Raw genomic sequence first — 132,835 nt, 5'->3', positions numbered from 1 at the left:
ATTGGAAATGACAAGCCTGTGACACTTGCGTCCCCTTCAGGCCATGGTAGACTTGTAACTGTGGAACCGAAAACTTCAGCGTTCCGGTGCCTTTTCCTCCACGAGTTGCCTTCCTGTCCCTCTCTTGCTAAGGAACAGCAGCTCTTCACTTTTTCTTGTTCTCATTCAGCACAGACTTCATCATTAATCTGAGCCACAATGGTTTTTCCAACCCCTTGAAAAAAATCTTTCTATTTGGAAATTAAAATTTAGAATAAATTGCACAATGCATATCATACGATAGCCTTTTACCAGCTTTCCCCAGATCCGCCTGTTGTTAACATTTTACCTCTTTTTGCTTCATTATTTGCTCTGCTTTATATCTATATTTATCTTTCTAGATTTTTTTCCAGTGTTGGGGGTTGAATCCGGGGGTGCTCTACCTCTGAGCTACATCTCCAATTCTTTTTATTTTTTATTTTATTATCATTATTTTTAAATGTATTTTTAGTTGTCAGTAGACCTTTATTTTATTTATAGGCGGTGCTGAGAATCAAATCCAGTGTTTCACCCATGCTAGGCAAGCACTCTACCGCTGAGCTAGGACCCCAGCCCTCTTTTTCTTTTTTCTTTTGAGAAAGGGCTTCATTAGGTTGCCCCTGGGCGGGCCTTGAACTTGTGATCCTCCTGCTTCAGTCTCCCAAGTAGCTGGGATTACAGGTGTGCATCACCATGCCTGATCTCTTTCTGAGTCTTTATAAACCTTTTTTTCTCCGGACCAATTGAGTGTAAGTTAAATGATCTTCTGTTCCTACATAGTTCAGTGTGTACTTTCGAACACTGGAGGTGTTCCTGTGTGCAGTGACACTACAGTTACCAACATCAAATGTAAAAATGTAGAGTGGAACTCGCCATATGACTGGAGCCTAGAGGGTTGGGGGGACACCGTCGTCTGTGCCGAGGAGAACGTCCATAATAGCCTGGTGTGTGTGCACACATGGGTGTGTGTGTGTGTGTGTGTGTGTGTGTGTGCGCGCGCGCGCGCGCGTGCATGTGCGTCTACAGCAAGCTCCAGGCCCATTGCTCCAAGTTTTTTTTTTTTAACTGAGATTTAGTAGATGTTTTTGAATAAAATGTTTCTCCATTTGCCACATACTTTTGAGAAACTCCAGAACTTTAAAGTGTTGTTTTGAATTAATTGGCTATTTAAAAATATCTAGAGGAGACGGAGGAAGATGGCAGAATAGAGGAGTTCATTTTCCTGGTTGCCCTGCGGAGTAAAAACATCTAGAAGAGAGGATTTGGATCGTTCCCAGAATGCTGCCCTTCCACCGCACCAAAGATTTTTATCTGAGGTGAGAGACATGCCAGATTCTCTGATCTGATCACGACACGTTGTATTTATGTATTGACATGTCACATTGTGTCCCATAAATATGAACAACTATTAAATGTCAACTAAAAATAGAAAGAACTGCACTGTAGCTCGGAGGTAGAGCACTTGCCTAGCACGCGTGAGGCCCTGGGTTTGATCCCCAGCACTGCAAATAAAAGTATATGTAGGGCTGGGGATGGAGCTCAGCTGGTAGAATGGTTGCCTTGCAAGCTCTAGGGCCCTGGGTTCAATCCCCAGCACTGAAAAAAAAAAAAAAAAAAAAGTCTATATAGACACACACCATGCACCTAAAAAGAGTGATTTTTAAGATTTCCACCAGCTGGAGAGCGCAGCTGGGAGGGTCCTCAGACCTCCTCACACAGCCGTTCTGGAAGTCTGCCTCTTTGCAGGGCTTTGATGTGATATTTTAGAGCCTCGAGTGACCACGTCCACACAGCAGCTCCATCTGCACTAGCCTGTGAGGACCTCCAGACCTTACTGCTGTTTTTCAGGTCTAAATGCCTAACCCGGTGGTTCCCCAACCCTAGTCTATGTCAGAATTACCCAGAAGGCTTGTTAAAATATAGAACACTGCACCTCCATTCCCTGAGTTACTAATTCAGGGGATTCAGGGTGGGCATGAGAATTTATATTTCTAAAAATTCTCCAGGTAAGAACATTTAACATGAGATCCACCGGATTAACACATTTTAAGTATACAGGTCCATATTGCTGACTCTAGGTAAGATGTTGTGTACAGATCTCTAGGACTGATCCTACTCGCATAACTGAAACTTGATGTCCATTGATAAGTCTTCTTACCATAATAATAATAAGCTGCACCAGAACAGCACACCTGCCAACACCGAGACTGGGAGTGATGCTGGAGAGTTCACATCTGGCCTTTTTAACCAGTTAACAGTGTGACAATGAGCAAATTACGGAATGACTGTTTCCTTATCTGTTGAGATGGCGATTGTGATCGCGTGCATTCTATTGGATGTTATGAAAATTAAAAAGAAAAACACAACGGGCAAACTTTCTTTTCCTCTTATAACTCCATTTACTTTCCCCTTGTTGAATTTTCCCTTATTTGAATTCCAGATAGGATCAGATTTCTCCTGTATATTTTACTAGGTATCTCAAGGGGCTATGTCTCTTTAAAATAAATACACCCTGAAGGAGCCCTCGTATGGGGTTGGCGGGGTTGTAGATTGGTGGAGTCACTGAGGGAAACAGCAGAGAATTTCCTAAAGAAAGTAAAGTGGGCCGGACACAGTAGCACACACCTGGAATCCCAGAGGCTTGGGAGGCTGAGGCAGGAGGATTGCGAGTTCAAAGCCAGCCATTAGTGAGCCCTGTCTAACTCCATTACATTCATCAAAGGTTATGAAATGGCAAGCTTTCAATTCTATTGTTCCTTCTCCACTTATTAGTTGGAAATTTTTCTGAAGAGCAAAACCACTCTTTAATAATTTGGTTCCTCTTAGAGACTGGTTTTGTAAGAAAGGAGAAATCCTTTCTTTACCAGTTTTAAATCTATTTAATATATTTTGATTAATTGCCATTATTTTGTTTTTTTTCTAGCTCTATTGAGGTATAGTTGACAAATAAAAATTGCATATGTCTAAGGTGTACAAAATGATGTTTTCATGCATTGTGAAATGATTATCACTGTCAAGCTAATTAACATTTTAACAATTCCTCAGTCACTTTTTTGTGATGAGACCGTTAATACCTACTCTTTTTTGTTATTAAAATTTTTTTTTATTTTTACAGACTGCATTTTGATTCATTGTACACAAATGGGGTACAACTTTTCATTTCTATGATTGTACACAATGTAGATGCACAGCATTCATGTAATCATACAGATACATAGGGCAACACTGTTTCATTATACTGTCTTTCCATCCCCTACTCCCTCCCACCCCATTTTTCTCTACACCATCCAAAGATTCTTCATTCTTCTCTTCCTCCCACCACCTCCCCTCGTTATATATTGTCATCCACTTATCAGAGAAAACATTCGACCTTTGGTTTTTGGGCTTGGCCTATTTCACTTAGCATGATATTTTCCAACTTTATCCGTTTACCAGCAAATGCCATAATTTTATTCTTCTTTATGACTAATATTCCATTTTGTATACATACCATAGTTTCTTTATCCATTCGTCAATTGAAGGGCATCTAGGTTGGTTCCACAGTCTGGCTGTTGTGAATGGAGCTACTATGAACATTGATGTGGCTGCATCACTGTAGTATGCTGATTTTAAGTCCTTTGGGTATAAACTGAGGAGTGGAATAGCTGGGTCAAATAGTGGGTCCATTCCAGGTTTTCTGAGGAATCTCCATACTACTTTCCATAGTGGCTGCACTAATTTGCAACCCCACCAGCAATGTATGAGTGTGCCTTTTTCCCCACATCCATGCCAACATTTATTATTGCTTGTGTTCTTGATAATAGCCATTCTAATTGGAGTTAGATGAAATCTTAGGGTGGTTTTAATTTGTATTGCTCTAATTACTAGAGATGATGAGCACTTTTTCATATATTTGTTGATCACCTGTATATCTTCTTCTGTGAAGTGTCTGCCCATTTCCTTAGCTCATTTATTGATTGGGTTCTTTGTATTTTGGGTGTAAAGTTTTTTAAGTTCTTTATAAACTTTGGAGATGAGTGCTCTGTCTGAAGTGTGTGTGGTAAAGATTTTCTCCCACTCTGTAGGCTCTCTTTTCACATTGTTGATTGTTTCCTGTGCTGAGAAAAAACTTTTTAGTTTGAATCTATCCCATTTATTAATATCTACTCTTTCAGCAGATTTCAAATATAGTACAGTACTATCAACTATACTGTGCATTTGATCTGAATTTATTCATCTAGTATAACTACAACTTAGTATTTTTTTTTTTTTTTTTTTTTTGGTACTGGGATTGAACTCAGGGGCACTCAACCAGTGAGCCACATCCCCAGCCCTATTTTGTATTTTATTTAGAGACAGGTCTCACTGAGTTGCTTAGGGCCTTGCTAAGGTGCTGAGGCTGGCTTTGAACTCACCATCCTCCTGCCTCAGCCTCCTGAGCGGCTGGGATTACAGGCGTGCGCCACCGCGCCCGGGGAAACTTGGCATCCTTTGACAATACTTATTTCCCCTGACTCCCAGCCCTGGCGGCCACCCTTCCACTCTGCTTCCATGAGTTTGCAAGACTCTTGGTTGTTATTGCTTGGGTGTGGTTTGTCCTCGCAGGGTTGGTTCTTGTGCTGGGGTCCCAGCGTGGAGATGTGAAAAGTACTGGTGCTTATGGCCACCAAGCCAGGGAACCTGCCTGGATCCAGGCTGGCTGGATCTAGCCACCTACCTGCAAGAAACAAGCAAAGGATGTTAAAAAAAAAAAAAAAAAAAGAATTTAAGGCACTTTGATTGAACTGGGGAGAATTGCTAGATTGTGGAAGTGGTTACAATCTGTAGAAACAAAAGTCAGGAGACGTTCATAGAGATTGAGCTAGACTGTGCTAGCCAGCGAACAGGTCTTTTTGGCTCTCTAGGGGCCCTCCTGGGGGTTGGGGCCAGTTCTCAGCACAAGAAAGTTGGCAGCTCTCTGTGTCGGTGGGACCTTTAAGAGGTGGAGCCTGGTGGGCCGTGGAAAACAGGAACTGGAGAGCAGCACAGCCAGAGGCAAGAACTTTCTGCATGAAGGATGAGACAGGGCTGTGAGGATTGGGGGGAGGATGGGGAGGGAGCTACCTGTTACTTGCCTGGAGCCCCGACCTTTATTGGACTTCAAATGGGATAAAAAGCTGGGCAGGGAGCCAGGTCTTTGCCATCAGGGTGGAAGCTTTGGATAGACTTTCTAGTTGCCTATGAATAAATGGAGCACTCCCCGAGTAGAATACCTCTAAGACGGGCACCCAGTCTTTGAAAACGTACTTTCTCGCTGCCGTCGGCAAGGACAAGCCAAACAGGACAACCGTATCCTGTTCCTGCTCTCATGCATTTGCCAATATCTATTCCATAAATAATACCTATGAAGCACAATCATGCCTGTTGACCCAACATAACAAACATGAAATAAAAGAGTAAGTTCATGAAAGTGTAGATGTGGTCCTTCTGTCTTAGCATTACTCATAATAAGACTTGAAGAGCTAAATGGCTATCCAGAGAACATTTGCTCATTTATGATACATCACAGTTTATTATTATTCCTCTAGGGTTAGGAAGTCCTTTAAGATAAGCATATTCCTTCTTTCTTACTCCGGGTCACCAGCAAATATAAATGAAGCCTTCTGTTGCTTCTTCCAAACTGTTGCTAAAACTATGAAATCAAGTTATTCATGCATGTCCTTTGTTGTACAACTTCCACTAAGTACATGCAGCACCAATTTTGTTGCCATTGGGTCAAGGAAGCACAGAAGTTCAGTGTAGGGGCTCCGAGACTAGTCAGACATGGATTCAAATCCTGCTTCCACTACCAGGAGCTTCAGCAATTATTGTATTATTTATTTGTATTATTTGTACTTGTTGTATTATTTATGCATGTACAGCATTGTTTTAAGGACTAGATGAGAAAATATATTGAAGTCCTCAGTACTATACCTGGCTCTTAAAAATGCTTTATAACAGCACATGAAGTAAAATTAAGAATCAATAAATGGGATGGATTCAAACTAAAAAGCTTCTTCTCAGCAAAAGAAAAAGTAGTGTGAAGAGAGAGGCTACAGAATGGGAAAAAAGTCTTTACCACACACATCTCAGATAGAGCACTAATCTTCAGGATATACAAAGAACTAAAAAAATTAACACCAAAAAACCCAAATAACCCAATCAATAAATGGCTAAGGAACTGAACAGACACTTAACAGAAGAAATACAATTGATCAACATCATGAAAAAATGTTCATCATCTCTTGCAATTAGAGGAATGCAAATCAAAACTACTCTAAGATTTCTTCTCACGCCAGTCAGAATGGCAATTATCAAGAATAAAGCCATAATAAGGGTTGGTAAGGATGTGAGGGAAAAGGTACGCTCATACATTGCTGGTGGGACTGAAGATTGGTGCAACCACTTTGGAAAGGAGTATGGAGATCCCTTGGAAAACTTGGAATGGAATCACCATTTAACCCAGCTATCCCACTCCTCGGTTTATACCTAAGGACTTAAAATCAGCATGCTATAGTGATACAACCACCTCAATGTTTATAGCAGCTCAATTCACAATAGCTAAACTGTGGAATCAATCTGGATTCCTTTCAACAGATAAATGGATAAAGAAAATGTGGTTCATACACACAATGGAATATTACTCAACCATAAAGAAGAATGAAATTATGGCATTTGCAGGGAAATGGATGGAATTGGAGAATATCATGCTAAGTGAAATAAAGCCAATCCCCAAACCCCAAAGGCTGAGTGTTTTCTCTGATAAGCGGATGCTGATCCATAGTGGGGGGTGGGTAGGGAAAAATAAAGGAACTTTGGATTATGCAGAGGGGATTGAGGGGAGGGATGGGGCAGTGGGGATGGGAAGGATAGTAAAAGGAGGCAGACATTATTACCTTATATACATGTATGAAAAACAATAAAAAATAAATTAAAAAATTAGAAAAAAGTCTTATAACTCTTAAATATTGTCATTATTACTATTGCCTTTTCTAGATATCTTTCTCCATAGAACATTTGCTAATTTATGATACACCACAATTTATCATTTCTCTAAGTTTAGGAAGTCCTTTAAGATAAGTGTATTCATTCTTCTTGGTCATAGAGCATTAATTAATTTATTGGGTTGCCTTTGAATTAAATCTCTAATTACTGAACTTGTTCACCAGTCTACGGCCATACCACCCTGAATGCACCTGATCTCGTCTGAACTTGTTCACCAGAATCAATTTTCAATTCCTAAGTTCCCTGAGAGCTAAAATGCACCTGTGGTAAGATGTGGATAGGTGGAACTCAGAATTATCAGAGGTCCTTTGTCATAGAGTCATGGCATCTCTAGGGCCACGGTGATCTGCTAGCATCACATGGGACAGGATCATGTGTAAACTTCTGGAACTTGCTCAGGTGTGGAGATCTGGGGGGAGGACACGCCATGAAACCCAGCGAATCCTGTTGCCTCTGTGCTCAGGCCCACCCGAGAGAGGAAGCGAAGGCAGCAGTATCAATGATAACTTGTCACGTGGCTCTTAAGCGACTTATTTTTTACTCAGTGGAGACTACAGTCCACTGTCATCAATTAAAAAATCTGTTTTAATTTTTGCCATCATTTGGATGCACAGACGGTCACGCAGATCTACCACGTGCTATTGTGAAACCAAAGTGATTGCCATAGTTGTCCTTCCTTATCTGTGGTTTTGCTTTCTACAGTTGCAGTTACTTGCAGTCAACTGTGGCCTGAAATAGTAAATGTACAATTCCAGAAATAAGCCATTCATAACCGTATCACATGCCGTTCTGAGTAGCATGATGAGATCTCTTGCTGCCCCATGTTTTCCATCTAAGAGGTGAATCATCCCTCTGTCCAGCGTGTTCATATGGTATACACTACTCTCCCGTTAACTTAGCTGTCTCCGTTAACGGATAAACTGATGCAGGATTTTCTTTTCTTTTTTTTTTTTTGTACCCAGGATTGAACTCAGGGGCACTTAACCACTAAGCCACTTCCCCAGCCCTTTTTTGTATTTTTATTTAGAGAGAGAGTTCTACTGAGTTTCTTCAGTTCTCATTAAGTTGCAGAGGCTGGCTTTGAACTCACCATCCTCCTGCCTCAGCCTCCTGTGCCTCTGGGATTACAGGCCTGTGGCACCATGCCCAACTAATGCAGTATCTTAATGTTTGTTCAAGTAACCCCTATTTTACTTAATAATGACCCCAATAGCTGCAGAAGTACATATTCTTCTTATCACCCTGTGGAACGTTCTCCAGGATTGATTGTAGGTTAGGCTACAAACTAAGTATTAACAAAGTTAAGAAGATTGAAATCATATTGTGTTATTGTTTCTGATGGTATAAATTAGACATCACAGTAATCACAGTAGACACTTGGGAAAATTCACAAATGGGTGGAAGTTAAACAACATGTTCCTGAACAACCAATGGGTCAATGAAGAAATTAGAAGGCAAATAAAAATTTCTTGAGACAAATGAAAATAAAACAGAATATACCAAAGCCTATAGGATACAGCAAAAGTAAGAGGGAGGTTTATGGCAATCAATGCCTACATCGAAAAAGAATAGCCGGGAGAAGTGGCTCAGGCCTGTGACCCCAGGAGGCTGAGGCAGGAGGATCCAAGTTCAAAGCCAGCCTCAGGAACTTAGTGAGATGCTGACTCAAAATACGAGGGGCTGGGGACATGGTTCAGTGGTAAAGTGCCTCTGGGTTCCATCTCTGGCACACACACACACACACACACACACACACACACACACAAACGAAGAATAAAGATCTCAAATAAAGAAACTCAAATTGTGCCTTTAGGACTAGAGAAGCAAAGACAATAACAACAACAACAACAACAACAACAAAAACCCCAAATTTGTAGAAGGAAAAAAAGTAATGAAGATCAGAGCAGAAAGAAATGAAACAGAATATACGAACAGTAGAAAAGATTAATGAAACTAAGAGTTGCATGATCTCACTCTCATATGAAATCTAAAAATTGGATCTCACAGAAGTAGTGATACTGGAGGCTGCCGTGGCTCAGGGGAGTTGGAAGGACATGATGGTCAAAGGTGAAAAATTTTTGGTTAGGAGGAATAAGTTCAAAAGGTCTATTGTACGACTTGGTAACTATAGATAATAATGTAGTCTTTTTATTTATTTATTCATTTATGTTTTGATGCCTGGGATTGAACTCAGGGACCCTTAACCCCTGAGTCATGCCCCCAGCCCTTTTATATATATATTTTTAGAGACAGGGTCTTGTTAGGTGGCTGAGGACCTCGATAAGTTGCTGAGGCTGGCCTTGAACTCATGATCCTCCTGCCTCAGCCTCCCGAGTTGCTGGGACTACAGGCATGAACCCTGCTGTTTGTTATTTACACAACCCCATCGGGCTGGGAATTTGAACCCGGGCCTCAGGCATGAGAGGCAGGCACTCTACGAGATGTGCTATATAGCCTGCACTGAGCCCTGCTGTTAATAATGTGTTCTTGAAAAATGCTGAGGGTGGATGCAAAGTGTTCTCACTACAAAAATGATAAGCGAGTGTGCGAATGCATACTTTAACTATCCAGAGCTAGTCATTCTCCAATGGATGGGTACCTCAAAGTATCCTGTTGTACACAGTAATACATAAATTCCATTTGAAAACTTAAAAATAAATTAGTAATCCCCCCCAAGTCCCCCAAGCCCCTAAAAGACAGCAAGTATTGGAGAGGGTGCCAAGAAATTAGAACTCCTGAGTACTGCTGGTGTGGGATGGCAAAATGGTGTATCTGATACAGAAAGCAGTATGGCGTTGGCTCAAAAAATTAAAATAGATATTGTACGCATGTATGAATATGTTTTTTATTTGTTCTTTTTAGTTATAATGACAGTAGAATGTTTTTTGGCAGATTATACATACATAGAGTATAACTTATTCTACTTAGGTTCCCACTCTTGTGGTTGCACATGATGTGAAGTTGCCTTGGTTTTGTATGCAAATATAAGGCTGGAAAGTCAGGACCGATTAATTCTACTGTCTTTTCTATTCCTTTCCCTCTCCCCTTCCCTTCATTTCCCTTTGTCTTATCCAATGGATTTCTATTATTCCCCTTCCCGACCTCCCTTGTTTTGAGTTAGCATACACACATCAGAGAGAACATTAGGTCTTTGGGTTTTGGGGATTGACTTATTTCACTTAGCATGATAGTCTCCAGTTCCATCCATTTACTGCCAAATGCCATAATTTAATTCTTCTTTATGGCTGAGTAATATTCCATTGTGTATGTGTAGCACATTTTCTTTATCCATTCATCCTTTGAAGGGTTGTTTTCATAGCTTGGCTATTGTGAGTTAAGCTGCCATAAACAGGGATGTGGCTGCTTCACTGCAGTATGCTGAACTCAAGTCCTTTGAGTATATGCTGAGGAGTGGGATAGCTGGGTCAAATGATGGTTCCATTCCAAGTTTTCTAAGGAATCTCCATTGTATGTATGAATATGTAACAATAAATCCCATCATTATGTACAACTATAATGCACCAATAAAAATGTGGAAAGAGAAAAAACCTGTAAAAAAGACCCTCAAATATTGGTGAGGATGTGAAATAACTGAGACTCTAATACCTTGCTAGTGAGAATATAAAACAGTACAAGAGTTTAAAAAAATTAGAAATAGGACTAGTATATGATATTATCCAGCAATTTCACTTCTGGGTATACATACAAAGGAAGTTAAGCCAGAATCTCAAAGAAACATTCATGTGCTCTGTTTATTACAGCATTGTTCATACTAGTCAAAATATGGAAATAACCCGAGTAGTCATTGACAGATGAATGGATAAAGGAAATGCGGCATATGCATACCATGGCCAATGCTCTGCCTTAAAAAAAAGAGGAAACTCTTGCTAGTTGTAAAAACATAAAAGAACCTTGAGGACATTTTGTAAGTGAAATAGGCCAGTCACAGAAGGGTAAATAGTGCATGGTTCTGCCTACACGGGCTACCTAGTCGAAACTCAGAAACAGAGTACATTCACGATTGCCTGGGTTGGGGAGTTGAGGAAATGAGGGGTTATTTCAATGGCTCTAAGGTTTCAGTTATGTCCGATGAATAACCTCTAGTGATCTAAAAGTTATTTGATTGTATTTAGTACAACGGAGAGCCTGTAGTTAACAATAGGGTATTGTGTGCTTCCATATTTGTGAAGAGGGTAGATCTCAGGTTGAACGATTACTACTCTTGGGTTAAACACTGACCAGTGCCTAGGAAAGCCAGTGAGAGAAGAGGACTCTAAAGAACGTGATACTGAAACTGGGCGCGGTGGCACACACCTATCATCCCAGTGGTTTGGGGGACTGAGGCAGGAGGATCGTGAGTTCAAAAAGCCAGCCTCAGCAACTTAGCAAGGCCCTAAGCAATTCAGTGAGACCCTGTCTCTAAATAAAATACTAACGAGGGCTGGGGATGTGGCTCAGTGGTTAAGTGCCCCTAATCCCTGGTACTGAAAAATAAAAAAAGGATGAAAAATATTGGAGATGGGGAGCTGGTGGCTTCCTCTATATTCTTTTTTTTTTTTTTTTTTGGTACCAGACGTGAGTCCAGGGGTGCTCAATCACCAAGCCTCATCCCCAGCCCATTTTTTATTTTTTGTTTTGAGACAGGGTCTCACTAAGTTGCCGAGACTGGCTTTGAACTTGTGATCCTCTTGCCTGAGCCTCCCAAGCTGTGAGATTACTGGTGTGCACCAACGCACCCAGATGCTTATCTCCAGTCTTTGGAGAGGAACTAAACAAGCCACTCTGGTTGTAAAGTAAGGGTACGTGCTCACAAGACATCTGAGGAGCTCCATCTGTGCAGGACGCACAAACCTGCTGCATAATGGCCCTGCCGTCAGTGTGGGTGGCCCTCCGTGGCTGGACAGCTGCCGCCAAGGAGTGAGTGAGGAATTAAATGTCTAGAGCCTCTGTCGACTCTGTCTAGGTCTTTCTTTGGGTCATTACAGCACACTGGGGCACTGGCAGCCGTGGGGCTGGGCAACGACAAAAACAAACACACAAACCCCCCAGTAAAGCCACGTAAGGTGTGCTGGGGCTGGGGCTCAGTGGCAGGGTGCTTGCCTAGCATGTGCGAGGCACTGGGTTCGATCCTCAGCTCCTCATAAACATAAATAAATACAATAAAGGCACAGTGGCCATCTACGATTAAAAATATTTAAAGAAATATGTGCAGTTCTTAGTACATCAGTTATACCTCAATAAAACTGTTTAAAAAAACTGAAAAAGGGGTCCATGCCATCGTGACTTTGGCAGTTAAAGGCAGTGTGATCTGAGATAGCTGTACTCTGGAATACAATGTGATGTCGACATGAATGAATATAAACCGATGGTGCTGTGTGGATAAATGACTGGCTCAAGGTCACACAATTAAAACGTATCAAAATCAAGATGCCAGCCAAGGAGGGTCAGACCTGGATTTTTACACTCAAATTTTTTATGACCTCATAAATATGGCCGTATTCTCTAGCTTAGAATCCTCTCCTTTGCCTAGTGGTCCTACAGCACTTTTTTTCTTTTTAGTTTTTATCTTTTTTTTTTTTTTTTTGTACCAGGGATTGAACCCAGGGGCACTTGACCACTGAGCCGCATCCCCAGCCCTATTTTGTATTTTATTTAGAGACAGGGTCTCACTGAGTTGCTGAGCACCTTGCTTTTGCTGAGGCTGGCTTTGAACTCACGATCCTCCTGCCTCAGCCTCCGGAGCGGCTGGGATGACAGGCATGTGTCACCGCGACAGGCTCACAGCTCTTTATCCTGGTGCTGGGCGACAGAATAGGTTCCTGTAGCCGCATGTGGCTACTGAGCACTTGAAATGTGGCTGGGACAAATTGAAATGTGCCGTCACAGTCGGATAAGCACAAGATTCCAAAGATATTGTACATGAAAAAATGCAAAACATGACATATAATTTTTGTGTGGTATCGTATTTCATGGTGATATGAGAGTGTTTTGGATATGTTGCTTTAAATGAAAGATTATTAAAATTAATTTCGTTGTTTCTTTTGTCCACATTCTATTTTGTGGATGGCTCCTTCCCCCAAAATCTGTGATAAAGGAAAATGTGTCTTCTGATATTTTCCCTCCTGTCCCCGGAGGAAAAACTAATCTGAGAGTCAGTCATAGTTACAGCAGGTCTGACCTGGGTCATTGGGGGACCAAACCCGGTTCTGTAAGTAACCCCTGCAGGACTGGGTTGGTCCTGGAAATCCATTTCCTGCTCTCCCTTCCCTCTAAGGTGAGACTGATACCACTCCTTAAGCGATTGGTGCTTATACAGTATTTATTGAGTGACTGATGCAGAGGAAACAGTTACAGGTGTTGCTTTGTAGACTGTGGAGGGAGACAGGGCTTGATGTGTGAACGGACCTGCTTCCTCCAGCTCCGCGGTGCTGTTGGCAGGGTCTACGGAGGCGCGGGCGGTGCAGAGACCTGGGCAGGCTCTCGGCTTTGCTTAGTGTCTCTCTCGGTGGCAGAAGCAGCGTGTGTGATGTGTCCTGTGGCGTTCACAGGGGTGGCGCTGGAGAGGACGACAGAGTTGTTACTGGGGGGAAGGCTGGTGCTTTCCATATTGAAGGGGTCGGATAAGATGTATTTCCTCTGTTTGACATTGGAATCTACGTAGCCGATCAGCATGGTTTCGTTTTCTAGCTCGGGTATGTGGGGGATTTCGTGTCGCAGGTACATGGTTATCAGTTTGATCACTTTGGGTCCGATACAACATTTTCTTTTCTTGCATTTCTGAATTTCTTTTTCATCTCCGCTGCAGGAGTTCTTGCATTTTCCAAAACCCATTAAGCATTTTGGCAAGTTCCAAAGTTCTGTACAAGGAAGAGAAAAGCATAAGCTGAGAGTCAGAGGTCTGACCTGGGTCACCCGGGGGCCAGACCCGGCTCTGTAAGTAACCACTGCAGGACTGGTTTCTTCCTGGGCATCCTTCTCCTGCCCAGGTATTCAGGCTGCTGAAGGAGAGAATGGAGGAAAAGGGAGTTTGGTAGCTTTAAGTGTAGTGTTCAGGGATGTTGGTGGGGTCACTGTGGCAGGCCAAGAGACTCTTTGGACACCTCTGGAATCCAAAATAAATCTCTGGTTTAGTCTCTCTTCCTTGAGTAACTTTATTTTTATTTTTTATTTTATTTTTTCTGTACCAGGGATTAAACGGAAGGGTGCCTAACCACTAAGCCACATTGCCCCCTCCTCCTGCCTTTTTATTTTTTATTTTGAGACAGGGTCTCGCTAAGCTCCTTAGCACCTCGCTAAGTTGCTGAGGCTGACTTTGAACTTGCGCTCCTCCTACCTCAGCCTCCTGAACTGCTGGGATTACAGGCATGCGCCACTGCACCCTGGCCCTTGAGTAACTTTAAAAAAAGAGAAGAAGACAGGCCCGAGTATTTGCTTTTACAATAGCAGTTTTGACCTACAGCTTAGCATCTTCAACGCTGTACGGCGGCTCTGTCCCATCCCTATGACCCTCGGAAATATCAATGAGAGTAAAATCTGTCATAAAACTAATCCAAGAAAGGATTTTTAAAGTTTAAAAATATTAGTTTTGATTAACATGCATTAATTGTACATATGAAAGGGATTCAGTGTGATATTTGAATATATGCAGTGTGCTCGGGCAAATCCAGCCTCCCTTTATTCAACCTCCCTTCCTTCCCAGTCTCTGGTCATCACTGTTCCATATTCAGGTGGACTTTTTATTTTTTAATTTCCACATGCGAGAGAGAACATGTGGTACCTGTCTTTCTGTGTGGCCATCCATAAGAATGAAATCCTGTCATTTGCAGTAAAATGGATGGAAACTGGAAGATGTTAGGTCAGATGAACTGAACCAAGAAAAGAATTTAAAAAGACAATCCGTAGGATTTTCAGAAATGCTGTCTTCCAGCGAGGCATGGTGGTACACACCTGTAATCCCAGAGGCTCGGGGGAGACTGAGACAGGAAGATGGAAAGTTCAAGGCCAGCCTCAGCAACTTAAGGAGGCCCTAACCAACTTAATGAGGTCCTAACCAACTTAGTGAAACCCTGTGGTAACACAAAAAAATAAAAAGGCCTGAGAATGTGGCTCAAGAAATGCTGTCTTCTTGCCAAACTCAGGGGTTCTTGACCCCTCTGTCAATCACTAGATCTGCGGTTCCTGGGGCATGGTGTTCTCTCACTTTGAGCCTCTCTGAACACTGTCCCTCGGAGGTCTTGCTCATTACCATAGCCTTGCCCTCACCTCCATCGAGGAGACTCCTGTATTGCTATCTATAGTTTAAAGTCCCCACTAAACTTACTAATGCATCTTCCTCTGATGGATGATTGTCGCATCCCAATTTCTCATCAAGAAAACTTTCCTTTCTTCCTTCACTCACCTTGCCAATCCAACTAATTTTACAGAAATTGGAAACAGTTCCTGGAACATCAAATAAGTTCAAAGGATGTTCTCACCCATTTCCTCCTGTTCTCTCACTAAGTGTAAAACCAAAACAGTTCTTGGATTGGAAACCAGTGCACCGATGAACCCATTATACTCACGGGGATTTTGAAGCTCAAAGTGGCTAAGTAACTTCACCCAGGATGACTCAGCCATATTTGTCTATGGTGCTGTCCTTCCCTGCTGGTCCCCAAATACAAACACTGGGAACATCTTTGGCTCCAACACTCTCCTTCCCTGACTTTCTGTGAGCTGTCGTCTGAAACAAGTCACTCTGCTTTTTCAAAACAATGTTCAATCTTCTGCTTCAGTCTAGATGTCCTGGTGATACTTTGGGTGCTTCCAAAGACTGAGAGAAGGGACAAGACTCTAAAAATCTGGACGAGTTGCAATGGAGAACATAGACCCTTTTCTAAATCTGAAGGAGATATCTTGGAGCACAAAGGTAAGGTCTTCTTCCTTCCAGCACCAAGGTACAAACTGATTGGAACCTTTGCTTTGAAAGGGTTTAAATTAGAAATGGAGCTAAAACAAGGTAGACTGGACTGAGTCTGTGGGTGATGGGTCTGGGGAGGGCAGGAAGGCAGCATTATGTATTGCAGTTTCCAAACAAACGGAGAACACCCTGTAGCTCCCTGGTGTCCCCATCAGACCCAGCCTAAGGGTTGGGGCAGCCGGGGTGCCCTGGGGGTGGGGCACGCGGAGGCAGCTGGTCAGTTCTTCAGCCACCTCTTTGGGCATCGCGACGTTCAGCATCTCTGGGTTCTGCCATCGGAAGCAGCCAAGTCCCGGCTTCTGCTCACCCACTTGCCTTAAACCCAGGGGCCCACATTACCTGTATTCACCTGGTACTGTAGCATGAGGCTGGCAAAGATAGGAAAAAGGAGCTTCATGGCTGGATGCCAGAGAGGAAGCCTCAGATCTGGGTTGGTGTTCCCAAGCTCCAGCCTTTATGGGCCTCTGCGTGGCCTTGGGCCATGAGCACTGATGCGTGGCCAAAGCAGGCGTGCGTGCTGCTGGTGGCAGCTGTGTTTTGTCTGGACTCTGATAAATTGTTCCTGAACATCTCTCTGCATCCCTGTGCTTCATCCTGGGTGCGGGGAGGAAACACAAGATATCTAAGAGAGGAAAAAAAGAATAAGCTCTTCGCCCTTCTCCTTCTTCATGTGGGAACTGGACAAGAGATCTGTTTGATTCAACTCAGTTATGGCTAAGGCATGTCGAGGATGGAGATCCTAAGAACCGGAAGAGGCCAGAGACCCGTTGGCTCTGTTATCTGCAGTGGCCAGTATGGGTGCCGGGTCAACACACAAAGTGCAAGTTTGATGAATAAGTTTTGGTGAGGCAGCCCTGGGCATAACGTTAGCCTTTGAGAATACACTGATTTCCACATCCTCAGGAAGCAGCAATTTTATAGGGTGCTGCCCTGATGCATGGGTCGAATGATCTAAGGATAACAGTAGAATCAAGCCTACCAATCAGATGTCTTCTCTGTTAATTTTTAACTTTTTTTTTTCCTGTGAAATTCAGTTAATGAAGATTGTTAACTCTGAACGTCATTAATTGCTCAAGTCCCAAGAGTTCCAGTCCCAAGTCCTAAGTTGGTTCCTTACCTTTCTAGAGTTCTTATCTTCCTAGGATTTCTTTAGTCATCTTTCCAAAAATTCTTTTTGTTTTGTTTAAGCTATGCTGTTTTTTTTTAATGCAAGTTAAAAACAGTTCCTCTAATGAACTTTCAAGTTATGAAATCTCTATTTTTTTCCTGTGAATGAAACAAAATAATCGAGCTATGACATATTTTCTTGCCTTGGCACCAATAGATGGAATCAGCAGTCCTGTGGGATCAGTCCTGAATGTCACATTTTCATTGGTCCCTGGTATCTTAAGACGCATCAATGTGGCCTTAATTACCCCAGCATGTCTTTCCAGTCCACAAGAAATACGACTATTGAGATTGCCAGCAAGAAAAGAAGCTTAGTCGTGGAACAGAAGATCGAATTAATAAAAATGTGGCCAAGCCCGGCGCACACCTATAATCCCAGCGACTCAGGAGGCTGAGGCAGGAGGATTGCGAGTTCAAAGCCAGCCTCAGCAACTTAGCGAGGCCCTCAGCAACTCAGCGAGACCCTGTCTCTAAATAAAATACAAACTAGGGCTGGGGATGTGGCTCAGTGGTTGAGTGCCCCTGAGTTCAATCCCTGGTAGCCCCCCACCAAATTATGAAATTATGAAAAATTAGATATGTTTCATATGTATATGGGATGATTTTATCAACCGTATAGAATAATTTCATAAATAGATAAATTATGCACATGTGCAAGGTGTTCCTGTATGTAATGGGATTTAATTGCAGGAAACCAAAAACACTAACTATTTTAAACAGAAATTTAAACAATTTTTTTGGTACTGGGACTCTGAACCACTGAGCCACATCCCAACCCTTTTTATATTTTTCTTAGAGACAAGGTCTCACTAAGTTGCTTAGGGACTTGCTAAGTTGCTGAGGCTGACTTTGAACTCATGATCCTCCTGCCTCAGCCTCCCAAGCCGCTAGGATTATAGGCATGCTCCATTGTACCTGGCTTCGGACACATTTTTAATACCCAGAATTAGGTGCTTAGAATACCCCAAGAAGCTGACTCAAGGATTGGTGTGCCAGGATGATTTCCCAAACAATTTCAACACGCTGGCCCAAAGAAGAATCTGCTACTTCTTTCCAAAATCAGGAAGGAAGGGGATTTACCATGAGCTGTCCTATTAACTTCAAGAACACACCACTGTAGTTATAATATAAGAATAAGATGCTGGACACGTAGTGCATGGCTGTAATCCTAGCTATTCAGGAGGCTGAGGCAGGAGGACAGCAAGTTTAATGCCGGTCTCAGCAACTTAGCGATAGGGTTCAGTCCCCTGTATCCCCGCCTCAACACACACAAAGCGAAGAGAATTTTGCTGTCACTACTATAACTGTGTCTTGAAATCCATAGAGCTAGTAATCAGTTATTGGAATGTTGTGACAGAAAACCTCCATTCAACTTAAGGATTTAATTTCTTGGTTTTTCAAGTTCTTTGTGGATTGTTTAAGTAATTGTTTATTTCTTCTGCATCTATTTTTTGCCATAAAGTTTGGCATTTTCTTTGATCTTTTTTGAGATTTGCAGAGTTGGAGAGATGACCGCCTGTTTTATACCTCATTTGGATAATGTGTTTTCTATTATTTTTTTTTAATTTGTAAACAATAGAGTTTTATACAAATATAAAGTTGTGCACCTTCCAAGCTATCACTCCAACAAAGACATTTATTCAACTAAAACAAAACATCTTTAAAAATATTTTAACAATGTACAAACACACTCACAACAAAGTTTCCAACAAACTTTGGAAGACTCCAACAAAGTTTCCAGTACATACTACAGAATTTACAGATGCCTACGATAATTTGTAGCTTGGTTTAGTTTACAGTTACATATATTGCCTTGAGAAATATTATTAATACAAATGTAAGATTTACAATATCCCCATTATAGCAAGAAAAAAATAGATTCATAAAATAAAATGTCTTTTAGGCATTTACTATGCCAAGTATTTAAATGATTATTCTTACTATGACATAAGAATAATATTTATTTAGTAATAAAAGATTTTATTAATCCAAAGACCACTGAAGAATTTCCAAAATAAAATCTGGCTATCCTTTCCATGAAATAAATAGAACAGCAGCAATCTCTGGGTATCCTTTAAACATAAACTATAAAGATTCCATTTATTATTGAGGCCTTCAGTAAGTATAAAAATAAAAGAAAATTTTAGAAACTAGTTAACACTACCAGCCTGAATTTGGTTTTCACTTGTGCATGTCTAAGTTAAGCAATTTCAACATGAAGTATATATTAAAAATTAACAATATTTTCTAACTTTTCTAACTCATACACAAGCTAAGTGCTTACTCTTAACCATGGAATCAACTTACTTCTGAAAATAACCTACAGAAATAGTATGTAAACACACATACCTCTGAGATAGAGTAAGAATATCCTGTTCTATGGATCAAATTACAAACATCTCTAACATTATGTAAATGAACACATTAATTTGGGATATACTGATACATTACTATGCATACGTATGTACATCGTAAAATAAATTCTGACAATGTTTCTAGTGATACCATACTTCCCAGTCTCAACTATTAGAAAAAGAAAATAAAAATTTTGTTTAGAAAAAGTTTTCATAGTAACTTTCTGAGTGAAAACAAACAAAAACAAAACAAACAAAAGAACCAATGATTCTCTTTGCAACTGGACTGAGCTATAAACAGTTCATAATCAAGAATCTCTTCAGCCATTTCCCAATATCACAGGATACATAAGCTTTCTCTTTATTCAAGAAGTCTGCTCATCTCCGGTGTTTTGTTTTGAAAACTGCTTTCCAAGATACGAGGTAGCCATGCTGGTTAAATTCTTCCGGCTGCCCACTTTGCACCTGATGTAACCATACAGGTTGGCACCCTGTAACAACACACCCATGATAACAACAGCCAACCACTTTACTCTGAAGGAGAAGAGAGCACTAAAGGCAAATATCACCCACAGCACTGGACAGGCAAACAGTCCTAACCAAAAGATTCTTGATTCAGCCTCTGAAACAGTTTTACTCTCCTGAGGAGATGCCTTTCTGGACTCAAACACCCAATGACTCTTTCCATCCTCATCAATATGATTCCACCATCGAAGGCCAACCATCAGTCTACCTGTGACATTCTTTACTGCCCAAAAGTCACATGACAACAACAAGATAATTGTCACCATACAAGCAATAAAGCTGCTACTGAGTAATTCACAGAGAAGATAGACTATAACGGCACTGACTCGGAAGAACAAATGGAAAAATGATGCCACTGGATGTCGGATTTTTGATTTTCTTGGTCCATTAGTTGTCTCTTCTTCTGCATCAAACAATGAAACATCTTCAGTGTCATCATTGCTGTCCCTGCAAGAAGGAACCCCAGCCGCGGCCACCCTCTTTCGACGCCTGCAGTCCCTCACCTGAGACAACATCTTCTATTATTTTCTTGGTCATTTTATTGATGAAGTGATTCTTTCTAAGAATCAACTTTGGGTTTTGTTGGCTCTCTTTATTATATATTTGATTTTTATTTAATCATTTTCTGCCGTCAGTTTTTATCTTCCTTTCTTTACTTTAAAGAAATTAATGCTTTTCTTTTGCAGGTAATACTCTTTTTTTAATTGGTGCATTATAATTGTACACACTGGTGGAATTTGTTATTACATATGCACACAATATAACAATATAATTTAGCCCATGTCCCTCCCCAGCACTCCTCCCTCCTCCCTGCCTCCTGCCCCTTGGTCCCTTCCTCTGTTGATCTCCCTTTGATTTTCATAAGAAATGCTTCCATCTTTCTTCTTCTTTTCCTCTCTAGTTTTCACATATGAGAGAAAACCTATCACCCTTGACCTTGAGCTTGACTTATTTCACTTAACATAATGGTCTCTAGTTCCACCTATTTTTCTGCAACTTACATATTTCCATTTTTCTTTATGACTGGATAAAACTCCTTTCTGTACATAGACCACGTTTTCTTTATCCATTCATCCACTGATGGACACCTAGGCTGGTTCCATCTTTTGGCAGTGGTACTGCTATAAACATGGTATGCACGTGTCACTGGGGTATGATTGTGGGAGGAAACTCCGTTCCGATTTCTGTAGTGGTTGTACTAATTCATGATCCCACCACAGTGTGAAAGTGTTGCTTTTTCTCCACATCTTCTCCAGCATTTCTTATTATTTGTATTCTTGATGGCTGCCATTCTGACTAGTGTGAGATGAAATCCCAGGGGGTTTTTGATTTGCATTTCCCTAATTGCTAATGCAGTTGAACATTTTTTCCACATATTTGTTGGCCATTTGTATTTCTTCTTTTGAGAAGTATCTGTGTAATTTATTTGCCCATTTATTAATTGGGTTATTTGATTTTTTGGTGTAAAGTTCTTTGAATTCTTTATACATTCCAAATATTAATCCTCTGTCTGAGAAGTAGCTAGCAATGATCTCCGATCGTGGGTTCTGTCTTCACATTCCTGATTACTTCCTTTGCTGAGCAGAAGCTTTTTTCATTTGAAGGCATCCCATTTATTAACTCTTGGCATTATTTCCTGAGCATTAGAGGTCCTATTGAGAAAGTCGTTCCTTGTACTTATATGCTGGAGTGTTGACCCTACGTTCTATTGTAGGAGTTGCATAGTTTCTGGTCTAATTCTTAGGTTTTTGATCCATTTTGAGTTTCTTTTTGTGCAGGGTGAGAGATAAGGGTCTAGTTCCAGTCTTTTCTATGTGATTTTCCTGGTACCATTATTAAAAAGGCTGTCTTTTCTCCGATGTATGTTTTTGGCCCCTTTGTCGAGGATCAGATGGCTGTAGATGTGTGGGTTTATCTTCGTGTCTTCTATTCTGTACCATTCGTTGGCGTGTCTGTTTTTATGCACTACCATGCAGTTTTTGTTATGCTAGCTCTGTAGTATAACTTGAAGTCAGGTATTGTGATGCCTCCAACATTGCTTTTTGGGCTTAGAATTGCTTTAGCCAGGGCTGGGGAGATACCTCAGTCGGTAGAGTGCTTGCCTTGCTAGTACAAGGCTCTGGGTTTGATCCCCAAAAAAAAAAAAAAAAAAAAAATTGCTTTGGCTATTATGGGTCTTTTATTATTACAAATGAATTTTAGGACTATTTTCTAGTTCTGTGAAGAATGTCATTGGTATTTGGATGGGGATTGCATTGAATCTGTATATTGCTTTTGGTAGTATGGCCATTAACAATATCAGTTCTACCTATTCATGAACATGGGAGGTCTTTTCATCTTCCGAGTTCTTCTTCAATGTTCTATAGTTTTCATTGTAGAGGTCTTACACCTCCTTGGTTAGATTTATTCCTAGGTATTGGGTTTGTTTGTTTGTTTGTTTTTTTGAAACTATTGTGAATGGGATAGTTTTCCAATTTCAATTACCAGTACCAAAACTCTAAATTACCAGTACCACTCTAAAACGTCTGCATTATGAAATGGCAAAATTGAGCAAATTAACATGCATTCCCTCACATATTTATCAGTTTTTGTGGTGAGAACACAAAATCTACTGTCAGTGATTTTAAAGAATATATTATGTTGTTATCAACTATGTCACCATGTAGTATAATAGGTCTTTTGAACTTATTCCTCCCAAATAGCTGAAATTTTGAAACCTTCATCAACATCTTCCCTTGCTCTTACCCCAGCCCCTGGTAATCACTGCTCTCCTCTTTGCTTCTGTGAATTTCAACATTTTTAGATTCCACATAGATGTGAGATAATTTGGCACTTCTTTTTCTGTGTCTGGCTCACGTCACTCAATGTGATATTTTCTGGGTTCGTCCACCTTGTATTGATATGTTTTTACAAATATTCCACATTACTTGAACATGTGTTCTGATGTTGTGAGGAGCATTGTTTCAACTGGACTGTTAGCATGAAGTTGTTCAAATATTTTCTACCCTATTAACGTTTGCCTGCCTGATATATCAATAATGGAGCCAACTGTGTTAGAACTTCCTATGTTATTGTGATCTGGTCCAGTTTTCCTTATATTTCTGTCAATTTTTGCTCTATATAGTTTAAAGTAGTATAATTCAATTATGCATTTTAGAATTATTACATTTTCCTTGTCAATTGAAGTGTTTACAATGTATAAAAATTTTCTTTATATTTGTTTTTTTGACCAAAATATCAATATAGCTGGAACAACTTTTAGTTATTACCTGCCTTAAAATACATTTTCATTTCTTTACTTTCAATCTTCTGTATCCTTGTTTTCAATATGTCTATGTTAAAAAGTACATAGCCAGGTTTTAGAATATAATATTTCAATAGTTTTAATATTTTAATTGTATGAGTCTCTTTGTATTTATAACTTCCATACATGAAGTTATCTCCTTTAATTACTTATTTACTTTGTTTTTTCCATTTATTCCATTTTTAATATTTACTTTTTTCTCTTCTCTTGACTTCTTTTTGATTGGTTGAATGTTCTCTCTTCAAAATTTCCCCTCTAGGGTGGGAAAGGGGAGGATCATGAACTGAAATAAAATTCCACACATGTATGAGTTTGTCAGGATGAACCCAACTAATATGTATAACTATAGAGCTCTAATAAGCAAAGACAAAAAAACAAACAAAAGAAAGCAAAACAAACAAAAAACACAATAAAAAGATTTTCCCCCATAAGTGATTTGGAAGTTATTCACTCCATTTCTTTTCATGTAGTCATTAACCTAGAAATTTTATCATAATATGCACCTATCAAAATCTAAAGCTTATTAGTATCTTTATGTTCCTTACAAAGACTTAGAATAAGCCACCTCTCCTGGCTTTTTACTCATAATTATTTTTGTATTATGGCTATATTATTTTTAGATAAAACTATTAATATTATTATTGCTTTATAAGTTAGTCTTTCTTTATGAGTTCCATGATTTAAGGTCAACTTTATCTGATATTTACAGAATCACTCCAGCTTTCTTTTGATTGATGTTTGCATGGTATATCTTTTACTATCCCTTTATTTTAAGTCTATTTATATTACCATGTAAAGTATATATAGGTGTATACACACACACACACACACACACACACACACATGTAGTTATAAATAGTATGTATAGTTGGGACTTTAAAAAGTTCATTCATTTCCAACATCCCTAATCATTGGGAAAAAGTAGGAAAAATGCAAAACAAATCAAAACTGCAATGAGATACTACTTCATACCTATTAGAATGGTTACTATCCAAAAAAAGAAAGAAAGAAAATAACAAATGTTGGTATGGATATGGAGAAATTGAAACCCTTAGTGTCAGTGGGAATGTAAAATGGTGCAGCTTTAGTGTACAATGGTGAAGAACAGTATGCAGGTTCCTCAAAAACTTAAAAGTAGAATTATCATATGATCTAACAGTTCTGAAATATACATCCAAAAGAATGAAAGCAGGGTCTTGATGAACTATTTGTACATCCGTTACTTAGCAGTATGACAATTGTTAAAAGTGGAAGGAACCCAAGTGTCATTAACAGATGAATGGAGAAACAAAATGTGATATATACATAAACAATAATATTTATTCAGCCTCCAAAAGGGGTAAATTCTGACACACAACACAGATGAACATTAAGGACGTTATGCTAAGTGAAATAAGTCAGTCAAAAAAAAGACAAATACTGTATGATTCTACTCATACGAGGCACTCAGAGTAATCAAATTGATAGAGAAAGAAAGTTGAAGGGTATTTGCCACGGAATAGGGTAAGGAGAGAGTGCAGAACTGTTTTTGATGGATAGAGTTTTAGAATTTCAAGGTGAAAAGAGCCCTGGAGATTGGTTTGCCCAATAATGTGAACATGCTTACTATTAAATTATATCCTTAAAATTGTTAAGATGATGAATTTCATGTGCATATTACCACAACTAAAATTATTAAAATAAGCCATAACTCTTTTGTGAACCATTAATTGTCCTGTGTGGGGGCATTCATACAGTCATTATGTTTTTCATTTTATTTAAAAAAATTTTTAGTTTTATAAAAACATAATACCTTTATTTTATTTATTTATTTTTTATGTGGTGCCAAGGATCAAACCAGGGCCTCACATGTGCTAGGCAAGTACTTTGCCACTGAGCTACAACCTTAGCCTAATCATTATCTTTTAATTTGTGTGTTTAGTTCATTTACATTTACTGTGATAGCTGATGTATTTGGGTTTTGGTCTACCATTTTAAAAATTTGATTTCTCTGTTTTTAATCTCCATTTCATCTTTTCTGTCTTCTTTTGGATTATTTTCATTTTTTTAGCATCATTTAAAGGCATTTTTACCACATTTTGACTATATTACCTCTGTACATAGTTTTTTGGTGATTGCTCTAGTGATTACAGAATATGTATCACCTCTTCAGAGCTAACATAGAATTAGTATTTTATCACTTCAAGTGGAATGTAGAAGCCTTACCACTGTAGGAGTCCCTTTATCTTACTCTTTATGCTGTATTTATCTACATACAGTAAAACCTCATCAGTGCTATTTATAATCATCATAATACATATTTTAAAGTACATGAGAGGAAAAACTAGTCTGTTATATTTACTCAAATATTTATCATTTCTTTATTTTTTATTTCATTTTATTTTATTTTTTGGTACCAGGAATTTTACCCAGAAGCACTTAACCACAAGCCATATCCCCGGCCCAACCTTTTTTGCTGAGGCTGGCCTCAAACTTGTGATCCTACTGCCTCATCCTTCTAAATTGCTGGGATTACAGGTGTGAACCACTGCACTCAGACATTACTTTATTCTTGAAGTTCTATTTACCTCTGGTACATTTCTCTTTTGTCTGAAGAAATTTCTTTAGCATTTCATTTAGAACAGTTTTGCTAGTTTTCTTTCATCTGAAAATGCCTTTATTGTACAAAAATCACATTATTGTCTCATAGATGCAGAAGAGGACTTTGATAAAATCCAGCACCTGTTCATGTTAAAAATGCTGGAGAAACTAGGTATTGAAGGAATTTACCTCAACATCATAAGGCCTTTTTAAAGTTTTTTTAAAAAAATTTTTAGGTACTGGGGATTGAGCTCAGTGGCACTCAACCACTGAGTCACATCCTCAACCCTTTTTTGTATTTTATTTAGAGACAGAATCTCACTGAGTTGCTTAGCACCTCGCTGTTGCTGAGGCTGTCTTTGAACTCCCGATCCTCCTGCCTCAGCCTCCCGAGCTGCTGGGATTACAGGTGTGTAACACTGTGCCCAGCCATAAAGACCATTTAAGAGAAACCCAAAGCCAACATTGTACTAAATGAAGAAAAACTAAAAGCATTTTCTCTAATATCAGGAACAACACAAGGCTGTCTGCTTTTACCACTCCTATTCAATATAGTCCTTGAAACATTAGCCAGAGCAAGCAGGCAAGAAGAGGAAATCAAAGGGGTACAAATAGGAAAGGAAGTAAGACTATCTGTTTTCTGAGGACATTATCCTATATCCAGAAGATTCAAAAAGTTCCACCAGAGGACTTCTAGAACTTATAAATGAATTTAGCCAAGTAGTAGGATACAAGATCAACACCCATAGATCAAACACTTTCGTATATTCAAACAGTGATTCAGCTGGGGAAGAAATCAGGAAAACCATCCCATTCAAAAATAACCTCAAAAAATTAAATACTTGGGAATTAATCTAACCAAGGAAGTAAAAGAACTTTACAATGAAAATTATAGAACACTGAAGAAAGAAATTAAAGAAGACCTTAGATGATGGAAAGACATCCCATGTTTTTGGATAGGCAGACTTAATATTGTCAAAATGGCCATACAAAAAAAAGCAATATACAGATTCAATGCAATCCCTACCAAAATGCCAATGATATTATTCACGGAATTAGATAAAAACAATGCTAAAGTTAATTTGGAAGAACAAGAAAGCCAAAATAGCTAAAGCAATAGTGAGCAAGAAAAGTAAATTAGGAAACATCACTATACCTGATCTGAAATTAGATTACAGAACTGTAGTAACAAAAACACAGACTAGAAGACACAGAAACAAACACATACCTACAGCCATCTGATATTTGACGAGGGTGCCAAAAATTTATATTGGAGAAATATAAAGTTTAACAAAATGCTGGGAAAACTGAATAGCTATATATAGAACATGATCCGCACAGCATGATCCGCGACCACTCATGTCCAGACACTTCTGCCATGGTCCAGAGGACGGAAGCCTTCGAGAGACGTTCCCCTCTTCCTTCCAGCCAGGAGCGCCCCGCACATCTCATGCCCGACACTGAGAGCGTGCCTAGATGGTGGTGAGTGGGGCAGACCATATACTCCTGCAGCGCCCAGAAGAGAGGACTATGTCCTCGTCAGAAACCAGAGTGGCTGGTTCATAAAACCAGGTAACAGCACAGGCAGTGGAATATAAGGAAGACTTCTGTTTATTTGGGAGCAATAAACAATACACTTCTGCCCTGCTGCAGCAAATACAGAGAACACCTACCATTTGGAGGCATACCATGTACATGGACAGTCCAATGTGTAACCCAGACCAGCTGGAGTCCTAGTTAACTAGCTGCGCAATTACTTGTTGTATAGATTTTTGAATCACTTTGGTACAGATGCCCCTTCCTGTAGGCCGCTTAGACATACCTATGGAAGTCTTCGTGTTTTCTTTCACGACTTGTGGTCGTGCACCAACAAAGGAGCTTTCCCCTTAGACGCCTGTGGTGCCCAGGGCCCCCCGTAAGAGATGCTTTGAGGGCTCAGGACCTTCCAATGCCCTCCCTCTGCTTGCAGAATTCTGCACCTGGAGCAGAGAGGACCAACTCTGCTCTCAAATGCCCGCTCACTGGGCTCCTCCTGTTGGTTTTGCGCCCACGTGGTTGTCTGGTTTGCTTCTGCCATGATGGTGTGAGTGAGGGGGATGGGCTTCTGGGGTTGGGCTTTGGGGATGAGACATGACATCCTACTCAGCACTGTTCTTAGAGGAGAAGTCCCCCTTTTTTTTTTGGTGGTCCTGGAGATGGAACTCAGGGCTTCATGCTTGTTAGGCAAGCTCTCTACCACGGAGGTACATCCCCAGCCCTTTAATTTAAAAATTCGAGACAGGGTCTTTCTAAGTTGCTGAGGTTGGCCTTGAACTTGAGCTCCTCCTGCCTCAGCCTCCTGAGCAGAGGCATTACAGGCGTGTGTCACAGGGCCCAGCTCTTGAGTCTCCGTCTCCTACTTACCAGAGATCTCATTTTCCCAAGTGTTATGGACAGCGTGCTTGGCCTTTATATTTCTAGTTGAATACCTTGTTATTCCTTAGTTAAGTTTGATTTTTATATAAAATTGTGTACTACATTTAAAACAAAATAAATTATGTATTACACTGTAAAAAAAAAAAAAAAGAAAAAAAGAAGAAGCCCTCTGGTGGTCTGAGTACAATCCTGGTGGCAAGGAGGCCCAGGTGGGAGGTGATGGAAGGTGATCCCCAGGAGACAGTAGAGATGAAGAACAGTGTGGGGTCCCCAGGAGAGGAGGGCACTGAGGGTGAAACTCCAGGGACCCGGAGGAGATGCTGCACACTCCACAATTATCTCTTGTACCCAACATTATAGGGTGGGCTTCTCTTGAGGGACAACGGGGGAATCTGCATCCCTGGGGGTAAGATGAACTCGTAGGTTTGAATGCAGGGATGTTGCTGGACATCTAACCCAGCACTTAAATGCCACAGATGGGAAAATTGAAGCCAAAGAAAGGAAAAGAACTTATCAAAGGGTCACCTAGCAAGGCGGTGAATTTGAATCCTCATTGACTCAAGGAACCTGGGTCCCCTCTCCAGGAGGAACTGGGTCATGAGTTTGTTGAATAGGCTTCTGTACATCCTTGGAAGCCTTTAGAAAAATTGTAGTACAGCTGGGCTTGGTGACACATGCCTGTAATCCTCGTTACTTGAGAGGCTGAGGCGGGAGGATTGCAAGTTTGAGACCAGCCTCAGCCACTTAGCAAGACCCTGTCTCAAAACGAGAAATAAAAAAGACTGGGGATGTGGCTCAGTGGTAGATTATATCTGGGTTCAATCCCCAGTAGCACAAAGCAAACAAAAAACCCCCAAACCCAACCAAACAGTACATTTAGCAATTGTTACAATACCATTTATATACAGTAGAATTGCCAGTTTCTAAGCATATAGTTTGAATAATATGGTAAATGCATACAATGCTGTGAACGCCACCACAATTAAGATATGGAACAGTTTTTCTCCCTAAAAAGTTGTCCCAGCCCCAGTCAGTCACTGATTGTTCTCACAGTAGTTTTGCCTTTTGAGAGGAAGCTTATGGTTTTTAGTCTTTTCTGCTTGACTTTTAAACGTAGAATGAAGTTTTGAGATTCATCCATGTTTACAGTTGAGTAAAACTCCACTGTGTACATATACCACATCTTCTCTACCCATTCCTCTGTAGACAGACTCATGGCTGGGTTCCACATCCTGGCTCTCGTGAGTTGCATGGCTATGTGCACTGAGGTGGCTGTTCTTTGGTAGATACCCTGGAGTGGGATAGCTGGGTCATATGGTGGTTCCATTCCTAATTTTTTGAGAAATCCCCATACTTCTTTCCAGAATGGTTGTACTAATTTGCAGTCCCAGTCCCACCAACAATGTATGAGTGCACTTTCCGCCCACATCCTCACCAGCACTTATTATTAATTTGTATTCTTGATCTTTGCCATTTGGACTACAGTGAGAGGAAATTTCAATGTAGTTTTGATTTGCATTCTCCTGACTGCTAGTGAGTTGAATTTTATTTAATTTATTAATTTATTTATTGGTACCAGGAATTAAATCCGGGGGCACTTAACCACTGAGCCACATCCCCGACCCTTTTTTTATATTTTATTTAGAGACAGGGTCTCGCTGAATTGCTTAGGGCCTCACTAAGTTGCTGAGGCTGGCTTTGAACTCTCAATCCTCCTGCCTCAGCCTCCTGAGCCGCTGGGATTACCCTGGGCCACCATACCCAGCTGAACACTTTTTTTTTTTTTTTATATAGTTGTTGGCTATCTGTATTTCTTCTCTTGAGACGTGTCTTTTTAGTTCTTTTGCCTGTTTATTGATTGGATTTTTTTGTGTTAAGCTTTATTTCTTTACTGTATTCTGGATATTAATCCCCTGACAGAGAAGTGTTAGTAGATCTTTCAAAAGGGCGCCAAGACTGCCTTAGTAAACAGTGTTGAGAAAATATGCAGAAGGATGAAACTGGATCCTTGTTTCGCATGATAAATAGAAATCTACTCAAAATGGACTAAAAACTTAAACATAAAATTAAAAAAAAAAGATTTAAACATGAGACCTGAAATCATGAAACTACTAGAAGAAAACATGGAGAACGAGTTTCCCATCATTGGTCTTGGTAAGGGTTTTTTGCATATAACACCAAAAGCACAGGAAAAAACAGATATAGACAAATGAGATCCCACCAAACTAAAGAGCTTCGGCATGGCAAAGGAAACAATCAATATAGTGAAGATACGACCTATGGAATGGGGGAAATATGAACTCTCAGAAAAAGGGCTAATATATTGAATATGTAAGGGAGCATACACAACTCAATAGCAAAAAATCAAATAACTGATTAAAAAAATGGACAAAGGACATGGTAGACATTTCTCAAAAGAAGATATACAGATGACCGACAGGTGTATACAAAGATGTCCAGCAGGACGTGGTGACCCACACCTGTAATCCCAGTATTCGGGCTGCTGAGGCAGGAGGATCACAAATTCATGGCTCGCCTGGGTAACTTCATGAGACCCTGCCTCAAAATAAAGCACCCCTGTGTTCGATCTTCAGTACCAACAAAACAAAACAAAACACTCTCGATGTTACTAATCATCATCAGGGGAATGCAAATCAAAACCTCATGAGCTATCACGTCATACCTGTTAGAGTGGTTGTTACTACAAAGACAAAAACAAACAAACAAACAAACAAAAAACCCAAAAAAACCAAAAAAACAGAAAACATATGTTGGCTAGGATGGGAGAATTGGGAACCCTGCCACACGTTGGTGGGCACGTAAATTAAAACAGCCCCTATGGCAAATAGCATGGAGGTTCCTCAACAAGTTTAAAAGGGAACTTCCACAGGCTTCAGCAACCCTACTCTTGAGTGTATATTCCAAAGGAAATAAAAGCAGTATGTTGAAGAGACATATGCACACCCATGTTTATTGCTATTTACAACAGGTAAGACATAATATATATATAATAAATATACATAGAAATACATATATGATATGATATCATATGATACATGATACTTAAGATAGAACTTGCTGGCAACAAGAAGATAAAACTTATTGCATTAGGATTTTTCTAGACGACATTATTGTATGTTGCACTCAACTCCCGTTTCTCCTGTATTTTGTTTTCATTTATTGATTTTTCCTAACTGGTCCTTTTAGTGCCTGTTCTTTTTTGGTTGTTATTGTTAATTCTAGGTAACTTTATTTGACCTCAGATATGTATTTCTTATATTCAAGTAAGATGTCTCCAGCTGAACCTGGTGAAGCACACCTGTAATCCCAGTGACTCTGGAGGCTGAGGCAGGAGGATTGCAAGTTCAAGGCCAGCCTCAGCAACTTAGCAAAGACCTCAGTAATTTAGCAAGACCGTGTCTCAAAAAAAAAAAAAAAATCAGAAAGGCTGGGTTGTGGTTCAGAGGTAAAGTACCCCTGCTTGGGTTCAATCCCCAGTGACGACATAAAAAAAAAGTCTCTAAAGTAGCTTGCAGTACATACATGATGTCTAATAAATTCCAATATTAAATATATAACACTGATATAAAAATAAATGACCCAAATTTCAAAAAAGGTTCAGCTGTTTGGAACATTTTCTTTATTTTCCCCTTCTTTTTCGAAAGTATATCATATTTTCACCAGACTTTTTTAAGGTAAATTGTAAATGGTGACCTTCTATTTCTACAAATCCCAGCAATCATCTTAGATGAATAAGAATACTTTGTTAACATAGCCAAGATTATATCATTACATCTGGTGAAATTAATAAAAATATCTTAACAGCATTTACTACCTGGTTTATTTTCAGATGTCCCCAGTTGTCCCCAAGTGTGGTTTATGACTTGCTTTGTTCAAACTAAGATTCACTGGAGGAGGAGCAAACTGAGAGCTTTGTCTTGACACAACATCATCAGGGCGAGGGTGCGTTCGGGGTGTGGTTGGGACCCCCTGCTTCTTCATGAAATTATTTTAAATTTCAGATGGAATCATCGTGTACACCAGTTTGCTAATATAGGGTCAAAACAATGACAGTCACCAGACATTTTTGAAATGTTAACGGTTCCCCTTCTGTTACACATTCTCTTATTAACACCGAGGTCTTCAGACGTCCGTGGAATGAATTAAAGAAGCTTCCTTACCATTTCCGAGGAGTTATCTAGAAGTCTTGAAATTTGGGAGGCTGGGACACCTAGGAAGGAAGATTTGCTTCAGCCGGTAGGTGGCACTTGAAATCCAGAATACCTGAATTTGGCTTTTGAATAGAAGACAGAACTGGGGTTAGCCATGCAAGGGGTTTATGATCGAAAAATCGCCAGTGCTGCGTGACAGCAGTGAGCAGCAGGTTTTGTAAGGTTTGCAGGATCCTGGAATGGAGTATTTCAACTGGGAAAAATAAGGCTTGTATTTTCTGTTGCCTCTGGGTTTGCTGTAAAGGGAATGGATTAAGAGCACAATTTTGGCTAACTTGAAAGTTTATTCATATTTTCTGAACTATTTGTTTTATTGCTCTAGATAATTCACAGCTTATTGTAACTATTGTTTTGGCCACATGTGCAGTTTTATCTCGATCAACGGGTTTTCAAAATACTATTTTAAAACTCAAGTAGTTTTGATAGAAACAAATACTTTTCTTCATTTTCCAGAACATCTGGAGACCTTCGTCCGAAAGCATCAGCTTCTATCGGTTGGTAACTAACTGGCCGTGAATTGGTCTAGAAATACCTCTGATCTGTCTGGGGCATCCTATCCAAGAACGGGATGTGTCTATGGTTTAGATTTTAAAAATCTGAGGACTTTTCAGAGAAAAATCTCTGCAACTAAATTTCATAGGGTTTACTTTCTGGGCTTGAGATACCAGTTGTCTTGTGTGAAGGAAGTCTCAGGGCAGAAGTGGAAGCAAGTTGGCTCAGTATGTCCTTTCTGAAGTTCGTGCTTTGTTATGATCACATGATCCATGGACTTATTCTGGCTCACTGTAAGGAAGCTGGCATCTTGACATGAGACTGAATGTTTCATTAGTTTCATAATGCTGCGCGCATTACCACACACGTGATGTCTTAAAACCACACCAATTACCACCCTGGAATTCCGCAGGTGATTTGGATTTATAGATCTGAAGTCCACAATGGGTCTCACTGGGCTAAAATCAAAGTGTTGATAGGTCCATGTTCCTTCTGCAGGCTCCAGTGGAGAATTCCTTGTCTTTTTCAACTTTTAGAGGATTGAGTTCTTTGCCTCCTGGTCTCTTCCTCCATCTTGAAAGCTGAGCACGTCGTATCATCCCATCTTTCTCTGATGCTGGCTCTCCTGCCTCCCTCTCCCACCTTTAAATGATCCTTGGTACTACATTAGGCCTGCTCAGATAATCTGAGATTATCTCATTTTATGGTCCTTTAATTAGCAACTTAATTTCCATTCATAACTTTGAATCTCTTGTCATGTAACATAAAACATACCTAGGTGGTAACCCTGTGGACATCCTTGGGGGTCCAATATTCTTGCTGTATATGGCAAATATTACTGACGTAGGTTGTTATACATACAAAAAGTTTTTATAGTTGAGGGAAGAAAGAAATAATTTGCTGGAATCAACTTGGGTTTAGATATACAGAAACATCTGGCATATCATTTATTGGTTGACAGATCTGGTCTATCTATAGAGACAAAGATCGTTTTAACTCTGGTCCAAAGCAGAAGGACATTTAGACTAATTAGCCCTGGACACAGCCCACTCATCGAAGACCTCAATGTAATTTTCTATTCAAGTTATGCCAGAACAGATTCAATCTGATTTACTCAAGACTCTTTGAGCTTAATGTTGGTTAAGAAATAATTTTCTAAGTCTTTCCAATGCTTGCTTTCTACTAGAGACCTGTTTTAATCACCTCTAGGTTCAATCTGCTGAAACCATATTCACTGTAATAAATTGACTGTTTAGTTCTTATGACTAACATAAGATCTTTCTTCTTTACTTTATGTAATAGTGATCTCTTGCAATTTTCATAAATGAAAGACTGGAAGTACCAGGCAGACCAGGCAGCCCTACACACATACACATGCACACGCACGCACACACTTTGGACATGTTATTGCATTTTATATGTGATTGCATTCTGCAAAGAGGTCACAGTAATTGCCCCCTTTAGTTTAGATACTATCATAGTATGATTTGCCTAACAAAAACAAACAAAAATGGGATTCAGTTTTATTTTAGAAGATGACTGGAAACTCACTGCAGCAGATGGATAAACCCACAACACTGTTTGTTTCAAATACTTCAATTTTGAGGGGGTACTGGGAATCGAACCCAGGGATGCTCTATCACTGAGCTCAGCCCTTATGGTATTCTTCATTTTGAGACAGGGTCCTCCTGCCTCAGCCACCTGAGTTGCAGGGATTATAGGTGTGTGTCACCATGTCTGGCTCAAATACTTTAAACTTTTAATGGTTCTGGATAAAAGGGAAGGGGAATAGTCAAATGGCACACTTAAAGCTAATTCACTTAAGTCTTTAGTATTTGGCCACATACAATTTTATGACTCAATATTAATTCTCACCCTAATTGTTGCATTTTGCAATTGTTGACCAAATGCAAAAATAGGGGCTCACGTGTGCAGAGAAGGAACAACAATGCATTGAAAATTGCAACTCCAATGGGTCCTTAAACCCAGTTTGCAAGACAATTTGTGGCTTAAAAATATAAAAATCATTTTCCTCTAAGAGCACTTCTCTTAAAGGGAATATCAGATTTCTGAATTTATATTGCACTTCTGAAAGAGGTGCTTACATGTTCCATTAGTATAATATTGTTTGCCTATTTTGTGCTAGGTCATTTGTCGCTTATTGATTTGTAGATGTTCTTTATGTATTATGGTTATTAATCCTTTTATGGTAGATAACACATATACAAATTTTATTCTACTCTGATTGTCAATACAATTTTGGTATTAAAAATTGAACTCAGGGCCTTGTACTAGACAAGCACTTTACCACTGTGTTATATTCCCAGTCCTTTAAAAATTTTTTTTATTTTGCAACAGGATCTTGTGAAGTTGTCCAGGATGGCCTTGAATGTGTGATCCTTCTGCCTCAGCTCCCAAATACCTGAGATGAAAGGTGTGCACCACTGCACCTGACTTATCTGATTGTTTGTTAATCTTATATTAGCTTATACCTTTTCCTGAATGCATTTTATTATGAAGATGTTATGCATTTTATGTAGTCAAATCTGTTACTTTATCATTTAAAATAATTCTCTTCTGTCCTTCCTATTAACGTTATTTCCTTTAAGGTCCTTTATTCTTATTGTTCATTGAAGTTCTTCTTTTTAAAGTTTATTTTCCTGGAAACTTCAGTTGACATGTAGTTATTTAGACATGAAGGTGAATTAACAGGGACAGCTGATGTGGCTTCTTCTGCATTCGTATAAGTTTGCTTTTGTCAACAAGTGGTTTTTTTTAGTTGGAGGAATGAGTATAGAGTTTGTGCATGAATGTGTATGTATTCAGAGAGTGTCAAGAGGCACACTTCACTTTAAACCATATGAATGAAAAGCAAGCAAAATCACTTTGTTTTAGTTTCTCTGTTATTCAGTTACCAAGATGAATCAGTCTGGGGCAGTGTATTTAGAAGTCTAAAGGCTGAAACATCAACACAGATAGAAGAGATTGTGGGTGGTTTCTATTTTCTCCTTTTTTTATAAATGTGTGTCTGATTTTTCCAGCATGAAATGGTAATTCCCCTTACAAAAAAAGAACAGCAAAAGAATCTTGCCATGACTTACCTTGTCTTTGTACAAGGAAATTAGTAATCTAATTTCTTACTTGGACTCACTTTGGAAAGATAGTATCTTAAGTAGAAATCAGAGAATATTTCTCAGAAGTGGAACACTCCTAAATTCTTTTTATAAGTAAAGTATTAAAAGCAATTAGTATTACTACGAATCCCAGTGGGAGATAAAGTAATAAATGGTGATAGGCAATTCTTTTTTTAACTGACCACATCTAAAAAGCAACATTTCGGGGCTGGGGAGATAGTTCAGTCGGTAGAGTGCTTGCCTTGTAAGCACAAGACCCTGGGTTCGATCCCCAGCACCCCCCCCCAAAAAAAAAAAAAAAAAAGAAGCGCAACATTTCACCATCTTTGCCAGCTGACTCAAGAGGAACTCTATTGCTTAGCCATGGAGAGTTTTGAAAATGAGCCTGCATGCTCGTCGTGCCTAATCAAGATCACACAGAGCTTCTCTGACGTTGGTATTGAAAACAGAGGAATAATTTGAAGCAGGCAGCCCATTTGACTTCCAAGAGGTAGTCAGGTCATCTTTAGAAAATTAGGAATATGAATGATCTCAGTACAGGTTGCTTTCTAAGAGATGGGAGTATAAAGGACTGGCTGAGGGCCCAGCGAAGTGCCAGTTCATTTTGCAATCAAGGTAACACCTTGTATTTGAGCATTTTGTCTTTGGTCTCCCCGATGGCCCTGCAGGAGGCAGCTGGATGGCGGCTCAGCACAGTGGCCAAGGTTTCTACCTGGAGATTCCTGAAGACTTCTGCTGACCAGGGTGGAGAAATCAGTTCCTGCCGTCTAGGGAGTTCACGTATTGAGGAAGGAAGAGTAGGCTTGTGAGGACAGTACATTCTGTGCCCGTGAGCTCCATATTTGGAGACGTAGGTGGGGGTGGACTTGGATTTCCTGTCTGTCCTTGTGGATTAAAATCAGAGCTCAGGCTGCTGATAGCACCCAGAGCTCTGTCTCCTCCGGAAAGAGGTGCGACACCGACCACTGGACCACGCATGTGCTGCGTCTTCCTTCTGGGATATCTGTAAACATGAAGCTGTTTCTGGTTCTCATTATTCTGCTATGTGAGTCACTCAAAGGTAACTTGTCCAGACATACCATAAGTGGTAGGAGCCATTACTGTCGTAAGCGTGGGGACAGGACCTTTGAGACGGTTGATCTCTGATCGCTATCATCAGCAGCTCCCATTCTCCTGGGTGCCTGACTCGAGTTAGGAGAGAGCAACCAGGGAGGTCAGAGGTCAGAACTATAACTCTCAGGAGCTTTTCCAAAGGTAGCAATGAGTCCATCATCTAGAATCATCTTTATAATGTTGAGCACAGTTTTCACCCAAGAACCTGGACATCCATTTTTTTTTTATTGTAAACAAATGGGATACATGTTGTTTCTCTGTTTGTACATGGAGTCAAGGCATACCATTTGTGTAATCATAAATTTACATAGGGTAATGTTGTTTGATTCTTTCTGTTATTTTTTCCCTTCCCCCCACCCCTCCCACCCCTCTTTTCCCTCTATACAGTCCTTCCTTCCTCCATTCTTGCCCCCCTCCCTAACCCTAACCCTAACACTAACACTAACACTAACCCCTCCCACACCCCATTATGTGTCATCATCCACTTATCAGCGAGATCATTCGTCCTTTGGTTTTTTGAGATTGGCTTGTCTCACTTAGCATGATATTCTCCAATTTCATCCATTTGCCTGCAAATGCCATAATTTTATTATTATTTATAGCTGAGTAATATTCCATTGTATATATATATACCACAGTTTCTTTATTCATTCATCAATTGAAGGACATCTAGGTTGGTTCCACAGTCTGGCTGTTGTGAATTGAGCAGCAATGAACATTGATGTGGCTGTATCTCTGTAGTATGCTGATTTTAAGTCCTTTGGGTATAGGCCGAGGAGTGGGATAGCTGGGTCAAATGGTGGTTCCATTCCAAGGTTTCTAAGGAATCTCCACACTGCTTTCCAGAGTGGCTGCACTAATTTGCAGTCCCACCAGCAATGTATGAGTGTACCTTTTTCCCTGGACATCCGCTTTTCCACTCAAATTCATTTTCAACTTCAGCCACAACCTTAATAGGAACAGGACACAGTTCAAGTCATGTCAACATGAGGCTAAGATATGTCTTTCACATTGACTAGTGTACATATCAGGCAAATCATTCCCTTTGGATCTCAGTTTTCTCATCTGTCAAGTGAGTATAGTGACTCTATTTCTATTTTCTTTTCTTTTCCTTTTTCCTTTTTTTTTTTGTAGCAGGAATTGAACCCAGGGGCGCTTAACCACTGACAATTCTATTTATTTTTTATCTTGAGACAGGGTTTTGCTAAGTTGCAGAGGCTGGCTTTGAACTTGCCATCCTCCTGCCTTAGCCTCCCAAGAAGCTGGGATTATAGGCGGATGTCATTGCCCCTGGCTGGTGACTCTGTTTCATGTGGGGATTACATGAGTTTACAGATGTGAAGCGTGGGGTTCACACCAGCAGCCCTGACCATGAGAGCTCCCTTCTCCAGTGCCAGAAAGAAGACAGGTTGTCTCTTTGTGGCCCTCAAAACATCTCTCTAATCCTCAAGGAAGTTCCCTGATCCTGAAGCTTAGGATGGGGAGAACACATGTGTCTTCTCCACCTTTATTCCACAGCCTTGCCCATATTTCATGTTGAGGGGCAAATAAAGATTGGAAGCAAGAGACTGAGGACCGTCAACGCATTACTCTGAACAGGTGAAGCTTTGGACCTCTAAGGGGCCTGATATTTATGAAGTTGAGTTTAACCCCTGGACAGCACATTCACCTGAGATCAAGAGGAGTGTGGAGAGGGAGAGGGAGGAGGAGTCAGGTTCTGGAGAAACCCTACATTCTGGGAAGGTGAAGGGGTTCTCACCAGCGTGAGGCCCATGAGCTCTTGGCGAAGGGGGATTTCTGCTGTCCACAGTAGTGAGTGTGAAAGCAACCACGCAGGTACTTTAAAAACTGTTGCCTGTGATGTTCTTTTGAAAGTTAATTTGGCTCTGAATTGTGCCTGCGATGACAAGTTAGTTCTTTCTGGGGACAGGGGACGGTGGTAAGGCTGAGGGGGTGCTGGCTTGGAGCATGGAGCAGCTTTGCCAGGGTCCTACAGGTGGGATGCAGCTCCAGGTCAGAACAGGACTCACGCTCTGCTCTGCCGTCACACATGGGCTCATGGTCTCCTGGGCATTGGCCAGGAGGCTGGGGTTTGAATGTCCTTGACTTGGAACGCTTTTTTCCAAGGAGGGGTTCTTGGGTTTTCTCTTATCAACCTTAGGTTCACTTTGGGATCACAGGAGGCCATGACTTGTGAGGAACCATATGCGTTTTCTGCCTTCCCTCAGAAACTAACCTTGGTTCAATGTTGCTTCCTAGGCACAGACGCGATCCAGCCCAAAAAATGCTTTAATAATGTAACAGGCTTCTGCAGGAAGAGATGCAAATTAGGGGAAACATCTGACATGGGATGTCTACGTGGGAAACACTGTTGTGTGAACGTAGAGGAAAACAAGAAATATCAGCAAGCCCATGAGCCAGTTAAGCCTCCTGTTAAGAAGACCGAGGGGGAGGACTTGAAGGACTATATGATCATACCCACCATCACTGTTGTCACCATCAACCTGTAAGCCAAACGCTGTTTCCTCCGTCTCCACCGGTCCCGAATCCCAAGTGCCGTCGAACCCAGCAGGCTCCAGCAGGAGGCGGATCTGTTTCCTTCTGTGAACTTGATTCTCCACGTAATAAAGTCCTATGCTTCGGCTTAGATTTATTTATTGATGCACACTCTCAGATTCTGAACACTTCAGGCACGAATCGCTGCCCTGTTCACGGTGGTACACTAGTGAAGTGGGGGATATAAGGATTAGCTCCACTTTCTATGCAGGACTGTTGTAACAGTTCACAGAATTTCAGGCATTTCTCCTCTTTTCTAAAAAATTAAATTTCCTACATATATTTGAGATCTGGATTCCCCCAAGTGTGTGTGTGTGTGGTGGTGTTGGTGGTGGTGATATATGAATGAATACAATGGATTTTGCTAACAACCAAAAATTCATTAAAGGAAGAATAATATTTGAACATTTCTGTAACATTTATTGGGAGAGATCTGATAGTCAGTGAAAACAGCTAGTGATAATTTCAATATATCCTTTGGACTTCATTTACTATGCATCCTCTATCTCCTTTTTCAGAAGCAATTTGAACATCTGGTTGACCTGAGTTTTAGACAAACTGCAAGCGTTGCATATTCTGTTTGTTGCAATAGGGTGAAATTGAAAGTCTTGTACACGAGGGAGAGAAACCTAAGAAGCACCTCATTGTGTGTGGGGGGGTTCACGTCCCACATGGATGAGGGGAAGAGTTTCTGTTGGAGGACACAATCAATTAATTAATGGCAATCAATTAATTACTAATAAATGTATCTAATCAATAAACACACACGAGTCAATACTCTTTTCAAATGGAAGAGAGTGTGGCAGATCGGGCCATACCAGATCTGGCTCCAATAAGATGGAGAACCCCACCTTCACCTTTATTTATAGTCACACAGGTAAAGGGCCCGGACCAGAAAGGACTTCTTCTGTGAGGAACAGGATGGGGTGGGGTTAGGAAAGCCATTTGCTTAGGGAATTAGCAACATCCTCAGCTGGTGAGCCACTCCATACAGGCAGCAGAACAGTCTCGTGTGACTGCCAGGTCTTGGGAGTCAGACCTCTGTATCCCATGGCTCAGCCAAGTCTGATCCTGCGAGTCATGGATGGCTCCCCACACCTCATGAATTAGTAAGATTGCATTAAGTCATGGTGATGCACTCTCTCCAGATGAAAAACTAGAAACATCTGTGGTGACCTCGATGGCTGTTTCTTCGTTTACAGCATTCATCATAAATAACTGATGAGCTAACAATTACTCATCTGGGATAAAGAAATCAACAGGCCTTATTCCTCCACGAGTAGCTCACCATCTGGTTTCAATGAGAAGACAGACAGACAAATATTTAGATGGAGATGTCGAAGTTTCAGGAGCAGGCGGACTTTCCTTCTGGTAGCTGTGGTTTTTGAGAATTCTGGAGAAGTGCATCAGAAACAATGACTGAACTTGATGGCAGAATTTTGGAATTTTTTTTTTTTGGCAATTTCAGCAGCATGGAAGCTAACAGATACTTATGTGCAACCTAATTTGGAGAAGGTTTTTTAAATAAGGGTCACAGGATGTCCTGTATGGTAGCATTTTCTTTTTTCAGTGTTTCACCACAGTGTCACGGGACCATTGCTTTTTAGGGGGACTTCCACTCCATCACCACGACACAGGGGGAGCTGGCCTGTTGTCTTCAATCTGCGTGTGTCTTCTTCTCTGTGTGAGCCACCAATAAATTAGATACAAGAATCCATTGACTGAGTCAGTGTCAGATCAATCAGGGAAGAGCCTCTAACCAAACAGAAAAACTAAGCCTTGAATTCTGACTGTGACTGGGGGCATCAATCTTTGCTGTGACTTTCCCCCATGTCCTCTGTCTCCTCCACACTCATAGAAGTGGGTGGGGTCAGTATACTTAGGTGCAGGTTTATTTGCTTCCCTTATGTTTACATGCAAAATTAAATCGAAAGCCTATATTTTCACATTCACCCTTTAGGAGCAGGTAGTATTTTGTACCTTATTGGACGTACGTGATGGTGAGATTCACTGCAACGTACTTACAGGTGTGTGTGGGAAAGTTACGTCAGATTCATTCCACTGCCTTTCTCATTCCCACCCCCTGCCTTCCCTTCATTTCCCTTTGTCTAATCCAGTGAACTTCTATTCTTCCCCTCTCCCCTTGCTGTGGGTTGGCATCCACGTATCAGAGAGAACTTTTGATGTTGGTTTTGGGGACTTGGCTTATTTCATAACAATTTCCAGAGCCATTCATTTACCAGTGAAAGTCATAAAGTTGTTCTTTTTTTATGGCAGAGTAATATTCCATCGTGTATGTATACCACAGTTTCTTTATCCATTCATCTATTGATGGGCATCTTGGTTGGCTCCGTGGCTTAACTATTGTGAATTGTGCTGCTATAAAGATCAATGTGGCTGCATTTCTGTAGTATGCTGATTTTAATTTTGGGGTACACACCCCGGAGTGGGATAGCTGGGTCAAATGGTGGTTCCATTCCTAATTTTTTTTGAGGAATCTTCACACTGCTTTTCAGAGTTGTTGCACTAATTTATAGTCCCACCAACAATGGATGAGAATACTTTTTCCCCTACATCCTCACCAACAATTATTGTGGCTTGTATTCTTGATCATTTTCATTTGGGTTGGACTGAGGTGAAATCTCAAGTGTAGTTTTAATTTGCATTTCTCTAACTGCTAGAGATGTTGAACATTTTTTCATATATTTGTTAACTGTTAATTTTTCTTCTTTTGAGAAATCTGCTTAGTTCCTTTGACCATTTATTAATTGGGTAATTTGGGATTTTTTTGGTGTTAAGCTTTGTGAGTTCTTTATCTGTCTTGGAAGTTAACACTTTATCCTAGGTGCAGGTGGCAAAGGTTTTCTCCCATTCTATAGGTTCTCTCTTCACACTCTTGATTGTTTCCTTTGCCGTGAAGAAGATTTTAGGGTTTTTTTGTTTGTTTGTTTGTTTGTTTTGTAGTGCTGGGGATTGAACCCAGGGCCTTGTGCTTGTGAGGCAAGCACTCTACCAGCCGAGCTATATCCCCAGCCTGAGAAGCTTCTAGTGTGATACCATCCCATTTACTGATTTTTGATTCTACTGCTTGTGCTTTGAGAGTCTCGTTAAGGAAGTTGATTCCTGGGTTGACATGTTGTGGTGGGGGCCTACATTTTCTTCCAGTAGGTGCAGGGTTTCTGGTCTAACACTTAGGTCTACAGTCCACTTTGAGTCGAGTTTTGTGCAGGGTGAGAGATAGAAGTTAAATTTCATTTTGCTGCATATGGATTTCCAGTTTTCCCAGCACCATTTGTTGAAGAGGCTGTCTTTTCTTCAAAGTATGTTTTTGGTGCCTTTGTCTAGTGAGATAACTATATTTGTGTGGGTTTGTTTCTGTGTCTTCTATTCTATTTCATTGGTCTTCATGCCTGTTTTGGTGCCAATATCATGCTGTTTTTGTTACTATATCTCTGTAGTATAATTTAAGATCTGGTATTGTGATGCTTCCTGCTTTCCTTTTCTTAATAATGATTACTTTGGCAATCTGGGCCTCTTATTTTTCCAAGTGAATTTCATGACTTTTTTTTTTTTCACTGCTGAATTTTATTTGTTTTTTTTTTTTTAGTTATATGTCACAATAAAATGTATATTTTTATTTGTTCTAATTAGTTATACATGACAGTAGAATACATTGAATACATTTTTTTAATAATACTTTTTTTGTTTTTTATTTGTTCTTTTTTATTTTTACAGACTGCATTTTGATTCATTGTACACAACTTTTCATTTCTATGGTTGTACACAATGTAGATTCACACCATTCATGTAATCATACAGATACATAGGGTAATACTGTCTGTTTCATTCTGCTATCTTTCCATCCCCCACCCTCTCTCCATCATCTCCCATTTTCCTCTACATCATCCATTTTTATCTACATAATCATTCTTCTCTTCCCCCTGCCACCCCACCTGGTTATATATCGTCATCCACTTATCAGAGAAAACATTTGGCCTTTGGTTTTTTGGGCTTGGCCTATTTCATTTAGCATGATATTTTCCAACTTCATCCATTTACCAGCAAATGCCATAATTTTATTCTTTTTTATGGTTGAGTAATATTCCATTGTGTATATATACCACAGTTTCTTTATCCATTCATCAATTGAAGGGCATCTAGTTTGGTTCCACAATCTAGCTATTGTGAATCGAGCTGCTATGAACACTGATGTGGTTGCATCACTGTAGTGTGCTGTTTTGAAGTCCTTTGGGTATAAACTGAGGAGTGGGATAGCTGGGTCAAATGGTGGGTCCATTCCAAGCTTTCTGAGGAATCTCCACACTGCTTTCCAGAGTGGCTGCACCAATTTGCAACTCCACCAGCAATGTATGAGTGTGCCTTTTCCCCCACATCCACGCCAACACTTATTATTGCTTGTGTTCTTGGTAATAGCCATTCTAATTGGAGTTAGATGAAATCTTAGGGTAGTTTTAATATGCATTTCTCTGATTACTAGGATGATGAGCACTCTTTCATATATTTGTTGATCACCTGTATATCTTCTTCTGTGAAGTGTCTTTCCAGTTCCTTAGCCCATTTATTGATTGGTTTCTTTGTATTTTGGGTGTAAAGTTTTTTATCTTTATAAACTTTCCCATTTATTGATTATTGCTTTTATTTCTTACACTATGGGGATTAAGGAAGTCTGGTCCTAAGCCAACATGATGGAGATTTGGGCCTACTTTTTTTTTCTATTTGGTGAAGGGTCTTGGGCCTAATTCCTAGATCCTTGATCCATTTTGAATTGAGTTTTGTACAGGGTGAGAGATAGGGGTTTAATTTTACTTTACTGTATATGGATTTCCAGTTTTGCCAGCACCATTTGTTGAAGAGATTATCTTTTTAAAGTTTTTGGCACCTTTGTCTAGTATGAGATAACTGTACTTATGTGGGTATGTCTCCATGTCTTCTATCCTGTACCATTCGTCTACCTGTCTATTTTGGTGCCAATACCATGCCATTTTTGTTACTATTGCTCTGTAGTAGAGTTTAAGTTCTGGTGTTGTGATACCTGCTGTATCACTCTTCCTGCCCAGGATTTCTTTGGCTATTTTGGGTCTTTTGTTCTTCCAGATGAATTTCATGATTGCTTTTTCTATTTCTATGAGAAATATCATTGGGACTTTAATTGGAATTGTATTAAATCTGTATAGCACCTTTGGAAGTATGGCCATTTTGATAATATTAATTCTGCCTTTCCAAGAACATGGGAGATCTTTCCATCTTCTAAGGTCTTCTTCAATTTCTTCCTTTAATGTTTTGTAGTTTTTCATTGTAGAGATCTTTCACCTCTTCAGTTAGATTGATTCCCAAGTATTTTATTTATTTTTAGGCTGTTGTGAACGGAGTTGTTTTCCTCATTTCCCTTTCAGATGTTTCATCAGTTATGAATAAAAATGCTTTAGATTTGTGCATGTTGATTTTATAGCCTGCTATCTTGCTGAATTCATTTATGAGGTCTAGAAGTTTTCTGGTGGAGTTTTTTGGATCCTCTAAATAGAGAATCTTGTCATCAGCAAATAGTGACAGCTTGAGTTCCTCTTTTCCTATTCATATCCCTTTAATTTCTTTAGTATGTCTAATTGCTCTGGCTAGTATTTCAAGGACAATGTTGAATAGAAGTGGTGAAAGAAGGCATCCCTGTCTTGTTCTAGTTTTTAAAGGGAATGCATTCAGTTTTTCTCCATTAAGAATGATGTTGGCCATGGACTTAGCATAAATAGACTTTACAATGTTGAGGTATGTTCCTACTATCCCTATTTTTTCTAGTGTTTTGAGCATGAAGCAGTGTTGTATTTTGTTGAACAGTTTCTCTGAATCAATTGAAATAATCTTGATTCTTAATCTTAAGTCTATTGATGTGTTGAATTACATTTATTGATTTCTGGATGTTGAACCAAACTTGTATTCCTGGGATGAATCCCACTTGACCGTGGTGCACTATCTTCTTAATATATGCAATTTGCCAGGACTTTAAGGATTTTTGCATCTATATTTATCAAGGATATTGGTCTAAAATTTTCTTTCCTTGATGTGTCTTTTTCTGGTATGGGTATGAGGGTGATACTATCTTCATAGAATGAGTTTGGAAGGGTTGCCTCCTTTTCTAGTTCCTGGAATACTTTAAGAAGTATTGGAATGAATTATTCTTTGAAGATCTTGTAGAACTTGGCTGAGAATCCATCTGGTCCTGGACTTTTCTTGGTTGGTAGGCTATTGATGGCTTCTTCTATTTCATTGCTTGAAATTGATTTATTTAAATTGTGTATGTCCTCCTGGTTCAGTTTGGGAGGATCATATGTCTCTAGAAATTTGTCGATGTCATTGATATTTTCTATTTTGTTGGAGTATAGATTTTCAAAGTAGCTTCTAATTATGTTATGTATTTCAGTGGTGTCTGTCGTGCTATTTCCTTTCTCATCACGAATTTTAGTAATTTGAGTTTTCTCTCTCTCTTTCTTTTTGTTAGAGTGGCTAAGGATTTGTCTACTTTGTTTACTTTTTCAAAGAACCAACTTTTAGTTTTGTCAAGTTTTTGAATTCTTTTGTTTCAATTTCATTGATTTCAGTTCTGATTTTAATTATTTCCTGTCTTCTACTACTTTTGGTGTTGTTTTGTTCTTCTTTTTCTAGGACTTTGAGATGTAATGTTAGGTCATTTAGTTGTTGACTTTTTATTCTTTTCTTGAATGTGTTCCATGCAATGAATTTTCCTTTTAGTACTGCTTTCATAGTGTCCCAGAGATTTTGATATGTTGTATCATCATTCTCATTGACCTCTAAGAATTTTTTTTATCTCCTCCCTAATGTTTTCTGTTATCCATGCTCCATTCAATAGTATATTATTTACTCTCCAGGTGTTGGTGTAATTTCTGTTTTACATTTTGTCATTGATTTCTAATTTCATTCCATTATGATCTGATAGAACACAAGGTAGTATCTCTATTTTTTTGCATTTACTAAGGGCTGCTTTGTGTCATAACATATGGTCTATTTTCAAGAAACTTCCATGTGCTGCTGAGAAGAAAGTGAATTCGCTCGTTGATGGATGGAATATTCTATATTTGTCTTTTAATTCTAAGTTATTGATTGTGTTATTGAGTTCTATGGTTTCTTTGTTTAGTTTTTGTTTGGAAGATCTATCCAGTGGTGATAGAGGTGTGTTAAAGTCACCCAGAATTATTGATTCTTAAAATTGAGAAGTATTTGTTTGATGTACAGGGATGCACCATTGTTTGGAACATAAATATTTATGATTGTCATGTCTTCCTGATTTATGTTTCCCTTAAGCAATATGAAATGTCCTTCTTTATCCCTTCTGACTAACTTTGGCTTGATGTCCACTTTATCTGAAATAAGGATGGAATCCCCAGCTTTTTTACTGAGTCCTTGTGCACAGTAGGTTTTTCCCCATCCTTTCACCTTTAGTCTGTGGATGTCTTTTTCTATGAGATGAGTGTTTTGAAGGCAGCATATTGTTGGGTCTTTCTTTTTAATCCAATCTGCCAGTCTATGTCTTTTGACTGATGAGTTTAGGTCATTAATGTTCAAGGTTATTATTAAGGTATGATTTGTATTCCCAGTAATTTGGGCTTATTTTTGGTTTTTAACTTGACTTGGTTTCTCCTTTAATTGGTTTTTCCTTTAAAGTAGTTCCTCCCTTTGCTGACCTACATTGTTGTTTTTCATTTCCTCCTCATGGAATATTTTGTTGAGAACATTCTGTAGTGTAGGCTTTCTATTTGTAAATTCTTTTAACTTTTGTTTATCATGGAAGGATTTCATTTCATCTTCAAATCTGAAGGTTAGTTTTGCTGGATGTAGGATTCTTGGTTGGCAACAATGTTCTTTCAGAGCTTGAAATATGTCGTTCTAGGCCCTTCTAGCTTTTAGGGTCCGGGCTGAGAAATCTGCTGATATCTGTATTGGTTTCCCCCTATATGTAATCTGATGATTTTCTCTCACAGTCTTCAAAATCCTATCTTTATTTTGTATGTTAGTCATATTCATTATAATGTGCCTTGGTGTGGATCTATTATGATTTTGTGCATTTGATGTTCTGTAAGCCTCTTGTATTTGATTTTCCATTTCATTCTTCAGGTTTGGAAATTTTTCTGTTATTATTTCATTGAACAGGTTGTTCTTTTCTTTGGTTTGTATCTCTGTGCCTTCCTCAATCCTGATAATTCTTAAATTTTATCTTTTCATGATGTCCCATAGTTCTTGGAGGTTCCATTTGTGATTTCTTACTATCTTCTCTATTTGGGCAACTTTATTTTCAAGATTAAATATTTTGTCTTCATTGTCTAAGGGTCTGTCTTCCAAGTGATCTAGTCTGTTGGTGATGCTTTCCATTGAGTTTTTTTATTTGATTTGTTGTTTCCTTCATTTCAAGGATTTCTGTTTTTTGTTTGTTTGTTTGTTTGTTTGTTTGTTTGTTTGTTTGTTTTAAGAATCTCTATCTCTTTGTTGACATATTCAAGAGAGTTTTTTTGTCCCCCGCCCAGCCTGAGGGTCCGGGGATTTGAACTCTGTCTCTTTGTTGAAATGATCTTTTACTTCCTGCAGTTGCTCTTTTAGCTGCTTATTGGAGTGATCATTCATTGCCTGCATTTGTTCTCTTATCTCATTCTTTGCTTCATGAATCATTTTAATTATGTATGTTCTGAACTCCTTTTCTGAAATTTTTTCTACCATGCTGTCACTGGATACTATTAATATAGAACCTAGGTTTGTTTGGTTCATTTTCTTCCCGTTTTTTCATGTTGTTCATGTATCTTACCCCTAGAAGTGCAGATCTGGGGTATTGCAGTTTCCCCCTATAGGCTTATAGTGAGTGTATAGGTTTCCAAAATCTTTTCTTTAAGGGGGAGATCAATGTTAGCAGTCCCCAATACAGACAATATGCAGCCCTAAACCAAATAGTCCCTATGAAGATGTTAACAATATTGTCATAATAAACAGAATGAGTTCAATTATTATCTACAGTATAACAAATAGATTTGCAATAAGATCTGCAGTTTCTAATGAAGGACAAAGAGGATGGGGAGGGGTGTAGGATGTAGCTGTTAGTGGGAAAAGAAAAGAGTATATAGAAGTTCTAGATTGTAGAAAGTGAAAGTGTCATCAATAGAAGTTGGTTATTAGCATGAGAAAAGGGAGAAAGAGACTCTGAGGAAACAGGTAAACAAAAGGAAAATAGAGCAAGAAAAGGAAAGAAATATAAACTTAAAAATTTTCAAAAAGGAGAAAAAAGAAAAAGGAAAAAGAAAAAAAATCTGCACTATGGCAGTTATATAGTATTCAAACCTCCCAGTCTTCAGTAGCCTGATGTATGAGAGGTACCTAACAGTGAACTTCCAGTCTCCAGCAGGCGTCTCAGGATGGGATTTGCCCCACCTAAAGATGGGAGCTACTGCTTCCAGGATAATCCAAGATGGCTGCTTTGGCTTCTAAATGTGTTGGCAAATGGGGAGCTGCAGCTGGGGTGTGGGTTGGTCAGCTGGGGGTCCTGGAGGTCAATTGGTCTGGGAGTCCTGGAGGCAGGGAATTGTTGGTTGAGCTGAAGGGTCCTGGAGATGGAGTTCCATTGGTCTGGTCAGGGGTCCTACAGGTTCTGGTTGTTGTCTCAAAATGGCAGCAGCCACGTGTAACCAAACCTGCAGGTACTGTGACAGCGGACTTCCAGGCAACAGCAGGCAGCTGGCAATCTACTGGCGGTCTGCTGGCTACCAGTGGACGATTGGCAGGTGGACCTCGGGTGGTGGGTGATGGGTAGATAAAAGGCAGGCAATGGGCAGGCAAGAGGCAGGCAAATGGTGGATGATAGATGCCAGTCAGTGAGCAATTTGCACTCAAAAATTAGTCAATATGCTGGCAGACTGCGGGTGATCGCAGTAGACAAATGGGGTAAAAAGTAGGGGATCGATAAGCAGCAAAAACCACCTCACTGAGAAGCATCCTCTGCTTGAAATCTGAGTTATGGAACAACAAGGAACACAGCCTCCCTCTAGTCCATCATCTTCAGTCTCCTCTCAGTAGAATGCATTTTGACACATCATACATACATGAGTATAACTTCCCATTTTTGTGGTCATACATGATGTGGAGTTACACTGTTCGTGTATTCATATATGAATATAGGAAGGTTAATGTATGATTCATTTTACTCTTCCCCATACCCACTCCCTTCCTCTCCCCCATTCAACCTGGTGAACCTCCCCTCTCACTCCCCCCAGTCTATTGTGAGTCAGCATCTGCATATCAGAGAGAACATTCAGCCTTTGTTTTTTTGGGATTGGTTTATTTCACTTAGCATGATAGCCTCCATTTTCATCCATTTACCAGCAAATGCCATAATTTCATTCTTTTTTCTGGCTGAGTAATATTCCATTATATATATATATATATATATATATATATATATAATGTATATATATATATACACACACACATTTTGTTTATACATTCATCTGTTAAAGGACACCTAGGTTGGTTCCATAGCTTAACTATGAGTTTTCCTCTTTTGAATTGTCTTCATAGTGTCCCAGAGATTTTGATATGTTGTATCACTATTCTCATTTACCTCTATTTTAAAAATTTCATTCTTGATTTCTTCTGCTATCCATTTATCATTCAATAGCATATTATTTACTCTTCAGGTGTTAGAGTAGCTTCATTTAAAAAAAACCCTCTTTTTAGTTGTTGATGGAACTTTTTGTTTTGTTTTGTTTTGTTTTTTGTTTTTATGGTGCTGGAAACTGAACCCAGGACCTTGTGCATGCAAGGCAAGCACTCTGCCAATTGAGCTATACCCCCAGTCTAACCTTTTTTTTTTTTTTTTTAAATATGCAGTGCTTAGAATTGAACCAAGTGCCTTACACATGTGAGGCAAGCACTCTGCCACTTGAGCTATATCCCCAGTCTGACCTTTTTTTTTTTTTTTTTTTTTTTTTTTTTTGGGTGCTGGGGATCGAACCCAGGGCCTTATGCTTGCAAGGCAAGCACTCTACCGACTGAGCTATCTCCCCAGCCCCTGACCTTTTTTTTTTTAATGTGCAGTACTGAGCTACAACCCCAGTCCAAGTAGCTTCATTTTTATCTTATAGTTGATTTATAATTTCTTTCCATTATGATCTGATAGAATGCAAGGTATTATCCTTATTTTTTTTTTTTTGTATTTGCTAAGAGTTGCCTTTTGACCTAGATTATGATCTATATTAGAAAATGATCTATGTGCTGCTGAGAAGTATATTCAGTCATTGATGGATGAAATATTCTATATGTCTGTTAAGTCTAAATTATTAGTTGTATTTTTTAGCTCTATAATTTCTGTATTTAGTTTTTATTTGAAAGATCTATCAGTGATAAGAGAAGTGTGTTAAAGTCACAAGTATTATTATGTTGTGGTCTATTTGATTCTTGATATTGAGAAGTATTTGTTTGATGTACATAGATGCTCCATTGTTTGGGGCATAAATATTTACTATTGTTATTTCTTGTTCTATGATTCTCTTAAGCTGTATGCAATGACCTTCTTTGTTCCTTTTGATTAACTTTGGTTTGAAGTCTACTTTATCTGATATGAGAATAGAAATCCCTGCTTGTTTATAAGATCCATATGAACAATAAGTTTTTCCCCATCCTTTCACCTTCCAGTGTGTGAATGTGCCTGCCTATGAGGTTAGTCTCATGGAGAAAGCATATTTCTGGGTCTTGATTTTAATCCAATCTTCTGATCTATGTCTTTTGATTGATGAGTTTAGGTCATTTACATTCAATGTTATTATTGAGTGATGATTTTTATTCCCTCCCATTTTGATTTATGTCTAATCTTTAATTTGAATTAGTTTCTTCTTTAATTGACTGTTATTTTAGTGTAGTTCTTCCCTCTGCTGGATTTCATTTTTTCTTTTTCTTTTTCTTTTTTTTTTTTGGTACTAGAGGATTGAACCTGGGGTGCTCTACCCTAAGCCACATCCCCAGCCCTATTTTGTATTTTATTTCGAGACAGGGTCTCACTGAGTTGCTTACAGCCTTGCTTTTGCTACAGCTGGCTTTGAACTTGCAATCCTCCTGCCTCAGCCTCCCAAGCTGCTGGAATTTCATTAATTTTTTTCTGTGAAATATTTTTATTGAGTATGTTTTGTAGTTAAGGCTTTCTAGATGTGAATTCTTTTAACTTTTGTTTATTATGGATAATGTTTATGTAATCTTCAATTATGAAACTTAATTTTGCTGAGTATAGAATTCTTGGTTCACATCCATTTTCTGTCAGTGTGGTATATGTCATTCCAAGACCTCCTAGCTTTTAAGATTTGGGAAATTAGTTGAAATCCAGATTAGTTTACCTCTACATGTGACCTGTCCTTTTTCTCTAGCATCTTTTAAAATTCTATCCTTATTCTCTAGGAATTTTCATAATAATGTGCTTTGGTGTGGGTCTGTTGTAATTTTGTGTATTTGGAGTCCTGTATTTAATTTTCCATTTTATTCTTAAGGTTTGGGAGATTTTCTGATATTATTTCACTTAAAACATTGTACATTCCTTTAGTTTGTATTGCAGAGCCCTCATCCCAATGAATCTTAAATTTTCTCTTTTCATGCTATCCCATAGTTCTTGAAAATTCTGTTCATGGTCTCTCAACATCTTTTCTCCATGCCCAACTTTATTTTCAAGATTATTTGTTTTGTCTTCATTGTCTGAAACTATCTTGCAGGTGGTCAAGTCTGTCAGGGATACTTTCCAGTGAATTTTTAATTTGGTTTATTGATTACTTCATTTCGAGGATTTCCGATTGATTCTTCTTCAGAATCTCTATTTCCTTCTTGATCTTTCACTTCTTGTATTTTCTCTTTGATTTCACTTCTGACATTGACTTTTATCTCGTATATCAATTTAACTATGAATTTTCTAAATTCCTTCTCTGACATTTCCTCCACTGTGTTGTCAACGAATTCTGTTATTGAGGTATTTTGGTTTGATTGCAATGGTTCGTTTCTTTGCCTTTTCATATTGTTTGTGGGTCTACCCATCTATATGAATCTGGGGCAGCAGAGTTTCTACCCTATGAACTTAGAGTGTCCCTGGAAGTTTCCAGTACTTCATAGTTTAGGGGGAGACAAATAATAACAACCATCAATGCAAACAATATACAGCATTAATACTTAGTTTCTATTTTGACAGCTATAGTGTTAACCAGCACAAAGAATAGAAATCATATAAGATTGGCACAAGTAAAAACTGTAAGTTTGCAAAAGAGTTTGCAATCTCAAAAGGTGAACAGAATTCAGAAGAGACATAGAATGTTATGATTATGAGGGAGGAGGAGAGAAAAATAGAAGTAAAAAATTAAAGGAAGAGTGAAAAAGAATGCAAAAGAAGAGAGAGAAAGAGGATCTAGAGAACAGATAAATGAAAACCAATAAAAAACAGAACCAAAATATTCTAATCAAAAATTTCAAAACCTCAAAAGACAGTCATGAAGAGTAACTACCTTCAAAAAATGCTAGAAAGGAGAAAAGAGAGACAAATATGTATATGTACAAAAGTCCATGAACCACTGAGCACATAAGCAATCATAAAAAGAAAAAGGAAAAGAAAAAAAATTCTTGATGAAAAATTAAGGAATCGTTTCCATCGGGGTGGTCAAAATTGTCAAGGAGAATGTATGTTTGTTGCCCGCCTGTCTGTTTCTTCCTGAGGATGGACTGTGCACCAGGTTTGGGCTGCAAGATGCCATATCCCTCCTCATTTTGTGTTGCTCATCAAGCTGCCAGTTGGAGCTCAAATATTCTTAGACATGACAAATTGTGTACAGGGAGAGTTCATAGTCACAGGGGTAGAAATAATAGGTTTGCTCTTAGTGAGACTTAATTAGCAAAGGCCAGAATAGTGAGTGTCTACAGGTGAGGTCCATTTAAATGATTGGTTTTAGAGATAATAAAATACTGAAGACAAGCCACGTGGAAAGCCATTATATGATGATGAGGTGCTGTCATGAATAGATTCTAATTTAACTTTAGTGAATCAGCAGTCATTGGGAATATGTAAATATTCATTAGCCCAGTTTGGTACTTTTCAAATTTTTCCCCCAAAACTCAATTAGTGATGTCAGACAAACACGGCTAAATTAGTAAAAAATAATGAAAAGCAATAGAAATTCAAATGTAACTGTTATTCCCTAACCAAATAGCACATTGTCAGACAAATATCAACAGCCTGGGTCCTATTAAATATTGTCTTCTCAGTCCGGAAATCAAATCACATAGCACATCTGACATCCCTATACTGTGTCAACGTGGAAACAGGAAAGTGACATGATTGCGATCCTTTGGCATTCTTGCTGTGTTTCAACATGGTGAGAAGGGGGGGGGAGCAATTATTACAACTTATAAGAATGAAATTGAATCATGGTACACAACTATATTAAAATAAAGTTAACCAATCTGAAGGAGGAAAATAAAAAAGTATTCTTTCTTATTATAATTGTCAACACACATTAATGGCATAAATAAATGGGTTTCACTGAAACATTTACACACATGCATATCTTGCTCCTTGACTGGGTCCAGCTCCCTTCTGCCCCCTCTTCCCCCTCACTTCCCGCTTTCCTCACAGGCCTCTTCCCCTTTCCTGAAAATCCCGCTTCTACTTTCATGTCACATTTTTTTTCCACATATGAGAGAAAACATGTGACCCTGTTATTTCACATAATGTGATGTCTTTCAGTTTCATCCATTTTCCTACAAATGACAGGATTTTATTCTTCTTGATGGCTGGATAACACTCCCTTGTGTGTGTATACTGTATTTTCATTCTACTGTTGATGGGCACCTAGACGGATGCCATATCCCAACTATGTTAAACAGTGCCTCAATCAACATGAGTTTGCAGGTAGCTCTTTTTTTTTTTAATTTATTTTTATTGTAAACAAATGGGATACATGTTGTTTCTGTTTGTACATGGAGTAACAGCATGCCATTTGCATAATCATATATTTACATAGGGTAATGATGTTTGATTCATTCCATTATTTTTTCATTCCCCCAACCCCTCCCACCCCTCTTTTCCCTCTATACAGTCCCTCCTTCCTCCATTCTTGCCCCTCTCCCACTCCCCATTATGTGTCATCATCCGCTTATCAGTGAGATCATTCATCTTTTGGATTTTTGAGATTGCTTATCTCACTTAGCATGATATTCTCCAGTTTCATCCATTTGCCTGCAAATGCCATAATTTTATTATTCTTTATAGCTGAGTAATATTCCATTGTATATATATATACCACAGTTTCTTTATCCATTCATCAGTTGAAGGACATCTAGGTTGGTTCCACAGTCTGGCTGTTGTGAATTGAGCAGCTATGAACATTGATGTGGCTGTATCTCTGTAGTATGCTGATTTTAAGTCCTTTGGGTCTAGACCGAGGAGTGGGATAGCTGGGTCAAATGGTGGTTCCATTCAAAGTTTTCTAAGGAATCTCCACACTGCTTTCCAGAGTGGTGCAGGTAGCTCTTTTGCATACTGACTTTGTTTCCTTTGAGTATAGACCCAGGAGTGGTCTAGCTGGATCACATGGTAGTTCTATTTTTAGTTGTTTGAGGAACCTCTGTACTATTTTCCATAATGACTGCATTAATTTACATTCCTATGAACAGTGTAAAAGAGTTCCCTTTTCTTTCTTTTTTTTGGGGGGGTGTACCAGGGATTGAATTCAGGGGCACACAACCACTAAGCCACATCCCCAGCCCTACTTTGTATTTTATTTAGAGACAGGGTCTCACTGGGTTGCTAAGCGCCTCCATTGCTGAAGCTGGCTTTGAACTTGCAATCCTCCTGCCTCAACCTCCCAATTCGCTGGCATGATAGGCATGCGCCACTGCCCGGGGCTCGAGTTCCCTTTTCTTTACATCCTACTTAACACCTGTTCCTTTGTCTTTCTGAGAATAGCCATTCTGATTGGGGTGAGATATAATCTCAGCAAGGTTATGATTTGCATTTCCTTGAGGGTTGATAATGTTGAACCTTGTTTCATATATGCATTGGCCATTTGGACATCATATTTTTTGAAACTTTTTCATTTGTTCTAATTAGTTGTACATGCATTTAAATGCATGCAGTAGAATGCATTTATACATTTTGATAAATCATACATAAATGGAGTATAATTCTCATTTTTCTGATTGTACATATTGTAGGATATCTGCATGTATCATTTGCCAATTTATTGGATTGGATTACTTGTTCTTTTGTTGGTGCATTTTAAGGTTCTTTGTGTTCCGGATATTAATCATCTGTCAGATGAACATCTGGCAACGATTTTCTCTCATTCTGTAGGTTTTTCTCTTCATTCTCTTGGTTATTTCCTTTGCTGCACAGCTTCTTTTTAATTTGGTGAAATCCCATTTGTCAGTTCTCGCTTTTGTTTTCTGAGCTATTTGAGTTCTATTCAGAAAATCGTGGCCTGTGTCAATGTCTTGGGAGTGTTTTCCCCTCGTAGTTTCAGAGCTTCAGGTCTTACATTAAGATCTATGACACATTTTGAGTCGATCATTGAACAGCGTGAGTGATGGGGTGGAGTTTAAATCTTCTTCATGTGGATATCCAGTCCTCTCAGCACCATTTGTTGAACAGGTCATCTTTTCTCCAATGTTTCTTGTTAACACCTTTGTGGAGAATTGCTTGACTGTAGATGTATGGGTTTATTTCTGAATCTTTTCTTCCATTGGACTACATGCCTGTTTTTATGCCTACATGAATTGTTTTGGCTATTCAGGGTCTTTTGTGCTTCTGTGTGGATTTTTAGATTTTTTTCCTTGTTTTGTGAAGAATGTCATTGGTATTTTGATGGGGATTGCATTGAATCTGTAGCTTGGTTTTGGTAGTATGGTCATGTTAACAATATTAATTCTCCCAATCCATGAACATGGGAAGTCTTTCCATCTACTATTGTGTTCTTCAATTACTTTCTTTGATATTTTGTAATTTTTATTTTATAGGTATTTTACCTTCTTGGTTAGGCTTATTCTGAGATATTTTGTTTTGTTTTGCTTTGAAGCTATTACAAATGGGATTGCTTTCCTGATTTCTTTCTCAGCAAGTTCATTACTGGCATATAGATGAGTTATTGATTTTTGTATGTTGATTTTTGTATCCTGCTACTTTGCTAAATTTGCTTATCAGTTATAAGAGTCTTCTGGTGTAGTCTTTAGGTTTTTCTAAGTGTAGAATCACATCATTAGCAAACAGGAATAATTTGACTTCCTCCTTTCCTATTTGTATCCTTTTAATTTCCTATTTGTATCCTTCTGTTTCTCTCTCTTGTCTAATTATTCTTGCTAAAATTTCCAGTACTGTATTGAATAAGAGTGGTGAAAGTGGATGCCTTTGTGTCGTTCTGACCTTGGAGAAAATGTTTTCATCCCTTCCCACTCAGTGTGATGTTACCTGTGAGTCTGTCATAGATAGCTTTTATTACGTTGAGGCATGATCCTTCTATGCCTAATTTATTCAGGACTTTTATCATAAAGCAATGTTGAAATGTATCAAAGGATTTTTATTTCTGCATCTATTGAGTTGATCATGTGATTTTTATCCTTGATTCTATTCATGTGCTGTACTACATGTAATGATTTGTATATATTGAATCATCATTGCCTCTTTGGAATCAAAGCAATTTGATTATAAACAGACTGAGCTACGTCTCCTGCCTATTTCTTGCTAAGGTTGCCCAGGCTGGCCTCAAACTTGTGATCCTCTTGCCTCAGCCTCCTGAGTAGTAGTTATTACAGGCATGTGCCACTTTTCCCAGTGGTATATGATGTTTAATTCATTGAAAGTATTTTTTCCATCTTTCTTTTCTTTTTGCTAAATTTTTATTTTTATTTGTGCTTTGTTGAGGATTTTCCATCTATGTTCATCAAGGATATTGGGATGTAATTTTCTTTTTTGCTTGTGCCCTTTTCAGGTTTTGGTAGCAAGGTGAGACTGGCTCTATGGAATGAACTTGAAAGAGCTCCTCCCCTGCCTATTTTGTGGAATAGTTCAAGGAGCATTGGTGTTAGTTTTTTAAAAGTCTAATAACGTTAAGCAATGAATCCATCTGGTTCTTGTCTTGTCTTTATTGGGAGACTTTGTTTCTGCTTCAACCCCATTACTTGGTATTGATCTCTAGTTTTTTTTTTTTTTTTTTTTTTTTAATGAACTCTTGGTTCAATTTTGGTAAGTCACAGATTTCCAGAAATGTGTCCAGTTTTTCTAGATTTTCCAATTTATTTGCAGGTAATTTTTCAACATAGTCCCTAATAATCCTTTGAATTTCAGTGGTATCTGATACAATGCTTCTTTTGTCAACCTTTATTTTATTTATTTGAGCCTTTCTCTATTTGGGTTAGTTTAGGAAAGATTTTCTCAATTTGCTTCTTTTCTAAGAATCTTCTCTTTTTAAAAAACCATTCCTTGGTATTGTTCTTTTGGTCTCTATTCATTTCTGTTCACATCTTTATTATTTCTTTATTTCTTCCCCTTGACTGACTTTGGGTTTGGTTTGTTCTTGTGTTTCTAAGTCCCTGGGGTGCATTGTCGGGTTCTGTGTTTCAGCTTGCTCTGTTTCCTTTTGTTGTTGTTTGTTTGTTTTGATGTGCATGCTCGCTGCTGTTCATTTCCCCCTCAGTACTGCTTTTGTTGCAGAACCTGGTTGAATATGTTTTCTGTGTCCTCAGCATGTGGCTTTTCTCCTTCCAGTATGCTAATATCCAGAATTTGATCTTTTGTGGTGTCCCAAAGAACTTTTATGCTTTATTATTATTATTATTATTATTATTATTATCATTACTTCTGGTACTAGGGATTGAATTCAGGGGCACTCAACCACTGAACCACATCCCAGCCCTTTTTTTGTATTTTATTTAGAGACAGGGTCTTGCTGAGTTGCTTAGGACCTCACTAAGTTGCTGAGGCTGGTTTTGAACTCATGATTTTCCTGATTCAGCCTCCCAAACCCCTGGGATCACAGGAGTGTGCCACCATACCTGCCCTCTTTTCAGTCTCTTCTTTTTTAATTTGTGGCTTGTCTAAATGTTCTATTTTGGCAGGGCTACTTTCAAGCTCTGATGTTCTTCCTTCTGTTTGATCTAGTCTGTTGTTGAGGTTTTTGGCTTTAAAAAAAATTTTTTTTTTTAATCTGACTTGTTGAGCTTTTCATTTCCAAGATATCAATTTGGTTCTTTTTCAAATCACTCTCTTTATTGAATTGCTTATTTATGTCCTGTGTTGGCGTCCTTATTGGTTTGGCTGTTTATTTGTATTCTCTTGGATTTCATTGGGTCTTTTATGAACTCATCCTTCTGAACTCTTTCTGGCATTTTGCCCACTTGGATGCCTTTGGTGCCTGTTACTACGGAGCCATGACTGTAGGAGGTGTCCTGTCGCCTTGTTTCTCCGTGTTCCTGTATTTCTGTGTTGAGCTCTGTGCCCTCTTGGGCTGGATATCTCTTCCATGATCATGTGAACACCTTCTTAGTGAGCAGCCTTCTCTTAATGATGTGCCCTGGGATATATGTGGGTCGTGTAGTGTCGAGTTTAGTGTCACAGCACAACAAGGAACCACAGCCTACAACCAGGTGCAAAGCCCGTGCCAGTGGCGCTCCCTGGGACTTTGCCTCTTTCTCCTCTGCCCCTGCGAGGGGCCCCCCTCACTTCTGCCACCCTTCTGCGTGAGGGGTGCTGGGGCAGCTGTCTCTCCTTCTGTTCCACGATGCCATGTCTCTGGGTTTCTCCGAGTCTGTCTACTGCTGCGCTCCAGCATTCTCCCACCGTCACCCACCTCAATGAGCAGTTGTGTTCTGTGAGTCTCTCTTGTGGAGATGCAGGTGACTTCTGGGTGCCTGTAACCTGCCATCTTGGGAGGGTCTGCGATCTATTGTTTAGTTAATATTAGTGGCATGAGAATTCAATAATTGTATACTTGGTGTAATAATCAGGTTGGGATAATTGGCATTTTCATCTCAGAATGACTTCTATGTGTTGGGAATCTTTGAACGATTTTAGCTATTTTGAAATGTGTAAAAATTGTAGACTGCAGTTACCCTATGGTGCTACGGAACACTGGAAGTATTTCCTCTGTTTAACTGTGTTTTCGTATTCCTTATCCAACCTCTTTCTATCTTCTCTCCACACTTCCTCCTAGCCTTTAGTGACCACTGTTCTAGTCTCTACTGTAACCCATAAATATGTATAAATATCATATGTAAATTAAAAACAATGTAAAATAGAAGATTGTAAGATAATTCCTAGAATCATTCAGGACTGAAGCTGGCAAGGGGAAATGCCCATCCCATCAGAGATGGTATTACTATTACCATGAAATGAATCTGAGGCAACTTCTCAAAAAGGAATTAGAGGGGGTTGGGGAGGTAGCTCAGTCCGTAGAGTGCTTGCCTTGTAAGCTCAAGGCCCTGGGTTCAATCCCCAGCATCCAAAAAAAAAAAAAAAAAAAAGTAATTAGATAATAATAATATTATAAAATAATGTCTTTGGATATTTTATTTGCGTTAACAATGTCTTATCCTCATACACTTATTACATATACTTTCATTATTCATATGAACAGGCAACTGAAATTTGTTATTATTATTATTTTTTTTTTGCTTTCAATAAAGCCACCTTTTGAGGAAAGAAAAGAATAGTAGTAAACATTACTGTGATGGGAAAGGAATTAAAAAACCCTGACCATGTTGAGAAAAGAGCCTATGTCTTTTTTTTATTGGTTCTTCATAGTTATACATGACAGCAGAATCCATTTTGACATAATTATAAAAGCATGGACTATATCTTGTAAATGTGGTATGTATACACAATGGAGTATTACTCAGCCATAAAGAAGAATGAATTTATGACATTCGTGGGTGAATGGATGGATCTGCAGACTATCACGGTAAGTGAAATAAGCCAGTCCCAAAAAGTCAAAGGTTGAATATTTTCTCTCCTATGTGGAAGCTAATCCACAATAAGTGGGGAGGATTAAAAAAAAAAAAAGAATAGGAGTTCAGTGGAGTAGACAAAATGGGAATAAAGGGAAGAGGTGAGGAATGAGCTAAGGAAAGACAGTGGAATGAATCTGACATACATTCCTACATATAAATGAATAGACCGCAGTGAATCTCACCATCGTGTACATCCACAAGAAATTAATTAGAAAAGAGCATATTGCAAACAACATAACTGGTAATATGTGCATGACCGCAAGCACACACATACCTGGCCTGTGTATAGACCCTAGCTGTATTTTTAAATTTTTCATGACTTCTGTTGTGCTTCCGAAGGCACAATCAAGGCCAACAAAATTGCAGACAGGACTTTCCCAAGCTCATCGTCTTGCAAGAAACCTCAGTCTGAACAACCATCCATGAGGAAAGGACCTTCCCAAGAACCAAGGAAACCTGGCGAGAGAGGCGACCCCAGGCGTAGTACAGAAATCAGACAAGATGTCTTGAAGAGCGTGAGCTCTCACGATCTCACACTGCTCACACTGCTCCTCCCCAGCTGTCCTCAGGCAGCACAAGGAGAGAGGGTGCCTCTAGGGGAGCAGAGGCAAGTAAGCACCAGACATGGCTGCAGTCCCCAAAGGAGGCGCCCTCCCCCCAGTAAAATCCAGCACTTGGTAGGTCCCCACGGCCCTGGCCTTGGGTTCCAGGCCTTCTCGGGGGTCTTGGTGTCCAGTCCTGGCCCCACCACTGGTCTGGACCACCGTTAGCCTGGCTTCGGGCCTGCCTCAGCTCTAGGCACGCCCGGGTCCTAATCATCAAGCTGGCACCTGCTGACCCAGCCTCTGGGCTGGTCCCTGAGGATACAGGCTGGAGGCCCACCAGGGCCAGGCCTACTTCTGCAGCTCTAGGCTCTGGGCTTGTTCTGCGAACTGAGCTAAGTACCCACCCTGGTGCTAGCGGAGATATGGCAGCCTTGGGCTCAAGGTCTGGCTAGTCCTTAGGCCTGGCCCAGCTCCAGGCTGTCCCCAATGACTTCAGGATCTAGATAGGCCCTAGTGCCAGGCTGGCCCTAGTGGCCCTAGGACAGGGGCTGCCAGCAGCCCTGGACTGGCCCTATGGCCCTAGTTTTCAGGCCTACTACAGCCCCAGCCCAGTTCCTGCAGTGCACCCAGCCTGTGGACACGGGCCCTCCGGCTTCCCAGTACTCTTCCTAAAGACTAATCCGTTAGTAAGTGAATAGTGAGTGTTATCAAGGAAAGAATGAACAATCGATATCAGAAAAGAACTAAGAAATGTCACTACATATCTTAATAGACATTGAAAAGGTGAAAGGGTGGTATTATGAAGTATATTAGGCTAACGAGTGTGAGAATCTTCAAAAAAAAAAAGAAACCCAGTTGATTAAAAGAAATAGAAGATTGAATTACCCTTCCTCTTGTAAAGAAACGTACCCTGTCATGGTTAATACTTCCTGTAAAGAGAGATTCATTTCCGGTTGCCTCCACTGGAGTCCACCCAGCATCTCATGAAGAAATAATGAGAGAAGTTCTTCCATAGAAGAGCCTCCCTCAGTTGATTTTGTGTTTAGTTTTCAAAGTTTAAATAAACTCTTTGTTCAAGAACAGTTTTAGCATGATATTGGAGAATATCATGCCAAGTGAGGCCAAATGTTTTCCCTGATGATTGGATGATGATACATAATGGGGGTGGGGGTAAGAGAAGAAGGGAGGAACTTTGGATTACATAGAGGGAGGGGGGGCAGGGGAATGAAAGACAGTGGACTGAGACAGACATCATTACCCTGTGTCCCTGTATGATTACGCAAATGGTGTGAATCCACATTGGGTACAATCAGAGAAATGAAAACCTGTACCCCATTTGTGTACAATGAATCAACATGCCGTCTGTAAAAATAAAAAATAAATAAATAAAAGAAAGTCATGACAAAACTACAGGGGTCATCTGAATGGTGTCCATGAAGTCTTGTACTGGCAGAACTTAAATTTATTGTGAAATAAAGGAACTTGATGGTTAAAAAAAAAAAAAAGTTTTAGATTTATGGAACTGGTATAAAGCCAGTACCGGAAGCTCCTGCCTCCTCCCCACCCCATTTCTTCCAGTCCCACCTGAGGTCACTCCATGCCCCTGTTGCAGGGAAGGGCATCGTCGCTAAGGAACCTCTACTCTCAGGACCCCAGTAGTTTCTTCCCAGCGTCCTCTTCCTATTCCTGGAGCCCATTCAGGAAGCCACGCTCCCCTTGTCCTGTCCCCTCAGCCCTCTCTGCTCTGTGACAGGATCTCCGATGTCCTCGATCTGGGTGGATCTGAGAGTTTTGTGCAGTACTGACCAGACATTTCTCATTAATTTCTCATCTGATTTGAGGTCCCTTGCCCCACGTGTTTCTCATCACTGGTCTGCGGCTATGGATTTGGGGGAGGCAGGTGACAGAGGACCAGCATTCGCAGCACATTACTTCACAGGTTTCTGCCGTCAATACGGCTTCTCCATAAAATCTGAAGTAGGATTTGATCAGGTTCCCCACGTAGGTGGCCCTTTCCTCCTTTCTATGCTCCTGCCTTGGAAGCACAGCTCTTCTTCAAGGGACAGGGAGGTTAGAGTCTATTTCCTTCCGAAAAGGACCATCTAGGTAAGTGACTCAGAGTAATTCTCCACGGGCGATCTGTCTCTTCTCGCCAAGTCAGGGATTTTTTTTCAATTGTTTACTCATATCAGCTTGGACTCAGATATTGTTTTACATATTGTATTATGATCGGTGCCATGCTATTAATTTTTTGCTCAGAAGGCCCCAACTTTGGGGCTGGGGTTGTGGCTCAGCGGGAGAGCGCCCACCTAGCATGCATAAGGCCCTGGGTTTGATCCTCAGCACCACATAAAAATAAAATGAAGGCATTGTGTCCACCTTAAAAAAAAAAAAGGTCCCAACTTCGGTCACACTGACTCTTCTGTCCCTTTCGCACGCCCCCATCCTTCTGTATTTGAAGCACTGCCTTCCTTTCTGGCACTAGAAGGTGTTCCAGGGTCACCTTGCACCTTCCTTACCCCAGCCCTAGAATAAGGGAAATGAAGAGAATTAAAAGAACACACGCCACTTATTAGTGGGGGGGATGCCAATGGCCGTATGAAATCTTAAAATATGCCTGAAATTGTTATGGCAACTTGATATAAGAAACAAAACTGGAAAATGAATTGAACTGTAGTTAGAGCAGAAAGGTTTCACGTTCCTTGTGTTCAAAAGGCACATCTTTAAGAATGAGGAGAGGCAGATGCATGGATTATTCTCGCATTGTCTTGCCTGTCAAGTCAACAATAAAATCTCAGAGCACTGCGATTCGGACCAGCTTCTGCCGTGGTCATTTACGTACCTCCTCATTTCAGTCTGCCCTGCTCCCTGCCAGTACGCACACAGGCACTGAGGAAATCAGACTTCCCCGGAGCTCACTTTAGAATATCCTGGTTTTCATCCAAAGTACATACACGCCTTCCTGAAACACCCAGGATTTCCTGATTTCCCTCCATTTGTTAATACCATTCTGTTCCCTTCTCTTTTTATTTTTTCATTTTATTTTAGTGTCTCGAAGCAACCCAAATTTATTGTATTAAAGTTACAGAGGTAAGAAGTCTAGGGTGCATTGATGTGGGCTAAAACCAAGGTCTTGAAGCCTGCATCCTTTCAGGAGGTTCTAGGAGAAAATCTATTTCATAACCTTCTCCGGCTTCTAGAAGTTGCCCAGATTGATTAATGGTTCCTTCCTTCATTTTCAAAGATAACAACATAACATCTTCAAATCTCTCTCTAATATTGAATCCTCTGCCTCCCTTTCCCCCTTGCCTTTTCTACCAACACTTGTCTGTTGAAATCCTAAACATCGACCTGGTGCAGTATTGCTCGTCTGTAATCCCAGCGGCTCAGGAGGCTGAAGCAGGAGGATGGCAAGTTCAAATCCAGCCTCAGCAACTTAGCAAGGTCCTGCTCTAAATAAAACATAAAAAAGGGCGGGGGATGTGGCTTAGTGATTAAGCATACCTGGGTTCAATCTCCTGTACCAAATAAATACATAAATACATAAATAAATAAATAAAATCCTAAATATCTCACCAGACATCACTTTAAATGTGAACTCATGGTGAGGTTTCCACTGAACACCTGCTTTGCTTTCCCTGCTCCTAAATTACATTGTCAATTTTCCTGAGTTTCTAATTTCAGTACTTCACCTTGTAGATTTTTGTTTGTTTGTTTGTTTTTAAAGTGCCCTGGTTGAAATCGCTTTTCCAAAGGGAGGTTCTGCGTTGTCCTTGCCAATCCATCAGCTGTTGGGCAGTATGTGCTCAGCATCCGGTTAAAGACTAAGTGGATCTTTTTGAGAATCTGTATGAAGGCTATTCTGGAGATTACTGAACCAGCAGGGAGAAGATGTGGTTCTCATCAACTTAGTTTATTGGAATAGGTTGAGGAATAATGAATGGAAAAATTGTACTTGATTTACATAGGATCTGCTGGTGGGTCTGAGGAAGGCAGTATTTCTTCTTCCATGTCTGAAGCAAAAGTGGCCGCGAATGTTAATGGTCTGGGACGAGGTGGCTGTGTGATTTTTTTCCGTTCTTCCAGTTGCTTGATGTTGAGGCAACAGTATCTCCTGTTCTCACATAGCACCTCACGTATTTCAGTTACTCTACAGACTTTCCTGCAGTGTCCTTGTATGTAGTGACCCCAGCATTTCTTAAGTTGTTCAGTTTCTGTGCATAGATAAGAAGAATAGCCCAAGATCAGTGTTTGCAGTCGGCAGCAGCTTTGGTTCTGGGGAAGGCAGAGGAGGTTTGTAGGGATTGGGGGATGGACTATCTACAAGGTATAGTCTCATAATATCCCCCCAAAAGGACTTTCTAACAAGGTGAGTCTCAGTGTTTATTTTTAACTGACTCACTCATTTAGATCTGACAGAATTTGGGGCTTCCCTCCAATATCTGATAGATTCTGCTGAGAACATCGAATCTTGTTTGAGAAGATAAATGAGGAGCTCCTTGCAGACTATGCTCTACCCAGGAACCTCAGCCAATCTGCTTCTTCCCATTTGCTTCCAGGGCACTATGCCCACCTTTGATGCCCAGAGAACAGTAAATTGTTACTATGTATTAAGGCTCTTGGTTTCATTTCCACTGTCATGGCCAAGAATCACTTTCCTGCTGATTAGTTAAGCATTTTTCCTTCCATAATCTCCCTCCTCTGCTGAGTCTCTTTTTAATTTTTTCTAATTGTTAAGTGTTTGATTCTTAGTATTACACACTTCTGCCAATGCACATGTCCTAATCAGATGTCCTTCTAGTTCTGGGACCAGTTTCATTCCCCCAGAGGCAAGAATTCCTCCAACGTGCAGTCCCAGAACTTTGCTTACCTTGATATATTCTTTCTTTTGGTAATCCTAAATATTTTCAGGGATCTATGAATTGGGATACTCACATTTTGGCTTCTGTAAACCAAGATGATCCCTCTAAATCCTAAGTTCTAGAACCTAGGAAATTTAAGGGGCATGGGTAGACCATTTCTAATTCTATATAATTAAGGGATAAATATAAGAGATTTGGTTTTGAAATAGGAAACTATTTCTTTTTTTTTTTTTTTTTTTTTTTTTTTGGCGGTGCTGGGGATCGAACCCAGGGCCTTGTACTTGCAAGGCAAGCACTCTGCCAACTGAGCATCTCCCCAGCCCCTATTTCAAATTTTTAAAAAAATTCTTTGTATGTGCCAAGCACTACACTGGGTGCCTCACAGCTGTTCTACCATTTAGTGAAACCTCTCTAGTTGTTATCATCTCCATAGATGAAGAAACTGAGGCCCACAGGACTCATCCCTGCTCATTGAAAGCTGACAAATGAGTCGACGTTGAAGATGTTTCTTTTTTTTTTTTTTTTTTTTTTGTGGTGCTGGGGATTGAACCCAGGGCCTTGTGCTTGCGAGGCAGGCACTCTACCAACTGAGCTATATCCCCAACCCCGAAGATGTTTCTTAAACCTGACTGCAGAGCTTGCGCTTCTTCCACTACCCACACGCTATAGCATAACAACCTAAAATGCAAATTTGAATGGAAGAAAACATGACTGAGGGTCAAAGTAAATACTGTATTCAGAGAAGCAAAGGTATCCTGAGATATGGGGCTCATTCCTTTCTATTATGAGGCATTCCCAGAGGAAATTATGACCTCTTTTAAGCTCTCAGAATACTAATTTCAAAAGACAGTATCAGGGTAAATGGTCCGAGGAAGAAGGAATGTAGAACATTGATGATTGGACGTAAGTCCTCCCCAGACCCCTATTTTTCCATACTGTGGATCGCGAAACTCCCTTGGGCTCTGGAAATGCGCCCACCCATTGTTGGTTTGAGCAAGGCCCTAGAAAGCTCTGGGTTACCTGTGGGTTTCTGGATTAGCAGAATTGCAATGATCAGAAAGAGCCTCATAGCCAAGCTTCCCAGAGGTGGAGGCAGCCAGGACTTTTGGTCGAGTGAATTGTATGCTATGTCACCTTCCACAGTCTTGGATTCTTATGCACTGAATCAGAACAGAATGACATGATATGCCCCCAAACTTCTAAACTGTGGGCAGTGCATTATGTGGCCAGATACAGGAAATTTGAGGTCACTTACTTTCCCCGCACACAGAATTGAGAGACACAGCCTGTTCTCCCCGTCAGCCCTGATGCCCTTCTGTAGGCTGAAGTGGGAAGAATGTGTTCATCCCCTGCTTTGGCTGTTCGCCCAGCTGGAAGGCAATCATGCATTTACCTCTAAGAACAAATAAGACAATATAAATTCAGATCTAAATCCAAAAATCCAACAAGAAAATATCTAGAAGTTTGATTATGGTAAGTCTGATGTAGGTGTGAGTGATCTGGAGTTATTTGTCCCACGTTTTAGAATGTTTAAATTTTTTAAATAAGAAGCCAGGCTGGAGTATAAAATGTGTGTTCTTTTATGTTCACAGGAGAGAGAAAAAGAATATAAGCAAGGATTGTTCCCTATTTGTGCGTGATTGTCTTTGGAATGTCTTATTATAGCTATTATATTTTATAGATAATATAGATATTATCTATAAAATATTTTATAGATATTATAGATATTATCTATAAATATAGATAATAATTTATAGATAATATAGATATTATCTATAAAATATTTTATAGATAATATAGATATTAGCTACTTAATCATAGTAACAAAATCTCAGTGAGTCAGAGGTCTCACAAGTCCTAAAATATGCCACAAGGGTGGGAGATTTTCCTCACATCTTCTCAAATCTTGACATCTGTTTCAGTCACTGCTGTGATCAAAAAACCTGACAAGAACAAATTTAGAAGAGGAAAAGTGTATCTGATGCTTATGATTTCGGAGTCAGTCTATAGATGGCCAGCTCTACAGCTCTGGCCCTGAGGTGAGGCAGAATATCATGGCCGAAGGGCGTGGCGGAGGAAAGTATCTCGGGACATGGAAATCAGGAAGCAGAGTGTTTGACTCACCAAGGAAGAATTATATACCCCAAAGGGATGCCCCCATGACCTATCTCCTCCAGCCTCCCTTACCTGCTTAGTTACCACCCAGCTAGTCCATTCAAGTGGGTTAATGCACTGATTAGGTTAAGACTCTCATACTCAATCATTTCACCTCTAGACTTTCATGCATTGTCTCCCTCATGAGCTTTTGGGAGACACCACATATCTAAACCATAACAACATCTGGATATCATTGGGTACATATTCAACATCAAAACATATGCTAACATAGATCATATATATTAACTTGAAGAGAGGGTAGAATGTTCAAGAGGAATAAGGGTGACATCTCTATTCAACAGAAAACTATAATCTTAAGGTTGCTCCTTTGCATAATCATGGAGAGTAAAGTCAAGGGAGGTTTTTGTTTTGTATTGGGGATTGAACCCAGGTGTGCTTAACCACTGAGCCACATCCCCAGTCCTTTTTATATTTTGTTTAGATACAGATTCTTGCCGAGTTGCTTAGGGCCTCACTAGGTTGCCAAGGCTGACTTTGAACTCACAATCCTCCTGCCTCAGCCTCCTGAGCTGCTGGAATTACAGGCGTGCACCACCATGCCCAAACTTTTTTTTTTTTTCTAAACCAAGCAGATCTAATTTTACCTCTGCCCACAGACAATGGAAAGACCAGTAGGACTCTCTCAAGTCCAGTTGCAACACAGTTAACTAAATATAAATGCATTTAACTTCTTATGAAATGATATAGAATATTTCTGAAGAAAACTTTAAAGTTGTTCTTACAAAGGAATTGATTGTAATTCTTGTTCATTTTAACTAAGAAAGCTTTGCTCACTCACGAAACGTTCATCAGGATCTTGCAGTGCGCCAAGAACCTTGTAAGGTTCTGGTAGTAACATGATGGATAGGATAGAAACAGTGGTGTTTCTGGTTAAGAGACTCACTTTGTAGCCAATGGAACGTGGTGGTGTCCATGGAAAGCACGGTCTCAGCATGCTCATTGTCACTCCGGGTAGACAGAACAGTGGACTGGCCTTTGAATGGTCAGTGACAGTGCTATCTAGATGGCACATCTGGCATGCTGGGGCAATGTCCTTTGGAGTGCTGGCACTTGATGCACAGTACCCTCTTCCGCCACCAGGGTCACGGGTCCAGGGGTCACAGGGCGGGAGACTGGCTCCGCTCACTATTACTTCTGCTGGTTCACTAGCAATTTTTTTTGTTGTGTATTTTTGCTTCCTGTGTTCCTGACCATAAGACCCTGTTGGTCTGGAGCTCTTCACTTCAAAAGGTGGAATGCTTCCACGAAGACACGCAATGGTGATTCCCTGAACGGGAATCAAGAGTGACACTACCCACTTTGGGGCTTCTTAGGCTTCTGAATCAACAGGCAAAAAGTGACCAATTGTCACGACTGCAGTTATCAAGGGAAACTGGGATGGCGCTACACAGCAGGGGTAAGGAAGAATATGCCCGGAATACCAAAGTTTCCTACGGGGGCACCTAGCATCACCCTGTTCTGTGACAAAAGTCAATGGGAAACTACAGTAACTCAATTCAGGTGGGATTGCTGAGGGCCTAGACCCTTTTGGCATGAAGATTTAAGTAAACTACCAGAGGGAAAAAACTGCAACTAACACGTTTGCTAAGGAAATGGTTCATGGGAGAAGGTGGTCACAGAACCCAGGCGTGATCGTGTGACTGGATGCAGAAATCAGGAGTTCAATAATTATCCATATCTCCTCTTTATTTTATTAAGTTTGCACACACACACACACACACACACATCACCAAAGTGTTTTTGTTTCTTCTCTCTTATCCCTTTATCAGCTAACAAAAGATTCATTAATATCATGTAACTGAACATCACAGTGTTTGCCTCATTTCCTGGGAAAAGCGGTAATCTCTTTCTGTCATACATGCAAAAGTTGTGTTATGTTAGCCGGAAGTATGGTTTGCTATTGTCTTTATTCGGGGACTAACATGATTTAAGGAAATGTCTCTGTCTCTGTCTCTGTCTCTGTCTCTCTCTCTCTCCCTCTCTCACACACACACACACACACACACACACAGAAAATACTGTTAGGACAAATAAGCAAATTCACTGTAGGAGCAGGATATAAAATCAAAGTGGTAGTGGTGGCACAACATTGTAAATGTAACTAATGCCAAAGATTGACCACCACATAATGGCTAAAATGGCAAATTTTATATGTAAAAGATGCAGGAGGGTAATTTTTTTCTTTGTATCAGATGTATTTCATATTTGGGAATATTATTTTGAACTTTTAATTTTACTTTAACATAAAATTTAAAATTCTTTTATATTTATTATTTTATGTATTTCATTTCTTAAATGTGTGTGTGTGTGTGTGTGTGTGAGAGAGAGAGAGAGAGAGAGAGAGAGAGAGAGAGAGAGAGAGGGAGAGAGGCTTGTAACTGGTAATCTTGAGAAGCTAAGATATCTGACTTTGACTAATAAAGTGTTTACACTAGGGGGAGATGTTTGCTTAGATTATCCTTAGATCACATTACACTTCTCAAAAAATTTCAATCCTGTTCACCATTAAAATTCATTAGCCTGGGGCTGGGGTTGTGGCTCAGAGGTAGAGCACTTGCCTTGCACTTGTGAGGCACTGGGTTCGATCCTCAGCGCCACATAAAAATAAATAAAGACATTGTGTCCATCTACAACTAAAAAAACATTTTTTAAAAAGTTCATTAGCCGGGGGCTCTGAGCTGACCCTGAGGAGGGCAGATGCATTTCGGCGGCGGTGCCCGCAAATCCCTTCGCCTTCTCCACCTTTCAGATCTGTTCTCCTGGGGCGAAGAGGGAGTAGGCCCGGGAGGGTGGTTCCTGCTGGGGAGCCACAGTCTCTCTAAGATGATAGAGGTACTGACAAAACTGACTCTCAGAAACTGCTACACCAGTCGGAACAGGAGTCTAGATGTCAGCCAAAGGTCTAATTGAGTCTGCACACGATAATGGCCTCAGAATGATTGCAAGACTACGGGACTTGGAAGTAAAAGATCTTAGTCGAACTCAGTTCTTTGGCTTCGACCCGGAGACATTTCCTCTAGTTGTGAATTTGCTGGACAGATTCCTGTGTAAAAAGGAAGGTACAGCCCAAGCACCTTGGGTGTGTTGAACTGAGCTGCTTTTATTTGGCTGTAAAATCAACAGGAGAAGAAAGGAATGTCCCATTGGCAACTGATTTGATCGGAATAAGTCAATATAGGTTCACTGTTTCAGAGTAGACGAGAATGAAAAAGATCGTATTGGAGAAGGTGTATTGGAAAGTTAAAGCTACTACTGCCTTTCAATTTCTGCAACTCTATTATTCACTCATTCAAGAGAACTTGCCATTCGAAAGGAGAAGTAACCTTAATTTTGAAAGACTGGAAGCTCAACTTAAGGCTTGTCATTGAGGGATAATATTTTCTACAGCAAAGCCTTCTGTGTTGACTTTGTCTATCATAGCTTTGGAGATCCAAGCACAGGACTGTGTAGAGTTAACAGAAGGATTAGAATGTCTTCAGAAACATTCCAAGGTATGTCAAGGTCATAGCTTAAATCCCATTAACAACTGTGAAAGAAACGTGACCACTTGTATGATCTCCTGAAATAAAATGAAATGTCGTGTGTTTATTTGAAACTTAAAAACAAACAAACAAAATTCATTAGCTGGGCACAGTGGTGCAGGCCTGTAATCCCAGTGGCTGTCAGGAGGCTGAGGCAGGAGGATCATGAATTCAAAGCCAGCCTCAGCAATAATGAGGTGCTAAGCAACTCTCTAAATAAATACAAAAAAGGGCTATGTGGCTCAGTGGTTGATTGCCCCGGAGTTCAATCCCTGGCCCCTCCAAAATGTATTAAAAATTAACAAGAAGATACCAATAAACCCATTGCCTGGATAAGCAGTATTCCATCACTAAGGTCACATAGTAGTTTTGTGTCACTATCATATCTTTCACATTGAAAAAAAAATTGACATGGAAGAAACCTTTTTTTTTTTTTTAAACCAGAGATTGAACTCAAAGGCACTCAACCTTTGAGACACATCCCAGTCCTTTTTATTTTATTTTGAGACAGGATCTCACTAAGTTGCTTAGGGCTAAGTTGCTGAGGCTGCCCTCAAACTTTCTATCCTCCTGCCTCAGCCTCCCAGGTAGCTGGGATTACAGGCAACATGGCAGAGATCTGTCTTGAAGGCAAAAATCTCATCCAAGCAGCCAATGTTTCCCGAGAGCTGTGGGTGTCTTGTTGACTGCTGTCATGAATTTTTGTTTTTAGGTTTCAGAAGTTTAATTATGATGTGTCTTGGGACAGATTTCTTTGAGTTGATTCATTTTCTTGAATTATAGACATGTATTTTGCAAAGTTTGGGAGATTTTTAAGTCATTATTTGAATATTTTAAAGTATTTTTCTAGCTCCCCACTCCTCCTCCCTTGGGATTCTGTTCCGGTGAGGTGAATGTTGGATCTTTTTATTGTCCCATAGGTCTCTAAGACTCTGTTCTGTTTTTTTTTTTCCAGTCTATTTCTCACCGTTAACCAGGTACTTCTATTTTTCCCCCTTTGCCATCTTCAATGTGTTATTGAGCCAATTCTGTGAATTTTTCTTTATTTTTTTTTCACTTTGGGTATTGTATTTTCTAATTCTATGGTTTTTGTTAGATTCTTTTTCATATTTTCTATTTCTTTACTGATAGTTTTCTAATTTTAATTTGTTTCAAGTCCCCAGAGTCCCAACTTGCCTACCTTTGCTTTTGTCACGGTGGTTTGGATGTCATATCTAAGAAATCTCTGCCTTGACCAATGCCATGGAGAGTTCCCTGTGTTTTCCTCTAGAAGTTTTATTCTTTCAAATCTTACTTCTAAATATTTAACCATTTGAGTTGCTTTCTGTACAGTGTAAGGTAAGGGTCCACTTTCATGTGGATATCCAGTTTTCCCAACATCATTTATTAAAAAGTATATCCTTTCCCCATTGTGTATTCTTGGTTACCCTTGTTGAAGATCAAAATGAAAACATCTGCACAGCCAAGGAAACCACCAGCAGAGTGAAAAGTTAACCTAGAGAACAGGAAAAAAAATATATACAAACCAAAGGGAGGGGGTCAGTATACAAAACGTATGAGGAACTCACACGACTCAATAACAAAAATGCAACCCAAAAATGCCTGAATAGAAAAATTTCCAAAGAAGAGTTAAAAAAAAAAAAAAGACCAACTGGAATATAAAAGGATGCTCAACATCACTAATCATCAGTGACGTGCAATCAAAACCATCATTAGGAAAGACCTCGCACCTGTTAGAATGGCTCTTATCAAAAAGAGGAGAGGTAGCAGGGGGTGAGGACATGAGGAAACCATTGAATGTTGTTGGTTGGTGGGAATGGAACACAATACCGCCTTTATGCTAAACAGAATGGAGGCCCCTCCAGCAATTAAAACAGAAGTACCATCTGACTCTTCCGTTCCTCTTCTTGTACTGTAACAAAAGAAAATGAAATTATCACCCTGTAGAGATTCCTGTGCCCTCCTGTGCCCTCACGCTAATTGCAGCATTATTCATGATAGCCAAGAGCTGAAATCAGTCCAAGTGTCTAGGAGTAGATGGATGGATTAAAAACTGTGGTTCACATAGGCAGCAGAATATTATTTGGTTTTTAAAAAGATGGACTTCCTGCCCTTCAGGACAATACAAATGAACCTGGATGACATTTTGCTAAGTGAAATAAGTTGGACAGAAAAAAAGTGCTGCATGATCTCATTTATGTGTGGAATTAAAAAAAAATTCCCTGCCTAGAAGCTAAGAACCATATTTACCTCAGAGGTGGGAGAGATGGGGCGAGGTTGGAGCTGTAGCTTTCTAGAATCAAGAAGTCTGGAAGGCTAATGTACTGCATGGAAACTGGAGTTACAATACACCTCCGTATGCTGGAGGATTGCTAAGAGTCTATTTCAGGTGCTCTCACCTCAAAAAATAAATAACTGTGTGTGGAGATGGGAAAGTTCATTTGCTTGACTGTAATCCTCTCATTATATCTATGGGTATCAGAGTATCATGTTTTCATATCTTAAGTGTCACGAGCACGTCGCGACACTTGTGGCCTGTGCTGGATGGGAAACCGGGTAGGAATAAGGTAACACTCACAGAGTCAACAGATGGTCCTCAGATGAGATTTTATTGATGCTCGGTTCACAGCAAACAGCAGTCAGTCATCAAGGTAACAGCATGCAGCGACCGGGAGCCTCGAGCTGGGGAGCACTATCATGTCACTAGTCAGTGGGACATAGTGACAGACTCTGTCGGTGGAGTAGTGCCCGCTCGCTCCGGATCAGTCTGCAGTATATATAGTCACATCAAAACAAGTTCACACATTACATAATTTGTTTTTCAAGTCCTAGATTCTGCAAACTCATCTAGTAAATATTTTTACCAGTTTTACCATTAAAACTAATGCAAATTTGGTGTAAACAAACTGCCAAATGTTTTTCTCAGTGACTGCATAGTCACTATGTACCTCACCGCACGTCATTCTACTTATCTTAACACTACACACACATTTTGTTTTGATCTATCACAGCAAACAACATGTTTTTTATAAGTTTCACAAAATGGAGTCAGAAAGCAAAATGGAAGTTGTTCGATTCACTTCAACAATGTTCCATACATTAAGTTAAAAAAGCACACTTAAAATTCCATATTTAAAAAATCTGGGTTCAGATCTCATATGTGGGTTATTCAGGGGTCTGCCCAGGTCTTCGTAGTCAGTTTTAAAAATCATGATAAGAACATTTAACATTGTTCAAATGTAAAGACACCCATCTTCCAGCACTCTCCTACCCTCTATCCCCCTCACTCTCTGGTTGGGAAGAAGGTTGGTGCCTGTCACTGCTCCCTGGGGATCCACGTGGAAACCACCCTTGGTCTTCAAGGACAGTAAGCTGACTAAGAAGAGGCTGCTGCCTTTTGTGCTCCTGGGTGGCACTGTGGGGAACAAGTTCGGTCTCTCCGCTTGGTTTTCACTGACATGGCACCAGCAGGGAAGGGGACCTCTGCCCATGACTTTATTTTTTTAACCTTTAATGGGAGGATAAGACACTGGGCTCCCAGCGGACTGTACACAGTCAGGAAAGGGGAGGACTGCGCTAGGCTCTTGAGACAGCTGAGAGGGGCTCAGAGGTCCAGCCTTTCTTTTAGGTCACCACCATCGGGGAGACAAGTGCCATCCTGGCCTATCTGCTACTCCTGTATGGGAGCTAGCAATTCAAACACTCCGTTTGACTTCCAGGGACATCTCAAGGGGCCGAATGTCCATGGTGCTTGGTCAGATTAGGGGAGATGCTACCAAAAAGTGTCCAGGATTTGGGCACCCACCTCAGGAGAGGAGTCAAGCTTTTGAGTGACTATCCAGTTGGGATCAAGTACCCATGACCCCTGAAATCTAAGCGTCTTGTAATTTATTTCAAGGCAAAGATTTATTCAGACACTAGAGCCCGGAGGCATACAGGTGCTAGCAAAATTTGCTTCCAAATATGTTTTGTTTTTTTTTTTTTCTTTTTGGTACTGAGGACAGAACCCAGGGAAGATTTACCACCGAGGTACATTCCCCCAGTTCCTTTTAGTTTTTATTTTGAGGGCCATGCTAAGTCACTTAGGGCTTTGCTAAGTTACCTTGAACGTGTGATCCTCCTGCCTCAGCCTCTTGAGTCACTGGGATTACGAGTGTGCGCAGTCGGTTGTTTTTGTGTGAGGTCCCTTTCTTCTTTGAAGTTCAGAATTTCAGATTGTGTTTTGAAGTTTTCATAGTTTAAGTCTACATAAATTTTAGCATTTTGTAGGTAGCAGGGACTACGGTGCTTTCTGTCTTATCTGTTTTAAGTTTAGAGCCATCCTGTGATTATACCTTTCTAACTAATGAAGAAATGGAGATAGAGACCACACAATGAGCGAGTATGGTAGGAGAAAACCTAGATGGAACCAGAGATACGCTTTGTTCCAGGCCTCTCAATTTTAACCACTAGATTCCATTAGTCAACCCCTAAGCAGGTAAAGGTTAGTTGTCACCTAAATTCCTACATGGCACAAAGGACAGTGAGGTGTCGGGTAAGAGATCAGGATGGCCATGTCAGGCTGAGATTGCCTTTCTGATCCATAGTCAAAGTGGTCATAGTGCAAAGATACTTTCAAGGTAGTGATCAAGGTAATCATTGAAGAGAAAGCACAGCAAGTTCCACCAGGAGCCTTTAAAATCCCATCTGCTGTTCAAAGAGATCCCACGGCCCTGGACTCTGTCACTCTTTCATGCTTGGTAATGAGTTTCCCCCCAGGTGAAGCATGGCTTGTAATACCCGTGCACAGCAGTCATGGTCCAGGGGGCAGGGACCTACCGAAGAGTGCCTTACTGACCCTCATTCAGCCACCTGCTATAGCCACCTGCTATAGCTAAGTCCCTCTGATGTGATCAGCTTTCAGTTACTACTTTTGCACACTTCAATGTGCCTTCCATGGAAATCAAAATTTGCTGTATTTTTCAAGTTTAGAAAATAGAGGCTCAGGGATGGGCAACCACTTATCTATAGTCTGAAAGTGATCTTATGATGAAACCGTGAAGGACTTCAGACACATCTGACTCACAAGTCTTTTTTCCCTCTACTATCCTCCTCTGCTTCCATCTGTCCACCTCCTGTGTGTGAGCTCATGAGTTCTGCCTACACGGGTCACTATTGGTGTCAGACGCAGGGATGTCTGCCAACACCGCACCCTTCAGATCTCCACCAGTGTGCAATGGCGTAGATCATGGATGTGCCTTTGGGAGGAGACAGAGACCTGTTTGTGGGGAAGATTTAGGATAAGTGCAGGTGAAATTTCAGTAACACCCTCACATCCTCTGGGTCCTCAAGAATCCCCTTTACTTATTCAACAAGAATTAATATGGAATCTAGTTAGGGAATGATAGGAGATATAGAAAACCATCCCTATCCTTGAGCAAATGTCCAAGAGGGGAGAAGACACAAGTTAATATCTAGAATACCCCCTGTTAAAATGATGTCATAAAATTCTGCCCAAACTGTATCATGGAGCCCAAGAAGGGGCCGTAGTTCTATGTCCTTGAGAAGAAAATAAGAATTATTATTTTTTTTCCCACAGGCAGGGATAAGCAGAGAGCAAAAAGTGTATCCAAAACCTCAAAGCCCAGAAGCAATCTGGTGAGTTCAAATTCATCACAAATAGGTGTGTGTGGCTGAAGAGCAAGGTGCCCTTGGGACAATGATAAGAGGCAAAACTGAAACTGTACTCCAGGTTCCGTACACAGGGAACAAGGAAGCCAGGACCCAAATGGAGAGACTAGTGGTTAGATCTGCATTTCAGAAAAGTGACTCCGGCTGTCTTCGTGGAGAAAGAACGTGCAGGCGTGAAAGGAACACAGAGTCTCCAACAGGGAGGCTGTGGCAATAATCCCACAGTGAGTCTTAAAGGCTGAACCCGCAAAGTGCAGTGGAGATGGAAATCATGGCACATACTAGAAGCGGTAGAATGCACAGGGATCAATTAGCCACTGGATCGGGATCAACTGAGGAAGGGAGAGGATTCTATGCTGGCACTCTTAGACTTGGGCCTAGAGTGAAGATTACCCGTCCATAAAAATTTTCTCCCACTTTTAGGCCCCATGCTAAATCTCTGGCTTCTTAAGGGAATCAAGGGTGAAGCTGACCCCACAAAGCATCAGCTAATCTCATAATTTTAGAGTGGGAAGGGTGGGGAGAAAGATATTCAGTCCAACCTTATCATTTCATAAATGGGCAGCCTGAGAGACAAAGGCAGACACAGCGACCCCCAGGGTCCGGAAAGTGCAGGCAACCACGTGTCCTCTGCTCCTTGTCCCCAGTCTTGGGGAAGTGGTCTGAGGCATGGACGGATGCTATTCCCTGCTGGGTGCAGGCAGAGCTTTTCAGGGGGAAATTCTATTGCTGAGCGAGTGCCTGTCCCCAGTACTCAGGTCCACTACAGAATTCTTGATATTCCTTCCTGCCTAAGTAGGAGGCTGACATTGGGAATTTCTAGGAAGAGGAGAAAATCGAACACCTTCCTGGCAGTCAATTTGTCTGTCTCAGAAGTCAAGTTTCTTCTTCTCTAAAGTGAGGGCATAATACCTATGATCTGAGGTTGTCATAGGACGTCTAATAAGAAAACGATTATCAAAATATTTCACGGAATGCTTTTGTAGTACTAACCACTTCAAAATATATATGAAATGCAGCACTAAATCCACAGAAAATCACACCCACAGGAGGCTTTCAATCATTCCATACTGTAAGCTGGTGGTTCTTTTTTGGTTGTTTGTTTTTTGGTACTGGGGATTGAACCCAGGGACACTTTACCACTGAGCTACCTCCTTTTTATTTTTTTTATTTTGAGAAAAGATCTCCTTACGTTGCTGAGGTTGGCCTTGAACTTGTGATCCTCTTGTCAGCCTCCTGAATCACTGAGATCACAAGCATGAGCCACTATGCCTGGTTAGGCCAGTGGTTCTTATTAATTTTGGGGAGGGGGTACCAGAGATTGAGCTCAGGGGCACTCAACCACTGAGCTACATTCCCAGTCCTATTTTGTATTTTATTTACAGACAGGGTCTCACTGAGTGGCTTAGGGCCTCGCTAAATTGCCGAGGCTGGCTTTGAACTCGCGATCCTCTTGCCTCAGCCTTCCGAGTCGCTGGGATCACAAGCGTGGGCCACCCGGCCCGGCAGGCCAGTAGTTCTTAAAGTGGGGTCCCTGGACTAGCCAACACTAGCATCTCCCGGGACTGTGAGCCACGCGGATTCTCAGGTTCCACCATAGAACCACCAGCTGGAGGTCAGGCCGGCCCTCTGTGCCAGCAGTCCCGGTAGGTGGTTCTGAGACACACTGAAGTTTGATCATGTGGCAGGCAGAGTGTGGGTCAGTAACTGCTGACAAGGACGACGACAGCTCTTCCATCCATGGGTCCCGAGCGGGTGGTGTGGAGTCGGGCCTGACTCTCTTATTTGTGTCCCTACTCAGGAACTGCTGGAGCAAGACAGGTGTGGCATCTTTACCGGTACGACTGAGTGGGAAGTGGGGTGTAGAGAGAAAACCAACACTGGAAAAGGCCACTCTGTTTTAATGAACCGCGGAGGCTGGATCAGGAGGCAGGAGGCTGGAGCAGGAGGCAGGAGGCTGGAATGTTCACTTTCAGCGACCTCCTTACGCAGGAGCTTCCGTAGCAGCGGCGGTAGCGGCGGCGGTGGTGGTGGCGGCAGCCGCTGCAGCCGCTGTTGTACCTGCTGATGCTGCCGCTTCACCTGCTGCCGGGGCCCCTGTCGCTGCACTTCCACCTGCGCCTCCGCCTGGGCTTCCCGCTGTGCCTCCCCCTGCACCTCCCCCTGCCCCTCCACCTGCACTTCCTGTCACTCCACCTGCACTTCCGCCTCCTGCCCCTCCGCCTCCACCTGCACTTCCGCTTCCGCCTCCCGTTCCGGGAGCTTTGGTAGATTTGGACCCCTCGCCACAGACTTCGGCCGAGTCCTGGCTGACCAGCAGGCAGCACGACTTCTGCTTGGGGCACATTCCCGTGGCGGGCACCGTCACCACCTCTCCGGCTCTGCACTTCTTCCTGCAGTTTCCCGTTTTGTTGGCACACTTCCTCACATACCAGTTACCTGCGGCGAAGAACGACAGAGTTAAGCCTGAGGCCGCAGGCCCCCGGAACGCAAGGAGCATTTTTTGAGCGCTGATGATCCGAGTCTCTTACCGGTTGTTTTATTTTATTTTTCTTAGTCATAAAACCCTGCTCCGAGCAGGGTTATAAACGTAGGCACGTAGAAGAGATACTCACATATACACACGTCGAATTGTCTACATAGGGATGGAAAAACCTCATTTCTGAAATCGGATTTCGGCCTGCAAACACCAGATGCCTACTTCCCATGATTTTAAGTGGGAAATTTTAGAACATATTGTTACACATGAACCAGAAAACTATCCAAATATGACCCAAACACACATAAACACTTCAGAAGTAAAAGCTGTCATTTTTAAAATAGAAAATTCACATTGGAGTGAGATGAAATCTTAGGGTGGTTTAGATTTGCATTTCTCTAATTGCTAGAGATGTTGAACATTTTTTTCATATATTTGTTGATGGATTGTGTATCTTCTTCTGTGAAGTGTCTGCTCAGTTCCTTAGCCCATTTATTGATTGGGTTGTTTGTATTTTGGGTGTTAAGTTTTTTGAGTTCTTTATGAACTCTGGAGCTTCATGCTTTATCTTAAGTGTGGGAGGTAAAGGTTTTCTCCCACTCTGTAGGCTCTCTCTTCATAACGTTGATTGTTTCCATTGCTGAGAAAAAGCTTTTCAGTTTGAATCCATCCCCTTTATTGACTCTTGCTTTTATTTCTTGCATTTTGGGAGTCTTGTTAAGGAAGTCTGGTCCTAAGCCGACATGATGAAGATTTGAGCCTACTTTTTCTTCTAAAATGTTCAGTATCGCTAGTAATTAGAGAAATGCAAATAGAAACTATCCTAAGATTTCATGTCATCCCAATTAGAATGGCAGTTATCAAGAACGCAAGCAACAATAGGTGTTGGTGAGGATATGGGGAAAAAGGTACACTCATACATTGCTGGTGGGGTTGCAAATTGTGCAGCCACTATGGACAGTACTATGGAACTTCCTCAGAAAACTTAGAATGGAACCACATTTGACCCAGCTATCCCAATCCTGGGTTTATACCCAAAGAACTTAAAATCAGCATACTACAGTGATGCAGCTTCATAAATATTTATGGCAGCTCAATTCACAATAGCTGAACTATGGAACCAAACTTGATGCCCTTCAACAGATGAATGGATAAAGAAAATGTGGTATATACACACAATGGAATATTACTAAACCATAAGAAGAATAAAATTATGGCATTTGCAGGTAAATGGATGGAGTTGGAGAATATCATGCCAAGTGAAATAAGTCAATCCCCAAAACCAAAGGCTGAATGTTTTCTCTGATAAGTGGATGCTGATACATAATGGCGATGTGGGGTAAGGGAAGAATGGAGGAACATTGTACTCTGTAGAGAGTAATGAGGGGAAGGGAGGTGATAGGGGGAAGGAAAGATGGTGAAATGAGACAAACACCATTACCCTATGTACATGTAGAATTACACAAATGGTGTGACTCTACATTATGTACAACCAGAAAAATGAAAAGTTGTACTCCATTTGTGTACAATGAATCAAAATGCAAAAAAATAAATCATTTTGTTAGAAAAAAATTCTCAGATCATTGCTATAATTCCTCTTACCATTGTCAAAACACATAGGGATCTAAAATTTTTTATTAGCTTCCACATAGGGGAGAAAACAGTTGACCTTTGACTTTGAGTCCAGCTTATTTCCCTTAACATGAAGGCTTTTTATTTTGTTGATAGTTTGCAACATTTTCAAAATGTCTTTATGTGTTTCTGAGGTCCTGCAAATTATATTTAGAATACAACTCTAGCCTTGTCTTATATACTGTCTTGTTGAAAATTTTGCAAGTTATGGAAAAACAAAGATAAAACTTTCAAATATATATTTACCTATCTCTCTGTATACCTATGTGATATTGTGGTATAAACGTATTCTACAAAATTTCGGGAATGAAAAAACAAAAGCCATACTATTAGGAACATGTTTATTGGGGAGGTATTCTGCAAGGGGTGCCTGTATAGGTGCCCATAATTATATACTTATATGCATAATATCTTACTGCATATTCTAACATAAATATCCTAAAGAGAAATTGGAACTCTTGCCTCATTCTAAGTTTGTTCTTTCTTTTTTTCCCTCTATCTTTTTCTTTCTTTCTTTCTTTTTTTTTTTTTTTTTTTTTTTTTTGTGGTGCAGAGGATTGAACCTTGGGCCTCCTGCATGCTGGGCAAAGCATTCTAGCACTGGGCTACATTCTAGCTCTCTCTTCTTACTTCATTCCTCTATTCAGTCAACAAATAAGAAATGAAAGTACACTAGGTCAAGAACTCTGCAAGATGCTGAGACTAAAGCAATGAACCAGAAGACAAGGTCTGAGGACCTTAAATAGGGGAGTTGAAGAAAAAAAGATAAATAAGTGAATAAACAAAATAACCATAGATTGAGATACATGCAACACATGAAATAGTGTGATGCATTGGATAGAGAGTGGAGAGCCATCTTTTGGAGTGCTATGTCCACCACTGATATCTGAGGTCAGCAGTTTACTCCTCGTATATGGACATACACATGGTCTCTACCATTCGCTCCTGAAATCAGAATCCTGCATGGGCTCATTAGCCTTGAGGAAGTGACATTCAAACCCAGATATAAAGGATGAAGAGATGCCGCTCTGTGAGAATCTAGAGGAGAGGTTTTCAAAGAGGCAACAGCACCTGCAAAGCCCTGTCGCAGAAGAACTTGCTCTTTCTGCAGCACATCAAGATTGATTGACTTCTCAGACTCTGCCTGCTGTCGTGCATGTGCACAGGTTCTCCATAATGGTGGTTGACTTTAAACTTCCTCTCCAACCCCTCCTTCTGGGATCCCTTTCTTTCTTGCTCTCCCAAACATCTCTATGGAAATAATATTCCTATGTTTTTCTTTAGATTTCTACGGCTGGGATGTGTGCATGGACAACTCAGACCAAGTTTTCTACCTTTTTGTCCTTGGGTCCTGGTATCAATGGATTGCACTTACAATGCCTCCAAATCTTGAGGTAGGCTTGGCTAATTGCAGAGCTTGACTCTGAATTGCTTATGTTTGTCCAGGAAGGGTCAGGGAGAGTTTTCTCAGGGTGTTTAAGTTTAGAAAGAAGAGGGGGAGAAATCATGTAGTCTAAACTCATAGAATTTCAATGGTGAAGTAGACTTTAAACACCTTCTGGGGCAATCCTCATAGCATTATTGATTTCCTCTCATCTATCATCAAGTTGGGCAGTTTTGCAAATCCTAGAGAACATAAATTTCTCTCTTGAGAGGGAGCAAAGTTAGATTGCTCTCTACCTATTAGGAAATCCTACTCAGAAGAGTTAGTTTCTCACTTTGTGCCTTATAAAAAGATGGTATTGAATCCAATGTGAAAGACACATTCACAAAAGTGGGGCATAACTCTTTGCAATGCAGAGAAGAACTTTCTAAATAAATGGAAGATTAAAAGGGAATGCTCATAGACTTGACCTCAAGTAAATGAAATTTTAGTTCCTTAAATAAGAAAATCTGGATGCAACTAATATATTAGAAAATATTTGCAAGAAATATGAAATAGAAAGGTTAAAAATACAAATACATTAATAGATGCAGTTGGTGATATATGCCAGTTAAAATAAATGATATCACAGAAACAAGCAATGGAGTCAGAATCAGAGAATCTCCCAATGATAAATTTACAAGGTTGTGCATTGTTATTTATAGCAGTCACATGTTAGAAAAAAAATACCCAAAAGACACAATAAGGGACTCCTCAAGTTAGTATTGGACTCTTCAAGTTATTATTGGTACAAAAATATGACAAAATAGTATCTACTGCAAATGATACTTTTAAGGAATATTTAAAGGCCTGTGAAAAATTTCCTAATATAATCCTAAGTTAAAAACAAGAAACTAAAAAGTTCACCTAAATGTAAGATAGTGATTAATCAAAGTTGGAAGGGTGTGAGATTGGTAGAAAAAGGGCAGTTGGATTTGATCAATGCATGCTATATGCATTTATGGAAATAGCACAGTGAACCCAATTAACATGTACAAATTTTACTGTGGTACTGGGGATCAAACCCAGGGGTGCTTTACCATTTGAATTGTATTTCTAGTTCTTTTTATTTTGAGATAGGGTATCGCTGAATTGCTGAGTCTGGCCTTGAATTTGTGATCCTCCTACCTCAGCCTCCCAAGCTGCTGAGATTACAGATATGTGCTATTGAACCCAGCAACAGGAACAATTAATATATGTTAATCCAAAATCAAATATGAAAAGCAGGTTATAAACTCATGTATTGATCAGTCACAATTTGAAAACTGTAAGCAGTGATGAAGTTGAGGCCAATTTCTTTATTTCTAAAACACTTCCATTGTTCTTATCTAGGTTTTGCAAATATAAAGTATAGAATAATAATTAAGTAGGAAGAATATGTTCTGGTGTTCTGTTGTAGAGTATAGTTAACAATAATATACAAAGTAATGATACATTTTAAGGTGATGGATATGCTAATTACCCCTTATTTGATCATTGCATGATGAATATGTGTATCAAAACAGTATGTTGTATCCAATAAATAAGTACAATTATGTGTTGGACAAAAATAAAATAAAACTAAAAAAAATAAGGAATGCTTACACAAATAAAGCTGGAATTGGATACGGGCTTCTAATGGTTTCCCATGTCCACCCATAATATTTTTCTTTCCTTTGCCATCTTACAGTCCTATAGTATTTAAAGACAGCCATCCCTGTCCTGTTAACCACATCCCAGAAAAAAAAAAAAAAAGAATCACAGATGTTCTCTCTAAGACCAAAAAAGTTGGGGGAAGGCTTGTTACAGAATTGTTACTCCAGGACATAACACTGATGGTCACCGAGGTGAAGTGAGGTGTAGCCTGGCTGACGGTCCCTAACTGATAAGACAGGGAAGCTTGGAATGTCAGGGCCATCTCTGCCTGTGGAGGGACTCTGAGGATTGACATTCTCCTGCCCAGCTCCTGTCATAGGTACTTGTCTACTGGGAGAGCCTTGAGGTCTTCTGGCACAAGACAAACCTCGACCCCCTCCCAGTGAGAACTCTGACCCTCCTCCCACAGATCATTTGGGGCTAGGTCTCCATGTGCAGGACCCTGTTCTAGTTAGGCCGATGTTTCTTCTTCCCCAAGATTCTGTTTACCTGAGACCAACTGGGCCAGGAGCACAGAGACTGCAAGGGTGAACAATAGGGACTTCATGGCTCCTGAAAGACGGTAGGCAGTGGGTTGCGTGGAGTCCCGAGCTCTCTCTTCAGTGTGACTCTGAACACAGATCTTTATTGCCCTCCTTAGCTGGGGTTGGGCTCAGCTGGTAGAACAGGAGGATATAGGATCCTGTGCCAACCATAACTTCAGTCTATTGGCCAGCAGCTCTAATTGAGACATCACCGTCCAAGAGCCCTGTGCTTGGCATGCCTTGAGGGAAGGAGAATGCCTTAGACGAGAAGGTGCAAGTCCCACTGAAATGCATGGCAATTTGGAGAGAAAGAAGAATTACAGGAAGAATTCATGCTGATCCCCCAAGGTTGGGTACCCTGCCTGTCTGTTCACAGCCTCCCGTGTTAGTTCTATCAGAGTGTTCATCTCCCTGCATTATAACACCCTGTCCCCCTCTCTGTCTCTCCTCCTGAAGCACTTGGCTTTCTAACCACTTACTGCACATGATTCTTTTCTGTATACAAATTCTACATATGTATGTGTATATCTATCATGTATAACTATGCATAATTCTTTCTGCACGTTATTCTTTTTAGAGAAGGATCTATGTCACTGTTTGTTAATGAAATAAGTTAATACTTTGCTGATCAACTGGGGATTTTGCAAAATGTTTTAAATAAACAAATCTGTGCCCGAAGGGTTGTGCACAAAGATGTCTTTAAATCCACACTTAATGTTCAACATCTTCAGCAATTAGGGAAATGTAAATCGACACTGAGTTTCAACTCATTCCAGTTAGAATGATAGATTATCAAGTCAAGAATACCAACAATAATAATTGCTGGAGAGGATGTGGAAAAAAGGAACACTTTTACAGTGTACAGTATAAACCAGTACAACCACTATGGAAATCAGTATGGAGGTTCCTCAAAAGACCAGGCATGGAACCACCATCTGACCCAGCCATACCATGCCTCAATATTTATCCTAAAGATTGAAAGTCAGCATACTAAAATATACATGCCTACCCACGTTTATTGCAGCACAATTCACAATAGCCAAACTATGGAACTAGTTAGCAATTCATCAATGAATGAAAGGATAAAAAGAACATGTGGTATATAAACACAATGTAGTTTGATTCAGCCATAAAGAAGAATGAAATTATGGCATTTGTAGGAAAATAGATGGAACCCAAGAACATTATGTTAAGTGAAATAAGCCAAACTCAGAAATTCAAGGATCGTACTTTTTCTTTTACATCTGGAAGCTAGAGAGGAAAAAGAAAAAGAAAGGGGTAGGGATGGATCTCATGAAAATCAAAGGGAGATCAGTAGAGTGGAGGAGAGAGACAGGAGGAAGGAGAAGGAAGGGGAACAGGGAAGCAGTGACCAATGAGATTGGCCTAAATATCTTCTTATATCATATGCAAGAACAAATATGTAATAAGGAATTCCACCGTTGTGCATAATTATAATTAGAATGTGCCAATAAAATATGGAAAAAAGACAAGAAATCCACATGTAAGTTCATCTATAGACATCCCAAAATGAGATGCTCTCTACGATTTAACTCTGTGCTTCTGTTAAAAAGCTGATTTTTGTCTTTCTAAATCTACCTATGTATCATATAATAACACACATGTAACACATTTGTTATACAAAAGGGGATTCATTGTGATATATATATATATATATATATATCACAGAACATATATATATATATATATATATATATATATATATGCATATGTCATGTGATCATGTCCATCTACTCTTCTATCTTCTTCACTTCCCCTCTCCCTTACCCCACCCACTTTTTAGTTCCTGGTAATCCCTCTGTCTTTCTTCTACTTTACTTTCTGGTCAACTTTTTTTTTTTCCAGTTTCCACATGTGAGAGAATACAAGCAATACTTGTTTTTCTGTGCCTGACTTATTTCACTAACACCATGTCCTCCTGTCCCAGACACTTCCCTGCAAATGATATCATGATTTTGTTCTTCTTTATGGCTGAATAATACTCCATTGTGTGTTGTATTTGTCAGCTTTTCATTGGCACCCCAAATACCTGACAAGTACAACTTAGAGGAGGAACAGTTTGTTTTGGCTCATGGTTTCAGAGATGTTAGAGGTTCACTGCTCTGAGCCAGAGGGGAGGCAGAGTATCAAGGCGGAACAAAATGAGAAGGAGTGCTCCTGCATTTATGGTGGTCAGGAAGCAGAGAGAGAAGAGGGGAAGGGGTCAGGAGATGAACCTTCCAGGACATGCCCCAGTGAGCAACCTCCTTTAGCCACACCACACCTGCTACTGTTGCCACCCAGCTTGGGTTACAGCCTTCATACTTTAATCATTTCACCTCTAATTTTGCTTTATGAACCCAGAATTTTTGTGGGACACTTCATATTCAAACCATAACATGTATATAAACAATATTTTCTTTCTCCATTCATCTTTTGATGGTCACCTCAGCTGGTTTCATAATTTGGTTATTGGGGTGAGACAGAATCCGAATGAAGTTTTGATTTGCATTTCCTGGTGGCTAAAGATGCTGAACAGTTTTTCATGTATTTATTGACCATTTGGACTTCTTTTGAGACATGTCTGTTTGTGTCATTTGCCCATTTTAGAACTGAATCAGTCTGGCTGATGAGTTTGTAGATTCCTTACAGATTCTGGTTATAAATCCTGTGTCAGATGACTAGATTGCAAAGGTTTCTGCCATTCGCTAGTGATTTTTTTACCCCCTGCTTCTGGCTTGGCTGCACAGAGTTTTTCTGTTTGATGAAATCTCATTTGTCAATTCTTGCTTCATTTCCTGAACTACTGGAGTCCTGTTCAGGAAATCATCACCTGCTCTAGTGTCTCCGAGTGTTTCCCCTCTGTTTCCCTCTAGTCATTTCAAGACTGACATTAAAGTCTTTGATTCATTTCCAGTTGATTTGTGTACAGGGTGAGAGTTGGGGTCCAGTTTCAACCTGCCACACGTGGCTCTCCAATTTTCTCAGCACCATTTGAGGAAGCCTGTCTTTTCTCCAGTGTAGCTGTGGGTGTGTGGGTTTACTTCTGGGTTCTCTGTTTTGTTCCATTGGTCTATGTGTGTGCTTTTATGCTAATACTATGCTGTTTTTGTTACTATGGCTGTGTAGTACATTTTGAAATCAGGTCTTGTGATGCCTCTTTTTAGTCAGGATTGCTTTGGCTACTTGGGATCTTTTGTGCTTCCATATGAATTTTGTATATTGTTTTCTAGTTCTGTGAAAAACGTCATTGATAATTTGATGGAGATTGCATTGAATCTGGATTGTTTTCAGTATTATGGCCATTTTATCAATATTTATTCGCCCAACCCAGGAACATAGGAGGTCTTTTCAGTGTCTAGGGTCATCTTCAATTTATTTCTCCAGGGTTTTGTGATTTTCAATGCAGAAATCTTTCACCTTTTTGGTTAGGTTTATTACTAGGTATATTTTCTTCAGGCTCTTGTGAATGGGATTGCTTTCCTGAATTCTGTTTCAGTGAGTTCATTACTGATGTACAGAGAAGCTACTGATTTTTGTGTGTTGATTTTGTATCCTGCTACTATGCTGAATTTATTAGTTCTAAGAGTCTTTTAGTGGAAATTTAGTTGGTTTTTTTTAATGTATAGAATCACATCATCAGCATAAAGGGATAGTTGGACTTTTTCCTTTCCTGTTGCATGAGTTTTATTTCTTTCTCATACCTTATTGTTCTGGTTAAAATTTCAATTACTATATTGGATAAGAGTGGTGAATAATACCTTATCTTATTCTTGGTCTTAGAGGAAATGCTTTTAATTTTCATCATTCAGTATGATTTGGCTGTGGGTTTATAATATGTAACCTTTATAATGTTTAGTTATGATCCTGATTTGTCCAGAGATTTTATCATGAGGGGATATTGAATTTTTTCAGATGATTTTCTGCATCAGTTGAGATGCTCATGTGATTATTATGCTTATTTCTATTTATGTGATGCATTATACCTATTGATTTGCCTATGTTGAATCATCCTTGTATCTCTGGAATGAAACCAGCTTGATCATGGTATATAATCTTTTTCATGTTTTGTTGAATTCAATTTGCAAGTATTTTGTTCAGGATTTTTGCTCTATGTTCATCAGGGATATGGGTCTATAGTTTTATCCCTCCCTTCCTTCCTTCCTTCCTTCCTTCCTTCCTTCCTTCCTTCCTTCCTTCCTTCCTTCCTTCTTTCCTTCCTTCCTTCTTTCCTTTCTTCTCTCTCTCTCCCTTTTTCTCTCTCTCTCTCCCTTTCTCTCTCTCTCTCTCTCCCTTCTTTCCTTCCTTCCTTTTAAGCTTTTGGTAGCAGAGTAGAGTAAATCTACCTCAAAGAAAGAATTTGTGAGGGTCCTCTCCCTTTTAGTTCCATGGACTCATTTGAGAAACTTGTCATTAGTTCTTCTTTAGAAGTTTGGTCAAATTAGTCAGTGAAGTCATCCAGTCTTGGGCTTTTATTTGCTGGCAGATGTTTTAATTACTATTTCCATCTTATGATTGTTATTTAGGTTTTTGTATCTTTTTGGCTCAGTTTCGATGGTTGTATATGTCCATAAATTTGTCCATTTCTTCAAGCTATCCCAATTTACTGGCATGCAGTTTTTGAAAATAATCCCTCTTGATACTTCATATTTCTGTGCCACAGTTGTAATGTCTCTTTTTCCATATTTAACTTTATTTATTTGGGTCTTTTCTGTTCTGGTTAGTCTAGTTAAATGCTTGTAAACTATATCTTTTCAACTTTTTTGCCATTGATCCTTCATGTTGTTCTTTTGGTCTCTCTATCATTTATTTCTGCTCTGATTTTTGCTATTTCATTCCCCTATTAATCTTGGGCCTGCTGCATTCTTGCTTTTTTAAGAACTTGAGAACTTGAGATGATCATGTCATTCAAGGTCTGTTTTGGATGAAGGCACTTACTGCCTTAACCTCCTCCTTAGACTGCTTTGGTTATATGCCACAGGTTTCACATGCTGTGTTTTCATTTTTACTTGATTCAAGGAATTTTAAAAATCTCCCTCTGACTCTTTCAATGGCCCACTGTTCATTCAAAAGTGTGTTTTTCAGTCTCCATGTGTTTATATAATTTCTAGTTTGTCTCACCATTGAGTTCTAGTTTCCTTTTATTGTGATCAGAAAATATACAATACATGGTTTGTTTAAAAAATTTATTATGACTTGTTTTGCAGCCATATATGTCCTATTCTGGAGAAAGCCCCACGTGCTGAGGAAGGGACCACGCATGCTACCTTTGCTAGATGGAGTGGTCTGTAGGTACCTGTTAAGTCAATTTGATCTACAGTGTAATTTAGCTTCAATGTTTCTTTGTTGATTTTTGGAGGAGTCTGGATGGGAAAATCTATTGATAAGAGTGGGATGGTGAAGTTACTATTATTGTGTTGAGGTCCTTCTCTTCTTCATGTGTAGTAGTGTCTTTTTCTTTTAAATGAAATTGGGTGTTCTTACATTAGGTACATGTAGATTTTTAAATCATTATATCTTCTTGGTAAATTGACCCCTTGATTATTATATAGTGATCTGTCTTTTCTTAACATTTTTGTCTTAGAATCTATTTTTTCAGATGTAAATAAAACTGCTGCTGTTCAGTTTGGATTTCCACTAGTTTGCAAAGTTGTTTCCCATCCTTTCACTTTAAGTCTATGTGTATCTTTACTGATGAAATGAATATCTCTTCTGATGGATGAATTGGCAGCACATTATTGGCCATGTTCTCTTTCTCTCTCTCTCTCTCTCTCTCTCTCTCTTTCTCTAAAAATCCATCCACTCAGTCTGTTTCTTTTCATCAGAGAATTTAGTCTGTTTACGTTAAAGGTCATAGTTGGTGGGTAAGGAATTCTCTTGACATCTTGTTGATTTTCTTCTAGTTGTTTTGCATGTTCTTTGTTCTTTTCTTCCTCTTTTGTTCATCTTTGTGGTGTGAAGGTTAACTGTATTGATAATGTTTGATTCCTTTCTGTTTCTCTTTTGTGTATCTACTCTTCTGGTGGTAGTTAAACTTTCACCTGCTTTCATGATGGTAGTCACCTTTCATTTCTGGACGAAAGACTCACTTTATGCATCTTTAGCTAGAGCTGGTCTGGTGGTCATGGAATCCCTCATTTTTTGCCTGTCTTGGAAGGTCTTTATTTCTTCTTCATTTCTGAAGGATAGTCTTGCTCAGTATAATAATATTTAATAATATTTGCAGGTAGTTTTTTATTCAGGACTTGGAATATGTTATTCCCTTCCTTCCTAATTTGTAGGATTTCTTCCAAAAAAAAGTGCTGTTAGTGTAATGGTGATACCCTTAAATGTGACTTGGCCCCTTTCTCCCACAGATTTTAGAATTTATTTGTCTTGTATTTTTGACAGTTTGATTATCATATACTGTGTTGAAAATATTTTCTGGTAGCCTCTATTTGGGGTCCTCTAAGCCTTCTGCACATGGTTTTCCATGTTTCCCAATATTAGGGCAGTTCTGTTATTTTTTCATTGAGTAGTTTTCGCTGCCATTTCCTTTTTTTCTCTTTGCCTTTAGATATTCTGAATATTTGGATATCTGTTTGTTTAATTGTGTCCTCAAAGTTTTGAATGTTCTCTTTGTCTTTCTACATTTTTTTCTTTTGTCTGACTGGGTTCTTTCTTCAAGTTCACATATTCTTTCTTCCATTTGATCTAGCCATGGTAAGCTTTCAACTGAAGTTTGTATTTGACCTCCTGAGCTCTTCATTTCCATAATTTCTGTTTGAATCTTTTCAACTCTGAGTTTCCCATTCCACCACGGTGCTCTGTGTCTGCTGATATTTTCATTCACAGCCTGTGTTGTTTTCCTGATTTCATTTAATCATTCAACTGTATCCCCTTGGATCACATTGAACTTTTAAATAATTATTCTTCAAAATCTTATCAGTTATTTCATCCATATCAATTTCTTTGAGATCTATCGAGAGTTGTCACGTTCTTTGGAGGTGTCATGTTACCTTGTTTTTTTGTATTTCTTGCCCTCCTCCATTGAAGTTTCTACATTTGATGGATCAGGCACCTCTACCATGTTAATGGGGTAGCCTTTTGAGTAGCTTTCTCTGGAAGATGTATCTTGGGGCATTCGTTAAAAAAAAATGCTGACTTTATTTCCAGCTGAGCATAATAGTGTTGTCTCCCTACAGCTTCTTTAGTCGTGGCTAATGACTTTGGTCATTGTGCATACCATGGCAGAGTTGGAAATACCCACTGTCTTGTTAGTCACACAGGAGTGGAGACATTCCAGCCATTCTGGCAGGCAGACAGCAGTGTGTATAGGGAGCTTGCTGTGTGGCTATGCTCAAAATAGGAGTGGTGACCCCTAGAAGTGATGCATGCTTCCTCAGCACTTTTGATGCTAGCTCTGCTACGATTAGGGGCCTCTGGCATTGGTGGCACCGGCATTAGTAGAGACCTGAAACTCCTGTCCTCTGGGCAGTTAGTAGCGCAAGCCCAGATGCTACACAGGGAGAGATGGTGGCAGAACCATAGGACCCCTGCTGAGGTGCTCATACCAGGACTGACATAGTGCACAGTATGACAAGGTGTGGGGCTGGGGCAATCACACGGATCAGGTCAGTGGGGAGGTAGCATGAATTGTGGTCCTCCTCTGTGCTGGGAGCAGTGCTCCCTGGGAGCAGAACTTAGGCTGGTGCCAGGCAAAGGTCCTCTTGGCCCTCTTTGACCCCGAGGGCCAGCAGGAGCCAGCACTTTTTTCTGCCTGACTCCTTCAGCTATGAGACTTGCCTGGTTTCAGGGTGGCAGCCAGAGCCACACAGTTGCTCCAGGGCCCCTCAGCAGGACCCCATGGATGGGACAGCAGTGGGAATCATGTGTTCCCTCCTGAGGATGACGCAGGTGGGAGGAGCAGAGGGGACCATTTGAGTGCATGACACACTTGTTATTGCGGTTCATCTACGAGGCAGAGGTGCACCAGGGGCCTCTATCTTGCCATCTTGAATCAGGATTTTATTTTGTTATTAACTTTAATCCATCTAGAATTAAAGTTGATTCAAGGTGTGGGATGATTTTTTGAGGAATAAAGTACTCATAGTGAAATTAGATTATGGCTTTAATCTAGTGTTTTCCAGCGCAAGCTTATGTGGGCTCAGGATTGTCCACTTGTTTTCTCCAGGTGCTACTGTAGAGGAGGGATCATTTTCTATTTCTGTGGCATGGGAGATTGAATCCAGAGCCTTGCTCATGCTAGGTGAGCACTCTTCCACTGAAGTGCAGGCCCCGTTCTGTGAGGTTTCTTTTATTGATTATATTCTAATAACAAAAGTATCTGTAATACAAAGCTGCTCCCCCGCCCTTTCCGTTGCATCACAACCTAGCTTGTCAATCTGAAATCTGCTCTCCCCACCCTTTCCGGTGCAGCCATTTTCTCTGCCTCCCAACTACTGTCAGTCAGTGAACATCCTAGCTAGCTATTGGTTCATCAGTCAGCTTGCAAGTATCCTTCTCCATTATTGGTCCGCTGTTAGCCCTGCGGGTTTCTTAAAGATAGCTTCACTGCCATCTTTTCTCTCTTGCTTTTCTCTCCCCCTACTTGCTTTCTTTCTTCTCCTCGCTTTCCACTCTCTCCAGCACGTGCCCCTTCTCTTTCCCTTTCTTTTCCTTTCATTTTCTCTCTTACCCTTCAGGGAGACACTCTGTTTGCTTAATAAACTCCCTTATGTGATTTCCCGTGTCCCGGCATGGTTTTCGTGGGATTCCTTACAGTAGCATTTTTTTCAGAAAAGAAAAATAAAGAACATTGAAAAGCAATCAGTAACTTCCTCCACCAAAGCAGGATTTCTATCATAATGTAAAATTTAGTAGATGTGTTTGTGCACAAGTGTTTCATTTGTTATTTCAACAAGTATTTATTGTGCACTTTTTCTCTATATGTCTTAAATAGTTCATAGTCTCAGGACTATTTGGAGTCAATAAGACTCCAAATCTGTGATTTCAAGACATATGTATATATATTTTGTTTGTTTGTTTGTTTTTTGGTACTGGGGATTGAACCCAGGGCACTCAACCACTGAGCCACATCCCCAGCCCTTTTTGTATTTTTAGAGACAGAGTCTCACTAAGTAGCATAGACCTCTCTAAGTTACTGAGGCTGGCTCTGAACTGGTGATCCTCCTGTCTCAGCCTCCTGAGCCGCTGGAATTACAGGCATGCACCACAGCACCTGGCTATAATTTATATTTTTATTTGACTATTTTCAAAATTGGAATGACACTCTTTCTAGACTTATTAAGCTAGTTCCCTCTCTCTCAATATTATGCTGTAAAATTCCAGTAAAAAATGTCTTATTGTAAACCAAAGGCTGAATGTTCTCTTTGCTATGCAGATGCTAACACACAATAAGGGAGGTGGGGAGGGAAGAATAGAAGTACTTTGGATTAAACAAAGGGGAATGAAGGGAAGGGACGGGAGATGGGAATGGGAGAGACAGCAGAATGAACCAGATACAACTTTCCTATGCTCATATATGAATACAGAACCGTGTAACTCCACATCATGTACAACCACAAGAATGGGAAGTTAGACTCCATGTATATATGATATGTCAAAATGCACTCTACTGTCATGTATAACTAAAAATAAAAAATATAAAAAAATAAATGCATATTTTAACAGCATATTTATTGTTTCTCCTCCTATCTTCTAAAATGGACTGGAGGCATTAAGAGAATGAAAACGATAGAAGAAAACTACATCTTTTAAACTCAAGAGCTAAGTCCTATGATTGTGCAGCCTGTAATCTCAGTCACTCAGGAGGCTGAGGTAGGAGGATCACAAGTTTAAGGCCAGCCTCAGCAACTTAGTGATGACCTCAGCAACTTAACAAGACCCTGTCTCAAAATAAAAACTAAAAAGGGCTGAGGGTGTATTTCAGTGGGTTCCATTCCCAAAAGTGGGAAAAAAATTGTGTGTATGGGGGGCTAAGCCATAGATCATATTTTAACTCTACTCCATGATGTAGCATTTAGAAAGTATAGCCTGCTTAATGTGAAACATGAAAAAAATCTGTCCTTTATAAATTCAATTTTTTTTCTTATGTACTGTAAAACCCAGGGATTCTATAAAAGCTCCGTATGCCAGGCACTTTCTGCTCTTCAGTTCACATATTCTTGCCATCTTTTTTTTTCTTATACATGACAGTAGAATTCATTTTGTATAATTGTGTTCAAGCATGGAGTCATGGAGTGTATCTTATTCTAGTTAGGATCCATTCTTGTGGATGGACACAATGGTGGATTCACCTGGGGCCATGTGTTTTGCTCGCTGTTACCGATGGAGCATCACCTCTAGGATTCTGACCATGTTCCACGCAGGAGAAGGTGAGGGGCAAAGTCAGGCGAGTGCCTACCACTTGAATCTTGGGACTCCACCCCTCCTTTCAAAGTTCCCTCCCAGAGACCCTTCCAACATTATGCTGCTTAAACGTCATTGCCAATGTCTGGTCACGTTTCACAGCCGTGCGTTGGAAAGGCTCGAGGAAGTTGTTTATCTGGGCATTTTGCTGCTCCCAAACTATCATTTTGACACAATGCAACGTAATAAAGAGCAAATGGACATCCCAAGAGCATGTTTATGCCTCAGCAGATCTCAAATAAGACACTGAGTTCTCCAAGAAAGTTGGCACGTCCTGCCGGGTCAAACCAATGATCCCTTTCTTGGAACATCAAGATCTGCTTGTGCTGGCAGCCTGCAGGCATATTCCAAGGCTTGTGCAACCTCACAGAGGTTCAGGAGAGGAACTGCATGTTCATACCACCGTCCATGAAAGGAGAGGCTAAAGATGTAAAAGATAGCTGAGTTTGTTGACAGGCGATAGTCGCCACTGCTACCAGTTAAGTCAGCTGAAGAATTTTAACAGGTAATCTCTGCCCTTCCTCTGGAGCACAGTAGGGCCTTCTCAATAAGCCTACCCTTCTAGAGCCCAATGCATGGCCAGGGTGCACAGTCAGTGTGGAGGAGAAAGAACTCAGAGTTGAAATAAGTTCACAGTGGGCAGGGGTGTAACTCAGTGATAAAACACTTGCCTGGTATGGGAGAGGCCTTGGGTTCAATCCCCAGTACTTAAGACAAACAAATAAAGAAATAAAACATTGTCACGTGAGTTGCCTATTGCCCAGTTTGTTCCTCTGGTCTTTATAGAAACTAGACTGCTTTTGTTATTTTGTTCTGTTTTATTCAATAATTTGCACTAATTCCTTCTCAACATTTATAATTATTAGATAATCAGCCTAGTGTCCATTCAAGGACACTGTAAGATAATTGGATGAAATAACATATAAACCTAAAATAGTCAAATAATGTCCCCATGAAATAATGCCTCAAAATGAAATGAAATAAAAGACTTATTATGTAGTTGCACTTGGTCACTACGATTTGCTTACTCTGGTTTCACCTATTATCTTTAAGCTCTGGCAGACGAGGGTGTATCTTACCCACACCTGATCTTGGGCACATTCATTCTTCCTTTGCTAATGTGAAGTGGTTGCTTCCCATCCAGGCTTCAGAATGGCTATTCTAGAATTTTCTATTATCAGTCTTCTGCATTGGCAAACATATTCCTGGATGTCATGTTTTCATTTTTTAAATTACTCCCTCTTTCTGGTCAGGTTACTATTTCTAAAGAGAGAATGAGAAGTAAACTTCCGTGTCAGGCATTCCATCCAGGAGATACATTTTTTCTATCTTCACAGTTCAAATATAGTAAATCAACAGTGGAGAATAATTTTGCATATATATGAATGTTGTACAAATAGCCTTATTATAGCTATTAAATATGAATGGGCAATCCAAGTTGACCATTTACTTGAGAAAACTCTTCAGTATGACTAGAAACAAAACTTGAAAAATCATGTCAGAAGAACTACCATTCAAGAATTAATCAAGGCGATCCAAGATGGCGGACTAGAGGGTGACTGCATCTCTAGTCGCTCCAGAACCCAGGATTCAAGAAGGGGAGGCATTGAGAGACTCGGACTAAAATAGAGCCACGGGGTGAGTCTCCTCCACCGAGTGAAGCTCGGCCTGGGCGGCAGGCCCGGATAGGGGTGGCTTATCAGAGTAGGGCAGGGCAGCTAGAGTCTTCCCCAGGCAGCCCTGCGCACTCCGGGCGGTGGGCTCCTCCCACACGGCCAGCTTCTCCAGCTTCTCGGAGCAGGCCCCCCAGTGAGAGCCTTTCTGCACAGAACCAGCTCCAAGTCCCGGAGCCAGCGTGGCGAGCTCTGGCCCGCAAGCAGCTTCAGGGACCAGGACAGGGCAGCCAGGGACTTCCCCAAGCAGTCTGGCTCCCTCCAGCGGGAGGCGCCTTTCAAGGTTAGCTTCTCGGAGCAGACCACCCAGTGAGAGCCTTTCTACACAGAACCAGCCACAAGTCCCCGAGCCAACGGAGAGCTCCGATCCGCAAGCAGCCTCTGGGATCAGGGCAGGGCAGCCAGAGACTTCTCCAGGCAGCCCTGCCCCATCCGGCCGCAGGCTCTTTCCACGGGGCGATCCAAGATGGCGGACTAGAGGGTGACTGCATCTCCATTCGCTCCAGAACCCAGGATTCAAGAAGGGGAGGCATTGAGAGACTCGGACTAAAATAGAGCCACGGGGTGAGTCTCCCCCACCGCGTGAAGCTTGGCCTGGCAGCAGGCATGGATATGGGCGGCTTATCAGAGCAGGGCAGGACAGCTAGAGTCTTCCCCAGGCAGCCCTGCTCACTCTGGCAGTGGGCTCCTCCCACATGGCCAGCTTCTCGGAGCAGGCCCCCCAGTGAGAGCCTTTCCACACAGAGCCAGCTCCAAGCCCTGGAACTAGTAGCGGGCTAGGGGCAGCTTTCTTCGGAAGCACTGCATTATCAAGTTCCTCCAAGACTTCAGGCTACTGAAGGCTGGGAGGTGATACACTGGAAATCTTCAGGGACACTATAAGCCAATAGAGGAAATCTGCAATATCTCAGAGTCCCATTGACATCTGACCAATATGAGAAAACAAGGGAAGAAAATGTCCCAAACAAACCTAGATACTATATCAATAAAACCCAATGACAGCACAGCAGAAGAAATGTCAGAAAGGAAGTTCAGAATGTACATCATTAAAACAATCAGGGAAGCAAACGAGGAGATGAAAGAGCAAATGCTGGCATTGAAGGAAGAGATGAAAGAGCAAATGCAGGCATTAAATGATCGCACCAATCAACAGTTAAAAGAGCAAATACAGGAAGCAAGAGATCATTTCAATAAAGAGTTAGAGATACTGAAAGAAAAAAACAAACAAATCCTTGAAATGAAGGAAACAATAAACCAAGTTAAAAACTCCATAGAAAGCATAACCAATAGGATAGAACACCTGGAAGACAGAACCTCAGACATTGAAGACAAATTATTTAATCTTGAAAGCAAAGTTGGCCAAACTGAGAAGATGGTAAGAAATCATGAACAGAATCTACAAGAATTATGGGATATCATGAAAAGGCCAAATTTAAGAATTATTGGGATTGAGGAAGGCTTAGAGAAACAAACCAAAGGAATGAACAACCTATTCAATGAAATAATATCAGAAAATTTCCCAAATCTGAAGAATGAAATGGAAAACCAAGTACAAGAGGCTTATAGGACTCCAAATACACAAAATTACAACAGACCCACACCAAGGCACATTAAAATGAAAATACCTAACATACAAAATAAAGACAGAATTTTAAAGGCCGCGAGAAAAAAGAATCAAATTACATTCAAGGGGAAATCAATAAGAATATCAGCAGATTTTTCAATCCAGACCCTAAAAGCTAGAAGGGCCTGGAACAACATTTACCAAGCCCTGAAAAAAAACAGATGCCAACCAAGAAACTTATACCCAGCAAAACTTACTTTCAGATTTTATGACGAAATAAGATCCTTCCATGATAAACAAAAGCTAAAGGAATTTACAAAAAGAAAGCCAGCATTACAGAACATTCTCAACAAAATATGAAGAGATGAAAAACAACGATGCAAATCAGCAAAGGGAGGAACTAGCCTAAAGGAATAGCCAAATAAAGGAGAAACCAAATCATGTCAAAAAACAAAAATGAGTCAAATGACTGGGAATACAAATCATATCACAATAATAACCCTGAATGTTAATGGCCTTAACTCATCAATCAAAAGACATAGACTGGCAGATTGGATTAAAAAGCAAAATCCAACAATATGCTGCCTGCAAGAGACTCATCTCATAGAAAGAGATACCCTTAGACTAAAGGTGAAAGGATGGGGAAAAAACATACCATGCACACAGACACAGCAAAAAAGCTGGAGTATCCATCCTCATTTCAGATAATGTGGACTTCAAGCCAAAACTAGTCAGAAGGGATAAAGAAGGACATTACATACTGCTTAAGGGAAGCATAAATCAGCAAGACAAAACAATCATAAATATCTATGCCCCGAACATTGGCTCATCCATGTACGTCAAACAAATCCTTCTCAATTCCAGAAATCAAATAGACCACAACACAATAATACTAGGCGATTTTAACACACCTCTCTCACCACTGGATAGATCTTCCAAACAAAAATTGAATAAAGAAACCATAGATCTCAATAACACAATCAACAATTTAGACTTAACTGACATATATAGAATATACCATCCAACAAAGAACGAATACACTTTCTTCTCAGCAGCACATGGATCCTTCTCTAAAATAGACCATATTTTATGCCACAAAGCTACGGTTAGCAAATACAAGAAGATAGAGATACTACCTTGTACTCTATCAGATCATAATGGATTGAAATTAGAAATAAATGACAGAATAAAAAACAGAAACTTCTCCAATACCTGGAGATTAAATAATACACTATTATATGATGAATGGATAACAGAAGACATCAGGAGGGAAATACAAAAATTCTTAGAAGTAAACGAGAACAAAGACACATCATATCAAAATCTCTGTGACACTATGAAAGCAGTACTTAGAGGAAGATTTATTTCATGGGGCGCATTCAACAAAAGAAGTAGAAATCAACAAATAAACGACTTAACACTACAGCTCAAAGCCCTAGAAAAAGAAGAACAGACCAACACCAAAAGTAGTAGAAGACAGGAAATAGTTAAAATCAGAGCCAAAATCAATGAAATTGGAACAAAAGAAACAATCAGAAAAATTAACAAAATAAATAGTTGGTTCTTTGAAAAAATAAACAAAATTGATAAACCCTTAGCCACACTAACAAAGAGAGAGAGGGAGAAAACTCAAATTACTAAAATTCGGAATGAACAAGGAAATATCACAACAGACACGACTGAAATACAAAACATAATTAGAAGCTATTTTGAAAATCTATACTCCAACAAAACAGAAAACCTCGAAGACATCAACAAGTTTCCAGAGACATATGAATTACCTAAACTGAATGAGGAGGACATACACAACTTAAATAAATCAATTTCAAGCAATGAAATAGAAGAGGTCATCAAAAGCCTACCAACAAAGAAAAGTCTGATGGGTTCTCAGCCGAGTTCTACACAACCTTTAAAGAAGAGCTCATTCCAATACTCCTCAAAATATTCCATGAAATAGAAGAGGAGGGAACCCTCCCAAACTCATTCTATGAAGCCAATATCACCCTGATACCTAAACCAGACAGAGACACTTCGAGGAAAGAAAATTTCAGACCAATATCCTTAATGAACATCGATGCAAAAATGCTCACAAAATTTTAGCAAATTGCATACAAAAATATATTAAAAAGATAGTGCACCACGATCAAGTGGGTTTTATCCCAGCGATGCAAGGTTGGTTCAACATCCAGAAATCAATAAATGTCATTCACCATATCAACAGACTTAAAGTTAAGAATCACATGATTATTTCAATAGATGCAGAAAAAGCATTCAATAAAATACAGCATCCCTTCATGCTCAAAACACTAGAAAAAATTGGGGTAGTGGGAACATTCCTTAACATTGTAAAGGCCATCTACGCTAAGCCCATGGCCAATATCATTCTAAATGGTGAAAAACTGAAAGCGTTCCCCCTAAAAACTGGAACAAGGCAGGGATGCCCTCTTTCACCACTTCTATTCAACATTGTCCTTGAGACTCTAGCCAGAGCAATTAGACAAACCAAAGAAATTAAAGGGATACGAATTGGAAAAGAAGAACTCAAACTATCCCTGTTCGCTGATGACATGATTATATATTTAGAGGAACCTGGAAATTCCACCAGAAAACTTTTAGAACTCATAAGTGAATTCAGTAAAGTAGCAGGTTACAAGATCAATGCTCATAAATCCAATGCATTTTTATACATAGCGATGAATCTTCAGAAAGAGAAATTAGGAAAACTACCCCATTCACAATAGCATCAAAAAAATAAAATACTTGGGAATTAATCTCACAAAAGAGGTGAAAGACTTCTACAATGAGAACTACAGAACACTAAAGAAAGAAATGAAAGAAAACCTTAGAAGATGGAAAGATCTCCCATGTTCTTGGATAGGAAGAATCAATATTGTCAAAATGGCCATACTACCTAAAGTGCTATACAGATTCAATGCAATTCCAATTAAAATCCCAATGATGTACCTTACAGAAATAGAGCAAGCAATTATGAAATTCATCTGGAAGAATAAAAAAACCCAGAATAGCTAAAGCAATCCTCAGTAGAAAGAGCGAAGCAGGGGGTATTGAAATACCAGCTCTTCAACTCTATTACAAAGTAATAGTAACAAAAACGGCATGGTATTGGTATCAAAATAGACAGGTAGATCAATGGTACAGAATAGAGGACATGGACACAAACCCAAATAAATACAATTTTCTCATACTAGACAAAGGGTCCAAAAATATGCAATGGAGAAAAGATAGCCTCTTCAACAAATGGTGCTGGGAAAACTGGAAAACCATATGCAACAGAATGAAATTAAACCCCTATCTCTCACCCTGCACAAAACTCAAAATGGATCAAGGACCTCGGAATCAGACCAGAGACCCTGCATCTTATAGAAGAAAAAGTAGGTCCAAACCTTCAATTTGTTGGCTTAGGATCAGACTTCCTTAAGAGGACTCCCATAGCACAAGAAATAAAAGCAAGAATCAACAACTGGGATAGATGCAAACTAAAAAGCTTTCTCTCAGTAAAGGAAACTATCAGCAATGTGAAGAGAGAGCCTACAGAGTGGGAGAATATCTTTGCCAACCATACTTCAGATAGAGCGCTAATTTCCAGAATCTATAAAGAACTCAAAAAACTCTACACCAAGAATACAAATAATCCAATCAACAAATGGGCTAAGGAAATGAACAGACACTTCACAGAAGAAGATGTACAAGCAATCAACAGATATATGAAAAAATGTTCAACATCCCTAGTAATAAGGGAAATGCAAATCAAAACTACCCTAAGATTTCATCTCACCCCAATTAGAATGGCGATTATCAAGAACACAAGCAACAATAGGTGTTGGCGAGGATGTGGTGAAAAAGGAACACTCATACATTGCTGGTGGGGTTGCAAATTAGTGCAGCCACTCTGGAAAGCAGTATGGAGATTCCTCAGAAAGCTTGGAATGGAGCCACCATTTGACCCAGCTATCCCACTCCTTGGCCTATACCCAAAGGACTTAAAATCAGCATACTACAGAGATACAGCCACATCAATGTTCATTGCTTCTCAATTCACCATAACCAGATTGTGGAACCAACCTAGATGCCCTTCAGTTGATGAATGGATAAAGAAACTGTGGCATATACATACAATGGAATATTACTCTGCCATGAAGAATGATGAAATTATGGCATTTGCAGGCAAATGGATGAAATTGGAGAATATCATGCTAAGTGAGATAAACCAATCTCAAAAAACTAAAGGATGAATGATCTCGCTGAGAAGCGGATGAGGACATATAATGTGGAGTGGGAGGTGTTAGCGTTAGGGTTAGGGTTAGGTTTAGGATTAGGGATAAGGAGGGTCGTAAGAATGGAGGAAGGAAGGACCGTATAGAGGGAAAAGAGGGGTGGGAGGGGTGGGAGGGGTGGGGGGGGAAGGGAAAAAATAACAGAATGAATAAAAAAAAAGAATTAATCAAGGGCTGGGGAGATAGCTCAGTTGGTAGAGTGCTTGCCTCGTAAGCACAAGGCCCTGGGTTCGATCCCCAGTACCGCCAAAAAATAAATAAATAAATAATCATAGACACAAATGAACTATAATTAATCTCTTTGGAAAGTTGAAGGAGTGTATTCTACCAATAAAACAAGAGTATGATGCTAGGGAAACAAATGAGAGGAACAAACAAGCTTTTGGAAATTAAAAAATGATTGTTTAAATAATAGGCACATGTGAAGATAAAGTGAGATCATTTTTGGAATGTAAAATCAAGTGGAAATTAAGAGAAAATATTTAAGAAATGGAGTTTCTTTTTTATTGAGTATAAAAATATTTTAATTGCACAATTTTACATTAATGCAGTTTAGATAATTAACTTACTCAAAGAGTACCCATTGGGAGACAATATTTGCCAAATTTAAGTTCTTCAAATTATTGAATCACATGTTCATTACATTAAATGATCTGCCATTGTCAAGTTGGATCCTTATAAAATGTGGAGAATCATGTAAAAGCAATAAAAATTAGAAGACATTGTTATAGTTTTAAAAAATATATAATGTACAAATGTTCAAAGTATTTCTCAAACCAAACACAATAGTTCAAATAATGGACTTCTCAAATATCTATCATAAATTAGTCTATGCTTACTTTGATAAGATATATGGAAAAGGGATTTGTTAATTTTATTTACCTTGTGGATAAACTAATAACCGCGTGGTGTATGTTTTCTTTAACAAGTAGTTCACTTCTAACCTTTTACATAAATAACTGTGCACAGACTAACTTATCCACATGAGAATTAATAATAAGTACTGAATACATTATATATGGAGAATTGTTTCACATTTGGATATTAATTTCCAATATAAGATTGTTTGGTCAGCTTTTTTTCACTGCTGTGACTAAAAGACCCAACAAGAACAATTTAGCGGAGGAAAAGTTTATTTGGGGGCTCACGGTTTCAGAGGTCTCAGTCCATAGGCAGCTGGCTCCATTTCTCAGGGCTTGAGGTGAGGTGGACCATTATGGCAGAATAGTGTGGTGGAGGGAAGCAGCTCACATGATGATCAGACACCATGCACCAGATACAAAATTTATACCCCAAAAGCATACCCCCAATGACCCACCTCCTCCAGCCACACGACACCTGCCTTCAGTTTCCACTCAGTTAATCCCATTAGGGAATTAATCCACTGATTGTGTTAAGACTGTCATAACCCAATCGTTTCCTCTCTAAACCTTACATTGTCTCACACATGATCTTTTGGGGGAACTCCTGGCATCTAAACTATAACATTCTGCCCCTGACTCCCAAAAGCTCATGACCATCTCACAACGCAAAATACATTTTATCCATTTCCAAGAGTCCCCATAGTCTCAACAGTTCCAAGATTGCCCAAAAATTCAAGTCCAAAGTCTCCTCTATGGCTCAGGGCAAGCTTGCATAGTGAGATCCTGTAAAAATCAAAAGTGATTTACAAGTATCCAATATATAAAGGGACTGAGTAAACATTTCCAGTCACAAGAATAGGGGCATAGAAAGAAGGGATGGGACCAAAGCAAGACCAAAATCCAGCTGGACAAATAAATTCTGTAGTTCCATGTCTGGCATCTGGGGCACATGGCATGGTGATATTCTGTCCAAAGGGCTTGTGTAGCTCTGCCCCTGTGACTTTGTTGGTTGCAGCCCAAGTAACCTCTCTGTTGGCTTGTCTCTGTTCATTTCCTGCAACTTTCCTAGGACGATGTCCCTTGTTACTGGCATTTCTTAATCTTGAGAGTCTCCACTGCAACATCAGCTTCCTCCTCACATCGCCACACTTTTTCTTCTCAGCGGATTCCTGCAGGGACTCCGACCCTGCTGCACTTTGCCTGACCTCCCAGGCCTTCCTCCGAAATCTCAATGGAAGCCTCTATGGTCCTCTAACTCCAGCATCCTGCAATCCTGCAGAACCAGCACCACCATGTGGTTGATGCCAAAGTCTGCCACCATCTTGAGCAGTAGCCAAGCTTCCAGGAACCCTGGCTGTAGCAGCCTCTGAGTGCCCAGGTGACTGAGCATGGTGAAAACACTTCCTAGGCCCCCTTCTGCAAGAAGGGTGCCCCACTGGTCTCTTCTCAAGAGAATTTTTACTTTTACTTCCTTAAGCCTGAGATGGGTGTGGTCTTGCCAATTCCTGAGATGCTCTCAAGCCATCTTTCTTATTGGCTCTGGGCAAAGTCTTTAGCCTTTCTTTAGTGGTGGTATGTCTTTAACAACTGCAACATCCTTACCAGTTTTACTCCCACATTTCAAGTCCAAGTTTTTCAAATCTTTCTGCTTCTAAATATCACAATAAACTTGGCTAATAGCCACCAGCAATCATGTCACCACCTGAATGCTATGCTGTCCAGAAATTTCTTCTGCCAGATTAAGAAGTCCATTTCTTTTAAAAATCACCCTCACAGAAAGTCTCAGGACATGGGCAAATACAGACAACTTCTCAGCCAGAACATAACACGGATGGCCTCTAGTCCAGTTACCAATAGTGACTTCCTTTTCCTCTAAACCCTCTTGAGCTATGTATTCACTGTCCAGAGTCCTATTGGTATTTTGGTCTTCTGAGCTCCCACTAGAATAGGCCATCAAGCTCCACTTACAACAACCTAAAGCATTTCCAACAAGTACTGCTAAACATCTTAAAATCCCTTGCATCAATTCCAAAATGCTCCAAATGCTTATGATCCACATGGTGAGGTTAGGCACAACAATGACCCCACTTCTGGTACCAATTTCTGTTTTAGCCAGCTTTTTCTCTGCTGTGACAGAAAGACCTTACAAGAACAATTTTAAAGAGGAAAAGTTTATTTGGGCGCTCACAGTTTCAGAGGTCTCAGTCCATAGGCAGTTGGCTTCATTCTTTAGGGCTTGAGGTGAGGTAGAACATCATGGTAGAAGAGTGTGGTGGAGGGAAGCAGCTCCCATGATGATCAGGCATCAGAGAGAGAAGACATAGAGTTTCAATCCAAGAGCGATTAATCTGATTAATAAGATTTTCAAAGTATTCTAAGTTTCTCTAGCTATTTAGCAATAGGGTACAATTACGGATGAATTCTATAGTTGATAGATTTGATGAAGAATTGGATGATATTTATAAGGTACATGTTAAAGCAAACTAGAAAGCAACATTAAAAGAAGATAAAGAAGATAGCTGGGAAAAGACATAGCATGTGAATACCAATAAAGAAAGCCAGTTTACAAAGTAGCATTTAAGGCAAAAACTATTATAGAGAAAAATGGTTCACTTTATAATGAGAACTTACTGGCACCTGGAAAGTAGAACTATCTATATTAGCATGCATATAATGTTGTCTCAATTTATAATTATGGAAGTAAATTAAAAACAATAGGAAATAAGATGGGAAGTGGTGCAATGGAATTCATGTGTTCCAGGAATTGCAGGAGAAGAAATATAAGCCATTAGTTAATATTCAATGTTGATAGGTTAAGAATTTATGTCCTCATTTCTAAAGTGACAATGAGCTGAAAAAGAGTATAAGTTAAAAATGAGTATGACACACAATGAAATAAAAAGAATGCTTAAGTTATCCCGAAAGAGTAAAGGAAAGAGAGAGAAAGGGAGAGAGAGAGACAGAGACAGAGATGACAGACATGGGAAATATAAATCATGTCAAAAAATGGCCAATTTAAAGCCAAACACAACAGCAATTAAGATTAAATGAATTTGATAACTGCTCTTGAGGAGGAATGGGCAAGTCATAGAAGGCTTGATGACAACCTAGGAACACTTGATGTTTTATTAAAATAATATTTTAAAGACCTAAGAAAACCCTTGAAGCCGTTGGCACTAGAAGAGTTGATCTCGTAGAAGAGTTTCTGGAATAGACTCATAATTGTCAGTCATTTTCCCAGGATGCATTTGTCAGATATGTGAGAGAGAGAAGAGGGGGAGTCATAATGACAGAAACAGAGGTGGGGGAAGTGCCCTTGAAGACAGGGCCTCTTTCCCCACGTCCTTGCTGACACTTCCTGCTGTTTGTATTCTTAATCATTGCCATCTGGCTGGAGTGAGATGAAATCTTAGAGTAGTTTTGATTTGCATTTCTCTAATTGCTACAGATGATGAACATGTTTTCATATGTTTGTTGATCGATTGTATTTCTTCTGTGAAGTGTCTGTTCAGTTCTTTAACCCATTTATTGATTGGCTTATTTGTTTTTGTTTTTTGGGTTTTTTTGGTGTTAAGTTTTTTGAGTTCTTTATATATCTTGTTGATTAGTGCTCTATGTGAGGTGCATGTGGTAAAGATTTTCTTCCATTCTGTAGGCTCTCTCGTCACATCGATCGTTTCCTTTGCTGAGAAGAAGCTTTTTAGTTTGATCCATCCCATTTATTGATTCTTGATTTTACTTCTTGTACTTTAGGAGTCTTGTTAAGGAAGTCAGGTCCTAAGTCCACATGATGAAGATCTGGACCCACTTTTTCTTCTGTTAGGCACAGGATTTCTGTTCTAGGGCCTAAGTCTCTGATCCACTTTGAGTTGAGTTTTGTGCAGGGTGAGAGATAGAAGTTTAGTTTCATTTTGTTACATAAGGATTTCCAGTTTTCCCAGCATCATTTGTTGAACAGGCTATTTTTTCTCCAACATATGCTTTTGGCATCTTTGTCTAGTATGAAATAACTATATTTATGTGGGTTTGTCTTTGTGTCCTCTATTCTGTACCATTGATCTTCCTGTCTATTCTGGTGCCATTGTTCCTGGATTATTAACTTCATTTTAATTTGACCACTGATATGCATACATACAAAAAATCCAGTTGGGAAGTATCTCCATTATTCAGGTCACTCATGACTTTTGCATGTGAATATCACTTATACAGAAAGAAATTTCTCATGGATGAAAACTTTTCTTTTGGAAGACAAAAGTAAACTTAAGTGTTGTTCCCTTTAGAGACCCTAAGACTCACTTCTCCCTACCTTTGCTACCAGCCTCTATATGATTTAAACCCTACTCAAGAAATAAGTTTTTATTTATGGTCCCCCTGGGGATAAGTGTTTCCAGATGAAGGTGACTTGTTGGTGAGACATAAAACAAGGAGAATAAAATCAGCCTGTTGGTGGGGAGAAGTTTATAGGGCTCAACTGTATGTTTGTATCTTATTTCTGAAGCTGGATGACCAACTCATGGTATTTACTTTATTAATTATTTATTTTTATGTCTAAATTATTGCACAAAATTTTAAAACATGAAAAATATGTTAAAAGAAACAAAATACATAGTTAGGTAGGTCATACAGCATACAAGGGTGGGGGAAGAATCAATTCAACAGCTTCCAGGCTATGGAAAGCAAATTCCCTGCAAAAGAAAAAAAAATTCAAATCAACCTGAGATATTTATTTATTTATTTATTTATTTATTTATTTATTTATTTATGTTCTGTCTGCTTGAGATGGGATTTCTCTGCGTTGCCCAGGCTGGTCTCCAACTCCTAGGCTCGAGTGATCCTTCTGCCTCAGCCTCCTGCATGGCTGGGGCCACAGGTGTACTCCAGCTTCATGAGACTTAAACAGCACTTGGGCAAGAAGGATGTTGTCACAGTCCTGCTGAACCTCAAATGACTTGGAAACCACAGTGTCTTATCAAGTCATGCTCTCAAACATAGAAGAGAAACACGGAGGTGTTGAGTATATGGAAGTGGTAAAGTTCCTGCCAAACAGTCTCCGAAGGTATTTGGGGAAGAACTTTTCCACCAAGGAAAGAAACAAGAAAATACTCAAACAAAAGGGACAGGGCAAGAAAAGAAATAGTAATAGTTGTTGTAAAGGGTGATCTGAAACAGTCCAGAGTCGATCTCTTGTAGGCGGACAAAGCTGAGGAAGACCAGGGGGAGAGGAAACAAGGCTGCTAGGCGTCTATTAAGTTCATGGTCCATGTGAATAAACATAAGAAGAAGGATGATAAACAAAGGTCGTTATGGGCCTTAGGAAGTGAGAACAAATGCCAATAAAATAAAAAGAAAATATGTAACGTTCACATCAGGAGAAGGAAATATGATCTAGCCACTGGAAACAAATTAAAGAAGTCATAAATAGAAAGAAGGAAAATCCACACATCATTAAAAATTATGATCAAAATGACAGATAATGCCGAGGTCTAGCCCTAGCAACAGTCGGGGGTCCTAGGTGGATGGGAGGCGTCAGCACGGTGGAGAAACAGCACACAGAGACAACAAGTGTTCTGAGGCTGAGTCTGAATCTTTATTGTTCACAGAAACTTTTTGTATGTTTTTTCTTTGGTATTGATTACATCATTTCATGGTTAATACAATGAAATGTTAAGTAAAAAATCTTCAAGAGTATAATTAAGGATCTTATTCAAGAAACATGTTCTTACTATATGATAGTTTAAATTAAAAAAAAAAAAAAAAGAAAGAAAAACACTATTCCCAGCAAGGTAGAGGGCACCATGCTCCATTTAGTTTTAATTTCCCTGAAAGAATACATCATTAAGTTTCTATAGAAGTTACCCTTTCCAAGAACTCTAATGTTAGTTATTAACAGTGGAAAGTTTTTGTTATTACTAACAGAGAATAGAGGGATTAGCTTTAGTTAATATTTTTTTTATTTCATGTACTCAATGGCAGACTAAAGCTCTATTTTGATCTTTAAAGAACTAGACATAGGAAGAACACAAATTGTACTTATGATTAACCTATTTATTTTTATTAAGTGGGAAAATATCCTTAAACTTAATCATAAACACTAAGAAAGCAGTAAAGACCAAACACCACATCAAAACTCAGAGGAATACACTCTCATATACCTATATATAACTTTTAGAGAACTTGTATACTAAAGAAATCACAGGCTCCTTACAAATTTGAGCAAATCATAATTGCTTATTTATTATTCATCTAAGTGTTAATATTAAACTTTATTATATGTTATTTTGTGTCCCAGTACCATGAAATCTCCCCAGTATTCCCTATAATCTGAATCTAAGGATATATTATTAGTATTAAAAGCAACTGCACATGGAGACATGCCACACCGATGGCCCCCAAGAGGGAGGATGATCTTTCAACAGAACTGTGTCAAGTGTTGAATCCTCTACTCCAACAGAACCGTGTCAAGTGTTGGAGATGTAGGAAATAGATGTGGCAAGATAACTTATTCCTTAGATTACAAAAGGTTCCACAATATTGGACCACAAGTAATGTGTGCAGTGTACTGTATTTAGTGAAACTATTGTAGATAAGATAGGTTGAGTAATCCATCTGGTGAAAGCAAGCAGAAAATGCTGATAAAATAGGGAAACAAATTATTAAATGCATCACCCATAAGTATGCAAATTATTAAATATATTGTCTAAAAGGAAGGAATCTCCTAAGGCTACAAACAGGGGAAATGAAAATCCTGAAAGATGGTTGAACATAATTTTCATGGCCATGTGGAAAAGAGTGTACATGTGTTAAAGTGAAGGTTCAATCCTTAAACATGTGACTGAAACCCTCAGAAACGCGGGACCAAGGCAACCATCAGTGTAAGAACAAAATTCCTTTTCCTCTCTGTCTCTTCCTCTCTCCACAAACATGCACACACGTATGTGCGTGTTCATACACACACAAATCAGATAGGGAACAAAACACAATATTGTATACTGTAAATTTGTCAAGAGAGTAGATTTCAGGTGCTCTTGTCACACACACACACACAAATAACTTTATATGAAGAGTTGGATAAGTAAATTTGCTTTAATGTAATAGTCTTTTCATTGTATATATGTCTATATATATACATTATATGTATATATATGCCTATATATACATATATAAGTACACATATACATGCACATCATGTTGCACACCTTAAATATGTACAACAAAAACAAGAAATTCAAATAGAACAACTAAAAGTAAAGACTCTGAATTTACCAGGAAAGTAAATACGGATATAAAATTCACAATAGGGCAAAACGTAATAACTTACTACTCAGGGATACATAGGTACATCAGCTTAATCAAAACTAAAAGAAAAACATAGAAATCATTAACAAGTGAAGACATGTTTTTAGCTGGGTACAAGGGAGGAACCTGTCAAGGCAGGGCACAGGAGGTGTCTAAAGTCCTGGCCACCTTCTATATTTAAGGCATTCAAATGTGTATTTAATATATACATCCTTATGAGAATATTTTTTGTGTAAGACAGAGTTGAATATCAAGGAGTAGAAAAAATAAGATAGTAGAAAAAAGAGAAAGAGCCTTGTCAATAGCAGATCAAAGAGTTGGAGGTAAAAAGGTCCTAATGTATGGGATGATTGGGGTGTTGCCTACTTGGAAAAGTAACCACCAACTTGGAAAAGTAACAACCAAAAATATTGACTATAAAAATGTATGCACCTAAAAATATTTTCTTAATATACATAAGCCCACAACTGACAGGCCATAGACAGAAATATAATTCAAAAATGTATCCACACTACTCAGAGTTTGATAGACAAAAATAAGCAAAAATGCAGATTTGCAGGCATAGAATCCCTGATGGCAGTGGTTATATTTGAGTTTGTCAGGTGTTATGGTTTTGATATGTGATGTCCCCCAAACGTTCATGTGTGAGACAAGGCAACACGGTTTAGAGGTGAGATGATTGGGTTATGAGACCCTGATAAGGATTAACCAAATGGTAACTGTAGGCAGGTAGGGTATGGCAGGAGATGGTGGGTGCGTGGGGGCATGCCTTTAGGGTATATATTTTGCTCTTAAAGAACAGAGTTCTCTCTCTCTGCTTCTTGGTGGCCATGTCCTGACCTGCTTTCTTCTGCCACAATATTCTACCATGATGTTCTGTCTCACCTTGAGGCCTGAGGAATGGCTGGCCGGTCATCTGTGAACTGAGACCTCTGAAGTCGTGAGCCCCAAATTAAAGTTTTCCCCTCTAATTGTTTTGTCAGGTTTTTTAGTCACAGAAAAAAAAAAAAAAAAAAAACTGACTAAAATGACAAGCAAGTGATTTGTCTTTGCTTCAGGGAGTACCCATAAATGTGCATATGGATATGGGTGTTCTTTCTTGGAGGCTTGTAGGTGGTCCCAAATAATAAAATACAAAAAAGGAGACATTACAATTGGTACCACAGAAATGCAAAGGACCATCTAAGATCAATGTGAACAACTATATGCTATCATGTTGGAAAGACTAGAAAAAATGCATCAATTTATGGATGCATATAACCAACAAAATCGAAGTACAGGGACACAGAAAATCTAAATAGACAAATAACAAGTAATAAGATTGAAACAGTAATAAAAAGTCAGGAAAGAGAACCCAGGACTGAATGGCTTCATTGCTCAGTTTTATAGAACTTTGAAAGAAAAACTAATGCCAATTCTTCTCAAATTGTTTCATAGAATTAAAAGGAAGGGAACCCTTCCAAACTTATGGTAAGAGGCCAGCATTGCCTTTATAATAAAACCAGACAGAGACACAACAAAAAAAGAAAACTATAGAACAACATCCCTGATGAACATAGATGCAAAAATTCTCTACAAAATACTAGCATATTGAATCCAACAGCACATCAAAAAACCAAGATGGATTTATCCCAGGAACTCAAGGGTGGTTCAACTTAGACAAACCAATAAATGCAACAATGATAGCAACAGAAAGAAGGATAAAAATCATATGACCATCCAAATAAATGCAGAAAAGGTTTTGATGAAATTCAATATTCCTTCATGATAAAGTTCCTGAATATGTTGGGTATAGCAGGATCATACCTCAACATAACAAAGGCTATGTATAATGAATTCATAGCCTACATTGAACCAAATGGGGAAAAGCAGAACACATTTTGTTTAAGATCAGAAACAAGACAAGGGTATCTATTTTCATAATTTTTATTCAATATATTACTTGAAATTTTAGTCAAACAACCAGGAAAGAGAAAAAAAAGGTATACAAACAGGGAGAACGTTGAATTATCCTTCTTTGCAGGTGATATGATTCTATACAGAGAAAAACCTAATGACTCCACCAAAATACCATTAGAATTAATAACTGAATTCAGTACAGTTGTAGGATACAAAATCAATCTAAAAAACAGTAGTATATTTATACACCAATGACAAATTTGCTAAGAAAGAGATCATAAAGTGATCCCATTAGGGAAATGGAAATCAAAACCCATGAGCTATTTTGTCACCCCCATTAGAATGGCTCTTATAAAACATAAAAACAAAAGCAAATAACAAATGCTGGCAGGGATGTGGGAAAAGGCACTGTTATACGATATTGGTGAAATGTACATTAGTGTAACCACCATGAAGAATAGTAGAGTGAGTCTTCAGAAATCTAGAAGTGGTTCTATTATAAGATCCAGCTACCCCACCTCTGGGTATATATCCAAAGGAAATGAAATCAGCACACAGTGAGATATCTGCACACCTATGTTTATTGCTGCATTATTCTCCATAGCTTAGCTATGCAAACAACCTGGATACCCAGGCACTGATGAACAGATAAAGAAAATGTGGAATAGATACACAATGAACTATGATTTGGCCATAAAACAGTGAAATCCTGCCACTTGCAGTGAAGTGGGTGGAATCAGGTGACATTCTGTGAAGTCAGACACACAAGGCCACATACTGCATGTTCTCACCCCTTGGAGATGCTGGAAAGTCCACCTGAGCACAGATCAGTGATTACAGAGGGTGGGCAGGGTAGCAGGGGGCTAGAGCAGTTGGATCACAGGTCCCAAGACATGGTCAGGTGGAAGTGCTGAGTCTTAGTGTTCCATAGCATGGTAGGGGACAGCAGCTCATGGTCACCAGGCTCCGAACACAAAGGAATGATGAGAAGATGGAATTGTTGCTCACCCTGATTAGGTAAGTGCGTGTCGTATGCACGTACTGGCATATCATACTGTATCTCATAATATGCACAATTATTACATGTTCATCAAAAATTTAAAAACCTGTATAGGAATGGAAATATGAACTACCCTGATGTGATCATTCCATCTTGTACACATATATTGAGTTATTACACCATAGCCCATAAATAGGTACAATTAAAATAATAATGAATAAAAAACAAGACACATATTCACTTGAGACCAAAATTAGCCCATGCGTTTTAATTCACCAGAAGAAGACAAAGCATTTAAGTCAAGGAAGAGCATTCTTATGTCTCACATACATTTCTAATCTTAAGGTCACCGTCTTGGCCCATGTTGTGGCCGTAGCAATTATGTCCATCCAACCTCCAATGGAACTGTCCAGGAAATTCGATGAGTGGAATGAGCTGCCTGGGGGTTTCTTCCAGCAGGATTTCTAGGGGTCCCACGCCCAGATGCAAACATCAGTTAACTGCGGCATGAGGTAACCGCATGGGGGTTGTCATGAACTGGGTAACAGGTTTCTCAGGAGCTTTAAGTTTTTCAGTTTTTAGAAACAGACTGTCATCAAATGTGATCTGATCACTCAGTTTGGTTACTGGAGAACCAGGAGAAGAGTCCAAGTCACTCAAATCAGGTGTTATGTCCTCGATATGGACCAAGGGAGGCGGTGTCTTTCTAGTGAATTCTGGGGGCAGCACTATGGGGATGCAGCATGAGACCTTGTTCTTACAAAGAAGTATGTACCTCTCGTCATCTAAGCATCGTCTTCTGCAGTAGCCAATATTATTCTTCCAGCATCTCGGTTGAGACCAGCCAGCTGCAGGGGATAAAAAGTAGGTCAAAATTCTAACGCTACCATCAGCATAGCCATTTCTCATTCATTCAAAAGTTTACAACTACTTACTACCTCTGCCGTCTAGGCTAATGGATGACAGGTACTAAAAGTCATCGAGAGAGAGAAACTAGAAAACACAAAGCATGTATTAAAAATTGTGCTATGTGCCTTCGAAGAGATTGGGAAGGAGGGAGGAAGAGCGAGAGAGAGAGGAGGCAGACAGTTAAAACATTTACACTTAGAGCAGAAGGAGGAAGTGAGCCAGCAGGACACATGGGAGGCACGGATTGTTTCAGGAAAGGAGCAGCCATGCTGTCTCAGTGTTGGTGACGCTGCTCAGTGTACTTGAGGCACCTGAGGGAGGTTCACAAGTTGCAAGTATTGTGTGCAAAGAGCAAAGGAACCCAAGATGCAGAGAGCATGCAGTAGCAGGACCAGAGTCCCCAGGCCCTTCAGATGCATATTAACTTTTTTTTTCAGAACATAACATGAGCTCATTGATTTAGGTTCTTCAGGATTTCACATGAAGCTCAGATGAGGGACAAGAAAGAGAGGAATCGGGAAGGTGTACTAGGTAGGCTTCTTCCAGGAGTGACCTGTTGGTGGCTCTAACTGAGACTATGGGAGTTACTGTAGAAAGAATAGGACAGATTATTTGTTTGGGGGCATAGCACATAAGATATTCCTAGGATGTTGAAAAGGCAGTTGAATATAGCCATGGGAAATCAGAAGAGAGGTTTTGACAATAGATATAAATTTTGGAATCATTGCAAATGTCATAAAGTCATTTTTTTTAATGGCTGTGTATATATACCACATTTTCTTTATCCATCCATCTGTTATAGGAAAAGACTCAAAAGAAACAAACAGATGAGTCAGAACAAAACAAGAGAATGAGGTCGTAGAGTCTCAGCTTGGGGTTTACCCCAAAGCAGACCTGAGCAAAGATTTGAGAATATTAGTTTAATTGAGAGGTTTTAAAAGAAAGTATAAAAATGGAGAAGTCAGAAAAGCAAGAAGTTCAAGAAAACGTGGCTATCACACTAGTTAGCACCATAGTTGACCTGAGCCTAACCCCACGAGAAACTCCGGTAGCCAGGCCATAATACGAGCCCAGAGTTATCCTACTTGGGGGTCAAAATAACTGTAATGTTTATCTACAACTCCCTGGCCCAGGGCTGAGAGATGATCCCAGAGTGAGCTGATGACATCCTGGCATTTCTGGAAGAGTATTCCACAGCCATGGCGAAGCTCTGGGGATTCTAACAGTTGGTGTGCGTGAAAATGGCAAATGCCACAAGGAAATGGGCACAGGGATCTGATTCAGCAGGGGAGGAGAAGGTTTCTTAAAGGAGGAAGTGACTGTCTATAGTCAAACCAAGGAAAAAGGCTGAAAAATGTCTGTTGAACAGGCAGCAAGAAGGTCACCGGCAATCCTTAGAAGAGCAGCTTCAAGAGTGGTAGAAAGACAGGATTTCACACTATGAATTCATACAATATTTACTTGTCAATTGTCCCTCCATAGAGCTGGGAAAAGAGAAAAAGACAGGTTAAAAATGTGTCTCATGCAGTCACACACTGTGATAGAAACCAACAGAGCGTATCACACCGTGTGTGTGTGTATGTGTGTGTGTGTGAATCCACTTTCTTCTGCAAGAGTACCGTCCATTTGGATTTCGCTCCAGGCTCAGCAGGCTTGAGCTTTCCTAGAGCTGGTGGAAGGACATGAATTCTTACTTCACATCACACACCTGTGATACCTAAATGTCCCCTTAACGAATGAGAGTCTCTTTTTGCGCAATCAGGCTAATGAACAGATCACCTCACAGTGTTACCTGTTCGTGTGAGGAAACAATTCAGATGTACCTGTTTAATAAATTTCAAGTGTGTAATACAGTATTTTCACCATTCTGTACGATAGGACTCTATAACTTATTTATCCTGCATAACTGAAACTCTGTAACCTGTATAAGTTTTTATTAAAAGACTTGAAGGAAAATATAAATGAAGAACAACAAGAGCTTACCTGAAATTTCTAAGAGATCCATTATACCTAGTGAAATTGTTATCAAGGCTATTTATTAGTAGTAAAGAGAAATAAAGAAAAAAAAAAGTAAAAAAAATAAAGAAAAAAAAAAAAAGTGGTAGAAAAGAACTGCTCAGTTGAGGTTGGTTGGAACCGGAAGGAGAGACCAGTGGATGTCGCCCCTGTAGTTCAGGTGTGAAGAAGAGCAGAGAAATGAAGGCTGCGTTGGGGGCGATGTGGAATTGAGGGAAGGCTCTGGGGTTGTGTCCTGATGATGGAGAAACACCAGACCGTGCTTATAAACAATTGAGAAGTTGGGATGGCCAGGTGTGGGGGTGCACGCCTGTGATCCCAGCAACTCAGGAGGCTGAGGAGGAGGGTGGCAAGTTCAAGACCAGCTTCAGCAACTTAGTAAGGCCCTACACAATTTAGCCGGACCTTGTGCCAAAATGAAAAAATAAAAAGGGCTGGGGATATGGGGATATGGATTAAGCACCCCTGGGTTCCATCCCCAGTACCCTCCAAAAAAATGGAGAGGGAGCGACAAAAAAAAAAAGAAAAAAAGAAAGAAAGAAAAGATAAAAAGAAAAAAGAATACAGAGACAAGATGACAGAAGGACGTCATCACTTCATGAGGTGACAGGGTGACATCCGTACAGGGCAGATCTAATTTTAGGCGAAGACACTTCCTCTGTTGCGGCAAAAGGGACAGAAGAGACAGGAGTAAGGGCCACCGGCATGAATGTCAACAGTGCTAAAAGGAAAATGGCCCTCTTTAAATTTTTTCAGTCCCTGCAGTGTAGGATCGTCACACGCTCAGAGGGAGCGGCAGAGAGGAGAGGCGCGGAGGCTGGAGGATGAGGTCAGAACAGCTGGAGGACAAGGTCAGAACAGCTGGGTAGGAAGGGGCGCTGGGCCTCAGGGAGGTGCAGCGGGATTCTGAGCAGCGTGTGTTCAGTCAAAGGGCGAGGATGTGACTGAGGAGGAGCTGGCAGGCTCGTGGTCCTCCATTCATCAAGCACACGACATACCATCTTCCCGCAACCAGCTGCCCCGGGTACCTAGAGGCGAGTATTCTAGCTCCGGAGGAAAGAGCCAGTTTGAGACAGGGTCTCGTTGAGTTGCTTAGGGCCTCGCTAAATTGCTGAGACTGGCTTTGAACTCACGATCCTCCTGCCTCAGCCTCCTGAGCCACTGGGATTGCAGGCGTGCGTCACTGCACCCAGCTTATTCAGCAGGATATTCAACAGGAGTTAGCAGCAGTCTGTGTGGCAAGGTGGCAGTGCAGCAACTTGAAGATGGCTTAGGAATTGTCATGCCAGTATGCAGAGCAAGTGCATTTCAAGCAGAGGATGCAGACCTCCAGGGACTGAGCACGTCTGAGGACTAAATGGCACCACAGAGGTAGAAGATGAGGTGAGAGAGGTCATAAGGGCCAGATCACATGAGGCCAGGACTCTGGACATTGCTCTGCATGAAGAAGGGGCGGTCAGAGAATTAGGGCCAGAAAAAGTACGTGATCTGATGTCCCGTGTGAGCAGGTCCCGTATGATGATGTCTCGACAATAGCTGTGATGATTTAGAGCAGGGCAGAGACCCACGAGGAAGCTCTAGCAGGAACACAGTTAAGAGACCCAGTGACTGGAGTCAGAGTGACACCAGTGGAGGCCGGGGAGTCGAGGGACTCTGGGTGTGATTTGCAGATAGACGCAGTGGACTTCCTGGAGCATATGAAGGTGTTGCAATAGAAATAGCGAAGATGATTGCAAGAATTTGGCTCCATTCCTAAGATGATAGTAATTGGGAATAATCCACAACTTACTGGCTTTTTTCCTAGACTGGCAGTAGTCATTTCCCAAAAGTTCTGCAACAACCTGGAACTACTATGTTATTAGGACATGGGATTTTTATCACCAATACATCAAAACCCAGATATTAGAAAATATGAATGGAGTTTGTCTATTTTCAGGCAGGAAAGTCATCTAGCTAAAGCATAATCAGGTAAGAATCAGCTAGCACCAACTGAAATGCATTTATTGATAGCAGTCCAATGATTGACAGCTCAGCTTGGTAAAAATTTGCCTCATAAACCACTTGATGCAATATCACCTAAAGCTCAGAGGGGTTAAATCATTAAATTTCAAAACAAGACCTGTAAAGGAAAATAAAAATGAAACTATATAAATCAAGAGGAATTCAAACTGACCCTCCAAAATAAAGTGGCAAAATAGGCAGAAACAATTTGTAGAAAAGTTGAAATATATAGTAAGTTGTATTGGAAGTTTGACTTCATTACCCAAAGATATAAACGAAAATTAAATAATTCAATATAACCTTTCATTTATAGAATTTGCAAAGAATTTGAAATTGATGCTACATTAAGCAGACAGGAAAAATGTATTTCTAGGAATTTTATGTTGATTAATTTATGGATAAGAAAGTGTTGATTAGCTGTCCTAGTATTTAAAGCTTATTTATGCAAAAATAGTTGGAAAAATAATTTACACAGCATCCATTTTATGAAATTTTATATAATCATTAAAAATACAATTTTTGAAAAATATTTGGTATATGGGAAAATACCTCTGATGCAATAGGGAATTTATAAATGAGCTATACATTTTTATTCAAATGATAAGGAAACTAAAGGAAGACAACATCACAAAACTTTATTTTTACTTCCTTACAACCTCAAAACTTCCAAAGTTTCAGCAAATAGTTTATAATCAGAAATGAATGTAGACATTAATTGTTTAGTTCACTCACCACATTGACATGTGCACAAGATAGCCTATTTGTTACATTTCAAGGAAGTAAAAACATCTTTCTAAGCAAATTATAATACCATCAAATTTAACAAGTCAGTTTCCTTAGATCATCAAGACTTAAAAATCAATGAGAAGGAGTTCCGAAATCTAGTGGGAGAGACGTTCAAGTTCATGCACAATTAAGGCACCAAGAAGACACCATCTTCACATATCAGACTCTAAAACTTGGAAGCATATAATAGAAAAACACCTGATAACCTGGAGAGTGTCTGGAAGCCAACCCTCTCTCAACAGGCAATAGGAGTGAAAGAGGTGTAGCTTTTTGGTGGACAGTTTGGCCCTGTGTGTGTGTGTGTGTGTGGTCCACTTATAATTATGTTGAAAGATATGTATTTATTTACGAATTTCCTTGCAGAATTGTTTGTGAAGATTAAAAATCTGCCTTATACAAGTAGTGAAACAATTAAATAAAGAGATCCACTCCTGTCCTGAAAATTTCACCTATCATTTAAAAATAATGAACTAGGTTTATTATTAATAAGAAATCACTAAGACATATTGCTTATACATTTCAGAGCAACCCACAATGTTCATTTACAACTGAATTATTTAAAGCCCTAAAGGGTATAAATATGTACCCACACATGCACATACACCCACACCCACACCCACACACACATCTGCTAGGACATATAAGAAATTTGTCATAATGATTCTGAAAGAGAAGACAGGACTTTAAAGTATTCTTGAGTAGGAGAGTACTTTCATTTCCTTAAATTTACATAATCATATCAATTGCTTGATGCATGAGTCAATTGCAAGTATTAGTTTTCAATAAAAATAGATAATTTTCAAAAGTAACATTATTAAAAAGGGGGAATAAGTTCTTCATATTAACCTAAAACCAGAAGCTCCTCATTGGTCACTTGGCCTTCCACCCTGTCTTCATGCCACTTATTCCTGCTTCTCCACCCCAAACTGAAACACTGTCTCTTCCACGAGACAGCTCTGCAGAATATAGAGGGTCCTTGGACTTGTCTACCACACCTAAGAACACGGAAACGAGGGCCTGCCTCTGAGGCGCTTTCGGGACAAGGAAGAATTCAAGATGGTAGGAAGCACCAGACAAAGGGCAGACAGCAAAGAAACAGTCACAGTGGAAGCGAAGCGAGGCGAGCTAACCCTGGGTGGCTGGACAGACAGCGAGGGGGCAGCTCAGAGCCTGAGGAGGTTCTGGGCTTTTGGAGAGTCGTCTCAGAGGACGCCCAGCTTGCTGGCTTTGACAGACAGATTCTCAGGGAGTCGGGCCGAAATAAGGCCCTTGCTCTTGTTCTTGATTGGCCCAGGGCTTTTCCTGGGGGACTCTATCTCCCCCTCCAGACACTCGGAGAGCCCAGGTGCAGCCACTGTCCTGTCTCCATAGTTCCTACTACATAGGGTTCCATTACCTTTGGTCACCTGAGTGAGCAATCCACAAAGGACGAGGGTGGGCATCAGGAAACGCATAGCTCCTGGTCGAGAGGAAGCTCTGTGTCCTGAGGGATCCAGAGCACTTTTTGAGCAGCTCCGACTCTTAAGTGGTCATCTTTACTGGCTTATCATGGGTGATGAACCAGAGAGGGCAAGAATGTCATGCCACCCAGATTATCAGACCATTGATTTACCTCATGGAACATGCGTGACACAGTAATGCCTGAACTGAAGCTTATGAGTTGAGATGTAATCACGCAGGACTGTAGTGGCTGATGAAGAGAGCCCTCCAAAGCTAGTCCTGAGACCTGAATGGGGTTAAGTGCTTTCCTCTGTGCGCACGCAGCACCTTGTACATACCAGATGGTAGCAGAAGGGTGGGTAATGAGACCACCTGCAGCAGACCAAGAGTTTACAGTATCCAGTGAAGTATCATTTTTTCTTCTGGGTGTTGTTAGTCCCATATGAATCCTCTTGAAATAAGGAAGACACATTTTTGACTTCTAAGTTCCTAAGACTCTACTACTGATGAGGATAGGAAAATTTGGAATGGGGAGTGAAAATAGGAAACCAGATTTTATGTAAGCTGCTTAGCTCAGGGCAGCCAGGAAGAAGAGAGAGGGCAGGGGCTGAGTAGAAGATGAATTCTCCACGGACACGCCCCTGCTTCCTACTCCCTCCAGCTAGGTGCGGCCTCCCAGTAGTCTATCCAGCTATCAGGGCTCCAGCCCGCCAAGCGGATTGATCCCATGATGAGGCCAGAGCCCTCGTGATCCAACCATTGCCTAAAGCCCACCTCTGGACCTTGCTTTCAACACAGGAGCTTTTGGGGCACATTCCAGATCCAAAACCTAACACCCCCACCAATTCAGAAATACATATTGAAAAAGTATAGGGAGACAGGAAACATTTTAAAAATCAACAATTTAAAATTCCACCTTAGGAAATTAGAGAAATAGGAAAAGTTAAATATTAAAAGTCAGAGCAGAAATCATGACATTGTAGAGAAATAGTAACAATAATTTAGTAAATCTACTCAAGAATAGACTTCTTCCATTTTTATCTCTCTGTATATTTATAATTTCTTTATATCCCTTAAAATCAAAATCAAATATTCTTTTTATGTTTAAGAATTTATGTTATTATATATATCCATATATGTGTGTGTGTGTGTGTGTGTGTGTGTATGTATGTATATGTACACATATCTATATGACCCTGTCTCAATAAAAAAAGGACAGGCCTTGGGGATATAGCTTAGTGGTAAAGTGCTTGCCTAGCATGTGTGAGGCCCTGGGTTTGACCCCAGTACTGCTAAATAAATAAATAAATAAACAATTTGCTGGAAAGATATTCCCTGTTCATGGGCTGTAAGGCTTAATCTTGTTAAAATATAAACACTACCAAGTTACAAACTCAATTCAATTTCATCAAAATCCCTATGAATTTTTGCAGATATAGGGAAAAAAAATCCTAAAATTCCTATGGAATCCAGGGACCTGATTAGCCAAAAATTTTTGAAAAAGAAGAACAAAGTTAGAAGTTTCATACTTCCTGATTTCAAAACTTAATATAAAATTAAAGTATTCAAATCTTTTTTTAGCTTTAATATATTTTTAAATTTTTTCTAATTAGTTATACATGACAGAAGAATGAATTTTGACACATCATACATACATGGAGTGTAACTTCTCATCTGTCTGTACATGATGTAGAGCTACTCGGGTCATGTGATTGTATATGCACATAGGGTAATAATCTCCATTTCATTCTACTATCTTTCCTACCCAAGGCCCGCTCCCTTCCCTTCACTCCCCTCTATCTAGTCCAAAATACCTCTATTCTCACTGCCTCCCCCCTTATTGTGAATTAGCATCAGTATATCAGAGAAAACATTTGGCCTTTGGTTCTTTGCATGATATTCTCCAGCTCCATCCATTTACCTGTAAATGCCGTAATTTCATTCTTCTTTAAGGCTGAGTAATATTCCATTGTGTATATATATACCACAGTTTCTTTATCCATTCATCTGTTGAAGGGCACCTAGGTTGGTTCCATAGTTTAGCTATTGTGAATTGAGCTGTAAAACATTCAGATCTTAATACAAAGTTAAAATATTCAAAGTAATAAAAAAGTATAAAGTACTCAATATGGTACTAGAATAAAGAGAAGTATAAATCAATGGAATAAAATAAGGAACCTATAAATAATTCTCACATACATGGTTAAATGATTTTTGACAAGGGTGCCAAGACCATTCAACAAATGGTGTGGAAAAAACTGGATACCAACATACAAAAGAATGAAGTTGGACTCTTATCTTCTACCATAACCAAAGTGAACTCAAATGGATCAGAGACACAAATATAAGAGCTAAAACTATAAAACTCCAGAATAAAATATGGGAGAAAAGCTTCATGAAGTTGGATTTAGCAAAGATTTCTTGGGTATTAAACAAAAAGCACAGAACAAACAAACAAAGATAAACTGGGAGGTTCAAGATGACTGAGTAGAGGTGCCCAGCACTCATCTGCTCTACAAAGAAGCATCAAAGCAACGGCTGGATAGCTGCATTTTGAGGTGAGTGTCCACGGAAGAATACTGGAAATCAGCCAGAGAGAGAGAGAGAAAGACTAGAAACGTGCAAGGTTTAGAGACCTGGGACAGCAGCATAGTAAGAAAAACAAAACACCCTAGCAGCTGTCACCCAGATCCACAGCCAGGGGAAGGGGAGTCTCCCCTTTGCAGGGCTAAGGGTGAAAGACGAAGTCCCAGCAAACTCTATCAATGTGGATGCCAGCATTCTGAGCTACACTTCTCACGGACTTGCTGCCCAAGTGGATAAGTAACCTGAAATCCACTGCAGAAAAGAATCTCCCAGCAACTCCCAGCAACCCCCCGGGTGTGGTAGCCAGGAGCCATCTTGAACCAGGAAACCATTATCTGAGTTTGGGCTGCTCTAGGGGTTAGAAACCCTTGCACATTCCCATCTCTGGGACCCCACAGACATCCCACTGGCTTGGGGAAGGGCTACTTTGTGAACCCAACTTGTCCCAGCAGAGTGATTATGTAAACCCACGGGTAACCTGCCCAGTAGGGTGCTATTTGGAGGACACAGAAAAGAATGGAAAGCTCTGCCTGGAAGAACCAAGAGATCAGGTTGCTTGCCTTCTGAGACCAAGGCGCTGGCCAGCTGCATGTGGATCTGAACCAGTGCTGGGACTGAAGGCAGGTGACCCCCGGCTCTCCCCACCCTTCCCTCTGCCTAGGTGCCCGTTACCAACAGAATGAGGAGGAAACACCTTGATTTTTATTTCTTCCCTGCCCACAGGGGGTGTGCTGAAGCAGCCTTGAGCAACTCTGTGATTCCAGCCATCCCCCTGCCTCCAGGGATGCATGACCAAAGGTGCCCCACCCCTTGATAAACCTTGTCCAGCTCTGGTTGTGACCATTCTTGCTGGTAGGCACTGTCACCGAGGTGGCGAAGACGCTCACCATGTCTCCTGCTGGCACCCCACCTACATGGTTCCTGTAGAGACCTGTAGCTGCTCTGGCCCAACACTTGGTCTGATCACACACTGCTGTCAAGGATGGCTGCGAGTGCCACAGATGGGTGCTGTGGTTACTGCCACCACCATTTCCCTGTGTAGCACCTGGGCCTGCACTCCTGCCTGGCTGAAGGACAAGTGCTTCAGGTCTCGCACTATTGCTGGGGCCACCAGTGCCAGAGGCCCTTGCTAGTAGCAGAACTAGCATCAACGGTGCCAAGGAACGCCCCCATTGCCTGATAGGGCCCACTACTCTTGTAATAGGAGCTCCCCACACCCATTTCTGTTTGCACCACAACTGTCTGAACATCAAGTGTCCCCACTCTTGTGTGGTCTCTAGAGACAGTGGGTCACTGATTCTGCCATGGCACACATGGTCACCAAACTCCTTAGCCACAACTGAAGAAGATATAGGGAGGAGACGCTATGGTGCCTAGCTGGAAATAAAGCCAATTACACAACAAGCTGATACCCAAGACACATCTTCAGGAGAAAGGCAGTTACTTAGAAGGCTGCCTGTAAAAATGGTAGAGATACCTGATCCATCAAATAAGTAAATCTGAATGTAAGAGCAAAAGAAATATATATATAAAAAAAGGTATGAAACATTGAAATGCCTGATAAATAATTATGTAAAGAGTTCAACAGGATCCAAGAGAATACAGACAATTAAGTGAAATTAGGAAGACAATGCAGGATATGAGTGAGAAATCCAGCAAAGAGATGGAGATTTGCAAAAGATGGAGATTTTGAAAAAGAATCAGAAACTCTGGAAGTGAAGAGCTCAATAAGTCAAATAAAATATAGTTGAAATGAACTATAACAGACTAGATCAAGTGGAAGGGGGCATAACTGAACTTGAAAATCAGTCTTTGGAAGAATCCCAGTTGAACAAAAAAGAAAAAAAATTAAAAAGAAAAAATGAAGAGTAGTCAAGACACATGGGATGCCATTAAATCAACATCTGTAATTTTGGAATACCCAAAAGTAAGAAGAAAAAAGATAAGGACATAGAAAAATTACTCAATTAGGCAATAGCAGAAAACTTCCCTAATCTTGGGAAACAAATGGACAACCATGTGCAGAAGGCTTAAAGGATCCCAGATAGAAGTGACCAGAAAATATCTTCAACACAGTGTATTATAATCAAACTGTCAAAAATACAAGACAAATAAAAAATTCTAAAATCTGCAAGAGAAAGGGGCCAACTCACATTTAAGGGTATCAGCATTACACGAACAACACATTTTTTTGTCAGAAACCCTATAGACTAGGAAGGAATGGTAGGACATATTCCAAGTCCTGAAAAAAATAAACACAAACTACCAGCAAATATGAAGACTATCCTTCAGAAATGAAGAAGTAAAGACCTCCCAAAACAGGCAAAAACTGAGGGATTCCATGACTGCCAGAGCAACCCTAATAGAAGATGTGTAAAGGAGTCTTACATCCAGAAGCGAAAGAAAAGTAACTGCCATCGTGGAAGCAGGCGAAAGTATAACTCCCACTGCAAGAGTAGATACACAAAAGAGAAATAGAAAAGAATCAAACATTATTGGTACTATAAACCATCAAACCCCAGAGATGAACAAGAGAGGAAGAAAAGAACTTAGAATATGCAAAACAATTGGAAAAAAGTAAACAAAATGACAAAAATAAGCCTTTTCCTATCACTTATGAACTTGACTATAAATAGACTTCTCCAATAGAAAGAAACAGACTGACTGGCTGGATTTAAAAAAAATATTGTCCCAACTATATGCTGCCTACAAAATACTCACTTCATCAGCAACAATACACACAGACTTAAAATGAAAGGATGAAAAATGATATTCCAAGCAAATGGAAACCCAAAATGAGCAGAAGTAGCTATGCTTATATCTGACAAAATCTACTCTGACACAAAGAAGGTCACTAAATAATGATCAAGGGATCAAGTTAACAGGAAATTATGATCGCAAATCTATATTCTCCTATTGGGAGAGCACCCAATTTTATAAAAGGAACACCAACTAGACCTAATGGGAGAAATAGGCTCTAATGCAACAATAGTGGGGATTTCAACTGATGGAAAGATCATCCAGAACAAAAAGTAATCAATAAAGGAACATCCAAATATGATCTAGTTCAAATGGACCTAATAGACATTTACAGGACATTCCATTCAATAGCTGTAGACTATGTATTTTTTTAATCAGTGTGTGGAATTTTGTCTGGAGTAGACCATATATTAGTTTACAAAGCAAGTCTTAACAAGTTTTAAAAAATAAAAATCATATCTTGTATCTTTTCTGATCACACAACAAAGACAATTTTAGAAATTATGCAAATTCCCAGAAACTGAACAAGACACTTTTGCAAGAACAGTGGGGTCACCAAGGGAAAAGGAAGGAAGGGAAATACAAAAATTTCTTGAAACAAATGAAAATGGAAATAAACATAACCCAAAAGATTATTACTTAATAGTAGAAAAGGAAAAAGAAACCCAAGTAATAAATGGCAGAAGGACATCAATAGATATTTTACCAAGAAGGCATATGTACCAGTATAGGAAAATTGTGTTCCATTTATTAATCAATGGGCTGGGTCTGTAGCTCGGTGGTAGAGAGCACTTGCTTAGCATGCATCAGGTCCTGGGTTCAATCCCCAGAACCACAAAAAGAAAAATAATTCCAACTCACTGATCATAAAGGAAATGCAAATTAAAACCACAATGACATGTCCTCACATCTGTTAGGATGCCATCATTTAAAAAAACTAATAAGATAACCAGCATTGAAGATGACATAGGGCAAAGGAATCCTTTGTATGTTATTGGTGGAAATGAGAACTGGTGCAGTCACTATGAAAAACAATATGAAAGCTCTTCAAAAATATAAAAATAGATTTATCATCTGATCCAGCAGTCCCACTTCTGAGTATTTATTCGAAAGAATTCAAATCAGGACCTGGCATATGTGCATTCTTACATACATTGTGTTGTTATTTATGTTAGCCAAGATATGAAAACGGCCCCAATGTTCATTGGCAGTCAAGTGGATTTTTTAAAATATGAACTACACATACAGTAAAATAGTATTTATTCTTAACAAAGGTTAAAAATTATATCACTTGCAACAACACAAATGGATCTGAAAGACATTATGTTAAGCAAAATATGTTAGTTGCAGGACAAACATTGCATGGTTCCAATCACATGAAGTGTCTAAACAATGACACTTATAGACACATAGGATGGAATAGTGTTTGCCCGGGGGGAGGATGTAGAATGGGCAGTTGTTGTCCGGTGGGTATAAAGCTGCACCTAAACCTGATGTATAAGCTTTGGCGAGGTGCCTACAGTTAAGCATATGGTATTGTCCACTGAAAAATTTCAGACAATAAATATTATCTTAAGTGTTCTTACCTCCAAAAAGAGACACAAGGAAGTTTTGGGAGGTGACAGATACATTTATGACCTTGACTTTGTTGATCATATCACAGAAATATACATATTCCAAACTCATGCATATGCTGTCTCTGTAGTTATTTGCATATACTCTATATCTCAAAGCTGTAAACAAACATATACAAAGGAAGCCTAGTAATACAGAAAAGCTTAGACAAAAACTTCACTACTCCAACCAAATACCACAGAAAATACTGCATCCTAATCACTACATCAGCCAGCAAAGAAACCTCCTGTTACACGCTAGAGAGCTGTGTTAACCATGTGATTGATGGCGGGATGCTTTGGGTCAGAGAAGCCTGTGTGGTAACCACATACCCAGATGCCAGGAGATCTTGTGGGCACCCTGGACTCTTATTCTGTACCCTGCACACCACTCCCACTTCCTGCTAAATTGGAGTCAGAAGAGGCCTGGTGAACAGTCAGAACTTTGATCATCACTGAGCAGTAAGGATGTCACTCCTACCTTTGTGTTAGTGTCAGACTCTTCTTACCTTTGCCAAAGTGGGAGCAGTGAAGGTCTGGTGGAAGCCCACCCTCTCCACTCAGTATCAATGCGCATCCTCCACTTCCAGCTGTCAGCAGAGGCTGAGTAAAGGACCCCCCACCTGGGGGTACGTCCACCCCACTTGGCAAGGAAAACACAGTGTCCCTTTCCCTCTAAAAAAAACACTGTCACCGAAGGCTTGCTAAAACATAGTTAAATAAAATCCACACTGTCATAACATGATACCCAAAGGTCTGCATTTCAATAAAAAAAAAAAAAACTCGAAATTCTAAGAACAAGGAAAATCTCAAATTGAATGAGAAAGGACAATAAAAATATCAACACAAAGATGACAAAGATGTTATAATTATTCAACAGGATTTAAAAAATAACCTTCATTAAGAATGCTTCAACACGTAATTATGAATATATGTGAAACAAATGAAAAAACAGCAAATAAATGGAAAGAAAGTCACCACTTTTGTTCAACATAATGCTAGAATTTCTTGCTAGTGCACTAAGACAGAAAAGGACATAAAAGGCATACAGATGAGGAAAAATAAAACCATTCCTGTTTACAGATGACAAAATGGTCTACAATAAAAATCTAAGGATTCTAAGGGAAAATTCCTAGAATAAGTAAATTCAGCAACATTGCAGAATACAAGATGAACATACCAAAAGAAAAGCTATTTACTTAGCAACAAATCTAAGAAGACCCAAATTAAAGATAAAATACTATTTATAGTCCTTCCAAAGAAAATTAAATTACAGCTGTGTAACATCTAAAACACGTACAGAACTTATGTGATGAAAAATACAAAGCACTAATGAAAGAAATCAAAGGTGATCTAAAGAAAGAGATAAACATATTATTTTCATAGACTGGGAGACTCAGCACAGTAAAAATGTCAGTTCTCCCCAGCTGATACACAGGTGGAATGCAATTCTTTGGAAAATCCCAGCAAGGTATTTTGTAGACATAAAACCTTATCCTAAAGATATATGGAAAACTACTAGAGTGGAAGAGCCAAAATCAATTTGAAAATGAAGCGGGAGGAATCACCCTTCCCAATGCTGCTCACCATGGAGTTACAGTGGTCAGGAGTATGTGTATTGGTGGAGGATGGAATACTGAACAGGGAAGGATTTACCTCCCTGCAAAGAGAAGTTTTGTCCCTCAGTGTCTGGAGGTCACCCTTGAGCCCTAGACTGTCTCCCTGATAGGAGTGTCTTTGTTTACCTGGGGACCTTGGCACCTGCTAGATAGTCTATGCTAACAATGTGATTGACAGGGGGATGCTTCGGTCCATCTGGGATCAGGCTGACCCCTGGGGAGGCTGGAGACTGAGGTCAACCATATTTATGTAAACGAGTCCTGGACACAAGGCCTGGGTGAGCACACGGCTGGCGGTACCTGGTGTGCAGGCGTGTGGTTGTGGGAAACAGGCCTCGCCTGCGCGGCTCTGCGGGAGACAACCATGGGAAGCTCTGCCCCTCTTGCCTTCCGGATCCTGCCCTGAGTGTCTTCCTGCTGCTGATTTTAATCTCTGTTTTTCTCTGTAATGAATGCTAACCATATGGATAATGGCTTTTTTGAGTTCTTTTTTGAGTTATGGATCCTCCTAGTGAATTAACCAATAAAACCCAGGAGTAGTCTTGGGGAGCCTACAGCTAGAGTTGGTAGAGAAGTAAGGGTGATCTTGGAAACCCCTGAACTTGCTGACACGCAGATCAAGGGACTAGAATAGAGAATGCAGAAATAGGTCTCAAATTCAAGCAGTGGACTGACTTTGACCAAAGTACAAAATCAATTCAATAAAAGAAGGATGATCTTTTCAACAAACCGTGTCAGAACTGGACACCCAGAGGCGAAAATAAATAAATAAATAAATAAATAAATAAACCACAATCTAAACCTCACATCTTAAAAGTGAATTTGAAATGAATCATGGATGTAAATTTAAAACCCAAAATACAAATGTTTCAGAAGAAAGCATAAGAGAAAATCTTAGACTTAAAAGCTTGGTGAAGAATCCTTAGACAGACATAACACCAAGAACATGATTCTTAAAAAACAAACAAGTGAACAAACACTAAATTGTACTTCACCACAATTAAAAACTTTCCTGTCTGTAATAAAAACCCTGTGAAGAGAATTGAAAGGAAAGGTGAGTACTAAAAGAGATAATTTGCAAACCACATATCCAACAAAGAACTCATATCTTAAATAAAGAGTTCTCAAAATTCAACAATGAATAACACTGCATTTAGAACATGGATGGAAGAGAATAGCAGATATTTAACTAAAGAAGATATGGTTGATACATAAGTACATGCAAAGATCTTCCACCTCACTGATAGACGCTGCAATCTCAAAAGGCTACATACTGTAAGATTCCACTCAAATGACTTCTCCAAATTGCAAACTTATAGAAATGGAGAACCAAATAGTAGTTTCCAGAGGATAGAGATGGTGGAGAAGTAGGGAGTTGAGTGTGACCATAAATGGACTTACTGACTGTGTGCCTTTATGAAGGTCAATGGACCTCTCTGAACCTCAGTTTTCTATTCCACAGAATACTTTGTATCAATTTTCCAGCACAGATTAGCCATTCGTATATGATGTAACACACTTTTTTTGCCATATTATCTATAGCCTATCATACTAGTAACTTTTTTAATAGAGACCAACATAGACCATTTAATTAAACCTGGATCAGCCCAAATCCTAAATGACATTACCTAAAAAGTCACTAGATCAAGGCTAGGGTTTTGGAGTGTGGTCCTGGAGATTGAACCCAGGGGTACTTAACCTCTGAGCTACATTCCCAGCCCTTTCCTGCCTTTTCATTTTCCTTTTTTTTTTTTTTTTTTCTTGAGACAGGGTCTCACAGAGTTGTTGGCCTCAAACTTCTAATCCTCCTGTCTGAGCCTCCTGAGTTGCTGGGATCACAGGAGTGTACCACCACGCCCCACTAGGGGTTAGTGATCTTTTTCTCAAATGAGCATTAAAATGAATATCAAAAACCATATACTTTGTGCCACCTAAATAATCACACATACTGCCAGTGACTTGGGCCACACTTTTCAGGAAACACTGGCTTAATCCAAGTGCTTTGCTTTTTAGATGGAGAAAGTGATGTGTGCTAGACAGAAATGAACTTTTTGATTTGAAAGATCACTTTCAATTCTTCACCACATTCTGAATAAATTCCAAAGTCTGGAATAAGGCCCGGTGAGCCCCGACGCGGGCGCTCTGCCTGCCTGGGGGATTTCGGCGACTTTGATTCATTCTCGCACTTACTTCTCTCCAGCCACACTTGATTTCGCATTCTTCCAGGACAGCTAGCGTTTTCTTGCCTTGGGGCTGTGCTCTTGTTGTTCTCTCTGCCTGGAAGATTCTAGATATCGAGGTGGCTCGATTCCTCAGGACGTTCAGGTTCTACTTAATGTCACTTCCTCATAGAGTCCTTCCTTGACTACCCTGCTCAAAATAGCCCCCCATGTAAGAGGGCCCTATTATTCTCAGCCCCTTACTGCTTTATGTTTCTTTACAGCATTTCTCCCTCATCTTGGGTGCTGGTTGTCTCTCTCCCAGCGAGCATGGCACTATTTGGCTTCTTCTCTGAAGCCCAGTGCCTAGAATTGTGCTCAGCACACAGCCCCACATCCACTCGATCCACAGTCCTCCTGGGAGGGGGTCTGAGGAGAGCGGTCATGTAGCTCAGTTTGCAGCCTTAGGACTGAGAGCCTCCACCTCCCGCCGGAAGTCCAGCCATTTTCCAGAGCTGCCAATCACAGAGGCCCTTCCGGTGAGTTTAAACCTGCCCCTGCCCTGCATGGGCTTTGAGTTCTGTTCTCCAGGCCTGTGCAGA

General features: G+C 39.9%; 5 protein-coding genes, 1 long non-coding RNA gene, 1 other non-coding gene and 1 pseudogene across 8 annotated transcripts; 3 read left to right on the top strand and 5 right to left on the bottom strand.

Moving 5' to 3' along the window:
* Nucleotides 1–13,306: 13,306 nt before the first annotated feature.
* Defb129 (defensin beta 129) lies at nt 13,307–16,646 on the bottom strand. Of its 2 annotated transcripts, none has more exons than XM_047533993.1 (2): nt 16,316–16,646; nt 13,307–13,877 (listed from the first exon to the last, which is right to left on the bottom strand). In XM_047533993.1, exons 1-2 carry the CDS (start codon nt 16,371–16,373, stop codon nt 13,462–13,464), a joined length of 474 nt encoding a protein of 157 aa, XP_047389949.1. In that variant the 5' UTR covers nt 16,374–16,646; the 3' UTR covers nt 13,307–13,461. The 2 variants fall into 2 exon arrangements, with proteins under 2 accessions (XP_047389949.1, XP_047389958.1); XM_047534002.1 differs by lacking the exon at nt 16,316–16,646 and adding an exon at nt 15,582–15,949.
* A 3,059-nt stretch (nt 16,647–19,705) lies between these two features.
* Nucleotides 19,706–20,537, bottom strand: LOC124976286 (Golgi apparatus membrane protein TVP23 homolog B-like). The gene has a single exon (XM_047539238.1). It carries the CDS (start codon nt 20,535–20,537, stop codon nt 19,863–19,865), a length of 675 nt encoding a protein of 224 aa, XP_047395194.1. The 3' UTR covers nt 19,706–19,862.
* Nucleotides 20,538–36,575: 16,038 nt separating this feature from the next.
* On the top strand, nt 36,576–40,527 carry LOC124970573 (uncharacterized). The gene is made up of 3 exons (XR_007106153.1): nt 36,576–37,239; nt 38,811–38,891; nt 39,552–40,527. It is a non-coding gene; the product is annotated as an uncharacterized LOC124970573 (long non-coding RNA).
* A 24,853-nt stretch (nt 40,528–65,380) lies between these two features.
* Defb127 (defensin beta 127) lies at nt 65,381–67,384 on the bottom strand. The gene is made up of 2 exons (XM_047539237.1): nt 67,303–67,384; nt 65,381–65,634 (listed from the first exon to the last, which is right to left on the bottom strand). The coding sequence occupies exons 1-2, from the start codon at nt 67,349–67,351 to the stop codon at nt 65,381–65,383; spliced, it is 303 nt and encodes a 100-aa protein (XP_047395193.1). The 5' UTR covers nt 67,352–67,384.
* A 3,899-nt stretch (nt 67,385–71,283) lies between these two features.
* On the top strand, nt 71,284–75,672 carry LOC124976284 (cyclin-G1-like; annotated as a pseudogene).
* Nucleotides 75,673–79,635: 3,963 nt separating this feature from the next.
* Nucleotides 79,636–85,403, bottom strand: Defb126 (defensin beta 126). The gene is made up of 2 exons (XM_047539235.1): nt 85,310–85,403; nt 79,636–80,090 (listed from the first exon to the last, which is right to left on the bottom strand). Exons 1-2 carry the CDS (start codon nt 85,365–85,367, stop codon nt 79,636–79,638), a joined length of 513 nt encoding a protein of 170 aa, XP_047395191.1. The 5' UTR covers nt 85,368–85,403.
* Nucleotides 85,404–103,462: 18,059 nt separating this feature from the next.
* Trnat-cgu (transfer RNA threonine (anticodon CGU)) lies at nt 103,463–103,535 on the top strand. Its single transcript has one exon. It is a non-coding gene; the product is annotated as a tRNA-Thr (tRNA).
* An 11,104-nt stretch (nt 103,536–114,639) lies between these two features.
* Defb125 (defensin beta 125) lies at nt 114,640–121,510 on the bottom strand. The gene is made up of 2 exons (XM_047539234.1): nt 121,453–121,510; nt 114,640–115,192 (listed from the first exon to the last, which is right to left on the bottom strand). Exons 1-2 carry the CDS (start codon nt 121,508–121,510, stop codon nt 114,837–114,839), a joined length of 414 nt encoding a protein of 137 aa, XP_047395190.1. The 3' UTR covers nt 114,640–114,836.
* Between the last annotated feature and the right edge of the window lie 11,325 nt (nt 121,511–132,835).

The sequence above is a fragment of the Sciurus carolinensis genome, chromosome 2 (genome assembly GCF_902686445.1).
Source record: "Sciurus carolinensis chromosome 2, mSciCar1.2, whole genome shotgun sequence".
Taxonomy (NCBI): domain Eukaryota; kingdom Metazoa; phylum Chordata; class Mammalia; order Rodentia; family Sciuridae; genus Sciurus; species Sciurus carolinensis.
The sequence above is the reverse complement of the archived record's forward strand: the minus strand, read 5'-3'. Positions and strand labels throughout refer to the sequence as shown.

Excerpts from the sequence above, each read along its gene's own strand:
- Defb129 (XM_047533993.1), bottom strand. The coding sequence starts at position 16,373 with ATGAAGCTCCTTTTTCCTATCTTTGCCAGCCTCATGCTACAGTACCAG. Across the intron at positions 13,878-16,315 it reads ACAGTACCAGGTGAATACAG|AACTTTGGAACTTGCCAAAA; the intron begins GTAATGTGGGCC and ends TTCCTTGTACAG.
- LOC124976286 (XM_047539238.1), bottom strand. The coding sequence starts at position 20,537 with ATGTTGTCTCAGGTGAGGGACTGCAGGCGTCGAAAGAGGGTGGCCGCG.
- Defb127 (XM_047539237.1), bottom strand. The coding sequence starts at position 67,351 with ATGAGGCTCTTTCTGATCATTGCAATTCTGCTAATCCAGAAACCCACA. Across the intron at positions 65,635-67,302 it reads GCTAATCCAGAAACCCACAG|AAACTGAACAACTTAAGAAA; the intron begins GTAACCCAGAGC and ends ATCTATGCACAG.
- Defb126 (XM_047539235.1), bottom strand. The coding sequence starts at position 85,367 with ATGAAGTCCCTATTGTTCACCCTTGCAGTCTCTGTGCTCCTGGCCCAG. Across the intron at positions 80,091-85,309 it reads CCTGGCCCAGTTGGTCTCAG|GTAACTGGTATGTGAGGAAG; the intron begins GTAAACAGAATC and ends TCTTCGCCGCAG.
- Defb125 (XM_047539234.1), bottom strand. The coding sequence starts at position 121,510 with ATGCGTTTCCTGATGCCCACCCTCGTCCTTTGTGGATTGCTCACTCAG. Across the intron at positions 115,193-121,452 it reads GCTCACTCAGGTGACCAAAG|CTGGCTGGTCTCAACCGAGA; the intron begins GTAATGGAACCC and ends TATCCCCTGCAG.